This window comes from Poecilia reticulata, chromosome 22 (genome assembly GCF_904066995.2).
Source record: "Poecilia reticulata chromosome 22, P_reticulata-male-v2, whole genome shotgun sequence".
Taxonomy (NCBI): domain Eukaryota; kingdom Metazoa; phylum Chordata; class Actinopteri; order Cyprinodontiformes; family Poeciliidae; genus Poecilia; species Poecilia reticulata.
In genome coordinates, this window is record NC_088851.1 from 14,520,644 (window position 1) to 14,639,063 (window position 118,420).

Below are 118,420 nucleotides of genomic sequence, written 5' to 3' on the forward strand. Positions count from 1 at the left end.
CAGGAATGCATAGGCTCTAACATTAATTATGGTTGCAGTTTTTAAATATTTTCAATTGTGACGATAAATATAAAGCACACGAGTTAATTTGGTCTTTTGATTTAACAGATACAACCTTATTGAAGGCTATGTTTTTTGTTATTGGTCAATGGTACCAAATAAAATACAAATGACTTTATGCATGTCTTTGTGCTATGCACAGGATTGGATGGCAGACTTTCAGCTGAATATTAGAATGATATTTAGTCTTATGTATGATAATCGGAGACAAATTTTTTAATGAAAATGCATGATTTGGAAATGCATCACCAAAAAGCATAAACCGAGCAAGAACCCATTCAAAATACAAAAATCAGCACCGAGAAATAAAAGAATAGCTCCTTTATTTACTGCACAAGATTAGGAAACAATCTACCAGTGAACTTGCAACAATTCATAGTTAGCCAAACATTTCCAGGAGAGAAAAAGTTTCTTTTGTTTTGCACATTTATGAACACAAAATTAAAATAGTAAATCATCATAGACGATTTTCCAATTCCTGAGGTCTCGTGAAATAAAAAAAAAAGTAAAACATAAATAATTGAATTTACAGGCCTGCAAAATCATTGTTCTACTGCCCTCTAGAGGACAAATGCAAAGCTCTCGGTCCATGGGAACTGAAACGCAAACCATTTCAGTTTCCATGGACACGATTGGAGTACGATTTTGAAGCAAGATTTTCTTTTATAAATAGTTATAATACTTACTGCTACTTGAAAATTGATTCTTGCTAAAGAATCAATTTCATAGATACAGAAGGCCTGCTCGGTAACCTCCTATACTGAACTCGTTGTATTTGTCTGAGTAGAAAATATAAATAAATAAACAAACAAATAAATAAATAAATAAATAAATAAATAAATAAATAAATAAATAAATAAATAAATAAATTTATTTTAATTAATTAATAGCTAATTTTAGTAGTCACTGAACGTAATCGATGGACCTGGAAAACTTTGAAACCTCAGACCTGAAACAAGATTAAGTTGTTTTTATTATTTACCACTGAGTTCTGCACATTTTCTCGACCAGCCTGTGTGTTTTGACATTTCATGTAAAGACAAGCATTTCTCGTTAACGTTTTATTTTGAAAATCTCCTGCACAGGCCCAACCCGGAAACAGAAAAGTGTTGTTATGCTAATGATGTGTCATCAACAGATTTGGGTGGAAGCAGTAGATAATGGGCAAAATAAACCCAGCGGACAGTTATTGAAATTTGTCTAAGGGCTTGTGCAAGTTCAATAAGGAGCATTGTTTAGTTAACAGACTGTCATAAAGTTAAATTCGGAAACGTAAGTTGACAAAAGCAGCGCTTCTCTTCTGAACTGCTAGCAGGGAAGCTAACTGACTCTCTTCCTCGACTTCTTTTCGGTTCCTGACAGGACAGGACGGGAGAGGGATGTCCTGCAGCTTGTTTGAGTTTTGTCGGCTCCAAGAGCTCAAAACAGTCCGGGACTTCTTGTTCCAGAACCAGAGCAAAGAGTCAGTAGAAGAGAAGAATCAAACAGGTGAGCTTTACCTGTGCTAAATGTTGGTGAAGATGCTCCAGCAGCAATGAAACAGTTATATGGAGTAATGTTAGCTTAATGCAGAATCCGAAATGTTCCCAAGGAAATGTTTGTCCTGATGGAAATAATGACGTAGGTTTAATTATTTTGTTAAATACCGAGGAATATTTGAATTAATGTAGGGTGCTATATGTGTCGTTAATCCATATGTTACCAGCGCCCTAACAGGAAAACATGGCCCTCCTTTTGTCTGAGCTTTATGTAGATGTCTCAAATTCCTGTGACTTTTAATATTCTCTATATAAGAAACTATTACTGATTGCAGTTCTTCAAAGAAATGTAATGCAACGAGAGATTTCGCTGTAAATCAAGAACACATTCAAATTGAATTTATAAAACTAGTAGATTGTTTTAAGCGTCTATTCTGTCATGGTAATCTTTTTAGTTTTTCTCGCTCTAAATGTGAATATGTGACTCCATTGAGAGTTTTTTTTTTTGTTTATTACTGTTGAGTTATTGCTTTGAATTGATTGCTGGATAATCCAGACTTGAGATCATCTCTCATGTTTCTCAGCAGAAAACGAGCTTTCCTGGGATACCTCTGACTGGGAATCGGGATGGGATAACGATGAAAATAAGGAGGAAGATTCTGCTTCTTCCACAAAGGTCTGAGTTTTTTTTGTCTCTGTTTCAGTCTTATGTATTTGGGTGCAAAATGTCCAGAAAAACTGAAACGTAGAGGGAGTAAATGTTAATAATTTAAAGAGAAATAACTGAAAGTGTTTGAAATTGCATACAGAAACACTTACAAGTCTCAAATCTCTGCAAGCATCAGAATGTCAGGTAGTAATTCTCCTTCATGTCCAAACACCGGCTGTCCTCTGCAGGCAGAGGAAGAGCCGTCGGGGCAGAGCCAGCCATGGCTTCAGGACTGCGTTGTGTCCTTGTCGCCCTGCGCCGACCTGCTGGTTGTGGCTCGAGAACAGAAAGCTGCTTTCCTCTCAGGTCAGAAATTAAAACCATCACACGCACACACACACACACACACACACACACACACACACACACACACACACACACACACACAGTTCTCTGTAGTCTCTGTATTGGGAGCGCTGTAATTTAACTGCAAGCTTTGGTTTCTTCCAGCAAAGTGGCGCACAGATGACAGTGGCAGAGAGGAGATGACCTTGGCCGTGACCTGGAGTGGACACCTCAGCACAGAAGAAGGGTGAGACAAGGTCAAAACTCTGACTATAGATCAGCTGACAACAGGAGAAGTGACAGTAATCCACAGAGTAATGTGTTTCTCTTCAGAGAGCGTGTCAGCAGTGTCATCGCTATCCCCCTGGCCAGTCAGAAGAGGTGAGAATTACCTACTAGCAAGTTGTAGAAGAACATTACGACCATATCATAACCGCATGTTTCTGGACTACAGGAGCTCCACAGGGAGGCCCGACTGGACCTGCATAGTTGTGGGCTTCACATCCGGTTATGTCCGCTTCTACACAGAGGTACTCTTTAGTTTCTGCGTCCTCAACTCTTGTAGTCACAGACAGTCTAGGTAACAGTTTTTTTTTCCTGTTGTGTTATCAAATCAGAGCGGGGTTCTTCTCCTGGCCCAGCTGCTACACGTGGACCCTGTTCTGAGGCTCAAATGTCGCACCTACAAGATCCCTCGCCATCCTGGAGTAACGGAGCAGGTAAAAGGGAAACCCAAATGCATCGGTTGCAGCTGAAACGTTTCACAATACCCGGGGTTGAAGTGTTAGTTATGAGCTAACGGATAATCTCCCTCTGCAGCACGAGGAGCTCAGCATCCTTTATCCTGCCGCTCTGGTCACCATCGACGGCTTCAGCCTCTTTCAGTCGCTGCGGGCCTGCAGGAACCAGGTGGCGAGAGGTACAGCTGCTTTACTTGTTATGCACAGCAGGAAGGGAGGCCTCTCATGTGGTGCTAATTGTTCTTCGGAGATAATCGCAGATGTGTTTTTCTCTTGCTGGCTGGGTGGATGTAGTGATTGCTATGAGACTTTCAAGTACAACTGAGGCATAACCTGTTCTTTTGATGCATTCAGGTTAGCAGCTTATTGCTATGTAGAGATCTGCTGTTGGGATTTTAGCTCATAGTGCTCTGAGGATCAGTGCTTCTAGTAGCTGCAATGCAGATGTTTAGGGCCTCAGTTTATCTCCGGCAGCTTGCATCCTGACTGAAGGAATCATTTTATTTATTGAGAAGGAGCTTGATGTTGAAAGAAAGGCCTTGAGTGATTCTTGCATTTGGAGTTATGAAATACAGAAAAAGTATGAGGGTGTGTTCGCCTGCTGAGTGGTTAGCATCTGTGAGTCTCCTAGCAAAGGAGATTCTCCTCTGTGTTTGTATTAAAAGGCAGAAGTGGGTTTTTTTCCATTATGTCTTTTTTTTTAATAAAGCTTTGAGGGCTTTAAATGGAAGTGTGTTTACCACACCGTGTCGGTTAATGGAAATGTTTAAAACATTGAACATTGAAGGTGTTACTGTCTCTCACTGTGCAGCTGCAGCAGCAGGTAGTGATGTTGTCCCCCCTCCTCCTTTGGCCTACAAGAAGTGGGGTCTGCAGGAGATGGACACCATCGTGGACCACAGCAGTGTGGGTAAGATACATTTCAGAGCAGTTATGAGTTGATTGCTCACAATCTGTCTTTCTTTTCTGGACTATTGTGCCTTCAAAATATTAAAACGAGTTCCTAAAGCATTTTATCTACAAACATAAGAGGCTCATTTAATTGTTCTCCTCTTGGTAAAGCTTGAACTTTTCCACATTTTGTGACATTAGAGTCCTGAATGTACTTCATAGGATTTTAATGGACAGAGCAACACAAATTAGAAGAGAGATGTGAATTTGAAGGAATCATTTCAGTATCTTAAATTAAAATCTAAAAAGTGCGATCTGCTTTCGGTATCTAGCTTTTCGAAGTTAGTACTTTGGCATATTTTCCTGTTTATGTCATTTTTTCTTTCTGAAAAATAGTTCAGTCTCAGATCCATCTGATGGAAATCCTTTGTGAATATCACATTTCATGTCTCGCCACAGATTCATAATTGGATTTTGGCATGGACTTTGACTGAGTCATTCTGTATCTGATTTGATCTTGCTGTAAGCTTAAGGTCGTTTACCTAGAAGGTGACATTCCGGTCTAGTTTTAAGTCTTTTCCTTCATCGATCAGGTTTTCCTCCTTGATCAATCTGGTTTTATCTCCATCTATCTTCCCATCACATCTGACCAGCTTCTATTCCAGTGATGAAATCTTCCTCCATTTCAGCATTCTGCTCTACTTTGTACTTTAGCTGTACAATTATTTCTGTCCTGTGGTCGCAGGTGTGATGACGCTGTGTGTATTTGACCAAATGAAGAATGCGTCCATCCTGGGGGGGTTCCATGCATCAGTCAAGGGGAGCCCCCCTGCCATGAGCCAGTTTGTGACTGTAGGGACTGGGCCGTACGCTGGATTTTACTACGCAGTGGAGGTGTGTGTGATGAGAGTAAATAAGTGTTAAAGCTGTGTAATTGTCTGTTCTGTGGAAAGCTGTATGCGACAGTCTCTCTGTGTGTCTGTAGGGAAACTCTCAGCCTCTCCTGTCCCACGTGGCTCTGGCTGTGGCCAGCAAACTCACCTCAGCTCTCTTCAACGCTGCCAGGTTCGGAGATCTGCGAGCAACATTTGCATCAGAACTGAACAAAAAGAATCCCAACACACTGAAGTAGCGAGAACATGATGCACAAGACAAAAATAAATCAGTGTAGATAGTGTCCAGAATATGAATTTAAAAAATAAAGAGCATGTTTCGAAACACAAAATTATACATGATATAAGTTTTGCCACTTCTCCTGTTTCTAGTCATGTTTTAATTATCTCCTCTCTTTGTTGTTTTGTTTTTCTCCTGCCGTTCTGCTCTCAGTGGGTGGTTGGGGTGGAACAAGAACAAGAATGAAGAGGAAGCAGCTCAGAAACAGAAACCTAAAGTGGAGCCGGCGACCCCCTTAGCGATCAGGTACTGTTCATGATATCTGGATGCTAACTGAGTCATATTGATATTCAAAACTCTTGCCTTTGTCCTTAAACCTGACATCCTGGACTTTCAGATTTGGTCTGCCAGATTCCCGGCGCCACGGTGAGTCCATATGTCTGTCGCCTTGCAACACGCTTGCTGGAGTCACGGATGACTTCGGTAGAGTGACGCTGCTGGACCTGGCGAGGGGCGTCACCATCCGCATGTGGAAAGGTGAGAGGGGAAACCACCATCATCAGGGGAAGTGAATCGAGATGTTCTCCATTCCATCTTTAAGTGAACAAACGTGACCATGTAAAGATGTTTATTTGGTCTGAATGACAGGCTACAGAGACGCCCAGCTGGGGTGGCTGCAAGTTCAGGAGGAGCGTGGGGATCGGGAATTCTCGCCCTCTGCCTCCCTCCCCAGACGCCACGCCCTCTTCCTCATCATCTACGCCCCCCGTCGGGGGATCCTGGAGGTGTGGGCCATGCAGCGGGGTCCTCGAGTCGGCGCATTCACCGTAGGCAAACACTGCAGGTACGCTCCGTCTGTTTACTTCAACCAAATCTGAGCTTAAAGTAGCTGTGACATCTATTTGTTTCTAAGTTGTTGTTTTTTTTAAATGTGTGGACTTGATTTTCTGTTAGGCTGCTTTATGCCGGCTACCATCTGATGGGAGTAAACAGTGTGACCAGTCAGGGCTGGCAGCTCCACACGCAGCAGGTGTGTCTGCTGGATCCCACCACAGGAGCTCTGAGGACCATCAACATCCCCTTCCATCTGGCCCTCAGGTTGGAACAAAGCAGGGCTGTTGATCAGATGCCACAAAGAGAAATCAGCTTCTATCTGAACCCGTGCCCGTCACATTAGTCGATGATGTCGGAGGTCTTCTCAAGCTATCACAGCTTAAGAAGATCTACAACTGAGTTTATTTCTCTAATGTTAAGCTTGTGACGGCTTACCCCGTCGGCCTTCTCGGTCTCTCTGTTTCAGTGATAAAAAGAACGAGCGCGCCAGAGACATGCACCTGCTGAAGAGACTGAGCGCCGTGCTGAAGAGCAGAGACATGGACCCTGGTAATGGACACGCGACTGACAGCAGAGTGAAGTCCCAGAGACGCTGAACTGTTCCTCACATGGTTTCTGTCTGGTTGGTTTGCAGTTTCCTTGGAGAGAGAAGCTAGAAGTGTCTTGTTGGAAATCAAACACCCTGCCATTAAGAAGCAGGTTTGTAGATTAAAAAAATCAAAGTGTAATGAAATGATTCTTTGTACTTTTTATAGTTATTATCCTTAATCTTCTCTCTGGATCCCCTACAGGCTTTGGAGTCTCTGCTGTCGAACAGGAACGCTCCGGCCTCCTGTCTGACTAACGTTACTAGTGCCTTACATGATGCTTTGAAGCAACAAGGTAGCGCGAATAATTTCACCTCTGAAGAAAGTTTTCTGTGAATAAATGGGCAAAACTAAGCATATCTCAATTAAAATCTGCTTAAAATAAACAAAGCTTGTATTTCTGCCTGACAGATGCAGATGAAGTGGAAGCATCACTGCTCCAGCTCTGCTCCTCCCAGTTGAAGCTGCTTCAGCTCTACTCGGACATCCAGCAGCTTCAGTCGGCTGCAGACACAGAGGCCTGCTCCCGAAACGTCTGTGGCAAAACGCATGAACGACACCAAACGCGGCGTTCCTGCCCTCTAACTCGGGTTCCTTTCCCCTTCAGCAGGACTCCCTCGAAGGCATAGAGGAGGAGTTGTCTCGTGTCGGTCCCACCTTGCAGCGCTACGCACAGCTCAGCTCCAAACCCTCGGTGTCTTTCGCCCAGGACTCTCCCGACACGCCGCTGTCTGCTCAGGCTTTCCTCACTCAGCTGGAGTGTGCCGAGGACGGAGAGGTGAAGGTGAATCGCAGGTCGGATGCTGAGTGGAACCAGCTTGGTGAGAGTTTGAGGCCTTTACTCCTGAACGGACACGGTGTAATGAAAGGCTGGTAGAATCATCTCACTACTAAAAAAAAAAATTAGACGTTTGTTTCATTTCTAATAACGTTTGTCTTGAATAAACCGAGACAAATTACTACTAATTAATTATTATTAGTCACATTTATCAATGTCATCTTTCTATGGTTTCTGTTTCTAGGTCCCATACTTAAAGTTTGAAAAATTAAAAATAAAGGAATAATGAAAATGTGTTAAAAAAAAAAATACAAACAAGAACTTCAAAAGACCTAAAGAACTATTGGTGTTTATATCAGATTGACTTCCTGTTTTGTGAGTTTGTGAAAACTGCTTGATCTGCTCAAGTCGTGTTTTTAATCCAGCCTTTGTTGTTTGTTCTTTGCAGGAAATTTTATGTTTTGGGGCTGTTTATGTGGTAAAAGTCCCACCCATAAAGTGTGTGACACGTTACAGCTGGCTGGCATCAGCCCTCAGCAGCTGCTGGTAAGATTACGTCCCACTGACAGAGAAGTTAGAAATGTAAATATCATTTACTTTTCCAGGGTTTGGTAATGCCTGTTTTCCTCACCTGTAGTCTTTGTTGATGAGTGTGTGGCTGCAAAGGGAGAAGGAAGTGCTTCAGAAGCCAGTGGAAACGGTCAAAAACCTGCACACGCTGCTCATCGCACTTAGCAACATGGACGGTTTGTGTTCTTATCAATGAGTCCAGGGGAAATAGCTTTAGAAAACAAAGGTGATATATTTTCTTTCCTTTGTTTTTAGGTGCTGTCGAGGAGTCCTGGGATACGCAGTCTGTCTCCCCCTGGTGGCAGCAGGTCCGATTCACATGCATCCAGTCTCACAACGCTGCTGCAGCTTTACTGGCTGCTTTAGTCGCTCATCGCGCCGCCAAGGCGAGCATCACAAGCAGGGCTGACAGCAAGGTAACAGCATCGCCCTGCCAATGTGGAAGCTGTGAGATTATGAGCCGTTGAGAGAAATATTCAGTGTTTGGGCTTTGCTCTGCTGTGTTACAGCTGCAGTCAGAGTGGGAGGCCGTGTCTTTGGAGCTGGAGCAGTGGGTGGTGTGCGTCCGTCAGCTGGAGGACGTTCTGGTCCTGCAAGCTCTTCTGTTGGTGCCTTCTCCTCAGGGGACAGCAGGGGGAGCTGTAGTTCAGTGCTCCATCAAAACGCTGCAGGAGGGAGGCACAGGTGACACACACAGGAAGGGATGATGGAGTTTTTTTATTTTTGTTGTTGAATGATTTCCAGTAATTCCACTCATTCATGCTCTCAGATCAGATGCAGAATAAGAATATGTGAACTCAGAAGATATATGGCCTTATGAATGACAAGTGTTTCATGTATTATTTTTAATATTCACTGCTGGGGAGGGGACAGAACTGCTTTTTTTTTTATATCTTGGGTTTTCCTCCTTACATTTGTCTTTTAAGGTGGTATTGCAGACAGTGTTTCCAAGTGGGTGTTCAGGCAGAACATGGCGCCGGAGCAACTGAAGAAAATTCTCCTGAGGAAAGAAACTCAAGATACAGGTGACCAAAAGGAGCAGAGAGAGGACAGAGAAGAGGCAGAGAAGTGCCAGGAGGAGGCAGACAGGACAGCAGGTGGCAATGAGGAGATATTTCACATAGATTTTAGATTACTTATGGATTTTCACATTATGACACTTTTTCTGTCCTTGTTTCTCAGAGCTGTTGCTGGCAGTTTGTCAGCGGTTTCCAGATTCTTTGTCTCCCGACTTGCTCTTCGCCCACTGCTGCTGGGAATATGTGGTGCAATGGAACAAAGACCCGGAGGTGCACAGATACACTGGCTGCTCTGATTTTACACTAGTGCTTTTAGGGAATACCAGCTTTATTTTTGAAACGTACACTTTTATAACGGTGACACAAAATGACCTCCTGTATTCCTCAAATGATTAAAAATCACTGAATGGTAGAACTCCAAACTCTTTCCTGACAAAGCTTTGATTCTAGTATTTACTTTCATTCACACCTCACTGGACCTGGAAGTAGTTTAACTTTGAGTCGTCTTTACTCAGTAACAGAGTCTAAAACAAAGAGCCTTATTGTCAGCGTGTCCTGGTTGTTTTTGAGTCTCTGACTGGCTGGTCTCCAGTCAGCAGATCAAGCATATCATCTAACTTCTCAGTACATCCCTAATAAATGTAATCCACTGCCTGGAAGAGAACCAGAAATGTTCAGCGGAATAAAAATGTGTAGTCAGGCTCCCAACTGTAATAAGTACAGAAGAATAAGGATAACTCTTGTTTTATTTATACATATTTTCATGTTTTCCACTGTCTAGGAGGGCCGATATTTATTCTTTGCTGTGGAACATTTGAAGTCGATCACCAGTCCTCACATTCAACTAGGTCAGTGTTTTTGCTTATCAATAATACAAAGGAAATCCTGATATTCATCAGTCATTTGATGTCCCCTGCAAAATATATTTCCAAACTTCTTTAATGTAAATCCAATGATTCTTTCCAGGCATTTCCACAATGATGTGGAGTACCTTCATCGTCAAGCGTTTCTCTGCAGCTGCTTTCCTCATGGAGAAGGTAAGACACAAACTTACGAGCTGCTGTAGTCTAGATATACTTTGGGTCGTTATTTGAGCCAAAATGACGCGCTTTGTCTCTTAAGGTGGGGAAAGCACCAAAAGATCGCTTATGTCGACGGGTAAGTTTGTCTCAGCGCAACACGGTGTTTAGTGTTCAGGTTCACAGACGGAGGAATTGTGCTTCTGTTGTCAGGATGTTGGGATCGGAGACAAAGCCATGACGTCGTTCCTGGGCTGCTGCGTCCAGCTGCTGCAGATCCTCATGGAGGTGACTGGATTACTGGTTAAGAATCAGAGCTCTTTGTCTTTTATACCTTTCTATGTAAGTAAATGAAAAGAACACGAGCGAAGCATGGAGAGTGGACAACGCCTGGCATAAGAATATTAATTAGGCCTCACAAATGAGGATGCACGTGGAGGGGTGTTGGGTTTGGCGCATGTCGCTCTGCTGTGAATGCGTACGGGTGGCCCGGTGAAGCCGCTGGGTTCACTGAAGCGGGCGGGTGCTTGCAGGCGGACTCAGCCATGGAGGAGATTCCAGCTCCGGAGCTTTCCGTGGAGGAGGTGTGGAGCGGAGCCGAGGGCCCTGCCTCCATAGCCGAGCTAGCGCTGGAGCAGAGAGGCGTTCACTACCCTCTGGTGCAGCACCACTGGCTGCTGGCGACGCTTCTGCACGCCGCCATGAGCTTCAGCGTTAAAGTCAAACCGCTCAGTCTGTTCGACAGCAAGGTGAGCGCACACACGAACGCAGCAGGTTGTTGTCATAGATTTTGTGCATCTCAGTCTGTATTTGTGGTTTTTTTAGGGTAAGAACGCTTTCTTCAGAGATCTGACCACCATCCAGCTGATGCCCAGTGGAGACATGGATCCTGGCTTGGTCTCACTACGACAGGAGGTGAGTGGTGGAATGAAATGCAAATTCAAATTATCTTTGAAGTCTGTCGTCATTCATACTTCCTGTTCTGGTGAAGTTCCTCCTGCGGGTGCTGACTGGATGGGTGCAGGCGACAGACGACGCTTCCTGCTCCTCCCCAGCGCCTGTGTTCACGTCGCTGCCCTCTGATGGGCCGAAAGCGGACTGGTGGCCCTCCCTGTGCATGGACCTGGGATCCCTGCTGCAGGTCAACCCAGACATCCTGCGCCGGCACCTCGTCTGCGAGCTTTACAACCAGGGCCTCGACCTGCGAGCTGAGGAGGTGAGTGACAGTTTTGAGTCTTGCCATATTTCTAAACATTTGCCTTTGAAACGGCAAGAATGTCTTTTCATCTGTTTAAATTAATGTTCAGGGAGCCACAGAAAACATTTAAAAGGTTTGTAGAGAAATCACTGATATTAATCTAAAACCAGGGGCCCTAAACTGTTTGACAAAAACTGGAAAAGTATAAAACTTCAGTGAAGAATTTTCCAGATCAGGGCAAGTACGGAAGATCATTTGTCTGTCCAAACTTTATTTCGTCCTTCCATCTGCACAACCCATCCTTCAATACACGTCAAGTATGACTGTTATAAAAACATCTGAGTTAAATTCATTATGAACTTTTGTATTCACGTTTTAAAAATTGACCAAAAGGACTGAGAATCCTGGTCATTTGAGCCTGGTGAACATTTGAATTTTGGATGCTTGGGATCAGCTTCAGTTCTATAAACAATGACAATTTCTGCATTTATTTTCTATGTTCCTGCAATAATACTATATAGAGAAATAACTTCTGCATTGACACTCGCTGTTGCCTTCTAGGCGATTCTGCAGGTGGAAGATAAGGAAGTTCTGGGCTCCCATCTCTTGGTTCTGACCGGTCAAAGGCTCAGCTACTCCCTGCTTCACAACCAGAACCAGACGCAGGCTGCCATGGAGCTGCTGGCCCGCCTGCCTCCAACCCTCTGCACCTGGTTGAAGGCTATGGTAAGACAATGGCAACGGTTGCGAGGGGTGCAGCTGCCCAGCTTCAGTGGGCGAGAGGCGGGGTGCACCCGGCACAGGTCGCCAGGGTGTGTAGTTTGTATTTGGAGTCATTTCTGCCTGATGTAGTCACAGCAGCTTGTAGAAGACTCTAAAGCAGCATATTGTGAGATCCTTTAACTAGGCCACCCAACATTTAGCTTAAAAAAAGCCACTTTTAAATCTAGTTGACCAATTTTCACATGTTGAAGAGGAAACTAAATGCTTTCATTTCTGGTTTTAGTGCTCAAATTCGGCTGGGTGTAATTGTGTTTGACATCTAACAATTGTCTTGTATGCTGCAGGATCCCAGCGAGCTGAGATGCCCCCTGGTGTCTCTGTCCAATACTAGCCGACTGGTCATCCATCTGATTGAAATGCTGCCAGAGAACCACGCCCAGTACAGCCTGGCCCTGCACCTGCTGGAAGCCGTGGACGTCCTCTCTCTGTCCACTGAGGACTGATTTCCGCTGACTTGGCACTAAAACCCCACAGCTGAACATTAGAAATCATTATCATCATCTATGTTTCATCATTTAAATCATGTTGATTCCGATTTAAGTCCAGTGTTAAAGAAAATGGCTCTTAACTTTTTGTTTCTTTTATTAGCCCATCAGGTTTCTGTGCATGTAACATAAATGGTATTAAATATTTGTGTATTGTTTTCAGGATGAGTCATGTTGAGGATCGGGGCATGTTAGTTTTACTGTATCTCATCGTCAGTCCTGTGGGGCATTTCGGACCCGAATCGGTCATTTCCGCTTTCGCACAGGCAACACGTGTATCATAAATGAAGAGAAGGATGTTATTTTTATTTATATATACAGACAGTTCTGTATTAGCCGCATCCTGTGTTCTGTAGTTTGATGTCCAGCAGGGCTCTGATGCAGAATAAAAACATTTCTCAAAAGTTGGACTAGATTAGCTCACTTACAGAACGTAAAGAAGAATAAAACTCTTTGTAGCACATCCAAATATTTATAGTGCGAAAGAAGGATCTGATTTTATTATACAAAGGTGAATTTATACAGGAACTCCCCCATGCCATCTTCTCTCCAGCATACATTCCTACTATAGTCACATAGTGACACATGTGAAATTTTTAACAACAAATTTAAACGAGAGCATCCCTTCTACGCTCATATCCAGTCCATTTTATCTCCCAACTATTTACAGTAGACTTCAGTACTTTTGGTTTGAGTTCATTGAGGAAACATGAGCACATTGAATAGCTACAGCTTGAGACTTTGGATTATTCTACATCTGCTATGATGGTTTGTTTATTTAACATAAAACCTTTACTGAAGGTCTGAAGTCAAAGTTTTTATAAACAGCCAGAGCGACAGTTCCCACTGGGAGTGTAAAGCAACTTCTTGATCCTGACGTGCGCTGGTTGTCCTGGTAACAAACGTGTCAGCCGGCATGCGAGACGACCGTCTGGCACCGCGGACACAGACAGTCTGCGGACTCTGAGGTGTAGCGGCGGCATCGCGGGCAGCGCGCCGCAGAGGTGGGCATCACGGCGATGCTGTAGGGGCTGTCCTCACGAATCACGCCACCTAGAATACACACCGCATTACTGCCAGGCGCAATATGATACAGAAGCTCCGACAGGAGAAATCATTTTTAATTTCCCTTTATGCAATAAAGTGCAAATGTCTTCATTTTTGCATATTTGGCTTCCTGTTAGGAAGATTTGTTTCATTTTCATTTCTTCCAAAGAAAAACTGAAAAGCCTGAAACTTCTATTGATCAACACGGCTTTACAGGCGCAAAGCGATGCAGAACCACAGGTATCGCAGCTATCAGCACTTTTATGCTGGACTCATCTCACCTTCCAGGTTGATGAGGAAGGTGCCGTGGCTCAGCAGGGCGTCGGGATGCAGGTCGCGGGGCAGTTTGCTGGTCAGGTTGACTCGCGCTGCCATCATCAGCTCGGCCAGCTGGGAGTCGCTGGAGGTGGGCTCTTCCTGGAGAGACTGAGAAAAAAGATGAGAAATGGGAGAGTTTGATCCAATACAGACGGTTTACAGAAGCTGCAGGCGGATCAGGCTTGGTTTAAAAATGTTAAATCAAGCCATTTTTTAATAATTATTCAATATAAAAACATCTTGTGTACGGGAGATTTTTTTTTCTTACAACTCTTGAACTAATTAAAAATGTTTCTAAAGTTGCAGAGATTAAGGCATGCTGTCCTTGATCAAAGCACTTTATGTTAAATTCTACAACATTCAAACAAAATTAATGACATATCTAAAAATGTTATCTGCCACATTGGCTGTGATCACCTTTTTCCCAACCGTTTTCTTTATTCTTTATTACAATATCCCCATAAATCTTTAACATGTTGGCCACTAATTATCCATCCATCATTGCAATGAGTTTGTCTTTTACGAAAGTGCAGTTCCTACTTTGATTTTTTATCATGAAGGAGGACAAAAATGACAAGTAGTGCCTTTTTTTCTTACTGACACAAAAGGAAAACGAATACTGAAATTTTTTTTTCACACTTTGTATTAAGATGAATTTTAACTCATTCCTTACCCACATTGTTAAGGCAGGAAGGCCTGGAAAATGTTGCTCAAAAGTGATTCTTACCTCCATGAGCTCAAACAGGAGTCCCGGTTCGATGGCAATCGTCAGATCATACTTGCTGGCATGTTTACCAGGAATCAGAGACAGGAAGGAGTCCCGGATGGCGCAGGCTCCTTCCACAGCCTCCTCCAGACCCGGGCGCCGCCACACAGAGCTGCTTTTGATCCACCCGCTTCTGAATAACGTCTCCGCTTCTGCAGCAAAAGAGCTCTTGCTTAGAAGCAAACGGATTGCTAATATTTTAGACTGTTTCGCTACGAAGCCATCGACACACATACTGTCGTGTCCTGGAGCGTGCAGGTAGACCTCTTCTGCTAGGTGAGGCAGGATGGGAGCAACAGATCGAGTCACGCCATCCAGAATTTCCTCTAAAGCAGTCTGACATGATCGCCTGCCCAGCGAGTCCTCTGGACTGCAGTACAGCCTGAACAAAGGAGGAATCGAGAAAAGATGCAAGAACGGAGATGTGGAAACATGCGGTTATGCTGTCGAGGAAGGTAATCAATCACCTGTCCTTTATGACGCTGAAGTAAAAACTGGACAAGTCTCTGGAGATGAAGGCTTGGAGGATACGGATCACTCTGCCGGCATCAAACTCGCTGTAGGCGTCTGTAATCTGGACAGAGAAACAAGCATCAAGGCCACTTAGAATAGCCGCGAGCCACTGGTATGGAAGCAAACTGTCAAGAAGAGTCCGACCTCAACGCACCTTCATGCTGTACTCCCGCAGCAGGTGCAGCATGTACTGATCAATATAGTACATCTGTTGGGGGTCGACGGCTTGCGTGCGTTGGTCGAAGCCCTGCAGGTTGCTGAGCAGAAACCTGAGCGAGTTCCTCAACTGGAAGATAAAACCAGTCAGAGGAATGAGGAAGAGGAGACGCAGGAAGGAAGGCTTTGAGAAGGTTATATGTCCCTCTGGTACCTTGCTGATGCTGTCGAGGGCCGAGTTAAGGGCGCTGGGTCCAATCTGGACCTCGGAGAAGACGTTTGATTCTGCGACCCACCAGCGCAGAACATCTGCCCCGTACGCCGGTACGCTGCCGTCCTGAGAGAGAGACGAGAGATTATCCAATCTGATCATCATCAACACAAAGAAATGAGAAGAAATATAAAAAAAATAAATAAAAAAAATAAACTGGGTGAATAAAGAAGAAGGACAGAGTTGTGGCTATATAAAAAAAACAAATCAATGCTAGTAAATAAAATTAATCCCAGTTTCTGATTTTCATTATCTTGACACAAATATAATTTCATTCACCAACATCATAAATTTAAATAATTTGAAAAAGAACCAAATATATTCCAGCAGAAAGTTGAATTTGATTTTGTTTTTTTCTCAGCTCACCTCCTTTCCGTTAATGATTTCATCAGGATCCACAACGTTCCCCAGAGATTTGGACATCTTTTCTCCTTTCTCACCGACCGCAAAGCCATGGACCACCAGAGCTCTACAACAGGTGTATTTCATTTAGAAGAGATGAAACTTAATATGTGAGAGTTCTTACTTAAGATTCATTCATTGGGACTCACCCATAGGGCGCTTTGTTCCTGACGGCTACGCTGGTGAGCAGCGAGGACTGAAACCAGCCTCCAAGCTGGTCCTTCCCCTCCACATATGCATCTGCTCTGGGGTCCGACTCTGCAGGGGGGCAGAAGGATGGAGTGAGGAAAGAAGCAGTTAGTTTGTTTCCCGGACAACAGAACGGTCTGCAGAGACGACGACCACCAGTTGTTGTTGGTCATTAAGGAGGTAAATGTCAACCTGAGTCATTCTACAGAGCAAAGTGACAGCAAAGAGAAGTAGTTGGGATCAATCCTGGAAAAAGAACAGTCACAGTGCTCTTCGAGGCAAAGTAGAAGAAAAAAAAAAAAAGCCCTGCATGCAGACAGCTGTGAGAGCTTCAGATTCATGCCGAGCACATTAAGAAAAACTTTTTTCTCCAAAAAAAGAGGAGGAAACAGGCAGGCAAAATAAAACGGATCAGCCTGCAGCGCCCCCTGCAGGTAAGCGTCTGAATAACCTGTGGCTAGAGGTTTGCGGAGCGAGCCGGCGAGCCAGCTGAGACGGGATTCAGGCTCCTCGGACGCTTCCTCCATCTCTTCTAGAAATCACATCCAGGCAGACAGACAATGTCATTGTCAAAGGAAAGCAATTTGTTATTTTTGCTATAAGTACACATATTAGTCGCTGTTTAGCATTTTAAACATACACATATTAACACCCCTTGAACTTCTTTTACCAGAATAAAGCCACATACACCAATGAGTTTTATTAAGATTTGATTAGATGGACTATCACACAGTGTGACAGTCAGAAGGGTTATGGAAGATGGATGCAGCTTAAACACTCCAATCCTGCAAGAAAGACAACAGTATATTTTCCTTCTGCTCTGTATTTTTAGCTGTGAAAAGCATTTAGTTACACATGTATTATGTATGTATTAGCATGTATTGCTACGCCCTGTGATGGACTGGTGCCCTAAATACGTTCAGTGAATATAAATACATTTGCAAGGAATCACAATCCTTCTCTTTCAGCTGTGTTTAAAACCAACTAAAACCATGTTTTACTGCTCAATTTAAAATACACGTTATTGTATAATTTGCATCCTATTTCACAGAAATTGTAATAAAAAATAAAACATTGATTTTGTCCAAATGTACTGGAGCAGAGCTGCACATGCAGCTTCACAGACAGAGGACAAAGGATATGGAGGGACAAGAAACTGAGAAAGCATCTAATAATGTTTAAATGTTAAATTCCTAAACCGTTTCTGGGTCACACAGTCAACCTGTCTTTTTCCAGAGCTCCAGGAGCGCTGACGGAGCCTGACTCCATAATCCTGGATGGTAACAACGGCTACTGCAGCTAATCGCACCTCAGCAAAGCAGCTTACTGGTTGAGGGGGATAAATAAAGTGGCTCTAAGCAGCTTTCTGTACATTTAAGTTAATGAAAGGAGAGTTGATTAAAAGCAGTGTGAGCGGCTTCACTGAAAATGAAGTGAACAGATTAGAGGCTACATTTGCTTTTATTTACGTTCCAAGAAACTGAAAAAGAAAATTATTGTAGCTTTCGGCTGCTGATGGCAAAAAAAAGTCAGTTCGTCATAAAAAAGAAAAAAAAAAGTGGTTAATTTGTCAGCTGGACGTCTGTAAGGTCTGTGCCAGATGCCTCTCCTGCAGTGTTTGTCCTCAAATCCAAGTGTTGCCACTGAGAACCGAATAAAAGGTTTTCTCTGAAACTACTTCTTGCACTTGGTCAAACTGGAATATTCCCTCATACCTTCCAGCACAGCTGCCCATGACGCTCCACTGTCAAACCAGATGTCCAGAACATCCTCACCTCGAACGTAGTCGCTCACCGGTCCTGCTTTACTCTGACGAAGCAAAAAACATCCTAAGAACAACTTCTCATTTCCCAACTCTACTGTCAAGGGCGCATAAATAACCTGATGATTAAATTCTACCATTAAATAAAAGCCCAATCCAATTAAAAAATTTTTTTTTTTTTTTCTTGCCATGTTACATTTTTCTACCTCGGGGTGATGTAACGTGGACAAACACAGTTTAGCTGCAGTGATTCTGGAAGGTTGGACCTAAATTTTCTCTTTATTTAAAATAATATTCACTCTCACCTTCTTGAGAACCTCTGGGGGCAGAAGAGCCTCGATGGGAAGCTCCCACCAACAGTCGCTGCCGTTTTCTTTGAAGAGTTTCGCTATGTGGGCGATTGTGTATCTGCATAAGAACCAGGGATGTTAGATCTAGTTTGTCATACTTCAAACAAAAGTCAAGCAATGCAGGATAGAATATTATTTGAACTTTCTACATAAAAGTCAGCAAATAACAAATAACCAGTTTTCCTAAACACTCCAGTACTACTTTATTTTTAACTTCCTTTTACGTTTGTAATTTTTTAACACCAGAAAGCAAAAAAGTTAAGACGTGAGCCAATAAACCAGAGATCTCCAGGTCAAAAATCTTAAAAATCTGTAACTTTCGGAACATGCTACGATGCATAAATGGGGACAATGTTCTAAATCCTTCATTTCCTGTTGGATTCAAAACCTCCTCCATCAAAGAACATGCACTGATGCACTACAGACCTAAGAATCAACATTAAATTATTTAAAACCAGAGCTTAGTGAAAACAAACAACTTGACAATAACACAGTAATGACGTTGCAGTTCAGCATACTTGTTAATGAGAGGTTCGCCGCTCTCTTTATGGTAGAAGACTGGGATTGGGACACCCCAGCTCCGCTGCCTGGAGATGCACCAGTACGTCCGTCTGTCCAGCATGGTCAGCAGGCTGCCTCTCGCCGACTCCGGTAGAACGCGAACCTTCTGCAGCGCCTCCTACAGGCACAGAGGCAGACTTTGTTGAAACACAAATCTAGACATCACCTGAACAGATTGCGGCAGAAAGCGGTGACATTACCTTTGCCTTGTCTTTCAGTGATGCAGTGTTGATGAACCACTGTTTACTGGGCATGATGACCACAGGCTGCTTCGTCCGCCAGTCATACAGGTAACTGTGGACGCACTGCTCCTCCAGAACCAGAGCGCCGCTCTCGTTCAGCATGGAAATCACTAAAACAAGCAGCAATGTAGGTTGCAAAAGATACAAAAAATTTAAAAATACAGAAACATTAAGGTTAACTCCGACTCCGTCTACCTGCATCAGTTCCTTCAGTCATCACCAAGAGGTTCTGCAGCTTGGGTCCTGCCAGCTCTGTGAACCTGCCATCTTCATCCACCATACACTCCTTCAACCAAAATACATTTGTGAATGTCACATTTAAATGTTCATAAAAGCTTTATTGAGTCCATAATGCAGCAGTGCATGAGTTAAAACTAAGTGTAAATGAATAAGTAAATAAATAAATTACACACCACAGGCAGTTTAAACTGTGACGCTACGCTGTAGTCGTCCATGCCGTGAGCAGGTGCAGTGTGGACCAATCCCGTCCCTTTCCCCATTGTCACATGACTGGCTGGCAACAACGGGACTTGCTTGTCAGGAATGGTAGGATGTTTGCAGATTCCACCTTCAAGTTGTGAACCTTGACAAAGAAAAAAAAAGAAAAAGAAAGAAAGGGGAAGTAGCCATGCTTAGGTAAGTGAATGGCCAAAAAAACAGCCTATCCTTCTAAATGCATACCAGAGCAGTACCTGTGAAGGTGGCAACAGTCTGCAGCTCTGTGCCCAGCAGCGCGGCGAGGCTCGCTGTGCGTTCAGTCGCCAGCAGCAGCAGCTGGGAAGAGTCGGCCCTCTTCACCACAGAGTACCTGCAAACCAGAAACAAGAAAACGATGCTGCTACTGGTACCAGCTGTCAATTATTAGGGCGCAAAGAACCTACAGGAGGTGCAGCCAAATATAAGTTCAAAACGGAATACGACAACAAATCTGATGGACTTTTATTGGTTCACAGCAAACTATAGCCCATATGTTGCCATCTACTCGGGATTAGTAACATGACTGCATCTACAAAAAAGAGCCACTCAGAAAGGATCGCTTTATTATATCTGGTGGTGACAAAGTTTTGATAAAAACATTTTCTGTTGGGGTTGTACTGTAATTCACAAAAGCCATTTCATACCATCTTATATGTAAAATGAGCTTAAAGAAAGTTCACGCTTCAAAAATGCGTGTTTTAGAAGGACTGAACATCATCCTTCCTACAGTGAAGGTGAGATCATCTAAATCAATACTTTTGGGTTTGATTTTTTCTCTTAGCCTAATGGCAAAAAAATATCAGTTTCAGCTCAACAATGTGTAGCAAAATTGAACCAGAACTAATAAAGTCATAAAATAAACCCCATTTGATTTGAAGGGTCTGCTGAGAACTTTCCAAACTGAAAGTTTTCCTTTCACAGGTGAACTTACTGGGCGTTGGGCATGTAGCACACGGCCTGGTTGGCAGGGATGGTCCAAGGCTGGGTGGTCCAAACCAACACCGAAACATTCTCCAGACCTGCTGAAACCCACAAAGAGAGTCAGAACATCCCTCCAGGATTGATCATAACTTTTTTGAGGATGACTGACTCACCTTCATCTGAGGAAATCTTTGGCGGCAGCATCGCCAGAGGGAAGGTGGCGTAGATGGCTCTGCTCACATGCTCAGGGTTGTATTCCAGCTCTGCCTCAGCCAGGGCCGTTCTGCAAAGAAAGCAGGAGCAGAGGGAAGGTTGCCAAGACGAAGTTTACATGTCTAAAGTCAGGGGCTGCGTGTTGGTCCCGTACCTGGATGAAGGAGACCAGAAGATGGGTTTGTAGTCCTGATATACCAGACCCTGAAGAGCAACAGAGGACGGCAGTACCAGAAAAAGTTAATTAAAATAATGCAATTCAAAACCAGGTATAGTTTAAGTCTTTATCACACAAAATGAACTTGTTTGTCCTCATAGCTCACAACCTGAACCCCTAAAAAGTTTTAAATGAACCAAATCATATATTTTTTTTTTACATTTTTTAAGAGCAAAGTAGCTAAAATCTGCACTAATTTGCATAAATACTGTGCTTTTAATCAGTTTTTTTTTATGTGTCTGTGTATTTAATAAACACACTGTTTCATGCTGCAAGAGTGACCGGCAAATCCTAAAAGTCTAAATTTAAGGAAAGTTTGAGGGCAATTCCTGGTTAAAACTTTGTCTGACACTTTAATTTTAAAGAGAGCCCACCTTGCCATGCATCTCCTGGAAGACCTTTAACTGAGCAGCCTCATAAGCTCCGTCAAACGTGTAGTAGCACTGCTCCCAGTCAGCCATCACCCCCCAGCGCTGGAAGGCGGCTTTCTGCCGAGCTATAGCCCCTTCAGCGAACTCCCGGGCTGGAAGGAGCAAAGCACAAAAACCTTTCTATAGCAGCTGGAAACCTCTATGAAAAACAGGCATCAACCTCTTCATCCTCACCTTTCTGTCTTATCTCCAGTGGACTGAGCCCACTGGTGCCTAGTTCTCCCAAAGCTTTGAGCTCTATGGGCAGGCCGTGGCAGTCCCAGCCAGGGATGTAGTGGACCTGACATCCTCTTAGCATCTCAAAACGGTTACGGATGTCTTTCAGGATCTGAACAAGATTAGTAAAAGAGCTTTAAGGTTGAAAGACCTATCGGTAAGTAAAATATATTTTAAAAAAATACTAATTTTTTGCAGCAGCATTTACAAAAAGGTGCAATGCAAGCAGGTAACACCTAAGACAGAATTATAATATTTACTTTGTTGAGTGCATGTCCAACGTGAGGGTCCCCGTTTGCATAAGGTGGTCCGTCATGAAGGCAGAACTTTTTCGTGGCTTTCCTTTCTCTCTGCCATGAATACAACTCTGCAAAACCACATTCCTGCAAAAACAGATTATGCAATAAAGTAATTAGTGCATTTAACAAAAACACAGTAACTGCTTTAGGTTATGGTAAATGTTTGTGTTAATACTTGCTATGAAAGATGACAGGACAAAGATCCTCAAGGTACTAATCCCAAATACAAGTTATTTCAAATTGAGTTATCTTGCAAATGTATTAATACCTCTTTCATTGTTCCATATTTCACCACTTTACAATCAAAAACATGCATCTTTTGTGGATTTTAATTGATTAACTGTCACAGAGATTTACAGTATAATATGGTTCTCCCTGGGTACTCCAGCCAGGCTAACTGAGCTGTTCAGTCTTGGTCCCTCTTAAGTATGATTTTGAATGAAAAAAGCATGGAATTGTGTATTATGGTCTAGTTTTACGTCACAAAAATCTCGCATTTAATCAGGGGTGTGTCTACATTTAACAATTGCTGTACCTGCTGGATCTGAAGTTCCCGGTCCAGCAGCTTTTGTCCGGTCAGTTTCATGGGAAACTCAGTCCGAGGAAGAAGCACTGTGTCCCGGTACATAGCGTGGGCGGAACCAGCCTCTGCGGGCTGAGCGCTGCCTTCCCCGGGACTGACACCATGACGGCGGCTGGAGCTGCAGCCGACCGCGCGGCTGAGAAGGAGGCCACCTCCCCGCTGTGACCTCCGTCCCCATCTCGCCAGCGTCTGGTACACTGGCGACACCCGAGTCAGCAGCATGGAAAGGCGAGGTAACTCGGAGGACAAAATAAAATAAAATAAAAGTGTCTCTGTCGGCTTGCTGCTGAGTTTGGTCAATGTGTTGTCATGTTTTGTTTCGTCCTTCTGGTTGACTATGTTTCTTCCGGAAGAAATTGCACAAAGGACAACTACGGTGTCCCTGTTGGGACATATTTCATCCATATTACACGCTAGAGTGCGCTGTTGTGTTGTCGGAAAGCCGAAAACTATTGAAGTTTCTGCGCCATAATATAAAATTTACAAAAAAAATAAAAATAAATTCTGACAGTTCATTAAAAAAAAGGTAATTCAGTCAATGGTATTTTCAGTAATGGTCACCAGGACCTCCATCAGATTCTTGATGTAACAATCAACTTTTTGTGTAGCATCAACTGCAAAAAAAAAAGAAAAATCATGGTCTTTTTGAAAGATACAAACTGTTTCCTACAAAACTGCTTGGACATGCATTTTGTAAACACTTGGGTTGGGTTTAGGACTGATAGGAGGACTTCAGGCAATCGTTTGCTCCTTTTCTCTGATTTTGATATTTTAAAGATGAAGACTATAAAAACATATAAATAAATAACATCATTGCAAAATAACAAATTAAGACAGAAAAAAACACTTTTCCACATCAATTTTATTTTTTAATATAAAACTCATGAAATCAACACTTAATGTATGAACATGTCTGAATAAAGTACTTTCAGTGGCGAAATGGTGTTTACTTTCTAGATGACTCTTAACTCTATTACAAGACATCATTTTTACATTTAAGTTCCAAAATTACAGTTTAAAGGTATATAAAACCCATTAATATGTTTTTTAAAAGCAGTTTTAGATGCCTCCTCAGATTAAAAACATTACTTTTTGCAACAGCTCTATAACTTGGTTCACATTTAAATCAAAATTTAATTCCCTGATGGCCATTGAAGGCCTCACACAGACAACAGGTGTCCTCTATTAGTTGATAGTATCACTGGTTGGTATAAAAACCTGGGAATGGGCTTTTTGGACATTCATTTCAGGACTGATCAGAAAAGCGCAGCAGACATTGGTCTGGTGTCCTGCTGCCAAGATGAATCGGGTGTTTGGTGTGGTCCTTACAGCTGTCCTACTGGCCTTTCAAATTTCAACTCAGGTTTGTTAATCGGAAATTCTTTGGCATGGTATTTTGTGAGTTTGGAGAACAAGTTTTAAATCACATTTGAGAACTTGCATGCAGGCTTATTTTTCAGTAATGAAAGCTCTGACTATTGCAGATGGTCTGGGCACAAGATGATCCAAATATGCTTACTGCCAGCAGTATTGCCCCACCTACTGATGGGACGGACTTAATCAGTGTTGCCCCAACTGTTGGCAGCTCGGTCTCTGACAGTGTTGCCCCAACTATAGGCAGTACTGCATCTGTAACCAATTCCACCTTCAACCCTACCTCTGGAAGTACTCCTGGGAAGACTGCAGACAATCCTTTGCTGCTCCTCGCTCTGCTCTTGGTGGTTCCTGTTTATGCTTTGTGCCAGTGAAGTGGCTGGACTCTTGCCATCAGTTTAAGCTGCAGCTCTTCAAAGCTGGACAATCTTGATCACACTTGGATTTCCACTTTCTATCTTGTGTTGGGTTTTCAGTGTATACACCAAACCAGTCCCTTTCTAATGTCCTGGTTCAGCTTGTATCATGGAAGTTATGAGGGAGGGAGGTGATATTTGAAATTGTACTGGCTACAAGATTTAACTGAATCTTTGGAAGCTTTGTTGTGAAATGCTTCATTTAATAAACTTTGTATATTAAGTTTCTGACTTTTAGACTGGCTGTATATTGAAAATATTTAACTTGAGTCCATGGTAACTGCAATAGATTCTATCTAGACTATAGAAATCAATGACTGAAGGCTGTGGCTTTGCCATAACATTAGCTTTGCTTTGAGTTTTGTCTTCCAATTTAAGGACCTTTACCTTGGTAACCAGCAAAGCTGCTTTGAAATGGTCCCAAGGCTAAAGTGGCTTCCTCTTTTTCAGTAACCGGACCATTCAATAGCTGTGAATTGACTTTAATGTCAAACTAGTGCAGGTCCAACTATTCTTTACACCCATTTATTCATCCTTGCATGCTCATAGATGTTGTGACTTTCCAGTGGGTAGTGTTTTGTTTGTGTGTGTGTGTGTGTGTATATATATATATATATATATATATATATATTTTTTTTTTTTTTATTTTTTTTAACATGGCCTACCATAGAAGCTGAATGTGTTTGGACAGACTCTACAAAACATCTCCATGGGCTAATCCTGCAAAGTAGGTAGGCCACATTATTATAATGACCTGTGCTTGGCAGGACTAACAAATTATACGGTACTTTAAATAAACCAGGCTCTGATATTCAGGGTTTTCAGTTTTAAAATTGGTGCTATTGACTAGGCAACCTATGTGACCAGTGTACTAGAAACCCTCAATGCAAAACAATGCAGTCCACCAGGGCAATGGGACAAAAATGAAAGTGTGCACTTCTTGCTGAAGAGACTAAAATTTTAAAACAAACGCAGTACTTGTGAAATATCCAGAGTTGATATACTGGGTTAATGAGAGCAAGTTGGATACTGTCTTTATAGCATTTCAATTTGAAAGACTACAAACTCGCCTTTAGTTCTAGCAACGACTTTCAGTGCTGCAAAAATACTCCAGTATGCTTCGCATAACTTTTTTTGTGAACCACATGAGCCAACCTGTTCTTTCAAAGACAGACCTCATCTCACTCACAGCTTTTTAAATATGTGTGGGCAAACCTACATTTCACAATATGGTGCCAGCGTGTTTACATTCAAAGTTCTTAAACCCACACACACTAGCTTTTTAGTGCCAGTTGAAATGGCCATGTGCAACTTGCAGTTTGAATCCTAAGCATTTCATTTTGGGGTAAAGGAAAAAATAAATTGAAAGATATTTTAAATTATCAGAACAAAAGGAGTACCACCTTTTCAATTGGGAAGAAAATGTATGGTTGTGAACATTTTCTTACAAATCTGAAAAGTGTGGGGGGGGGGGAAGAAATGCACCAAACCATATATAATTTTATTTATTGCCCCTATAAATGAAGGAAATTGGTGCTGATAAATTGGCTGGTCGATAAATCAGTGCACCACTAATACAATTATTCAAAATTAATAAAAATGAACATCTGGACTATATAGTCCCGAGTGTAACATAAAATATGTTTTACTTCTTAAATTAAAGCTATTTACTGATGAATTTAGCGAAAGCACCTGCACTTTGTGTGTTTCATGTGACCCTCCCCTACTCTGCCTCCCAGTAATCTGTGTGTATTTAATGAATACACTCTAAACATTTATTGTTTTACTGAAGATTTTGTAGGACACTTTTTCTGCATTTGTGATGGTCATTATTAAGCTGGTTTGGATTAGGAAGACGCAGCTCATTCACAGACACGAGCATTATTAACTCTTTGGGTTTTATCAACATATTTAAACTTGAAAGCCTTAAAGATGCGGCTAAATATATATTATGATTAATAATACCATCCATCCATCCATCCATTTTCTTACACCCTTGTCCCTTAGTGGGGTCGGGAGGGTTCCTGGTGCCTATCTCCAACTAACGTTCCGGGCGAGAGGCGGGATACACCCTGGACAGGTCGCCAGTCTTGATTTCATAATTTCCATGCAAACCTTGAACGCAGCATGGGTTAGGGTTACGCAGAGGGTCGTGTTGATGATGATGGTGCTGATGTCACTTGCAGTATAAAAAGTTCAGCAGCATCTCCTGTTTGAATCACTTACGCGCAATCTGTGAGCGCTGCCTGCACATCAACCAGCAAGATGAATAAGCTGTCCGTCGCCTTGCTGTCAGCTCTGCTGCTGGCTTTTTGCATCTCATTCCAGGTTAGTTTTTGTTTTGTTTTTTTCTCCTTGAAAACATTTCTTCTATTTTTATTGGCGTTCTTATTCTGGCGGGAATGTTTGCGTGGCATTGATTTTTTTTTTTTCAAACTTTATTATTTTAACGGTGTCATCCTGTTTTTAATGTGCCAGTAGTTGCATCAGACCTTTCTCTGCTGATTTAACGCTGGATTTAAATAGAGATATTTTTTTCCGCATTAATCTCCAATCGATCGGTGTTTTGGTTTCTGTTTTAACTATTTGAAGCTGTGATTTGCACGGGGTAAAACCTGACGGACTTGCTGCTGTTCTTGCAGATGGTCCAGGCAGTCACCAACAGCACCACCATGAAAACCCCTGTCACAGCCAGCAGCACTGCCAGCATGAGTGGAATGACCACCACCGTCCCGCTACTCCTGCTCCCTTTGACCTTAGCGGTGGTCCTCCTCCACGACTGGTCCCGGTGTTGGGACTAACTCCACCCGTCCTGTCGACCCAGATGGACAGAGGATGCAAAAGTCTACCGCCTCAAGATGAAGTTCCCTAAAGAACTTTTTTTTTCATCCGTTTTACCAAAACAGGACTCGCCCTTCTTTTCTCTGCACGTCCTGATCCTTGCTGGGTGTTTATAAATGAATCTTATTCGGGAAGAACACTGAATCTCTGTAGAAATGTGTATGGGTGTGGGAGAAAATGTATCTGTTAAGAAGATTTTAAAATGAAGTAGTTCTGATCAACCTCATTGCAAATATTTGTATCTATTTAAGTGCTGTGAAACTTGAGGTAAATAAAGCTGTAAAATGTCTGCCTTTATTCACTGATATTAAATTAGACATTTCAGGTCATGTTGCTAAACTCAAACTCAGGATTTGGCAGGCTCAAATCCTGCTGGCTAAAATTGCCACTGAATGCCTTGGGCCCCTCTAACCTGACTCTATTACAGTTTGCTTGTCTGAATCTCTGCTAACCGTCATATAAAGCAAATCTGCCAAAGCACTAATTGAAATGTTTGACTAATATGGTCAAATTGCCATGGTGTTTGTGGTTGAGGCACACCCATTAGGCACTGAAACTCAACATTTATGATAAAGTTTTAGATCTGGTCAACTTGCAGTCCATCTGATTCAGTTTCATTTAACCCAGCGTGCCCATGAAAATTTTAGCTGATACTCTTGCGTATTGTTGGGAGTGGACAATGTGCAAACATTACGAAAAGTCTGACATTAACTTTACTTTTACGAGAGTCACTCGACAAACTTCCCCAACCCCCAATCTTGACAGCAACTGACAGAATCCGCACTGATGGCTCTTTGCACAAGAGATTAAATCAGAGGCACAGAAAAAAGTGACAGTTTCTGAGGGCGGTACTGGAAGTTATCCAGGGTTGCAGTAGAATTTGGTGTGCAGGTTAAAACTGTCAGCCTTGATAACTAGTGCTCATTGCTTGTGAAAAAGTGTTTTTCTTTTGTGCTGCTTGATGGACTGCATTGAATTTTATTCCATCCCAGAATTTAATTCTCTGTAATTTAGTTGTTGAGCAGGAGGGGTTTGATTGAGCAGTAGTCATGCAAACAACTGCCACAGAAAAGGAGTTTACTTCAATGGTGAAACTTGTCTTGTCACTCTGACAAAGGAACCACAAGACAATGACATGAAAACTGCATTGCATAGACTGGTCAAATGGGAACTGGGTTATAATACAGTGAAAGCAGATTCTAAAACATCTTCAGCTTTGTACTTTAAATGAGGATTCCTATTTTTTTAAACAAAACTTAAAATTTTTAATCAAGTTAATTGCTGGGTCAGCAATCACATTTTAGTCAAAAAATAATAATATATATATATATATATATATATGTAAAATAAGCATGGTTTATAATTAAAAATCCAGACCCTTTTTGCTGCATTTTTGAAGAAATAGACATACGAGTTCAGCAAATATATTTATTTTTAATCTGTTATTTAAGTTATTCAACCATCAGGTTGGAGCAAATGTTATTGCTCCAATTCGGCTTTTGAGTGTTTCAGAAAGTGCTCATCTTTGATGTACCTTCTTTGAAGAAATACTTCAATAAAAATGTGGATTGTGGATGCTAAGAATAGCGTTGGGGACATTTTGTGCTGGTATGGTGTTTCAGACTTGAGTAGCTTCAGTGGTGGGCAAACTCCTTTTTGAACGACATGCACACAAAAATAGTCTTTTCCAGCATTCCGTCTTCCTTCACTCATTTTTTTGAAAGCAAAAGTGAATCACCAAAGGGCCAAGTACACCAGCGTTGTCAACCGTTGCTGTTGTTTGTGAATGTCGCTGGTGCATTGTATATATAACCTGAGTGCAATTTGCCCCCTCCATCTTCTCTAAATCAAATTAAATTAGTGCCAAATGTTTGCCCTGGCCTGTGCAGCATACAAATTGCTTGCACTGTTGTAATTTTAAAGATATTAATAAATGTTTTAAGGGTCAACCAGCCCCCAACATTTTCAAATCAAACAAATCAACTGTGCTACAAAAATTTTTAGCTGCACAAACGTAGCACAGTTGGCTGATACCATTGGATTTTGCCAATGTAGGGTGACAGGTTAATCTCTGATGACTTCTGAAAACATTTTTAATTAAAGACTTAAAAATTGTACTGGTTTGCTTATAGACCAGCACAAAGAAAGCAAAGTTTATTGACACCAAATTAGTTTGTGAATGTGGAATGGGGGTTTACCTTTAAGTTGTTGACGTGGCTGCAAGCCTTCATACTGTGCATTCATGCAGTGAGAGTGGAGAAGAAAATCTGCTCTTTAACAGGAAGAAATCTCCAGCAGAACCCAGGGACCACAATTTGAATAAGACTGCTATAGACAAAAGAGTTTTTCAAAGATTTTATTTAAGGGGAACAAAGCTGTCCAATTCAACTTGGACCGTTGGCTACACAATTAATTGCACATGCTACTGCTGCCCTGGTTGTGCCATTTGTGGATGCAACAATTGTTATAGTAGTAAGACTTAATTCTTCCTTGGTAGTTGAATAATCATCCAATGTGGCAACCACACTGGAGGCTTTTTGACCACGAATGGCGTGTTTCTAATTTTAGGGTGAACTTCCTGATGTTGTTCGGATCATTGTTTGTAGCACCGTTAAGCTTAGGGTCACAAACTTATGGCACAAATATATTCCATCTCCTTTCTGTTAGAGAGCAGAATTTGTGGCTCCACAGATATAACACACACTAACATAATGTCCACTGTGCCCCCTTGAGGCTTGCAAAGTATATCTGAAGTCTGTTTAAGTAAAATCTTTGTTTTACTTTCTTCATTACGGCAGGCAGCTTGCAATGCCATCTATCCAGTTAAATACATATTTGAAAAAAAAGAAAAAAAAAAAAAGAAAAAAAACCCCAGACATTATTTTTTTTGTTTGTTTATTGATAATATCAACCCAATCCTGGAATAGATGCAGAACATTTCCATATCCAGGCTACATAGAAACATCACTCTGTCAAATATGGAAATGAGGGTTTTCACATTGAAACAAAAATACATACATTCATCCAAATGGGCTTGAATAATACATGGAAAAACAGGCGTGGTCTCCAGCTTGGAAAGTTCCCACAGCTATTTAATCATTCCAGGGTCCCCTTCATTCTTCACTTGAGAACACAGAATCCTACTGGAATCATCAAGCTGATCAAGATGTTCAGTTTCTTTGCAGCTGCTCTGTTCACTTTCTATCTGTCATCACAGGTTAGTTTACATTTCAGTGTTTATTATTATTATTATTAAGCAAACTTGATTAGGTGCTTCTCTTTTTTCTGGGACTGGTAACTTTCATGAAATTTTAACTCTCAGTTATGAAAAAAGACTACCTTGTTCTAAATAGAATTTGTAAACTTAGATCTGAAATATGTTCCTCAAAGCTCATAAGCACTTAATCTCCCATTGTGTTTATGAGGCTGAAATGAGTGGACTACCACCTGATAGTGACCTTCTATACTGCTCAGTACCTTGTGTTATTTAGATGTTTCCCAACTTCAGCACAATTTATTCATAAAAGTGCTACTTGAAGGAACATTTTAATTTGCATTTAAACCGTAATGATTTATTGCAGATGGTTTGGGTACAATCAGATTCCACCACTGCTCCAACAACCACCTCTACTACAACCACCTCTGCTCCAACAACCCTCACTTCATCCAATGGCACGGCTTCGAATGGCACCGCATCTTCAGCCTCAACCTTCAAATTTCCACCAGTGCTTCTCCCTCTGGCTCTATCAGCTTCCTGCCTTTATGTCTGATGCCACAATCAGACAGTTTGGAAAGTTGTCATCTGCTCATCCAACATTACGCTCAATGGAAATCTTTCAATAAGTCTGCCTATTTTATTTTGTGGAGGGAACTACATCAAGCTTTTAATGGATTACAGCAATCCGGCAATTCTAGTTGTTCTGCACAAGTCCTGATTTTCACTTGGTGCTGTCATGGACTTTAAGATTTTCTTATTCTTATATTTCTGTGTGTTGGTGGGTCAAAATGTCTTAACATTTTAATTTGCTTTAAAATTTTAAATGGTGTGCCTTAAATTCTTTCAGCTGAATAAAACTGTAATAATTGTTTTCTTACTGATTTATTATAGGACATACTGTAGGTGGGATGCATCAACCATTAAATAAGCTGCCAGTGAAAGATATGAAGGCTGTGATGTTTAGCTTCTGTTGCACCTGGGTTTGCTTCAACTGTTGTAACGTGAACAAACCTTTCATTCAATACTGTGCGCTGAAGTGACAATTGTGTGGCATGAGAGACATTAGCATTTAAGGTTTCCAAAACACAAGTGACCCTTTCTTTAAAACACTGATTTGCCATATGTCAAAATAATGCTTTTAAACTAGTCCTTCCATTCTTTGGTTGGGATTTGCAAACAAGCTGTAATATGGATGAATCGTGTTTAATCTCCAAGTGAGATTACATTTATCTTGCATTTTTGGAAACTTTGCATTGTTGGAAACGACTTCATGGGCTTCCCGTCACATTCATAATTCAATTTAAAATCTTGTTCACATTCAAGGCAGTTTACAACCTTACCCCTCCTTACTTGTCTGATCTTCTGCATGTCATCACCCATTCACGTTCCCTTCGTTCTTCCTCTTCCATCCACTTCAGTGTGCCTCTTGTCCGTTACAGCACCATGGGGAAAAGAGCCTTCTCTTATTCTGCTTCCCAACCCTGGAACATTCTTCCCCCTGACATCTGTAAAATTGACTCTCTTCTGACCTCCAAAGCACTTTGCAAATCTCATCTGTTCAAATTAGTCATCTCACTTTAATTGTGTAGTTATTTTGTGGTTTTGTGTCTTTGTAGCCATTTCTTTACTGTTTAATTTGTGTTTTTAATGTTGTAAAATGTCCTTGGGTGTTTTGAAAGGCGCTGTGAAATAAAATGCATCATTATTACCATTATTGGAAACTTCCAGCTTATGTGTTCTTCAGTTTTGTAAATGTGGAATGACTGGTTGATCTTTAATATGCACTTCATGGCTGCCAGATTAAATCCACAACACATGTCATCTCGAGGCACAATCACAGATTTCTAGTCAAGTACATACATTCCAAATAATCCTAATTATCAATCAGTGCAGTCAAGTTCAGTGAATTATTCAAATTGGTTAAGAGCTTTTCTGTCTCAGAAAATCCAGTTAGCTGCGTAGTCATTGAGTTGCAGTCGCATCTACAGTGGACAGTTTCTTGCATTAAGTCGCTGACTTGGCCGCAAGTCTTGTTCATGCATGCAGTGAGAGTGGAGAGGGAAAAGTTCCCTTTAACTAGAAGAAACCTCCAGCAGAACCTGGTTCAGTGTGAGCGACCAACCAGAGGTTTTTCATAAGACAGAGCAGATACACTAAGAGACACAGAAGCACATGAGTACCAAGAAAAGTAAATAGTTAGTGGCAAGAGTTACACCTCTAGTAGCTTCATCTAGGAGAGAAAAACAGCTAAACAGATAAGCTGAGACGGTCTTCAAGTATAATGGACGAAAAAGAGCAGTTAATGTATAGAGTTAGAGGCAGTAAAATCTCTGCCAAAAGCTTTGATTAGGAGAGAGACTTTCATGATGTTGTTGAAGTGTGGATCCAAAAGCAGAGAGGCGGAGGCAGCAACTGAGTTAGATGATTTGATGAAAAAATGCTGAACACTTACAAAAGATAGAAGATCATAGGTAACAGCAAAAATTTAACCAAAAGAACTTCTAGCTAGGAGACATGGGGTAGGACTGAAGCGAGTAGACATAAGAATCAGATGAGTAATCGGAGAGGATGAGAGGCTAAAATACAGGGAGGTAGAAACCTAGACAAAACCAGGACTGATGAGCTAATTGACTGTAGGTGAGTGTGTTACAACCCGACCCTAACATCCCTAAAGTAAATTCTGGCACTGGGCTTTAACATAAAATACAAAGTAATCCGAACAGTTGATGAGTAACTGAAATATAATTTATTTTGCTATTCTGCTAAAACTACAGGAGGGGAAAAAACACACAGGGGAGCTTTAAGCTTCAGGGTCTCTAAGGCCAAAATAATAAACAAAACACCCCCTTACAACTATAAAATGAAACAACCACTTTCTGAAGAAGAACTAAAAGAAAATACAAAACCTAAATTCCCTTACTAACCAAAAAACAGGACAAAACAGTTCACAACAAAAATGGCAGAGAACCCCTACCAACTTCCACCTCTGAACAAAAACATGTCTTGGACAATTGTTCACACAGATGCTCACAGCAAGCTCAGTTCACTTCTCACGCACCCAGTGAGCTCTCAACAGGATCACAAGTCAAGGCCCGGGACAAACAGAAGGGGATCTGGCATCTCCAGCTTGCTGCTTCTTAGAGGGTGGTTGACGAGCCCCAATACACTTCACCTGCAGCAATCAGGTAGAACTGAAACAGAAAACACAGAGCTCTCTCAGAAAGAGAGCCCCTAGAGGTCAGTGACCGCAACAAAGTGTGATAAGCAGGAGCCAGACTGAGGGGTGGGGAGAAAGTGGCACAGGGCAACTAGGGGAACACAAAAGAGTGAGGAAAGGAATATAAAGGAGCTGGAACTAATTCCAACACTAAAAGAAAACATGATAAACTCAAAAGAGAGGGGAAACTATAAAAGGACCAAGACAGAAATAAGGTTGCTATAAAAATAATAAGAGCTGGAACAACTAGAAGGACTAAGCAAAAAAATAACCTAACTAGAAACACCAAAGAAAGATGGGCATGGATACAAACATAAAAGAAGAACTAAACCTAAAAGAAGAACTAAAAAACTAAAAACTCTACGAGGGAGGCTGAAATAGGGAATAACTAGATAAACAGAGACAGAGGTAAAAATGAAACTAAAAGACAGAGCTCAGAGCATCATTATTAGCAGTGTTTCCTCTTCCTGGTTATCAGTTGTTCACTGTCCTTCATGTTTTAGGTGCATTTCTGCTCCAGCACACATGATTCAAATGACAGCATTAACTGCTGTTAGGGTGTTGAGGGGCAGGGTTCAATACCAAAGATAACATCACCATAAACAAAACTGTTTTTCAATGATTTCATGGTCCAAGTCAACTTGGAGCATGAGTAAAATCAAATCAAAGTCAATCAACTTTTATTTGTATAGCACATTTCTGCAGCAAGGCATTTCAAAGTGCTTTACATAATAAAAACAGAAAAAACACAAAGTCACGCAACATAGAATCAACAGTTGAAACATTACATTTACTCAAGTGCCATCTTTAAATTCTTGATTATGCTTCAAAGGTGACTCTTAAACAGGTGAGTTTTTAGTTTAAATTTAAAGGCACTCAGTGCTTCGGTAGTTTTGCAGATTTCTAGAAGTTTGTTCCAGATTTGTGGTGCAAAGAAGCTGGATGCTCATTCTCCTCATTTGGTTCTGGTTCTGTGGAAGCAGAGCAGACCAGAACCAGAGGGCCTTAGAGGTCTGGAAGGTTGATACAACAACAGCAGATCTTTAATGTATTGTGGCGCTAAACTGTTCAGTGATTTATAAACTAACAGTATTTTAAAGTCTATTCTCTGAGCTACAGGGAGCCATTGTAGGGACTGTAGGACTGGTGTGATGTATCTCCTTAGTTTTAGAGAGAACACGGGCAGCAGTGCTCTGTATCAGCTGCAGCTGTCTGATTTGTTAGGCAGACCTGTGAAGACGCTGTTGCAGTAATCAATGCAAACAAAGATAAACGCATGAGATTCTCTAAATCTTGCTGAGAGATTAGTCCTCTAATTCGGGAAATGTTCTTCAAGTGATAGAAGGCCGACTTTTTAATTGCCTTTATGTGGCTCTGAAGGTTCAGGTCAGAGTCCATCACTACTCCCAGGTTTCGGGCCAGATTGCTAGTTTTTAGTTGTAATAACTGAAGCTGTGCATTGGCTCTAGATTGTTCCTCTTTGGGTCCAAAGATAATAACTTCAGTTTTGTTTTTGTTCAATTGGAGAAAGTTTTGGCACATCAACACATTTATCTGTTCTAAGCACATGTTCAGTGATTGGATGGGTTCAGAGTCACCTGGTGACATCATAATGTAAAGCTGTGCTTCATATGTGTGGTTATGGTAATTAATCTTATTTATTGTTGTAACCTGAGCTAGTGGGAGCTAGATATGAAAAAACTAATTGCACTTACTGTTGCGCTGGTTGTGCCATTCATGGGTGCAACAATTGCTATGGCTTAACTCTTCCTTGGTAGTTGAAAACTTACCATTCATGGTTTTCATTGTTTTTGACCATGAATGGTGTGTTTCTGATTTTGGAGTGGACTTGCTGGTGTGGTTTGGATCATTGTTTGCAGTAGCGTTAAGCTTAGGGTCACAAACTTACCACTTTTCATATTCCATTTCCTTTCTGGTAGAGAGCAGAGTTTGTGGCTCCACTGATAAAACACACACTAACATGACGAGTTCTCAAACTCATCATGAGCCTCAAGTGGGCTTGAGCAAGCCTGCAAAGTGAATCTGAAGTATGTTTGAGTAAAATCTTTGTTTTTCAATTTTCTGATTTTCAATGCCATGTATCCAATTAAATACACATTTGAAAAATGTGACATTGTTTTTTTTGTTTGCTTATTGATGATATTGACCCAATTCTGGAATATGCAGAATATTTCCTTGTCCAGGCTACATAGGAACACGCCCCAGTCAAGTATGAAAAAGAAGGCTTTCTCATTAAAATACAAACATACATTCATCCAAATGGGCTTGAATAATGCATGAAAAAACAGGCGTGGTCTCCAGCTTCTAAAGATCCCACAGCCATTGAAACATTTCAGGGTCCACTCCATTGGTCACTTGAGAACACAGAATCCTACTGGAATCATCAAACTGAGCAACAAGATGTTGTTCAGTTTCTTTGCAGCTGCTCTGTTCACTTTCCATCTGTCATCACAGGTTAGTTCACATTTCATTGTTTATTATTATTAGACAAACTTGATTAGGCACTTCTCAATATTGCAATATTTTCCTCAAAGTTTATGTATTCTTAATTTAAGCTCCTGTTGCATTTGTGTTTTGTGAGTTTTAAATTAGTGACCTACTGCCTTATAGTGTTTTTACATAGTGCTCAGTACCTTATATTCTTTACATGTTTCCTACCTCCAGCACATTTTTTCATAAAAGTCCTATATGCTTTGTAATTCATCAAGTTTAACAGAAGGCAGTTAGGTCAAAAGAGGTATTAAAACAATGAAACAGGACACAGTCTAATGTATCCATTCAAACTAATGTTTAATCCTGAGTAGAGCCCAGTGTTCATGGGAAAATATTAATTTGCATATAAACCGTAATGGTGTATTGCAGGTGGTTTGGATGCAATCAGTCTCAGCCAACTCTGCTCCAACAACCTCCGCTGCTCCAACCAACATCTCTGCTCCAACCAACACCTCTGCTTCAACCAACATCTCTGCTCCAACCAACATCTCTGCTCCAACCAACATCTCTGCTCCAACCAACATCTCTTCTCCAACCAACATCTCTGCTCCAACCAACATCTCTTCTCCAACCAACACCTCTGCTCCAACCAACATCTCTGCTCCAACCAACACCGCTGCTCCAACCAAGACCTCTTCCACAACAACCACTTCAAAAGGCACTGCATTTTCAGCCTCGACCTTCAAATTTCTACTAGTGCTTCTCCCTCTTTCTTTATCAGCTTCCTGTCTTTATATCTGATGCCACAATCAGTTTGGAAAGTTGTCATCTGCTCATATAACATTATGCTCAATGGAAATCTTTCAATAAGTTTGCCTATTTTATTTTGTGGAGGGAACTACATCAAACCTTTAATGGACTACAGCAATCCGGCAATTCTAGTTGTTCTACACAAGTCCTGATTTTCACTTGGTGCTGTCATGGACTTTAAGATTTTCTTATTCCAGAAAATTCTCATATTTCTGTGTGTTGGTGGGTCAAAATGTCTAAACGCTTTAATTTGCTTTCAAATTTTAAATGGTGTGCCTTAAATTCTTTCAATTGAATAAAACCGTAATAACAATTGTTTTCTTGCTGATTTATTATAAGACATAGGTGGGATGCATCATCCATTAAATAAGCTTCCAGTGAAAGATATGAAGATATGTGATCTTTAGTTTCTGTTCCCCTGGGACTCCCTGGGTTTGCCATGTATTAAAATAATGCTTTTAAACCAGTCTTTCCCTTTCAATGGTTGGGATTTGCATACAAATTATAATACGAATGAATGTTGTTGTATCTCCCAGATACATCAAATTATCTTGCATCTTTTGAAATTTCCAGCTTAATTAGTGTTTCTCAGTTTGATTTTTCAATTTTGGGGTATTCCTTCCTACATCATTTACATTTTGTGACTTGAAAACAATGAGAATTTAGTTTGTATTTGAAGTCATCTTCGCAATACTCCCAATAATGAGGCTGCTGAACCATTCCTCCCCCTTCACCTGTCGAGGGGGCCCTTGCCATCAAAGGGTCTCTCTATCTTTGAAAGAATGCTGGAATTCACCTTTTCTTTGTCCCACCTCCTCCCAGCACCCACTCCCAATCTGGGTGGGAATTGTATCCTGCTCTGATCACCACACAAAGGCTCTATTCTCCACCTCGTCTTATCTGTTGGATTCCTATCAGGGCCCGTGCTTCGTGATCCATAAGCCCCCTACCTTACCCAATCCTCAGTTCCAAATCAGAAACCGTAGAGACCTTTTGAACAGATGTTTGTGTTCATCTTGAATTTCTGTTTCTCCCTCTGAAGTTACACATAGTTAAAGAAAAAGAGAATTGCTGAAGGCGCAGTCACGTTCCTGCACCAGAGTCATTTAACTCGGAGTGTATTCAGGTGTTTGTGTTTGGTTAGAGTGTCACCACTGAAAGCATCACCTCTTCTTCCTCATTTCTCTTTTAATAGGGTAGATGTGAGCTCATGAAATGCAGTGGAGGACAGATGAAGGACACTCCTGAGCTTTCAGCACTGACTTGATTTCTCTTTGGTCTCAAAAAAGAGCTACTTAACACCAAGCACTTCAGTCACTGTTACTTTGCATGAATGCCTCACATTTAAGATTAGCTCTATCGTAAATGATTAAAACCATGTTTGTATGGTCATTAAATATGTTCTGAAGAAGCAACCATGCAATAATTTATTTTAATAAGTTTATTATAATTTTAGACTGATTTTGGAAAACAAGACAGTAGAAATACAGTTGCCTTAATAGTAAAAAAAATTACAAAGGCTCTGCAAAATGTTTACTACATTTCCAATGCAGTTAAGAAGATAGGTAATACTGACATCTCTTGTATTTCTTTCTAAAAAGTTAATCAAAGTTCTTATTTGATCCTATTTAAAACTTATTAGCGTTCAACTCATCCTGTTTCTGAAATTGAGTTCTATTCTACAGTTACATCTTAAAACAAGAAGCAGATGTGTGAGCTCACTTGTTATTCAGGAGCTTTCAAAAATGTATTAGAGCCATTCATTTTTCACGGTTGTACTAATTATAGATCACGTTCTATTAATTGTAGAACTAATTGGAAACATTTGAGATTTTCATGGATTGTTTTATGATCCACACCAGTATTAAAATTATATGTCTTTTCTATTCTATAGCTAATGGTATATTAATTATTCAGAGTCAACATGGAAATTATCAGTGGGTTACAAGTTCTATGGGTTTTGGTTAACCCTAAATTGGTCCAGTAGCTTAAAACAGCTACTGGACAGCTAATTTCTGTGCTAATTAGGTGTGCTAATTTCTGGAAATTAGCACACCTAATTTCCAGAAATTAGGTGTGCTAATTTCTGGAAAGGTTTACAAATGGGTCGGTAAGCCCAGACAACCTACATCAGAAGGTTGTTATTTTAATAAGTTTATTATAATTTTAGACTTTCATCAGAAAACATTAAACATATGTACAGACCACAAAATTATTATGAAGTCAGTTTTTTGGCACAAACTGCACACTTACTTTTACTGATCATTTGTTGGTTTGGAACCAGTGTGAGCTATTTATCTTCACAAACACGGCTGATTTAAAACTGAAGGAAGCCAACATAAGCCTTCCACTTGCACTCTGACATCTATTGTAGTCTACTTTAACACTTTTAGGGAAGGAAGAGACACACTGACGTCAGTTTCATTACCGGTTACCAGCTATTCAAAGAACTGAGGACCAGCGTTTACTGTATCGTCGTTCTGGTTGAATGAGGTAAGTAAGATGAAGTAAGAATGGAGAACTGTTTGACACCAGTCAGGCATGAAAGTTGGTTTAAATATTGTTACATGTTTTTTTGGTGCCAGACGAGCTGGTCTGAGTATTTTCAGACCATTTTTTATTTATTTATTAATTTTTTTAGAATATTTTCGAGTTTTAGTAGTAACATCACAGGTATTAACTGACAGGACAAAACTGGTACACAATGAAGCACAGTTCAAACAATGAGACATATTGAAACTAAAATACATTTACAATAATATAACACAACAACCAAATAACAAGAAGGACTGGACGGGGGTGGGTAGGGTGGGTAATCTATAGGGATGAAATAAAATCTATATGAATCGGAAATAGATTGAGAGACAGATGGTATTAGATTCGCTCATAAATCCTGTCGAGTCCAGCTCGATTACAGGATCATCAATCAATTAAATGTGTTGGTAGATTTTGCATATAACTTGAAAAAGGCTGCCATATTTTATGTTCTATTCTGCATCCAATAGGTTATTTTTTCTAGTGTCACACAGCTATTAATCTCACAAAGCCACATTTTAATTGGGAGGAGGGAGTCTGATTTCCATTTTGTTGTAATACATTTCTTAATTTTCAGACCATTTCTTAGGTGTACACACAAAGCTCTGAAAGAGAGAATCTATCCAATGAAAGCATAAGACCACACAGGTAAATTTCACAACACATCTTCAAAACTGAAAATAACAGGTTGCAGAATTATTGTCCAAGTCTTTATAGCATGAAAACTATGGAGTCATTCTTTCTTAAGTACTTTAAACTGGGATGAGTTCACAGTACTCCAATGTGGTACTGTGAACCAGATATCAGTCTGATAAAGCACACATGGAATATGGTGGAACAGGATATTGTGCAGCCAACAAATTTCCCACAACTGTATGATGCAAACATTTGAATACGGAATCTCATAGGAATGGTTAAGGTACATTGCTGAGCCTGGGCATCAAAGATTTGTGGCAGTTCTGAGTACAAAAGTGGATCCAAGCCTAGTGACATGAAGAAGTACATAATAGAACAAAATTCAATTGAGAAATCTTCGTCTACCGAGCTTAGTGTGCTCTTTTGGTCAATCCTGGGTGGTACAGCCACAAAACACATTATTGTTTTATGTGTTCTTTATTTCTGTCCATAAACACAGACACAAAAATTCAAAAAGCTGGAAAAAAAAACATAAGCAGGAGGGACTTCTTCTTTCCAAGAGGTCCGTGCCCCAGCCTATTATTCATGACGTTATCAGTATTTCCTGTACAGACACAGAAGACGGTCGCATAAATAAACAAACTAACAAACTCTTACATTTTGCAAGCCTTCTTTTAGTTTTTGGAATTTTGGGTTGCAGATTAAGTGTGTAGTGAATGATGTAAAGCAATGCATTCACTATGGTTTCTAAGTGTTGCATGAGTCATCATCTGTGATCTTTGTTGTCTTTATTGCTCTCCAGTAGCAGAGCGATAAAGTTTGTACTATATCAGTGATCAGCATCATTGCAGTGTTTTGGCAACAATACTCACATTGAGGAAGTTCTATCACCACATCCTGTACAAATAGGACAGAACTCATGAAATAGTTAAATGAGAACAAAGACTATGGCCATAATCTTGTACTCGTGGAATTATTTCTACACCCATCTTCACAAGAAAATAAAGGGAAAAAAAAACATGGGTTCTCTAATGATATGTGTGACTTTTTTTTGTCAGTTTCTTTCTCGTTCCTATGCTTCACTTCATTTTCTATCGCGATTGAACTTTTGGGAACTTCTTTCAAATGTAGATCACACAACCACATCCTTGTGTTGAGCTGTCAGGCCTACGTGCGATCTTGTGAATTAGAATGATTGATGCTTTTGCACGTTTAAAACATTAAGTTGTGTATTTATTCTGCCAACTTGTTTTGTTGAAAGGTTTATGTGAAGTCCGGTTGAAGTGGTGTCAGAACAACCAGTTTTACCAGATCCATGACACAGTGATGAAATTGTGAATATTTTTGAAACATGCCGTTAGTTTTCTAAAAATATTCCCCGCGCTTGCTTCGAGTCGCTGTGTGGGAACTGCGAACTGCGAGTGCCGAGGCATACAAATGCACAGGAAGAATTGCAAAGCAGAAGTCGAGTCTGTCACAACACGCAAAGTAAAATGAGTGCACACACAAAAAACTATTTATTTGAATATTTCAGCACACAACTAACAATTGGGTGCTGTATGCTCAAATTAGGTAAAACTTTGGATGATTTTTCTGCTTCGTTGCTCAGTAATAACTTTCACACCATCTGTGTATTAGCATAAAATTGCATTTAGAACAAATACACCAAGAATCCAACCTTGTTTATTACAAAACATCTCTAACAACTGTCCAGTACAAACTTGTATAGATTATGTAAAAATCTGTTTTGCAATTCAAGTGTTAGGTAAGCAATCAGTCTGCACAGTTTCGTTTTTTATGAAAAGGGAAACAATGGAGCAAAGAGATAGGTCTACCAGGAAGGTGGATGCTTTTATATTATTAGGCAATATATGTATGTCTTCTAATCTAACTACTGTGAAAAGTAACTTCAAGTGACAGTGGATAAATCACATTTAGACGTTTCCTATTCAGTACTGAAAATTTTGCTTAAGCCTTGTGTGTGAGAGGACCGAGGCAAACGTAGAGGACTGTGGCAAATGATACAAGTTTTACGTGGGTGGGGTCGGTTGAACCCCATTTCTAGACACAAGGGTTAAATTGTAATCAAGTGGCTTTACTTGATTACAATTTTTAAATACACAGTGCTATTAAATGCAGTCAGGCATTTTTCAACCAAAATCATCTGATGTTAAATGGTGAAGAAGCAGCAACATATGGTGCCCCATCAACCTGGGGCTGGCTCTTCTCTTATGACCTTTGGTTCACCACACAATTTTTCTACTAAATTTTCTGTGAATTGGCCATATGCTACAGGATAATGGCCTGACTCCAATCACCAGATTATTTTTTATGATCCTGTGGGTCATTATCCAATGAACTGTTATAGAAGAAAAATATCCTTTTAAGAGTTTTACTCATCTTTTCCAAGTTTAACAATAAGGAGGATGTATGCAGTAAGTTGCTCCTTGAGGGGATTTATCTAGAAAATATGTTCACATTACATGAAATAAGATAAATGACGTGTTTTATCTTCTATTGTTTTCCTTATTTGTGTTTAGGTTTGTTGATTTCACCTCGGTTTTAGTCTTTCTCTATAATTTAACTTTTTTTGTGCTCTTGTGTGACTTTTGTTTTAATCTAGATTGTGTTGGTTCTTAATCCTTGGTTTGCTGATCAGGACACCTGTGCTGTGTTTTCTTCAGCTCATTGCTCGCTTTGCCACATCCTTGCTGTACCTCATGCAGGTTTTGTTTCTGCTTTGTTAGGTTTCAGATTCCTGTTTTTCACTTCCTGCTTTGCAGCTTCTTCGATTTTATTCAGTTAAATTGATTTTTGCAAGAGGGACCGACTGATTTCATTTGGTTATCTATGATCGACTGGATTTCCTTGGTATTTCATGTGCATTGATGGATTTTAAACTGTTTTGAAATGGGTTTAGAGTGATGGGCCGCAAAAGTTGTTTCATTAAGATCACTGCTGGTAGTGTTTCTTGTTGGCATTATATTACACACACCTCAGCAATAGTACCTGAATTTTAATAACTCCCATTATTTGTAAAAAAAAAAAAAAAAAAAGGAAAAGTTGTAAAGCTATATATTTGCTGTTTCTGGTTTGTCTGGATTGTTCGTGTACTTTATTGTGCATTAGAATTTAAAAAATGAGCTGCATAAAATGAAAACTTAAGCTGAAGAAAACAGGACGCACCTGACCACAGTCTTGCTTGGCACAACAATAACAGCCTTTGACGTTTCTGCCCACAGTTTGAATATCAATAAATATTTGACTTACAATGTACAAAAAGTACTAGAGTTAATCTTTCCTTGCAGATTTCTATTTACTCATTCACGGACAATGAAACAATGCACAGTGACGCCTGTTTTCCAATGAGGAACATAATCTCTCTTTTAAATATAATTTACCCCTTAATGTTCAAAAAGAAATAAAGGAACAAAGTATGTATGTGAAAAATATACAACTCTGCAGATCAGCAGTTGTAAAAAATCCATTAGATTTAAATAGGGGGAAGTTCATGCAGGTATTTCCTGCTTCTCTTTTCTTTATTTAACATCATAACCTTCCTAAAAACACGCAATGTCTCCTGTTCAGTGGCAAATTTATAGATATTAATCAGCCATGGTATTAATTACTGTATCTTAATAAGCACAAAGTATTGTTCACACAGGTCCCAAACCAACAAGCACATACTAACAAGATTTGTTAGCATGCAGAAATAGAATTGGGTTTCATTTGATGAACATGATGCTGCTTTACACACACGAACCTTGATTAACTCTTCAGGGATTTTTGAGAAAGACCAGCAATAAGAGGTACATCATTGTGACGTGAAAAAAAAAACATATTTCTAATGGGATCTCCTGTGCTAAAACACGTTTCTCAAACTGCGGTACAAGTACAGATGGTGGTCCCTCGATTGTCTTTTGTGGTGCTAAATGAGAAATATTTGTACCACTTATTTGCAGTGTGAATATACAACTCTGCAGGTCAGTAGTTGAAAAATTATTCAGATTTAAATAGGAGGAATTTCATGCAGTTATTTGCCTCTTCTCTTTTCTTTATTTAAGGATATTAAATAAATATTTGTTTATAATGAAGTAGACAATAGCAACACAGGACCAAGTGGTTTTGGTGACTTGTGATGTTTTTTCTCTGTAGATTAAACTTGATTCAGGGAATGACATTACACTCTAATTTGATGTAAAAAAGAAAAATTTGATGTAGAAAAGAAAAATCAATTTCATACTCCTGGTGACCAGGGTAACAAGTAAGTTGCACTAAAGCTGGCATTACTCTGAGTATTTCACTTTTCTTTTCAAAATTGACCCAACGTTTGCATTGATCAGAGATTATCGTCTAGAACTCAACTGCTGGAAATACAGTACTACTGTATTCATATTTAGACAGAACTGAGACTAAAAAAAGATTTTAAAAAAAAGACTACATATTTACATGTCAAACCAGCTTTCGCACGCAATCCCATGTTCGCAAATGAACATGGGATCTTTTTCTTAGGAAGTGCCATGAAAATTATGTAAAATTCTCATCGCTAGCACAAAGCGCCAGTCATCAGCTTATCTAAAGCTCTAGCCATCATTTACATATACCATGGTCAAACTATGACAACATCCTGGTTTATGTAAGAAGTGGAAAACAGGAAGTGTTTAAGTTACATAAATAAATATGTTTTTCTCTTCAGGGTTATGGATTCCAAGGCTATACTGTGGGAAGGAAGGCAGTCAAAATTGATCACTAGTGACCATGCACATGTGCGACTAATGTCAGCTTAAAATGTGCAATTAGGGAAGCTTCTATTTTTTGGATGATGGGTGGAAACCAACAGGAAACCCAGACAACATGCACAGAGAGAATATTTTGCATGTCTCTTTTTTTGCATCACGCCACGCCGCAACCACAGGCTTTTCTGTGGAAGTTAAGTGCCAACAAAGCAGTGTATAATTCTACATTTTGGAGACAATATTAAGTGCTCTTGTGAAAAGAAGACTGTATAGTTTGTTTTTTTTATCAAAAAGAAAATGCTGTGTATTAAACATGCCCTTAAACACACCATCCTTATTATGAAACACGGTGGTGGCGGTATCATGCTTTAACTCATTGGTGCAAAAGACTTAAAACTGAGGCAGGACAACATAATACACACCATATACACACTACATACAGCCAGAGATGTTTTTCACAAATGCTCTCTGTCATGGGCATTTGTGAGTATGGGCTTCATACTTTTAAAATGTTTCCTTGAAAAATGTTTTGGTCCCACATCACAGCAATTATCTCATGAAATCCCTAAAAGATACATTAAAGTTTGTGCCTTAAAAAAATAAAAGCTAAAGAGGTATGCACATTACTGCAAGGCACTGCCAACTAAAATTAGAAAAATAATTAGTTCAACAAATGAGTTACAACAGAAGCCATTAGAGGACTATACTTCTGTCCAATCAGCTTTCAAGAAGCTCCCCTTTGTTTTTGGGATCATAAATATAGTCACTTCTGCCCCCAAACATATCATTGTGCTGTACTCATATAAACCTCGGGGTCTTCAAACTAATAGTCCACACAACAATATACACAGAGTGGACTTGCACTTTTGGTATCTATAAAATACACTACGTGCTGTCTGTTTACCAGTAAAAAACAAAAAATGTTCTTATCAGAACCTTAGAAGATGACAGTTATAGTGTAGACCGCTCACCACGTTTCATCCCCACAATAACTGCAACTTAGCCCTTATGTGGGCTACCATTTAAAAAGGCGCTCTATTATGTTGCCTAGAAACAAAAGCCTTTTCATTTATTGTTTCAAACTGTTGCAGATGCATAACACAGAGAAGACTGTAAGCTGAAATTATTGTTAAATGTTTGTTTTTTTTAACCTCTGGCTTCTGAACAAATAAGAGAACATAGTTTGAATTTGTCACACTTAAAGTGTTGCACAACACCAACAGGAGACTTCAGAACCGGCTTGAACGATATAATTGTGAAGAAAATCTTTTCAGTATTCTTGCTTTTCATTTTCTATAAAAATAAACGGTTGTCTTTACGAGAAATAATGTCTTGTAGCTTACAGCTTATAACTCAAAAAAATAACGAGGACGAGGTGCTTTTATATGTACGAGAAAGATGTTCGTAAAGACAAACTGTGGTTGAGACCGTACCTATGAAGACAGGAAGGTCACAAACCTCTGCTTTGAGCTTATATGGTAGAAACCCAAAAGCATTGATGCTGCTAACAGTGACATGACAAGTGCAACACTGGATGTGTTGTTTTCTAAAATTAGCATCCTTATTTGCTTTTACCTCATAGAAGTCAAGTTTATTTCCATGATGAACATATCTCCAGTTTTAGGTGTGGTTTGATCTTTGTATTGACTGATGGGACTTCCTGAAAGAATAAACCAGAAATCTATAACGAAGATGTTAATATAATGTGTTAATGTTTAATAGTGCAAGTCTGATTTCTACCTAGAAGAGGAAACACTTTTTTTTAATCTTCCTTTTGATTTTAATGCTTGTAATGTGGCTAAATATTAGTAAATGAGCTATAAATGTTCTGCTACATTTTACTATTTTTTGTAAAATGACTGAATGCCTTATCAAAACAAGAGATTTTAAATTCAGTTTCTATTCACATTGCTGTGTTTTAAAAATTAGATGTGATTCCCGACTAAATTGTGCCTAAAAAAGAAGTATTTAGGATTAAAATCTACATTCTCTATGTACGATATAAGTGAAGGGTGACTTTTTTGAGTCCAAAAACAAACAGACCATACATGAAAAGGAGAAAAATTGAGTTTCTCAAAATGAATTTCATAGTCAACGACAAAGAAAAGAGCTCTAAAGATGGACAGTATGGACAGTGTGGAAGAGCTTTGGCTCTGTAAATGCATACAAGTTTAATGAGAAAGGTCGGCTTTTACATTATGTCTATTTAACAGGATGTGATACAACATCCCAGTTAAACAATAGTCAGGTTTCAACATTCTGTAGTTATACTTTATCACTATCTGCAATTTGTGATCCGATAACTCCGTATAGAGCTTCCTATACGGATATCAGGAGTTGTTTTAGTTTTGATAGCATCAAAAGCGGTCCTCAGACAGCTGAAGCCTGCTCCCTCCTGGTCGCTCCTGGATCCTTCCTGCTCTCCTGTGTGTTTTCGCAGTCACTGATGGATGGGAAGCCCACACTCTGCTCCACCCACCGAGCGACACAAAGCAGCTTCTTGTCTTCCAGGGCGGGGCCGATGAGCTGTAAGCCAATGGGCAGACCCCGCTGTGATAAGGCAGTCGGCACAGAGACAGCAGGGAGGCCTGTGTTAAAACATTAAAAACAACGGGGTCATTTCCCATTTATGATTTTGCAACGGCGTTACATTTCCAGCCACAAGTGTGGGTGTCCACTGTTTATTGCAAAAGTATTCACATGCCTTAAATTTCTCCACATTTTCTCAGAATTCTACCACAAAGCAAAACGTTGGTGTAAAGTGGAAGAAAAGAGAAGCAAACTTACCAAATTTTCTTACAAAATGAAAGGTTAACAGTTTGTCAAGCATTTGTATTCAGCCGCCTGAGTCAATGCTGTGTGTGGAACCACCTTTTTCTGCAATTGCAGATGTTCCCATCAGCTGAAATTCTCTTCAACTCAGATTATTTTTCATGGCCCTGCTCAAGAAAAGTATCCAATTAGCATGATGCTGCCACTGTGGTTATGGGGTGTCAATGATGTGCAGTGTTTATTTTCTGCTATGGACATTGTATTGCACATTGGCTAAATAGTTTCATCTCAGTCTCATTGAAAATATGGAACATATGGAAGAGGAGCAGCTTCTTCCACATGTTTGCTCTGCAAACAGGAAATGTAGGATGGCTATACTTGCATAGGTTTGATTTTATCCCATACCACTTCTAGTTTTGGATGACAGAGTATTTGTAAAAAGGTCGCGGAACCCCAATGCATGTCGCATTTTCAGAATTTCAAAATTAAATGTGTAACTATGTATGTCTTTTCTTCCACTTCACAATTAAGTGCAATTGTAATGCGGTTTATCACATAAAATCTCCCCAATGCTGAAAAAAAAAATCCCACCCGTGTGTGTGTGTGTGCATAAATTCTAAGGTTTTAAATCCTCCCACACATCCCACATATGCTGCCACTTCTCTAGTCTAAAGAGAAGGTATGACTCCATACCAGCCATGTTTGCAGGTTGGGTGAAAACATCTTCCTGTGCGCTGCGAGTGCGGTTGTCTTCCTGTGTGAAGTCATGGTAACAGGCCGCATCAGAAAGAGTCGTGGGAGTCAGCAGCACATCGACCCCTGAGCCAAAAACATCCCGGAAGTCGTTGGCGATCAGCCGACGGACTTTTTGGGCCTTAACAAAGTAGTGCTGGTAGTTCCTGAAAGGTGTGACACGTCCATGGTCACTTTGTGAGTAAAGTACTGATGCCAGACACTGGAGGCGCCTAAGGCTGCCTATGGAGACAGTTTGCAGCCTTACTGTTTAAGCAGGAAGTAGTTCCCGGAAAGAATCCTCCCTCTGACTACATCGTTGAAGCCCTCGTGTCGGGTTGAAGCATACATCACCTCCGTGGAGCTCTTCATCTCACTCCGGTGTCCTGGTAGAGGAGAAAAACACCAAAACCCTCAAACCTTTACCACCGTCACATGATCTGCCCGCATCCGATTTAACTCCACACAGTCACGTATGTACCGTATTCCAGCCCATCAAATCGGGCCATGTTTGACGCCACCTCGGCGTGGCAAAGGACGTGGTAGCAGACGATGGAGTGCTGAGTGTGTGGGAGGGAAACCTGCTCCACCCGGGCTCCCGCTTTCTCAAACAAGTCTGCAACACGACTCCACTGAGCCCAGGTCTCCTCAGACAGGCCAGGGGCATGGTACTCCTGACAGAGGATGGCAGACACCAAACAAAGTTACAAGCTCAGGGTTCCTAAACATTTTTTTTCTTTCTTTTTTACACCTCGTTTGTTTATAGCTACATTTTAGGTACTAAAATTGAACATGCAAAAATGGAAAGCTTGATGAATGAATGAATGAATGAATGAATGAATGAATGAATGAATGAATGGAAAAATGACTATAGTCAGCCGAAGTGGCTCTTCAACTTCTCTAAAAGCTGTAAAGTGGAACTTTTTTCTAATATAATATTTGAGCTTGAGGTTTAAGCATAATGTACCACACATTTGTCTCTCTGAGTTTGTCTTTCCCATGATCCAGGTGTCAAGAGAAAAAAACAGATCCTCTTAAAATTAGGTCTGTGTTGGTAAAAGGTGTGTAAAGGCATCATACCCAGTGCAGCCGACGTAGATAAAAGTCTTTAATTGAGTATATTAACTCACCTTGGGGATGCCAACACAGATGTTCCTGACATCAAAGTCTTCAGGAAGCTCTGTTAGTGCTGATGGGGCAGGAACTGTGGTCGAGTCTCTAACATCAGCACCTTGGAGGACACCTGTTTGACATGTAAACACAGTTCCAGGTTACACCTGCTCTATTTTGTTCCTGCTGCTGAAATGATAGCATTTCATTAGAGTTTTTTTCTTTTGTTTCTTGTTAATGTACCATCAATTTCACAACTTTATATGGATTTATAGCTATGCGAACACCAACTTGGCTTTGGTGTTTTTGTCACGTCAGAGAAGCCTGGAAAAAAATATTCCTGAAAAACATTGGAGGTCATTATTTGCTACAACTTCTTCTCAGATTTAATAAGATCACACCTATTTTTGTAAAAAGTGGATGCAATGTTATTTTATTTTCAGAATATGTCATCATCCAAAAAAAAAAGAAAGAGACACGTGTCCCCTACCTAGGGCGACAGCTGCGTCACTGACGCTGCGTGTAATTATTCCAGGGACATCCATGGAATTAACTAAGGGAATGAGGCCATGCCTTGACACCAGGCCGTAAGTGGGCTTCAGGGCGACAACTCCACACAGCGCTCCGGGATTACGGGTTGAACCGCCTGTGTCTGAACCCAAAGCCCTGCCAAGACATTTGCAAACATCAGTGAATATTTTTTGACTTTTTCTTCACTGTTAGCACCACTGCGCGTCCTCACAGGTAGCTTGTGCATGAGGCGACGGCTGCGGCACTTCCCCCAGAACTTCCTCCAGTGATGACCCAGTCAGAGTCAGAAGCTGCTCCCGCCTGTGTTCTGTACGAAGCTGCGTAGCTCCACGGGTTTCTGACCGGACCGAACGCCCCGTCGGTACTGCCTGCCCTGAGAGGACAACACATCCACACTAATTTAACTTAAAAGTAAAACCAGACATTTCTAAAATATTTTCCGCATTTAGATTTAGATTTACCCCATCGCAAACTCGTCCATGTTAGTCTTCCCCATCAGCACGGCCCCTTGGTCAAGAAGCTTTTGTACAACTGTAGCATTGTAGGGCGGAGTGTAGTCTATAAAAAGAGTAATATTTTTACATACCTGCACTGATTCTGACTATATAAAAGAAAAATGTTATGCTCTAACCTTTCAGCATCTTGGAGGCACATGTTGTCCTGATGTTGGCAGTGCAGAAATTGTCCTTGACTGCAAAGGGGATCCCATCCAGGGGTCCTTTGGGGACGCCTGGAAGAAAATACATTAATGCGTCAACACCTGTGACTCCACCGAAATCAAAATGAGACAAAAACTCATGGAATCCACACACCTTGAAGCAGCCTTGCTTCCGACTGTCGAGCCTGTTTCAGAGCAAATTCCTCTGTCACAGTGATGTAAGCGTTCAGGCGCTGAGTTTTTTTGATACGATTCAAACACTTCCTACAGAGCTCAGTTGGGGAGATTCTCCCCTCCCTGAACGCCAAAGACACCTGGAAAAAAAGACATCAACACAGCTTAAAGTAGGGCGTTACACAAGTAAACATTTAATTTCTATACTGTGGTGTTTTGTTTACATGTCTACAATTTTCTTGTATATGTAACAGAAACACGACATATATGAATAATTGCTACACTAGGTGTGTTAAATAATTTCCCAATGTTTTAAAAAAGTTTTCTCAAAGAAAAGACAACATTTGGAAACGTTTCTTGTCTTAAAAAAATTCCAAACCGTAACAAAGTTGAAGCTAAGGGAGCAAAACTTCCCACTGCTATTTTGCAAGTTAGCTTGAATCAAATAAATTAAGATTATGTATTTAAATTGTTTTTTTGTGATAGAAAATTAATTTACCTATTTTTAAATGTAAAAAAAATATAGCTCATGCGTTGTTCCATTTTAATTCATGAATTTAACAAATTGTATTTAATCTTCCCAAATGTATTGGTGAGATTGTGTACGCAAACCTCATGCTTCAGGGAATTTACTAATCAGGACTTGGAGATCTGTGTCTCAATGACAATCAGTATTTAATCCAGTTTAACAAATTCTTTCTTTGGCTATGTCCACGAAACCCATCCCATGAAGCTGTTTTTGTGCTGTGCATTACAACCAGATATCTCTCTTTATCTCTCATCTCTCTTTCTTACTAACGTAACATTGAATAAATGCCTATTTCAATATAAAAAGATGAATCGGTAAATGAGCAACTAACCTCCTTCAATGTCAGTCCGAGCATATCTGCTGATTTTCTCCGGTCACCCGGATTAACATCAACATTAGCACAGTGTATTCTACCTGTAGGCCGCCATGTCTGCGTCTGGGATCAACGTCTAACAGCGCTGTCTGTGATTGGCTGGCTGCTGAAGAAACAGTATTCTGATTGGTGGAGTTACTCGCCGTGTCAGGTAGCAGAAAGAAAGTTACGGATTATATGCATGTTCAGATAGAACGTGGTTTTGAAGTGGTTCAATATGCATGTTTTGTAATAACATACAGTGTGTTAGGTAAGAACGTAGAGTAGTTTACCGCTGCACAGATTAACTTCTTTAGCTGTCAGTTTAATAGACGAACATTTTGTTTGTATCGACACGGTAAACATGAGTTGTGTTAGATTGCACAGAAGGTTGTTTCGACACCCCAGTAAGTCCGTGTGTGAACAGAGATTCCATGGCTGGCTAAGAAACCAGAGCAGACTCATCCGGACCTCCAGCAAAGCCATGACCATCATGCCTGCTTGGGTTATTGATCAATATGGAAATAATGATGTACTGCGTTTCACAAATAACGCCAGCTTGCCCGTCATCAACTACCCCAATGAGGTGATTGTAAAGGTGTTTGCAGCTGGACTGAACCCGCTTGACGTCAGCATGAGAGGTCAGTTTAAAATCGAGACCGATGGAAATGAATACTTGGAGGACTTCCTTAACTAGTGTTCTGTTTTAGAGAGAAGGACACATTCAGAACTGTGTGTCATATGTTTTCTGTGGTTGTATTTGTCTTTTCAGTTAAGCAAAGGGCTGCCACCTTTCAGAAATTAAAATAAGGGACCAGTCCCTGTATGTGTGTGTGTGTGGGGGGGTCAAACAATGACTGGGGCAGCCTACTATATAAAGTACTTGCGGACCACTTCCTTATTGTTATACATCCACATTTGCAGAATACGGAACAAATCTTGTCCCGTATCGGTTCGCTATCGGGACGCTACATTTAACAGCCAATTACGGGACGGGTGGCAACCCTAGTTAAAATACCCCTGAATTCAGACACAAAAATGAACATAAGTTATTCCACAAATAGAATACAGCAACAAGTAAATTTCTTCTGCAAGGCACGTAGGCCGCCATAAACAACAAAGCATTTTTTAAAAACTGTACATCAGAGTAATTCTTCTTTTGCATGACTGCCGTCACAATAAAAAAAAAAAATTAAAACACGTCTCTTAAAAAAGTAATAATCAAAAAACAAGGTAAAAAAAACCCCCGAATGTAAACATTTTAACCACTCAATCTGATTATTCTCTCAGTTTAGCCCACAGGCATGACACTTTTCAAAAACAAAAGTTGTCATTAGAAGCTGTGGTTAAACTTGAGGGGTTGATCGTTGAAATCCACCCTTGAACTGAAAAATATACACAGCTTATATCTGAGCGCATGGCTTTATTTTTGCAGTGGTAATAGAAAAAAAAATGTGGTTTTGAACTACTGTCCTCCTGTTCCAGATTGTTTTGGTATTGTCTTCATGTCTCCACTGTAGTGATTAAGAGTTTTTTTCCTCTGAAGTGATAAAACAACGTTGTCCGATTTAGGTGGCTATGGCTCTGCTACAATGGCTATGAAAAGAGATCCTCTGAATATCAAACAGACAGGCAGCGAGTTTCCTCTCATTCTGGGAAGAGATGTTTCTGGTGTCATTATGGAATGTGGCCTGGATGTGAAGTACTTCAGAGAGAGAGATGAGGTAAGAAAAACAAGCCGTTGTGTTTTGGACAGAAACAAAACTTTTTATGAGAGTTCTGAATGTGTAGTTAGAATGAGCAGCTTTATCTCATGTATGTGAAGGTTATTGTTCGGCATGGAAAATAGCAGAAATGTAACCATTGTCCCGATATCTTGACTGTTTTTTTTTTTTTTTTGGCTTGTACATCTGAAAAGGGGGTGATACTCTTTTCTTCTTTTTTTTTTCTTGAATGGTCACCAATAGCTTGGCTCTCCATGAGAATTCCTTTACTACAAAAACACAAAATCTTACCAAGTATTTTTGGTCTGGTTTCTAGTGCAAATATCTCGGTACACTTGAAATAAGACAAAACTACCTTGGAAGAAGTAGGAGTTTGTTTTTAACTCTGACTTCATCAGTAATTCCTCAATATTATTAAAAAATTACTAGTTCCACTGACAGATTATTTCACTTATAAACTGGGGAAAAATGTCTTGTTTTACAGGAAAATTGTGTTTCTGATTATGTAGTTAGTTTTTGGTAGATGTGATGTTAGTGAGAACACAGATAGAGATACAGTTGAGTGACAAAGAAGTAACACTTAATCGTATCACAACACCATCATGCTTTGCAGGAATGAGCCTCCTACTGGAAGTACATCACCATGAATTGAAACCATTCTTCTGCTCCATTGATTATCTCAAAGGAAGCTTTTGCACAACATGCAGTAATAAAAGTCAATAATGCATTATATTTTTTGGAGCAAGCAGAATCTCATAAAACACTTGCATTAAAAAAAAAGAATAAACAATCTCATGCAAATCAAATCTTAGTTGACTTGGACTCAAAGAAGAATGGAAAACTTCAGGTGAAGTCTAGACTAATTAGTCACTAGTTTAGTGACTAATTTGACAGGTTACAAGAAAAAGTAACTTACTGAAAGCCAATTATAAAGATGTTTTCAGTGAGCAGAGACTTATGTGCAGTGCTGCATTTCCTTGTCATTTTCTCTTTCAGGTATGGGCGGCAATCCCACCGTGGAAACAGGGCAGTTTAGCGGAGTTTGTGGTTCTTAATGCGAATGAGGTATGAATCTAATTCCTGAAGTATTCTTGACATAAATGTATTTCCTTAGTGTTAAGATATTCTGCCATATTGTCTAATTTTGTGAGTAATCAGTTCCCTGCTTTTTTTTTTCATGGAGGCATAAATGAGCCATCATTCAAGCATGTTAACTTATCAGAAATATGGGTGGAGCACAGCTGTCTCTTTTTAAAGACAGTTTAACCTGGGAAGCTGCACTGAAATTAGTGTTCTCATGTCTTCTGTTCAGATATCCCGTAAACCAAAGTCAATAAGTCACACACAGGCAGCAGCCATCCCCTATGTGGCGTCCACTGCCTGGTCTGCACTGGTGAACACAGGTGGACTCAGTAAAGACAACTGTGCCAATAAACGGTGAGGAAACATGGACACACACAAAAGCCTGGCTGTCGCATGTTAGGCAAGCAGAATGGTGGGTCAGGCTGCCTTATGGTGTCAGGGTAAATTTGATCTGTAGCAGAGTTAAAGTGGACTCAGACCTCTCTTGTGTGGCTGATTTCATTAACTTAGACAGATGCATCTGGTTCAGTCAACGGAAAGTCATCTGTGATGATTGTAAAGAGTCATTAATTTTTGTCATCTTTGTCTAAGTATTGTGGGGACCAGAGAAAACGACAACAGTTACTAAAATAGTGATGAAACACTAAATTCACTCGGTAGGGGGGTATTATGCATTTTTCTTTAGCTTTATTTTATGTTGTACTCTTATTCAATCATTAAAAACATACCTGGAGTATTGCTTTGATTCTTTCATGCATTTTTCCTTGAATTTCTTGTGGCAGCCTGTTACGACCCGGCTCGGCCAGGGGAAAAGGGAAGTAACATTAAAGAAACCAAGGTGGTACGGTTTAACAATTTAGGTTTATTGTTTGGGTTTTGACAACAAAAATAAATAAGGAAAAAACTAACAATAATCAAAATGTAGGGACTTGCAACAAAATGTACTAAATAAACAAAATCTACAAAACAATCAAGAGTTGTAAACCAAAGATCTTAACCAAACAAAAATGGACTTCAAGTCCAGGATAAACAAAAACAAACTACAAATCTCTAACAAAGGGACAAGGTGAGTTACACAAGCTATCAAAAGCTAGCAGAGCTAACAAAGCACGTGTCCACCAGTCAAACAAAGTGGCAAGCTGTCTGAACAAAGAATCAGCCACACCTTCTCCCAGGAAGTCCTTGGTTTTTAAAGGGGAGGCCTCTTCAGGGATTGGTGGAGCTGGCAATTGATGAGCCAATCGCTGTAGGCCTCAGGGAGTGGCACAGGAAGGCAGGGCTGCATCCACTTCCAAGTGGAGTCAACTTGATTAGAAGCTGCAGATGTACAAAAAAGGAAAAGGAAACATACACAAGGCCACTGGCCGTAACACAGCCATTCAGGGATATATGCAGCATTTTTGAATAGATTAGGTTGTGGTATGAAATGGCGCTATGTTCCTATGTTAAGCTCTGTTACTTAAAGCTAAAACCAGATTTCAAGGTTGAAAATACACAATGTCTCCCCTTAAAGCCTTCTCTATTCAAAGTCAGCCCTTTGTCTTATTTAAAACTGTTATTGCTAATAATGAAGCTTCAGAAAGGCTACAAATCCTGTCAGATATTGGTTAGTCAACATTTTCATGTGTGTTTTTTGTCCACTCTTTCTCCTTTTTGCAGGATTTTGATCCTTGGAGGATCTGGAGGAGTTGGAACATTTGCAATCCAGGTGTGTATTTAAATGTTGATGACGGCTAAGTGTTTATTTATTAATTTTAATTTGATTCTTATGTCAAAATATGAACATTTTTGTGTGGATGATAATCTAATGTGCAGATCGGCATCTGAATTTAAACTCCTAGTGTTTAGGATTTTTTTTTTTTTTTTTTTCATCAGGAAATTATCAATATTTTGAAACAGGCATAATCATTTTCTTCTTATTTGTTTTGTTTGTAGACTGGTTTTGAATGTGCGTTTTGAAAAGTTTTTATTTCATAGTTGGTGGATGGATAATGGATGAATAGATGACGTAGGTAGACTGGTTAAGTGGATACAGTTGTGGAGGAAGCTCCACTGCCCCCTATGATGTGTCCTTGGATCTCACGATGCTTTCTAATCCGGATGAAGGCAAATGAATCTGAATGCAGTGTAAAAGCGCTTTGAGTGATGGGAATGACTGGAAAGACCCTCTAAATTCGATCCCATTTGAGGCTTGAACTTCTGTCCAGGTGCTGAAGGCGTGGGGAGCTCACGTGACAGTTACCTGCTCCCACAATGCCGAGCGGTTCGTAAAAGGACTCGGGGCCGATCATGTGGTCGACTACACAGCTGGACCTGTTGAAGAGCCGCTAAGAGCGCTTGAGAAGTCAGTCACTTTTAACCTGCCTTCGATTTTCTGATTATCCGAACCCATTCAGTCATTGTCTCTGCTTTCGTTTCTTGCACTCTTAGATTTGACCTGGTCCTCGATAACATAGGGGGCGACACTGAGCGATGGGCCCTGGGCCTGCTTAAACCGTGGACTGGAGCCAAATACGTCACTCTTGTTACACCTTTTCTTCTGAACACAGACCGGCTGGGTGTAGCTGACGGCATGCTGCAGACAGCTGCCACAATCGCCACCAAAGCTATCAAGGTATTTCTGACACACTACTACTGTACTTCTTCCTATGAAGAAAATAAATACATAAAAATATAAAAAATGTTACAGTTATATATCTACGGTAGATTAGTGACCTGCTACTACTTGATGCTACTCATGTTTGGCAGAAAAACAGCCATGACTGAGAAAGAGAAGTCGGTTAGGATTATTCTGAATATGTAGGCCTGTCACAGTAACAAATATTGCTTGATGATAAATTGTCCCAGTAATTATTGTGATAAGTGACTGTTGCTTAGAGACCATTTTCATTTTCAATTATGATAGAAGCATAATTAGTCCAGTTCACCCTCTTGACAGACAAAACAAAAAAAAAAAACTATAATTTTGGGATTAACACTGGGACTGTAAGATATTTTAAATAACCAAAATAAAACACAACAAACCAAAAACAGTAAAAATAGAACTAAAATTAAAATTGCACACAACTGAAACTATAACCGAGACAGATCATGATGTTTGTAAACAAAATTGCCCTGCAAAAAATCTTAATCATCAAATCGGGTTTATTTTTAATTTATTGTGCAATTAATTGCGGTTTACAGATGGTGTATAAATTTTTTTTTTTAACTGTAGGAAGTATTTTGTTAATTTCCTTTCACATTGAAGAGGAAGCATCTTTCATTTTATCTGTCCAGTTTTGGACAAATCTATATGTCCAAATGTCTATTAACATAAGGACTTTGCATTGACTACTATTCATTTTTTATTCTTTTTCGTAGCCTAACCCTTACCCAGAACCAAGTGCATGCCTCACCTAACCTAACCTTGAACTTTGTCCATTTGTTAGTCCTAAACCTAAACCATTTCCCAAAACAGCACTACATTTTGTGCTCCCGACAAAAAGCAGTCGGTCGTTGTGGGGAGCACACACACACACACCCACACACACATACATACAGTGACTTCCTGTCAGTTTGCTCTCTGCGGTGAACATCAAACCATGCAGTTTGCATGTCTGTGCTCCACCGTTGCTTCTTCTCCCTCGCTGCACCACTCAATCCACCGCTTGAAGCTCGTCAGGTACGAGTCTCGCGTGTGTAGGTGTAAAGTAGAACTGAAACATACTAAAGTGTCATTCTGCTAAAAGTGACTTCTTTATCTGCTATCTGAAGAGCAGTAAATATTTCTTTTTTTCTTTGTGAAAGTAGATGTTTTAGGGAAAATTTGTCATAGGAGGAAAAAAAATACACTCTTTAATTTCAGAGTTATCACAACATATGTAAAAAAATATATATTCTATATGGCCTTTACTAGTTTCTGAATGTATTATAATCTAACTTCCTTTGCACAAAGAAGCACAAAACCAAATGCCTTGCTTTTATTTCTTTTTAAACTAAGTTACACAGGGCAGATTTCTGAGGCTCAGTTATCCATGGGGAACAATAACTAAGATGTCCTTTAATCAAGTGAAGTTTTGCGTTTTATCTTTGTCACTGAACAATTGTAATGGCATTGTATACTGGGTTGTCAGCAAACCTTTCAACGGAGATCTGTGTTTATTTTTTTATTACAAAACATTTCCAGACCGACAAAGTTCTGTGTAATGACTTTAAAATGATTTACAGTAAATTCTTCTTTATAAGGTAACAAGGAAGGACGACCAGAGCTGAAAGTAAGACAAGCTAGTACCAGGAAGTTGTGCAGTATTTGAAAAGTGCTTTCTTTTTCTGCCTGGGAGTTCTCAACAGGAAACTACACATCAGACTAAAACCTTTATAAATGCAGGTACAAGACTGATGAACTGTTGCTACTCTTTTGTTTTTTTTTTTTAGATTTATGACTTGAACTGTTGAAAATGAGTGGAGTAGAAACTCCCAAGAAGTATCTGCACGACTTCCGCTGAAATGGAGCTTCGTTTTTGGATTGCTTCCTCATTAACCTTTGTGTCGTGATAAACGGCGTGTGTTGCAAGGTGCCTGGGACGGCCCCACAGAAACATTTGGTTCTTCTCATGTTGAATCTAGAGTGATTTGGCTGCATTTACGTAAAGAGTTCTGCCATGACATATTGGTGTTTTTAGAAAGTTTTGCTTTTCCAATGCAAAGTATCAAGTGTGTCATTTGAAACTCACTTAGATGTGTTGGAAGTTTCATAAACAGCTTTTTGTCATTTGTCCTGGTGACACTGTGGTTCACCAGGTGGTTCACGACAAATGGGGCTGCACAAATGGTGCAGCCCCATTTGTCGTGAGCACCAGATATTTGAGTACTGTGTATTGTGTACTTTCTCGTATGCAATACATATATGGATTTGTCCTACATTGGCGCCTTGCAAAACTACTAATTTTAAGTCTGTCCACACCATTGTTTTTTTTTTTAACCTTCACTTTTTTTGTCTGTCAGATGAAATCATGTATAGTATTGAAATTGAAGGAAGATGTGGCTTTTTCAAAATTTCTTACTTGTTTACATTTTGCAACTGTAAATATAGGGAAACATAAGCCATGATCAAAATGTACATATTCTAAGCTTTAGCAGGAACTGAGCCCATCAAACCTTTCATGCATGCAATTGTAAAGGTATTTTTAAAAAATATATTAAGATGCTTTATTAAAAAGGTAACTCTTGACTATCTAATGATTCATTATAAGGATTTCAACAAAAACACTCAATTCTGTTTTTCTGCAGCATTTAGTCAAAGGAGTTCACTACCGCTGGGGTTTCTTTTCACCGAGCGGTCCAGCTCTGGATGAGATAGGAGAAATGGTGGACGCAGGACAGGTATGAGGCCGCGCTTTGTTCATGTTATAAACGGAATAACACATGATGAGCATGTGTGTTTTCCGCTCTTCTGTTAGATCCGGGCCGTGGTGGAGGAGACGTTCGGCTTCTCCCAGGTCCCTCAGGCCTTCGAGAAGGTAGAGAAGGGCCACGCCCGAGGAAAGACTGTGGTGGAAATCAGCAAAGGGGGATCTTGATGTTTAAAATGGACTCTCAACAGGAATGTGTATGTGTGTATGTGTTTGAACAATCATGACACTAACTACTTGAAAATAAGTGAAATGCTGCAGCTTGCGCTACTTTTTTCATAGCAGAAGACACAAAACCTTAAGCAGGGCTACTGTGTTTGTTGCTACTGCAGTGTGACATTTGGACAAAGAGATAAGGAAATGGGTCTGGAAAATACACTTTTTTTAAAAAAAATTTGCCATTGTCACTTCAATAAAATGTCATACTCTAACTTTCTGCTTCATTAACAAATGTGAAATTATTTGGACTTTAAATAAAACAAAGGTTTTAGTAAAATGTGATAAAGAAAAAAATTAAACCATAGCTAGGTTGGTGTTTTTTAACACAATGTGACATTTTAAACATTTAGTTTTTTTATCACACCATTTCAAACACTTTAAAAATTAGTTTTGAAATTAGACAAGGTTGTAAAATAGATTCTCACCAATTTTTTTTTTTTAAATCTCCTAAAATTTAAAGTTTTCATGTGAAGTTAACAGCAGGTCCAAGAAAACAGTGAAAGATCATTTTTATTTTATTGTAACAGCCTGTAACGACAAACGTTTTCTCACATATTTACAACCACTAGGGGGCAATATTCTAATTGCATTTTTGTTTAAAATTGTAAATCAGTCTGTACAATCGAGGCAAATTATGTACAGTGTAATGAACAAGGCACAGTTTGTGTCAAAAAGTCCTAAACAGATATAAAAACTTTATACAAGATCATTTTGATCGATGCAAAGAAACCATTGATGCCTTCTGCAACATCCTGAAGTAAGATATATACATTCGTATCTGCAGGAAAATTAGAGATTTATGACCCATGCAATGAAAAGTACCACAGGTGATAAATTATGCAGCATCAGAACAAGGCAGAGTTTTTGCAACATGAAGAAAAAACGTGGAGTCTTTGGTACTAAATGCTTGACAAAAACTTAAAGGTGTCTTCTTATGTAAATCATACGTTCTAAACATCAAACACCAGCTCATAATTTTCCTTCTCGAAAAGAATGAACAGGTGAAAATATCCACAACAGATGTGCATAAAAGCAGCCGGCTAATTGTTTGGTCCTCATCAGATCACAGAATCTCTAAAATCCACCTCTGGATCCACTTCTTTTCATCCAAGTCGTTCAGGATGATCTGGTTCTTGTCGTACTGATGACCTCCTGCAGACAAACAGCGATATGTGTGAAACTACAACCACAATCTGAAATGCTGACGGGTTGACGCTGTAGTTAGTCACGGCTGCACTGCTTTTTTTAGACCAGGAGATGGCGCTGTTGGATTAAGACATAATCTAAATTGCTACAACAGCACATAAAGGTCTCTGGTGAGCTTGTTTTGTTTTAAGCACACACAGTACAACTATTTATTGAGAGATAAAGGGTATTCTATGAACTTTTCGATCAAACACTCTAGAGATGGAAATGTCTGACCTTTGACTTCCACAATGAGATTTGGGTTAAGGTGGAAGCGGACCAGTCCGTCCTGGGTGATGCTCCACTGCTGGTTGTCTTTGCCTCGCTCTGAAGAGATGCAGAGTCGTGTGCCTGACATTACCACGCTACCTGCCGTCTCCAGGAAGCATTCCTCCATCAGCTGGGGACAGAGAGGACGGATTTGGCATAAATGCAAAAATACAGAGCAGTGTTGCCTAAAAACAGCACAAAATTAGGCATAGTTAAATTTGTGGAATTACTAAAACACGCCTTTGTTTCTTTTCTTTTTTTTTCTTTTTTAACTGAATTTACTGTAATCTTCCACTAATATGAGTAGGCGAAAGGATTCATCAATATTTCAGTCGTTCTGGAGGACGATGATGAAGATGTGTACCTTGCAGGATATTTGTCCATCTCGGTAGAGCCAGACCTGGTCTTCTCCTCCCGTCTCCTCCACAGCTTGGATCCTCATCAGTTTGATGTCGTCCAGCGTTCCAGTCAGAGTCATCAGACATCCCGTCTCCCTGTTCCGCAGACGGAAGTACATCGGTTTCTGTTGGAAGAAAACATGACAATAACTGGGACGCATTTATCTGAACACAGTGATTACTCAACCTTATCCCCTCCCCCAACGACTTCCATCTCAAAAACATGACTTGTGGCTGTTCTGAACATTATCGAAGTCAGCAAAAGCCGGTTTCTGATTGGTGCATATCACTTCTTCCACACCTGCATCAGTGGACGGAGGGACCCTATTCGCTGCCAGTTGCTGAGCTTGCAGAAGTCGCCCACTTCACCCGGACGGATAAACAGCTGTCGGCCTGTGTAGTTGTTTCCTTCATACAGCACCCACCTGCAGACAACACCATTAGATGTGGGGGGTTAGTCTCTGTATTTATTTTAAGACTTTTCAAGACTCGGTTTTCTGAGTTATTTGTCCTTTATGTTAATCTTCAAACATTATAAAATATATCAATATAGCTCATGATAACTTTCTAGCAGATATTTCTTTAGTGGACTGGATTGAAATATAGAACCAGGAAAAAAAAACAAAAATTACAAGGAAGGAAGTACAAAAGACAGATGTAAGGAATAAAAAGAGACTATTGGAAGGGAGAAAAAAAAGGAAAAATGTACAAGAAAAAAGGGAATGATGGATCTTTAATTGCCATACTTATCTGGACCTGGCAAACAAACGTATAGGATCAATTAGTATTTACACCAACACCCAACCTAAAATCAGATTCTACGTACATTCCTCCCTCCACCAGCAGGGAGCGTATGCGTGAATCCATGCCAGTCTGCAGCAGGTTTACTGCTCCGCTCGTCAAAGCGACCCTGCGTCCTCTGCAGCCCGCTTTGCTGAACAAGACGATGGAGGGCAGGGAGAACTCCTGAAGATTAAAAAGTTTACTTCACAACTGACGCATGTTAAACATTTACTAGACATTTCACTTCAGCTTTAAAGACAATACACACATGTCCAGTTGTCTGCACTGATCGAATGAAGGAGTCTGACGACAGGAGGCCCATGGCCTCTGTGTTGGGGTACTCTCCTTGCTCCAGGACATACATGTTCCCTTTGAACTTAGCTTCCTCATACACCACCCAGCTGAAACATAATATTTGTTCTTTTAGTTTTGACATTGATTTTTAGTTTTGCCACATATAACATATTGAAGGAAATGCCACGGAAGAGATATCAACAAGAAATGTGAATTTAAGTTGATGGTTTTCTAGAAGCAAGCCAAAAAACGAGGGATATACTTAGAGATGGATGTGTGCAGATGGGCCTACTATTTAGAAAACTATTGTTACTGGAAAAACATTGTTCCTGAGTACAGTAGAGAGCATGTTACACTTTGGAATTATAAAAAAATATAAAAATGATGTTAGTCTCTTCTGTCTGGCATATTTACCTGCCAGCCTGGACTTTACATGACTTGGGTGTGAAATCAGCATCCAGAGCATCTGTACTGTCATCCAGAGCCAGCAGCCTTCCCTGAAACTCCGGCTCAGAGTACAACTGGATCTGTAAAACATTCAAACAGGTTTAGCAACTCAGGCAGAAAAAACACATCACTACTCGTCATGATGCCATTTTTAATAAAAATCTGTGAAAGACGAGATGATACCTTAAACCGTGTTGTTCCCATCAGCATGTCCTGCAGAACAAAATAAAGGGCTCTGTTAGAGGTTTTTGTTTAAAATAGTGAACAAGAAAAAGATGTTACACATGTTACGGATCCTCACATGGAAGATGGGCTGTATGGAGGAAATTTTGAAGTTCTGTGCTCCCCAGTCCTCTGGGTTTGAGTACATGCCTTTCTCCAGGACATAGAGCTCTCCGCTGAAGCCAGGTTGTTCAAACGCCACCCAGCTGCAGTTTTCCCCAAACAAGACACACTCAGTTACACCATAACTTATTCATAAGCAGATCTTTCTTTATTTTTTGCAATAAAGTAAAGCTTAGGGCTGAAGGTTGATGGCTGAAGGGGAATGACTACAAGATAAAAAGAGTGTTAAATTTCTTCATGATATGTGCAAATGGGGAACTTTAGAGTCAGAGGATTGATAACAATGTTATAACTGTACAGAGAGAACAAACACACAATGGATGACTAACTTCTTGTCTTTATAAATCTTACACATTCGATTAAAATGTTGATTTTGCAGAAAACAAACATCAATTTTAAGTAGTGATGCAGTTTGGGGGGATTGTGAGCTGCAGGGATAGGTTCTCCAAATGAATCTCTGCCTTTACTGCATCATAAAAAAATACCTCTTCATGACTAGGAGGTTGTAAAACTACAGGTGAGACAGATTTAAAGCAAACAGAAAAATGTCATATAAAATCAGCTAAAGTTTAACCACATTCTAAGTGTGAGATAGCACAGAAACAGCACACAGCTCTTAAAAGCCTAAGACTTGATTTTAGTCTTTTAAGTCCTGACAATAGAACTAATGATAATCTTTTCTTGAAAGGTGACTCATGTTGATGTAAATTGAAAGACTAGGAGCTAAATAAATGCTTCCTCTCTAAAGCAGGGAAGGGCTTTAGAGAGGAAGCCAGGGTTTGAAAAGAAGAGCTGAACAAAAGCAGACACGGGCGTGGCCTGCAAGATGCATGGAGTTAATGGGAACGGTTGTTTCGAAATGAAATCAACATTCTGGTTAACAATAAGCAACTTTGAATGATTTATAACATTATACGTAACCCATTGTACTATGTGAGAAAAGTTATGAGCTGGTTAAAATGCTTTGGGAACAGTTCCCTCAAGTTAAAAGTAAAAAAAAAGTCAGTTTTTGCACAAACTTCAATTGGGGTGATTTTACTTTGAGTAAGACAACGACTAGTTTGACATCGTCACCTTGTTATCTGAATATACGATGCAGTGCAAAATAGCTATTAATATGTCTGTGGTGAACACTTTGTTTTTAATTAGATTCTGCAAAAAAACACTATGCTTTTAATTGGTGACACCAATCTGGCCGATAGTTTGTTAAAATATTGCAAAGTTTAAAAAAACCCAACAATATAAAACATTCACTGGAAACCTAACACTGCTGAAGATAGAGAAATAGTGCTTTACCTTCTGCCAATCTATTTTGAAAATTGACGAGTTATTTACTTATTTACTGTAGATCAAATACATCAAATCACTACTGGATAGTAAGGATAAACCAAATATAAAACAATCAACTTGCCAATCAGCTAATCAATTAATTAAAAAAGACAAATAACCATAGAAGGGATGGCAGTCAGAGAAAAGTGCGTAAAGTTGTTCCAAGAAGCTGGATGCGGTGCTTTATGTTTAGATGGAGGCATACGAGAAATGGAAAAGATAACCAAAATGAACTAAAAGTTATGTTATCAATCTATAGTTATTGATTCATTAAGCTATGTCAAAATAGCTATTAAGAAATAAATTTTCACTTTTCTGATACTCAATCATTTTCATCATTTCACAGGTTTAGGTAATGTAACAGAAGTACCATCAAGTATTCAGAATTTCTTGAGTCACCAGTAGAAATATCTGCCTTCAAGGATCATTGAGTCTTTTTTAAAAATAATTTGTATGTCCTGTCATATTAGTTAAAACAAACCATTTAAAAAAATTGGTATTAGTATTTTTGAGCGACTAAGTGTGTATGTTTTGTGCGATATAAGTCTTAGTCTTGGCTGTAAGACGAGAAGCACGCCCAAATCTTTCGAAGTACCCAACGGATACTGTTTCCCCACTGCGTTGGTGAGCTGAATTTTACTGTGTTTAACAGAAACCGGTCAACTTACACTCCTGCTGTGACTGTGACTGACTGGGTTTTAGTGCTGCGGCCAACATCTTCCATGCTGATGACGGGACCCACCAAGTCCATCTGGCCCCCCCGCTCAGTAAAATTAGGATCACTGAACAGTTTCAGGTGTGGGGACTGGAAATCCTGGGGGACAGCATCACGTAACATGAAATAGCAACTGGGTTCAACTCAAAAGTAAAAATTCATCCGTGTCAAACTTGAAATTCTTGAAAAGATGCTTACTGCAAGTACAGGCCGCAGTGACTGTAGGCCGTCCTCAGATCCTCCCCACTCACTGCAGTGAGGATACTGCCCCTCCTCCAGGATGTACTGCTGACCTTCAAAGTCTGCTTCCTGATAGCCAACCCAGCTTCAAGACAAAACAAGAGTATCTTAGAGACACTATTTAAAAATTATTTGGTAACTTTAAGTATAAAATGATTGGCTGCTCTCTCCAATGCGGTACTTACAGACCCCCGAGGATCTTTATAGAGCCAACTGAACAAAGAGTTGTGTTCTTCCCATCTGTTTTTTGTTGCTCCAACAAGTTGTAGACATCACCATCCAGCTCCAAACACTGCCCATCAAAGTTTGGCTTTTCAAACACAAGAGCCTAGAGGAGAAAATTAGAATAGGGAGCTAAAGCTTTGTGAACATTACTAATACACTTATAAGTCATCCTAAGCACAATGTCAATTTATTGCAGACCTATGGTTAAGCTTATTGAAAAACCTGTTGCCTAATGAGACAAAAAAGTTCTTGTTTTCAATTTTTTTCTATAACTTCAAAGTTCTCAATTGATTTTACATGTTTGGAATCATAATTTTACAGGAAAATCCCTGTTTTTTATCATATGCTCTATTGTTAGGTTGTTGTTAGGCTGTTATGCATGCTTCGGTAAATCACAGAGTTTTGTAACTCTGTGATTTTTGAGCCAGGCCATCAGCATCAGGCAAGTATGCAGAGGATGATTTTCAGTCATTCTGCCTATCAGCAACAATCTTTGCCTCTAAAAGTGAGTTGTCTCACATATTGACAGAAAAAAAGCTAACAAAGACTCAACACTTGCATGTTTGTGGTAAAACAAGAACAGGTCGAATAAGTAAGACGTGACGGGACAAACCTTAACATCAGCTGGGTGCTCCACCCTTATTGGTCCCTGAAATTGAGACATATAATCTTAACCAAACACAACTAATACATTTTTACAGAATTACAAATATGTAACACACTTTACCATTCGGAGCGGTCTGAGAGAGCCAATGAAAGGCTCAGGGAAACCCCAACTCTGCGGATGGGGATACTCTCCCTCCAATAGCACTTCAAGCAGTCCATCAAATCCTGGATCAGTGTACACCAACCAGCTACACATAAAGGCAGAGATTATATCAGACAAATGTATATAATTTTGATTTAAAGCTCCCAAGCAAAGCCTCTGTTCCTTTCTCTGTTTAAACCACGATTCAGCGTCAACCATCAATAATCCACAGCAGTTCAACTATGACAACCACAAGCTGTGGCCTGCTGCTCGCATTCCTTCACACACACAACACAGATGATGTTCACAGAAACTTTTGCTTTTTTCCAATTCTCAAGAAAGATTATTCAACGTAGAGTGTTGCATTCATACCCGTACAAGAATTCACACCTCTTTGGACTTGTTCAAATTACAGTATGTCCCATTTCCACCACTAACATCAAAGTCTTCTTATTGGGTTTTTATTTGACACATCAACACAAAGTGGTTCATAGTTGTAAAGTGGAAAGAAAATGATGCACGGTTTTCAAAAGTTTATAAGTAACAATTTGGAAAGAGTGACATGCATTTATATACAGCCCCTTTGAGCCAAAGATTTGCAGAACCACCTTTCATTGCAACTGCAAATCATTTGAGATAAGTCTCTACAATATTTGCACATTGGGAAACGTTTTGTTTTTTTATTTGTGCATATTCTATTTTATTTGCTGAAGCTTAGTCAGATTAAATGGAGACTGTCTTTTCACATCTTGTCAAATATTCTTCGTTGGATTTATGTCTGGATTTTGGATCATTCTAACACATGAATATGTTTTGTTCTAATCAATTCCATTTCTGCTCTGGTTGTGTCACTATCCTGCTAAGAGGTGAACCACCACCCTTTCTTCCTGTATTCCCCTTCATTTAGTTCCACCCAGCCTCCTAATCCCTGCGGAACAAAAGCTTTGCAATACCAAGATTCTGTTTGGGAGGTTTTCAATGATAGTCCAGAACTTTATTTCTGACCTGTCTGAAAAGTTCCTTGAGTTCCTTCAGTCACATCTTTTGTCCTCAAATGTTCACTCACAAACCTTTGAGGCCGTCACAGAGCTGTTATGGTTTAACTGAGATTATAATTCACATAGAATAATTTACTAACCAGGTGGTTTTTGCACATAATTTTATTTATGAGTATCGGAGAGAAGGGGGCTGAATAAATAGCCATGCCACAATTTTCAGCTTTTTATTTGGCAAATTAAATACATTAAAGTCTGTGGTTTAAAATTTGATTAAAAAAATGTATGCAAGGCACTGTATTTACACCCATGAAAATTTTCCCAGCAGAGTGAGTTTATATGTGTCGTCAAAACTTACATTCCAGAGTGAATCTTAATGGAGCCTGTGGTCTGTGGGATCCCATAGGAACTGAGCTCTGGTGTGTCATCACAATAAGATGACATCCTCCCTAACCCGTTCACCTCTGAGTACAGGTCAATCCTGGGAATGCTGTAATCCTACAGAAAGAAAGAAATAAGGTTTATAAAATACAATAACTTGCATGTAGGTCACATACGCTTATTCATGTGTCACCAGTTCAAAAGAAACATTTATCAGGTACATTTTTTTAAGACCTACTCAAAGTTGAGTTCATTCAAATATGGAACATTTTCATAATCTGGTCTATCCCAAACTTGAGTCAATTCTATTCAACTATAGGTCACAGGAAACACCCTAACAAATCGATCATATCAAATTATCAATTGAATTAAATCTACTGAAATTATTAAAGAATTACAACAGTGCCACCATTCATTTAGTTAAATATTTAAACAAATAAATCTGAGTTAATGTACCAGTGCTCCAATTAAATTGTAAATTTTTTCTGAATTTTTATTGGGAGATTTTTCTACTGCAATAAAATATGAGTTTTAATACCGTTTACCACATAGAAGTGCTAACAGTTGTGACTATAGAGTTTTGCACATAGTCACAGCATACAAAACATGATAAAGATTTTTTTTTGTTTTATATGTAGATGACTGAATATTTCTAAACTATTGACAAAAGTATAAGTTCCCAGACATTTAGTGAGTTCTAGAGTTTGACTTTTCATTCCAAACTTTACACCGATATAGATATAGGGACAATGTTAATACAGAAGTAGTCAGTTAGACTGAAGGGATGAGCTAAAATTAATCATGACTCACTCTGACTGCCAGCCGAAGGGAACCTACAACCATCGGTGCTGTTGGAACAGGTTGACCCAATTCATTTAGCGTCTCTGGAATTCCCTCCTCTGCCCACATGTTCACTAGCTGGTCCATGGGACCCTCTTCCAGGGCAAGGATACGACCCTGGAAGCCAGGCTTTTCATAGAGAAGCCAGCTAAAAACAGATTAAGAAGATGACACGACATCATAAGAAAGAGAAAGACATCCACCAAAAAAATCTGAATCGGTGGATCAGTGGTAGCCTACCCTGCTGACTTCAGTTGATCATTCAATGAGTTATGATGACAAATTACCATAAACACAGAGATTGAACTGGGCTGAATACATTTCTATGGACTCGATCGATAAGTGATTCCAAGGTAAATATTTTCATCAATGTTACTAAACACCTCTAGCAAGAGGTGTCTTGACTACTCATCCTATTTTTGACCGGATTAAACTCTGATGTGGCAAAGTATTGTGATCATGTTATACTTGCCATGCCATCATGTCATAGTAACAGTCAGCCATAATAAAACATGCCATGTTATATGTTTAACTTTATACGTTAAACGATACTTTCTCTACCCCTCTGATATTAACAAACGTTAATTTTCTTTTTACAACTACTAGCAGAATCCCATACCATCCTCTGATGACTTTGATCGATATCACAGGAGACAGTTTCATCGAGGTGGAATCTTCTACATCACCATAGACTTCAAATGCCTCCCCACCAAACTGAGCATGCTCGTGTATGACTATCTGCATGAACAAACAGAACCATCAGTGCGATAAAGAAACAATGTCTCACAAAATTCAACTAGTAACATTTCAAATCCTACCTTTCCAGGTCTTCTGTGGTGTCCTCTAACCACAGGTTTCTGCAAGACAGGTGAAGAGACAATTCTTTAATTATTTTTGTCAACCCGACAAGGAAAATTCGACTTTAGGTTGGTAAGCTTGGATAAGGTTATGGTTATTTGATATATCTATATAGGTAGAGTTGTTCTGCAAAAAGACACCACCTACAGTTCAGCACTGTATTAGAAAAGTAAGATTTTTGGGTACATTTCACTCTATTTTTTCCATTAAATCTAGCAGTTGCTTGAATCACTAATATGTTGTATTTAATTTCACATTTATTAATCCATCTCTGACTAAATGCATACAAATTTAAAAGCAACCCATCTTCTTTCAAATAATTATTTCTCTTTGCAAATTCCTCGTCGCTTGTTGTGTCTTACCCTTTTACTACGAATGCATTTAATTTTCATATCAGTGTTATTTGCTTACTGATGCAAATGTTTTGCCCAGACAGGAAAAGTCATGTGCACCAATGTTGCAAAATATTTCCTGTGTAGAGTGCCACATTGAACATGTGCTCATTTTCCTTGTTCTTTCTTGCAAATGATTCAGAACTTGGCATCTTGAAGTATGAAACCCCATCCTTTCACCACACACACACACACACACACACACACACAAACAAACAAGATCCAACCTGAGGCTTGTGTCTCCATGGAAGTAAAGCAGAAACAAATATGTGCTTTGCAGCTGTGACTTTCAGAATCATTTGTACTCAGTTGAAGCAGTATGTTCCTGTTGCAATTAGTAAATATGTTAGTGAAACAAAAAAAGCTGCTACCTTGATTTTAGTTGTACGAAGTCCATTTTGAGATATCTCATGATTGTAGTTTGTTGTAGAAGGCAGTACTGTAGGATTCTCCGGGCCCCCATCCACAATGGATATGTTTGTAATTGACAACTGCTCCATAGCAGGAAGGGTTAGGTCAGTTGTCTGTGTAAAGTCCATGGAGGCCTCTAGCTCTGGTGTGTCTTTCTTCAGCTGTTTCTCTAAATGATCAGGCAGGTTCATCTCAGAGAGCGCCGGCAGAGGAGGAACAGAGGAGGAGGAGCTACATGCTGACTCACTAACAGCAACAATTGCACCTTCTGAAATCAAGCTTTGATCTGCACCTTTCACGCCCCTGTTATCAGCAGGGGGAACAGGCAGAGGCAAGGCAGTAACTCCCTGCGGTCCAACGTCTTGCTGCTGGTTAGACGGGACTGTGCTGTTTGAGGCAGAGGAAGCTTCAGTTCTTGACTTCCTGGAGTTCCGAGGGGAGCTAAGCAAGTCTGTGAGGATGGACATCCTCTCGAGTCTTGACGTCATCTTCCCCGGCTCATTGTTTTGCCCCTCTGGTTTTCCCTCTTTGACTTGAGCCTCCTCTTTGGCCTTGTCCTGTCCTTCAACCTTATGAGTTGTTAGTTTATCTGCTGAGGTGCCGCTCTCTTGAGAATCAGTACTTCTGCCATTCCTGTCAGCATTTTTTTGTTTGATTACCATAGCTGGAGAAAGGTCCATGCGTCTCTCATTTTTTCTTAAGCCAAACTGAAATTCCTCTGGATCAAATGTCCGCTCAAAGCGGTCCTCCCTGATGGCTGGCATAGCAAAAGGTGGGCACTGGAGTTTTTTACGAATATGTTTCTTTCGAGGCAGCGAAAAGGGTATTCCTCCTTCTCTGACACTGCTGAGAAAATAATCAATTTCCTCTGGCTCAAGTAAGTCATCATCACTAGCTGTTTCATCTTCATTTCTTCTACGTCCCTTTTTCTTTTTGTGACGGTCTTCCACGTCCAACCAGGCGGATGGAGTCAGTTTGGGTGGAATCGGTTTCCCTGGAGGCTTAGCCTTGTCAAAATCGAAGAGTTGAGTCGTTGCTTTTTTTGAAATTTTGTGTGCCTCGTGTTTCAAACCACGACCTGCAGTGAACCTCTCTGCAGTTGATTCAGGTTTTTGAATACTTTCTTCAAAGACCTCATCAGTCTTCAGAGCATCATTCCTAAGTGATAATTGAACTGAACCAATGGAAGACGCTTTCTTTTGGACTGTGCAAACACTTGTGTTTGGTATATTTTGAACCACAGCAGTGACGTTTGCATCCTGTTCTTTTTTGGCAGCAGTCAGGTTATCTGTATTTCCTAAAACCATTGGTGTCTTCTTCTGAAGGTCTCTTGAAACGGTATCATCAGAAACATTGGAATGTATGTCTGATTTAATCTCAACTTTGCCATCTCTGTTAGATGAGATACTTTGTTCTTTTTGAGTGTCTGCTTTGTGAATTTCAATGTTCTTTGCCTTATCAACTGATGGGTCAATTGGTGCAGTTTTTTCTTTAGAATGGTCATGAATCTGAATTCTGTCACTTCTGGCATTCAGCTCTTGAATTTCGGTCTTTGACTCTGCTGGTATTACTGACTCCAGTTTTTCTTTTAGGTCTGCATTTGTGGCAGATTGTGCTGACTTGTCTTGACCTGGTGTTGTACAACTATTTTGTTCTGTATTAGTTGATGGCTTCTGGATCTGCTCTGTAGCTACTAGCAGTGGTTCCTTGACTTTAGCTCCACAGTCATCTTTAGAATATTCAGTGCTAGGATCCTGGATGCTGTGCTCCATCCCGGTTTCCTTTGTGCCAACTACAGTTGTTACAGAATTTGAATCTTTGGATTTTTGATCTAGGTTTGGTAAATCTTCACCTTTTTCTCTAGTAGTTTTGGATCTTTGGACTTCTGTATTGACAACTTCACTGATGTCTTTCAAAGGTACTGTTTCACTCGACAAACTTTCAGAAGATAAATCCTGAAGTTCTGTTTTTTCTTTCCTATCATTATAAGAGAGTAGATTGTCAGGATCTCGGGTTGCATCCATGCCATAGTTTTGTATTTTCTTCTCTTGAACTTCCTTTTTTAATGTCTCTGACGCAGACCCTGTTAACTTTTCTTGATCGGATATTGTTAAACTTTCATTTGAGTCACCAGAGACAGTGGACTTTGTGTCTTTCTTGACTTCAAGTTTGCTGGTGACATTTTCATTAACTGATTCATTTACTAAACTGTCATTTGATTGGTCCTTACTTGTAGTCTTGTCTTTAGATTCTTTAGCACTTTGACCCATGGTGGTTGTAAGTTTAACATCTTGGATTTGACTTTCTCTTTTCTCTTCTGAAGCTTTGTCTTCCAACATTTCTGGTCTTAACTTGACGTTTATGTCTAAGTATTTAGATTCTTGATGTGATATTTTGATTTCATTTTCTTGAATCACACCAGTGTTTGACTTCTGAACCTCTGCTGTTTCATTCACCAAATCTCCAAATGCAGTGGTACTGCAATCAGAGTAAGCATCTTGGGTGTCATTTCTATCCTGAACTTTAGCATCGGTATCTGGTTGTTTTTCTGATTTGTGACTCGAATGTTCAGATCCCCCCAATTCATCTTCAGCTTGTTTTAATTCATCTGTGCCTTCGTCTCTATCACTTATTGGGCTGAACTCTTGGAGGCTTCCAGGGTCATTTCTTATATTAGCAGTTTCTAACTCATTCACCAAACATTCTGTCAAAGTATTTTTTGTTGCAGAGTCACCTCTATCTCCTTCAGAGCCTGGTATTGGTATGTGTTCAGTATGGTTTCCTGTTGTGACCTCAGGTGCTTCTGTTCTTGGCGTCTCACTTCTGGCAGATTTTGGACCTTCAATCTCTGTTGATATTCCATCTTGTTCTCCAGCAGTATTTGTTGCCTGGTGCCGTTGATTGATAATTTTGTTTGCCTGATCCAGATCTTCTGTCTCATTTGTCAGACTTTGCAATGATGAAACCCTGATTTCAGATTTTATAAATTCAGATTCCGTTGACTTCCCTTTGTAGTCACCAACAGTTATTGGCTTTTGGACCTGTTTGTTGCTAACTTCACTGGAACGATCTGGAGATGCTGTCTCATTTACAATAATTTGCATTGAGGAAGTACTTTTTTCAGACTTTAGTTGTTCAGATTCTGAAGATACTCCATCCTGGCCACCAACAGTTAACACTTTCTGGACCCGTTGGTTGCTATCTTTACTAATATGTCCTGGAGTATCTGCCTCATTTGACAAACTTTGCAACAATGAATCAGTAATTTCAGATTTCAGATGTTCAGATTCTGATGATACTCCATCATGATTACCAGTTGCTATCACCACTTGACCCTGTTGGTTGTTAGTCAATTTTTCAAGAACAGTTTTGGTTGTCTGAAGCTTTTGTTTTGTATCCTCACTGTTAGCTGTTACAATTTCATTCCCAAAGCTCTCTGAGATTTCAACTTCAGGTTTTACATTACTGTCTTCAACGTGAGTGCTCACTAATGATAGTTTTACAGCTTGAGTCTCCTTTGTCTTTTCTTCTTCAGTTTTTGCAACCTTTTGTCCATTATCTGATATATGATTTTCATATATGCCTTGTTTTGTTATATTTCCACCTTCTTCTCCAGTTTTAGAATTAGTTAATGTCTGAGCATTTTGTTCTGTTGTTTTATTCATAGTTAGGTTTTTAAGTACGATCTCCTCTTTTTCTTTGGAGCCATCTCCAGATTCAGCCTCCAGCACTTCGCTGTTAGTTGTTGACATTCCAGGACTTGGTTTTTCCTTTACAATATCATAATTTTTTCCTATTAGATTTCTGGAGTCATCTTTCATCTTTTTACTTTTGGTTATTAGCTCCTTGGCTTCCTTTTCATTTTTCCCTAGTGGTTCAATATTTTGAGGCTTTGGTCTCTCTGTATTCATAGAGTCGCTTTGTGAAGTTTCATGTAAGTTCTGTTGTTTTGTGTCAATCATACTTGCTGTAGATTCAACTATTGTGCTCTGTGTTTCCTCGCTCTTGGTTCTCTTTCCTTTCAGGACATGTGTAACTACTGCCGGTTGGTTCTTTGTAGCCTTAGGCTGCAAGCTTTCCTCTTCTGTTGAGAGATGGCCTGCTTTCCCTGAACTCGTAATTCTTCTCCCTGCAAAGTCCACAGGTCTTTCTTTGAGCTTCTCTTTACAAGTGTTTTGTGACTCAGAGCTTTCTGCTGCAGTGTGATTAAGCATTTCATCTGGCTTTGAGTCTTTTTCCTTGCTTCCAGATTTGCCTAAAAGAGCCTCTTTGTGTAACTGTTTTTCAAAATTCTTGGGCAATTGGCAAACAGTCACAGTCTCTGTTTCTGCATCCAAAGCCTCAGCTGGTTTCCAGCCAACCTCCTCCTTATTTTTCTCCCCTACATCAAAACCTTGTGCTGCTTCCACAGTTAATGTTTGGGATACTCTGTTATTTATAGCTTCAGTTGAATCCTCCAAATAGTCCAGTGAGCTCACAACATCTGATCCTACAGCGAGACTCTGTGAGTCTGAGACAAGTTCAGCAGGGATATTCTTTCTATTTTCTGATGTAGACATAACTTCCTCCTGACCAGTTTCTGTTGATGGGTCATAATGAATGCCTTCATCCAGCTCAGGTTTGACTGACTTGTTGGTTACATCCTTAGGAGTTGGTTTAATGTCAAAAACCTGAACTGCAGAGTTTTTTTCTTTGGTAAATTTAAATTTAGTCTTACTTGGCAGCTCCTCTGACACATCTTTGGCTTTAACTGTGGAGAACGTTTTAAATGATGAGAGTGTTTTTTGCCTATGTCTGTTGTCTTTTTGATTTTCTGGTTTTGGTTCTTTGGCTTCCAGATTTCTTTCCTCAGTTTCTGCATTATTACCACCAGCAACCAGTGACTTAGCTGGCATTTCTTTGTCTACAATTTTTACTGGGTGTACAATCATCTGTGTTTCGCCTGTAATAGATAAATGAGATAAAATCTCTCCACCTTTAACATCTCCTTCCAGAGTAGTTTGAGGGGTTTTAGTTTGTTTTTCTGCCATTTTAATGTGTTCCTCTGCAGACTTACAGTCACTGTCCTTCTTAGTATCTATTGAGACAGTATCTTTATCATTCACAGTTGAGTCTTTAATTGTGCTGAGATTTGAATTCTCATATTTTGATGAGAGTTGTTGGATTTTGGGCTTTAATTTGTTGGGGATTCTCGGATTTCTTGTGGGAAGCTTGCTCCCGGAGGATGAAGTCTCAGTTAGCTCCTTCACAGGAAATTTCCCATGCTGTCTGATGTTTTCGTTTGGCTTGGTGAGCCTTGCGAACACGTTTTTCTCTTGCTTAGTGGGAGAAGAAGAAAGACCTGCTGTGTCATTCTCTTCATGACTCATGCTTCTTTTAGAGAGGGGTTTGGATGGTTTCAGTGGTGGCATACTTCCTGTTCCTGAAAAACACAAACACAAATGGTATTCAAGAGAACTGAGGTGAAAAAAATCAGGAAAGTATTCTATTGCAATGGCATGCATCAGGTTGCAGTACTTCCTTGGTGTGGAAATGTGATTGAGTTTTAATTATTTATGCAGTCAGACATGCTGAATTTGCAAGTTTGCTATCACAGTTTTGTAATGTAGACAGAAGCTATTTTATCTATTGTGACGGAATATGGTGCAAAAGCTAAAAGCCATCCACAAAAAAACCTCTATAAAATAAAATAAGATTTAAATTACTTTTTTTTTAAATAACTTAAAAAAGAGTTTTTAACAACTTGCAATTAACAAACAAATAAATGCAGTGAAATTGGAAGATTCAGAAAATAAATTATATGGTTTAATTTTTTTTTTTTTTTAAATAGAAACAAATCAATACAGTGTTCACTAAAAACAAATAAAAATCACTTTACTATAATGTAGGAAGTTCAACAACTTTAAGAACTACCTTCTCAAATAAACATAAAATTACCTGACAAACCATTTTCAACAGCCTCAAAGTTGACCCAGACTAACTAAGAATAAAAAGCTCAGCCGATAGACCATGACTGGACTCTTACCTTTCTTTGGACTTCCAGGCTGCGGCATCAGTGTTTCATTTTCAGGCTTCTCATCGATGGGAGTTACCTCTTGCTCTTCTGGCATCTGTTTCTGGACTGCTTCACCTTTGTCTGAGTTAGTCTGACCAGGCAATACTTTTTTAAAGCTGTGGCTGCTTGTCGGTGTGATACTGATATTTGTTTTTCTTGTTGGAGATGAAACTGGCAACTTACTTTTTGATGCCAGGAAGGAACTACTCTGTTGTTGGTTCTGCTGCAGAGCGTCCCTGTCAGGATGGCTCACCTTTTTACCGGTTCTTTGCTCAAGCTCCATTCCATTGACAAAGTCTGCATACTCCTCCTCTGACTTTTCCTTGTTCAGCTTTATCCCTGTTCTATACACAGATTTTGTAGGTGAAATATTTCCTGATGTGGCTCTCACATTTTTGGTTTCTTCAAAGCTTGGTTTTCTGACTGATTTGGTTGGAGACTTGACAGGTTCTTTAGGTCTAGTTTGCTTTGGAAGTTTGGAAACGACTGCTGACCCAAAGACATCAGGTTCTGATATTTTATCAGATGCTTCTGGAGATTTCGCATCAGTTTCTGATGTTGAAACTTTCAGAGTTTTAGGCTTTGGGTGACTAACACCACTTTGATCTTTTAACACTGGAAGTGCAGAAACACGTTTCTCAGTGCTACGCTCCTTAAGTGAAGGATGATCACTGGAGCCTTCTGTTTTTGTGCTTGCTGTGGTCTTTCTTGGAACAGTCCTCATCTTAAGTCCAACAACAGATGAAGAGGTATTTGTTCCACTTCCTGTGGAAGCATGCAAGTTGTCTACTGCTCCTTTAATTCCTTGCTTAGCAGCAGCTATGTGACTACTTTGAGCTTTTATTCCAATGTCTTCATCTTTTAACTTGGGTTTGCTCATGTCTGAAGCTGTAATAGTAACTCCGGAAGTAGGGGTCTGAGTTTCTTCTTTAACTATGGATTCAGTAGTATATTTAGTGTTGAACAGTGAGGGCTCATCTGTAGTTCTTGGTGCTTTGGTTTTGTTATCTTTGATTTCAGTTTCATTGTCTTGTTGGAAGCTCGTCAATCTGTCAAAGAAGAAGTAAAGAGAAACAGGCTTGTTTTATAGCATATCTGTGAAACAATTATAGAAAGTACAGAGTTTATTCTAGTAAAAATGAAATGTTTAAACGTGAAATAGCATATAGTCTCTTTAAAAAGCATATTTTTGACTAATGTGATGGCATTTATCAGTCAGGAAAGAGTTAAAGAGTCATTTCTAAGACTTTGTTGCTCAGTGAACCACAGTGAGATTTATTATCCACAAATAAAGGACACAGTGGGGAACCTCTCCAGGAGTGGCTGGCATACCAAAATTACTTGAAGAAAGCAACAATGACTCATTCAGAAAGTCACAAAAGAACCAAGAACAACATCTATACCCCTGCAGACCTCACTTGCTGTAGTTAAAGTGAGCATTCAAGATTCAACATTAAGTAAGAGATAGGGCAGAAATTAGATGGCATTTTCCACGGTGAAAAAAACTACATTGCTGAGTAACCAGTGACACATTTTGAGTTTGTCAAAAAGAATCAAGATTTTGGGGGAAAAAGTTTGTTGGACTGACAAGATAGCCATGGAACTTTTTCGACATTGTGGCATAAAATTAATGGTACAATTAGACTATCAACCGTCTGACATGATAGTTGTAGTGTACCATGTCCTAGAGGATTGAGTTGGTTTATACTGACCCATGGGAGCTAAAAAGACAAAAATCTATAAAAGAAACTGGTGTCTGTTTACCAGCTTTGGTGTTTATCTCTTTGTTTACTTCATAATACCATCAAGAACGATAATATGACTATTACCATAGAGTATTTTAGAAATCACATCTCAAAAGATAAGAAATTATCAGATTTCTTTCAGAAACTCAGATTATCTATGTAAAACTATAGCAAAAAAGAATCTGATAATATTTGCCTTAAAATACTCCAGTGATAATAATCCTGTCCTCTAAATGCCATTTAGTCTAAAAGGCATTTAGACTAAATGCCTTCTTACTTGAAGAAAACAGTAATATTTCTCACAATTTGTAAAACACACTGCTCGCATAATGACTAAACACAACAGATCAATTTTTTATGTTTTCAACTACTCTTGTTCATGCATCACCAACTTCAGTCTGGATGGCACATTGTTTTATAAAACATAAATAAATAATTTTGGTTAGAATCTCTAAAACAGCTGATTTTTTTTAGTTATAAAATTGTTTAGAAGGCAGTGAGCCAAAGACACATTCAGAAAGGTGGACACTTTTCAACAATCCTTGAGAAAAGTAACAATAATTTACAATTATTAATCTGAATTGTTCATTACGTCCCCAATGCATTCACTTTAGGTAAATTTTTAGCACAGTTCTTTCCAGCACTACAGAGAACATACAGTATGTGACTGATATTATCTATTGGAAATGAATAATTCAGTGCCTCTCAACCAGCTCAGCTTATTGTTTTGCTTGGCTACAAAGAAACATGGGAACTTGGATATCAGGTTGCGTGCAGCCTTTATTCTCTTCTGCTTTTTCAGTGATCAAAGGGGAAAATGACACCATAACAAAGAAAAAATAAACTCACCCCTTTAGCTCTGCTGTCCTGGACGTATCAGTAGTTAAATCTTTGTCGTTGTCCTCCAAACTCAGCTCTGGCTCAATAATTACTTTCTGGGCAAAAACCTTGGTTGACGGCAGACTCACGGTCTTGCGAGTCGAGCGGATTTCTCCCAGTGACTCAGGTTCTGGGATCGTTCTGGTGTCGGGCTCTCCCGGCTCCTGCGGGAATGTTTGAATCTCCTCTGAAGTCGCTGCCGTGGTGATGTCGGACTCTGGCAAGCTGCCACCGGATAGCAAACTCTTCAAAGGGGCAGGTGGGGTTTCCTTCTGTGTTACCACCTCATCCTCAGGTATTACTCTGACAGGTATGGCCAGCACAGGAGGTGAGTCCACCCTAAGGCCCTCCTCCTCCTGTTTCATTACATCCTCCTCTCCCTCCTCCTCCTCCGTCTCATCTCCCAGGTATGTTTCCACCCAGATAGCTTTATGGAGCAGGACAGGAGAATCCCTTTCGGCTGTTTGCTCTCTCTCAGGCACAGGGGTCCATGTCGCAGCTGCAGTTTTCTCAGACAAACTGCTGGAAGGTATCCTGACTTCGGATCCTCCCCTCTGTGCATCTGGGTCATTTTTTTCTTGCTGATTGCTGGTGCTGTGTGATACGGATGACTGAGAGCTTAAAGTTATTCCTTTTAACACAGTGCTGTGGCCTTTCTCTCCAATTTTCACCACGGTTTTCTTTGATGCCAAACATATGGAGGTTAAGTTGGGAGACTTTGGGGTGTCCAGCGTCAAGGAAAGTGGGGATTTAACTGACATTGGTGTGGTAGGGGTGACAACGTTCTCCTCACTGGAGTTCTGGATGTTGTCCAAATTAACATGCAATCTCTTGCTAACTTCTTCCACCACTGATTCTGCAAAGCCTAAATCTGTGTCTGAGTTTGGACAAGCGGCAGATGGAAGCTTTGCACTGGTGGGCGTCACATTCCCAGAATTCTTCTGCGCTAAAGCACCGCTGACGGTGGACACACGCACCTCCCTCACGCTGCTCCTGCTGCTGCTGCCGCTGTCTGCGAACGGGAAGTCTGTCCCATCCACAATCAGAGAGGCCACACTGGGACTGGAGCTTTGACTGAGGGAGTCATCAAGCTCAGTTCTAGGGGATGCATCATGTGACTCTGTTTGAGGCTTTAACCCATCTTCTTCGTGGGATACAGGGAAACGGGGAGACACAGGAGAAGTTGGTGTGCTCGAATTTGTGGAGGTGTTTGACTGTTGCTGGCTGCTGCTGCTCTTTCTTCTCTGGAAAAAGCTGGTGAACCGACCAAGGACGCCCTTCTTTTCCCCCTGAGAAGAAGAAGAACAAAAGAGGATGTAAAAATAAGGAAGACGTCTGGGTTTGATCTCACCAAAAATGAAAAGGAAAGAAATACGAAAGATATACACCAGAATGCACATTAAGTCTGAAGCTGAACCGGAAGAATGTCTGCAATTTAATTTGTTTTAGCTGCTACTTCAAGCTGCTCATGTCTCTTTAAAAATATCAGAGCTTGAAATCTCTCCTCTTTTGCAATTATTTAAGCTGATAAGTGCAAGTTTTAAATAACATAAACAATACTTAATAAATTTCATAATTTGTTATATGTAAACTAAACCAAATGTCAAAAATCTTTGCCTGAATCTCAAAACAAATTTAGTTTTTTTTTTGTTTTGGACATTGTTAAACCTTATGTAGAATGCAAAAGAGAATAAACTGACATAGCCTTGTAATTTAGATGTAGAAATAACATGTAACATGAACTATTGTTAGGTTTGCTCATAAATTCATGTTATTAATAACATGAATTTATATTAATAATGTTTGCACACCTTCTCTAAATTTATTTATATTTATTTTTGTTTCAGGCTGGGATGAAAGTTTCCTGTAACATTTATAGTAAATTAGTTTTAGTTGGCATACACATTTGATTTAACACTACTATGACAAACTCTAAGCAATAAGTCATTCCCTCAAGTTACTTTTACTATTTGTTCTGTCTCTGTCTTTCAACATACAGTACATCATAAGACTTGAATTTAAGGGCAACACAATACAGTTTCAGTATGGTTGTCTTAAAGTGTCCTGCCCAATCCATCACTTGCAGCTTCAGTCACATAGAAAGGCAAATAAGATTTACTTCAGAAACTATAAAAAATAAAATAAAACAGAATCACAGTAACAAATCTACTCAACAACAGATACAAATATTGTTATATAAAAGCACAAACATAAACTGTTTCAACATGTATTTGCCCCACTTTTGTGGCTATAGAAGGGCTAAAAGGCTGCAGACATAGTAAGATAGTAAAATATCAATCTGAATGACTAACCAACTGATAAAAATGCCTTTCAGGCAAAGATCAAGGGTCACTTTTTATTACTAAATACTAACCATAAGCAATAAATGAAGTAAAATATTTAGATCCAAAGAATCAGCCACATGTAGCATTCATTTTAGCTGCAATCAACACCTTTTGAATCTCCCTGTGACTCTGAATGGGATTTGCTACACATCCCTCTCAAGGCAGGGGATATATGTTACTTGTGCACCTGTTTCCACCATATGTTTTTCTTTCACTAAACGTTCCATTAATGTCCTTACATTCTGTGAACAACCAGCTCTTTTACAATTGACCTTTGGAGGCTCACCCTCAATGTGGAGTTAATGACAGATTTCTGAACAGCTGTTAAGCATTCAGTCTTCCCCATGATTGAGTAGATCATAGAAAAATATTTCTGTTTTTTAAAAATAGATTATTAGTCTCATGTAATATTCACATTTACAGAGAAACAAAATTTGGGGTTTTCATTAGAAGAAAACAATATTCATCAAGGCTTGCATGATTGCTTTGTGTGTAATAAATCTATATGATTTGCAAGTAATAATTTTTGGATCTATCTCTAAAAATGAACTGTTTTTAAGATCTTACTCATGTAGCTTTCACAATAACTTTTTAAAATTCTGACAGAATTCACAGAAAACCTAAATTGATCCATAATGTTGACACTGCATCTAAACAACATGACTCAGAGAAAAGACAGCTTACATTGCAAAAGCTACTATGGTAATGTCAAAGCAAATACAACATGTTCGGACGAAAAACATGGACCACAAAGAGAGAACAGCAGAAACCGGCGCCCAAAACAACAGCCCAGTTCCTGATCAATTTGACTTCCTGGATTTTGATATTTGCTATATGCAGTAGACAGGACAGATACTTTTTCTAATTTCCTACCTGTAGTTGTCCTGATTTCCAGCTGACAACTTGAAAAGAGTTAGTCTTCTCAGAAGAAAAATAGAATAGAAACAGTAAAATAGCTCTGTCTTCTACTCCGAGCTAAGTGATCAGTTCCACAAGTAAAGGGAAACTATAGGGCATTCACATTCCCACAGATAACAAATAGACATGTTTATTGCTACTGAGGGCAAACGCTCCCTTTTAAAGCTGCATAAAAGTCAATCATCTGTTATCTGCTGCTCTGATTATAGAGGACAAATCAGGATTGATCAGTGGAGTCATAAAGCCTATATATGAATGATACAGTTAAAAAGCTAACCACCAGAATTAAGCCAAACTGCTCAGGGACAAATGGGAATATATTCAGCAGACTTTGAAAGAGGTTTATTGAAACAAACTAACCACTGACGTCAAAAGTATATATTTCCACTGGGCAAACATGAGTTTGTCGGGCTTATTAAAAGAGATGAGACACTCTGATCTCATCTCATTTTGCCTTCAAGATGTGATCAAATCTGTTCTACTTTACCTCCAGATTGTTCCAAGTGATTCACAAATCCACCGCGTGGAAGTTGAACGAAAACAGCCTGAGTGAAATATCCAGCGAGCCTTTAGGTCTTTCAATCATTACCAGTAGTCTCTGAATGAATAGCTGCCGCTGTGTTGTATTAGCCCTTCTCCAGCTACCATTCACCTTTTATTTGCCCAAAGCAGAAAGAAATGTTAGGTAGGTGGAGATTGTGTGCCACATCTGTGTGTGTTATACTCCACTTCCTTATCTGTGAGTCAGAGCTCTGCTTCGTGTTCCGATGTCAGATTGTAACGCAAGAATAATCACCCTGAAAAGTAATACTTTCATCCAAAAACACCTGAAAAGTTAAAGGAAGATTTTTTTTAATGTATACATTTCTAAAATTCAGGACTTTGTTCTCTTCCACATAACAGGAGTTCTTGTCAAGCACTCCCATTGACACAAATAGAACAAAGGACTGGTTTGACTGGTTTAATATTCTAAAAAAAAAAAAAAAAAAGGACACGCCCAGGCATATTCAGATCCTATACAGTTATTTGTACCAAACCTTAAAGAGTATCAAGTCATTAAACATGACAGCAATAGCAAAATGTGTGACTACATATTTATGATAGCTTTCTGCCACCAAAAAAGGAAGACAGACTGAAACAAGCCTAGAGGAACAAGTGACGGTCTAAAAGTGGCACAGTTCACTGAATCAACAAATCCTTTGATCGTTACTTAAATTTGTCAGTAATTGCATTGTGTAAGTTTCAAATACATTGATAGTCATACAAAATATATAGTTAACTATATTGATATAAAAAAACATATATTTTGTTTTCAATAGGCATATTATTAAATCACATGGTAAATATTGTCATGGCTGCCTACTCCATAGTGTCAAAAGTGCCATAATGTTTATCTTTTGTATTCTGCTACTTGCCTTGTTGCCTCTGCAGCTTCTTTTCTCTGGTCAAAGACGCAAGTTAATTATATTTTCCACCGGTACCAGGTTTTTGTGCTTTTGCATCTGCAGACATAACTTTGCTCTTCTCTGCAAAGTGGAAGCCTGTGAGTTTGAAATATTTTCGTATTTGGTATATTTTTAAGTTCCAACCTTTGCTTGGAATGCTTGTGTAGTTGAAAGTTGTATAACTATGAATATAAAGACCCGACCTGTAGTTCAGTTGTCTACATTTAACAAATTACTGAAGCAAGAATTGTAATGATTCATTTTGTTTTCTTTGTAACCCATCTTTATTGTTTGCTCTTCTTTAAAATTGATTCAGAGACAATATTCATTACAGTATAACAAAGTAGGAAAAAAATAATTACTGACAATGATCCTGTAAATTATCATTGTCAGTAATGACAATTATAAGAACATGTTAGTCATGTTGGAAAGTTAAAAGCACTATGTCATGTTTTCAGGATCTGAACATCAGGGGATGTTAGATTGAAAGGAGAGATGATCAAACTCAACTACGGTAATTTTGCTTCCTTGACTGATTCCTGACTTCCTGTTTCTACTGTAAATATCCATCCATTGTACATCTATTGTCTATATCTGCTTATCGTTGCAGGGCTGTGGGGATGCTGGCGCCTATCTGCCGCAGTCATTGTGTGAAAAGGAAAAGTACACTCTGGACAGATAGCCAGCTGATCGCAGGGTGACACAGAAACACACAGGACAAACAACCATGAATGCACACACTCGCATCTAAGGGCAATTAGAAAGACCAATTAGCCTAACAGCCATGTTTTTTGGAGTGTTGAAGGGAGCTGGAGCACCCATGCATGCAGAGGGAGAACATGCAAACTCTATGCAGAAAAACCCCAGGCTCAGATATGAACTGAAGATATTCTTGCTGCAAGACAACAGCACTGCCAACTCTGGCACCATGCAGCCTATTTTTAAATATACTTTAATTAAAGTAATGGTTCACTGTTTGGATGGATGGATGGATGGATGGATGGATGGATGGATGGATGGATGGATGGATGGATGGATGGATGGATGGATGGATGGATGGATGGATGGATGGATGGATGGATGGATGGATGGATGGATGGATGGATGGATGGATGGATGGATGGATGGATGGATGGATGGACATTAGATATTCAGAAAGGATCATTGAATTAAATTTAACAGATGTTTTTACATATTTCATCATTTCCACATTCTTCATTGTTGGGAATATATATTCTTCATTTTATTGATTGTCTCCAATCCCAGATAATGATTGCATTTCTGTTAGAACATCTGTTAGGATTTACTGACTAACTGGCCAAATAATCAGGAGACTTTGGTTTTCAATTTCCTCACACATTAGTTTTCATGCCTTCTTTGTTGATGAAACAAAATTGTTATTTCTCCCATCAACAAAGGGTTGCTGAAATGTGCCAGCTACTGTCTAGAAGTAAAGCACCTCAGGAAAAACAGCTCCTGCTGCTAATTAAGTGACTAAGCATCATTAGGGAGGTATATTGCAGAAGTAAGCCACTTAAGCCTCAAATAGATATGCATTTGATAATGCTTAAACATTTTATTTACATAGGCTGAGCCACTCTGAATTGAATGTCTATCTTGCGTGTGAGGAGCCAAATTTTTCTATAATTTGTTGAACACAATTTTAATGTGGTTTTGAAAGTCTAACAAGCCTTTCTTATTGTTCTCACAAGCTTACTAAGCACGCCTTAGTTTGAGGTGCCTTTTATATAATGTCTTTAAACATACACAAAAGCATAAATTTGTTGTCCAAGTGACCTCAGCGCCCTGAAAAGCCACCTTATTTTTGCACATATGTGCAGGCACCAAATGCGAATATATAAAAAAAACCTTTTGCAATCAAAATTTCTCAAAAACAAATGTCTAGTTCCCAGCTCATTGTGACAAAATCCACTTTTGCACAAGTCTCTCAGACATTAAGCTTTCCGAGTAAACTTTAAAAGTAGTAAAAACCCACCTTGAGTTTGGAGGGGGACATGGGGCTGGACGGAGCGTTCATATCCAAGTTGTACAGAGAGGAGTACTCAGAATGAGGGTCACACTCGGATCCCGGCCCAATATCTGTGGAAATGCTCCTCTGGTCGTAGCTCCTGGTGGAGTAAAGCAGGAAGCAGGCAGAGAAGGAGAGGGGGGCGGGGAACCGAGAAACAAGGATGTTATGTCACTGGCTTTTGTTTCCCCTCTCATTGTACAGAGTTAAGTTTATGTTTTCAACATGACTTTTGGGATAGCTCAAAATGTGCTTCTTGCATCAGTTAATGCAAAATGCGACATTTATTCAGCTCCACAAGCAGCATGACCGTGGCCTGTCCCCAGAAACTAATAATCCTTAAAAACAACACCTCCAGCTTAGTGTGTTCAGGCACTGACAGCTCTAATTGTTGTGTTTTCCTAACACCACGGTGTAAAGTTGACAACACACACAAAACCCGAGGCAGAAAATGGACACCGTTCACTCTCCTGCCGAGCAATTAGAGCTTTGCTGAGGATTGTAATACGGGTGTGGGGTATTAGGAGGTGCTTCTGTTTTTGAGGAGTGGTTTTGCCGCAGCTCAACTTTTTTGCTTCGCAAATCATAACGAGGCTGAAAGCCTAGCAGTCATTCCAGCTTATTTCAACATTGCAAGGGAGCATTTAGCGTACTTTATCTGGCAGCAGAAGAAGCGCAACACGCAGCGGCTCAACTGGGATCAGATTTATCTGACAATGTCCACATCACAGTTGATATTTAAGACAATACTGCACACATTAATTATACAAAGGTACTTCATCAGAGCAACGTGTTGCATTGTAGTAGCAGGTTTACTTCATTCACAGTACCACATCTTTGCAATACCGTGTTTCTCCACAAGGTGGCAGAGAATCATAGCTTTTGAGAGAGAACCCTGGCAGACACTCAACAGCAGTAATCTGTTGAACGCGGACCTAAAACATATCCAATACACTGCTAAAGTACTAATAAATCTTTGTAGTGGCTCAACCTAAATACATACCATGTAAAATAAAGTGTAAGAGAGCAAGACTAGGGAAGTTGTAGAGAGCTCGCAGACATGTGGCTTGCATGAATGCCTTCATGCATGCCACGCCTTACTTGTTACCATCATATTTTTATGTTCTCCCTACTGACACAGATTTCCTGGATAAGATGTACATACTGATACGAACATGTATCAGTATTTTTATTTATGAATTCACATGACTGTGCAGATGTTTATTTTTTGTTGTTTCTGGAGGAAAAAGGGGAATAAAATAAAAGATTTAAAACTTAGCTGCAAAAGAATTCAAGTATTCCCCCCAAATGCATAGAGGTTTGTGGCTGTAAAGTGATAAAATTTAAAGTATAAATACTTTTGCAAGGTGTTGCTGGCCTTCTGTTGTGTTTTCAAGAGTTGCTTCCTTTAGATGTCCTCTTTTTGTGTGTGGCCTATTCCAGAAGCAGCAAATGTAATAGAGAAGCTGCTAATCACACAATTACCTCATATGATTCTTATTAATAAAACTTTAGTTCATGAATGATCCAGACCTCACCAACATTTTTAAATGTTACTGATGCCAAAATACTTCAGGAAAGGATCGAGCTGTGCAGCTTCTGTCTCTTCCCGAGGCTTTTCTTAGAACTAAGACATTAGGTAAGAAGGTGTGGTGTTTTAAACTTACAAGAAGACGGAGGGGAAAAAAAACACCAACAGGCACAAAATACTGATTTATATATCTTTTTTCCACTCTGATTTCACATCAGTCACTCACGGACCTGGTTATTCCAAGTCTTTTTAAAATACAGTTTCCACTAATCAATCTTTAAAATAATCACTTCTTACTTTATTTCCAGTTTTTTTTATGTCTGATAATCATATAGCTTTTGTTGTATGCCTGTTGTCTGCTTTCAGCCTGACCAAGCTGAGCAAAGTGACACCTTTTACTTTCACAACACCTGATAAAATTTGAATCTTATTTTTTTCACTTTAATGCACAATCCTCCAGATTTCCTGTGTTTCTTAAAAGTGACTAATCTTTCTCCAGTGAAGCAAGTATCAACTAGTCAATTCTAATCGAATGCAGTCGTGAGAGAATGAATATTTCGCCACAGTCTGATCGTGCTCGTACACGACTGTCATCACGGTCCTCTGATGTCACCCTGCTTGAGGTGAGACAGTCCTGTCGTCCGTGCCTCCAGCATGAGAGCTGATTTATCGTGTGCTGTTGGCTGTCATGCCTTCAGTGCACCAGCGGATGGATATGCCCTGCAGAAGTGCAGCTGCGTCTTGTGACATCCTGGTGTTTTCCCAAATCAGAATTGTGTCCGTGTTAAATCTACATACAACTCGCTGTCAATCCACATGTCAAAACAACATCGCTACTCTTTTATTTTACAGCTCGAGTGATACAATTAATGGACATTTTAACATATTTATACATTTGACGTCGCTTCTGATGATGATGATGGAGAATTAGCTAAAGGAAATATAAGTATTTAAATTCATTTTAACACGATTAATCTAGTCCCAGATGCTTCATAAGCATCTTAAATTTGACTTCTGTTAAACACTGCTTTTCTTTTGCTACTTCCATTGTCATGTTTTTATTTTTGATTTGTTTATGAGCTAAGTTTGAACATGTAAATGACTGAAAAACCCATGATCCGTATCAATAGACATTAGCTGACTAGATAATAATAATAATAATAATAATAATAATAATAATAATAATAATAATAATAATAATAATAATAATAATAATAATAATAATAATAAGCTATATAAAAGATAAGTTTATACATTACCAAAATACCTATTACCTGATAACTGATTTACTTTGTACTCAAACTTGTCATCACATAGATCCTGCAGGGTTCCTTCATTTATAATTTACTTCCTTTTACAGAATAAAACTTCTAGATTTCTCAAATCGTTTTAGGTCATCAAATGAGAACTAAAAGAGTTCCCATTGAATTTACAACAAAAAAAGTCTTAACTGCTCAGAAAAAAAAGACAGGTAGTAACCAATGAGCAAACATGTAGAAGAGAAGACCAAAGGATGGAAAAACAATGAGGCAATTAAGAAACAACTGGACAAACAAACAGAGAAATCAATAAACAAAATGGAATAAATGAATGTTCACTGATTGTTGGAAGAGTAGTTGATGTTTTCTGACAACCAATCATCAACAATCATCCCATTGAGTCTGTAAAGGGGGTGGAAAAATATGCAGGTATCTGTAGCTGAGAACCGGATGTCAACTTTAAAACACAGCTAAGAGGAATTGTGACTGACGCTTCTTTTTTGCACAGAAACTCCTGAAAATAACCTCCAGCATTTTTCAACCAAGGGATGACTTGTGTGAAATATGTCAACCTCAGTCTATCAGGCTGCAGGCACAAACCGGCTCCAACACGCCTGAACCTCCTAAGTTGCAGACAAAGCTCCACTGTTTTAAGGAGACTTTTAATGAGGAACGTTTGCTTCTAAGTCCCTAATACGCCATGGCAACGGACAATTCCTCAACCATATATCTTTCACAGGTTTGATCTAATTAAAAGGGTAGTGAAGGATAGCTGTGTAGCGATACAATCAGCTCAGGAAATGAAATGACAAATGACACTGGGTTCACAAGAACAATGCTTTCTTCACAAAAGTAGAAATCTTAAGTCAAGATTTCACAAATCATGTTTCGCAAGGCATTCTCTGTCATCGATGTGAAATAATTTGACCTATCCTAGATTATTCTAAAGCACTGAAATTGCCTTTTTTGTGTTGTTCACAAACAACGTACAAAAAATATATGTTGAGCATACAAAAATGAGTCTAGTTATAATGAAGCAAATAGTATTACAAATAGCATCATCTTATCAAAGCTAATGTTGTGTTACTGTAAACTGATAAGAAACTTTAGAGAAAAGAATTTAATGCAAATTGAATGAATGAATTTTGATGGGAGCGGCCATCCCCTCTGTGAACTTATAAAACCGTGTATCTGAGGACAAAGCTGCATTCTTCCCTCCCACCATCTGAGAAAGGAGGAGACCAGCACAGAAAATAAACTAACATGACCTTGAATTGTTTCAGATCTGACCCTCTTCTAGCCTTTCACAGAACCAACACAATTCACCCAGATTCCTCTACATCGATTTAAAAAAAAAAAAAAAAATTATCAAACAAGTTGATGCAAAGGAAATGATCAGCCTTCATTTCTTATGAGACAAATAGGTGAAATTAGTCAAAAACGATTGCAGTAAGCTCAGTAAACCTGCTGCAGCCACTGTATAAACTCAAACAAGGGATGGAAGAGATTCAACCAGTGACTCAGACTCTCTTTGGTAGACCAGAGGCTCAATGAGTCACTGGGAGCTGTAGATAGACGTTAGAATGTTTCAAGAAATCATAAGAAACCAAACCACACTCAGTGCTGCGCACAGCAAGATCCAAGCTGAGACAAAACAAAGGCTGGACTTCTGCTTGTTGTTAATTCTTTCTCCAAGGTCAAATTGCTCAACACTGGGATGAGATGTAGCAAAAGGCAGAATCTGCCACTTTGTTTTCTAACATTTACTCCACAGACAAGCTTGATGCAACACAACGACACAAATAAATGTTAAGTAATAATCCTTGCAAGGATTTCTACTGCGAGTCGAAAACAGCTGCTGTTCATAAGAGCGCCTGGCGATGCATAAGGGAGCGGCGGTAAGGACTGCTACAGGGCTCTGTTTGCCAGAGAGAGAGGGCGGTTCTGCAACAACCAGTAGGCTGCAGCCGTTACGCTCCCATCTGGACCAATAACCGCAACCAGGGAGCGCAGTGCAAAACAAGCCAAGATGTTTGCAAAAGCATCCAAGCATTTGTCCGCTCAAGTTCCAGCGACCTCTCCTGAACTGGTCTGCATGGAGACGAGCGTCTGCTCTGCATCCTGCAGAACGTCAGGTGCTGCGGAGGCACGCTGTATGTCATGTTTACAATCACCCTTGGGAAGTGAGGGAGTTTGCACAATACCACATGAACAAAGAAACTCCTAGTAATGAATGTTGATTTTGGAAGCACAGATAAACTCCTTTACTGCGATTTTCTATTTTTGTCTTTTGTTCCAATTCTTGTCGATAAAGCAATACAAAAATCTCTCAGCTTTAAGCTCATTAATTCATAACTGGCATAAAAAAATATACTTTTTAATGAAATTATGTTAACAACTACAAAATCTGCAAAACTGAAGCGGTGTTCAAGATGCAAACACTGACTGCAAGCAACAAAATGCAAAACAAAAATATGTGATTTATGCTAAAAGTGACACATTTATGCAAGTAATTTACACAACTGTGGTCAATGCTATTAAATAAAGATTGAATGCATCAACCACAGATACTTATAATGTAGTCGTAATAATTATGTTTAAAAAAAAATTTTATGACCTTGAATACCTTTGGCAGCTTTTCGAAAATCTTACATGTTAAATAAGAATCTGCACTTTCACATTAAGACAGTTTACACTTTAAAGTCACTACTGCCAATATAGAATGCAAAATAAAGTCTGTTCCAAACACTTTTTTTGTTTCTTATAAGTAATACTTTGTTTTACAGTGGCTGTTATTTCACAAGACATGTTTTAAAATGTTCACAACTTCTAATACAAATGCTGGTTAATGGTCATTCACAGTTAGATGTGCACAATAAGAATTTAAGTGATGTTGGTGATTATATTCTAAAGGAAAAACCAGAACCGGCTAAGACTTGTACTGACAGGTCAGACTTCCCAAACCTGGAGAACAGGAGTCGTCTGCAAAACTTTGCTTTGCATCATTCAAACAGTGGCAGAAACACCAAGAATGAAATGATGTTTCACTGCTCTATAAAGAATTCAATGGCGAATAGTCATTTAGTGATCTCCTCTTGTCTATGAGTAGTTTTAAGGGATTTTACTCAATCAGTTTATCATATATTCATGAGCATACTCTGCTTCAAACTATTATTGAGAATTTACAGACCACCCTTATTGTGCTCACTGAACCTTTTGGTCTCAGCTGAGAGAATGCAGAAAAAGGTTTCAAGAAATTCCGGCTAAGGCAGAGTAACTTCCTCCAACCTACCTGTCAGACACAAAAGTTTCCTTTGTCAAATCTCTCATTTGATGAGATTAAAAGAAGTTTCCTTGTCCAATTTCCCCACTTTCTGCACACAGGCATTTTCATTTTCACATTTTTGAAGGTTTAAAATGTTTCTGAGTAATAACCTTTCCTGTTGATGTAGGAAAGTGACACAGGCAGTCCGGGAGGTGGTGTGGATGGACTTGTTTTATCAGCTGACAGCAATTACACTGAATTAAAACATATTGTTTCCTTGAACTGTTTAAACATGTTTTCAACCAGTTGGTGTCTGGATAAGAAAACAACCATAGATATTAATTAGAAGATTTTTTATGAAGGGAGGACAAAAGGGTGCGAATGAAACCAATGATGTGGAAAAAGGAGGGGCTCAATTAAGGAGCAAACTAAGGAAGGAGAAAAGGAACGAAGGAAAGAACGACAACAAACCAATTGAGTGAGGACAGACTGAAGAAAAGAAGCAGAGACATTAGGGAAAACGTGAAGAAGCAAACACATAGCATTTAGATAAGGTGATATCCAAACTTATCCAGACCTGGAAAATACTTCAATCAAGTTTCATCCACTTCTATACATTTCCAGACTGTGTAAGCACTCATCACAATCAAACAGGTGGAGTTGGTTATTGATCCCCTAAACCTTATGCTGTATTTAAAAATAATCAAATATCATGCAAATCTAAATCTAAACCTAGACAAGATGATAATGTTTATAAGAGCTGCATTGAGCTCGGTTTCTGTGAGTGTAAGATAATAACTTCAGTTTTGTTTCTGTTAAGCTGAAGAAAGCTTTAGTACATCCATGCTTTGGTTTATTATAAGTAAGGCTGCAATGATTTATTGAATGATTCGAGTACCTTGTTTATTAAGGCAATTTATCTGCTTGGAGGCTTTGTTAAATTATTTTTTACTATTTAGCACACAGTGTTCCAGGCAAGTAGTTTTATGTCACAACAAGTCAATACTTATGGGACATTATGAAGACTGAACACAATGTGAAAGCTCTGAATACAGTTTTTCAGGAGGCAATTTCTGCTGGAGGAATTTTTTTTTACCTTGAAACCTGTTTAAGGTTTCAAAAAACAAAGCATCTCACTGTAAAGCATTCACTACGTTGCACAATCTCTGGCCTGTCCCTGGAGCGACAGGCACGTTTTCAAGTGATTTGTTTTCACCTTCTGCAGGAAATTGTCACTCTGACCTTATGTTCCTGGTCAGTAAGAACAGAGAAATTAGCAATACTTTAGCTAGACTTTTTCTAGAACACCTGGACCTGTGACCATCTACCTAACTTCCTCAGAAAATAAAAAAGTTTCATAAAGTCATAAGACCTTTTTAGAAATGAGGTAGTATCTGCAATGCCTAAGGGTTTTTCTCCTGCTCAAGAAACAAACTCCAGTGGGCTGATATGTAAGACAGTTTTTAAAAAATGTGTTGGTTTACTGCCAAAAAAACACAAGAAATTGGGTTGTGGATTAACTGGAGCTGCTTTAGGGAATGAAAGATCTGTTGATGTGTGAGAATTAGGGAATGGCAAACAGATTTATGTACATTCCTGTCTCTGAGAAAAAAAAGTCCAACGTGGGATTTATTTCCATTCGATTATTTTCACAGTCTGATCTGCAGATTACAATTTGGGCTATATAGAAGAAAAAAATGTGCTCTACTTGCAGCTGTCCAGCTCTACTTCTGCTATTTTTTATTTTTTTAGTGAATTGTCTTTTGTTTTTTCCAAAGGACACTGATCCATGCTATCAATCACGGTGGTTTTTATGAGGTTGAGCTGCAGCAAACCAACCCCAAACCATGATGCCTCTGCCTGGATGTACAAAATGATGCTTGGTTGTCATTATCTGCATGTCCCGAAATAATTAAACAACTATTTAAATCCCACTTGCAGATCTCTTGGACTTACATGCATTTTAATATCAACAGCATCAAGACTTCTTTTAGTATCTTTCAGTCCGATTTTAGGATGGACTTGCTTTAATAGTAGGCTATTTTACATGGAGTTATTGTTTATAAATTCTTCACAGAGATACAAATTTAAGAAGCTGCTACAATTTTCTTTGTAAAGCCCTTCCACAGCTCTAACAAACTCTTGTAAATAAACCTCAAAGCATCGTTGAAAAAGATTTCAATTATCTAAAACGTGTTCAGCAGAACACACAGTAACTAAAAACAGGTCTGCGTCACTGTGAAACATGTAAGCATTAACCAATGAAAGAGCACCGTTTTCACCAAACACAAACAAGACATCCTTAACACAAAATGGTGTTGAAAAACAAACAGGTGAAAATGAATTGTGGTAGCTGTACTTCACATATTTTCTGGACAAAATTACTTGTACTCCTTCAAATGACATACCGAACCTGTACTTTAGTGTGTAAAAAAACCAAAAACAATGACTATTGTGTGCGTTAACTAAATGTCCTGTGTAAAATATCCTATACATATAGTTACATCTGTGGATTTTTTTTTTTTAATGTTTGAATATGATAAGTATGTGTGAACAGGTGTGTGTATACAACAAAGGCTAAGGTCCAACAGTCAAAAGCTTCGGAGGTCATGTTGTACACACACACATTCAAATATGGCCTGAGCCTTTTTAATCCAGCCTTCCAGTCTGCTTTTGTGGATTTGATATTTGTTGATCTGTTTTTCTTTTTTGGCACAAGGCAACACTATGTTGACTCATTTGTTAAGAAATTGTTCCTCACAAGAACAAAGGGGGAAAAAGATGTAGTTTATAAAATACAAATATTTATAAGCATTAGTTTGGGCAGATCATTGCTGATCTCTCAAATCCCTTCAACTGCAATTGCATGCACAGACGATGAGAGGGCAAAAAAGTAACATTAAGTGATTCCTCATTCGTCAACCTTAGAAATGAGTTAAACAATGTCTTGCATACAGCATAGTTCGAAGACAACTAACAAAACCTGAATGGTGGCATTAAAGGCTTCACTGGAACCGTCTTGTTTTCAGTTAGTAATTAGAAAGAGTTAAAGAGCATTTGTCTTGATGAATGAACTCTGAAGTTAATGAGTTAATGTGCTCACGTTTTTGACCCAACGTTTCTCTGTATGGAGCCATGTTACTTCTAGCTCACATATATTTATCATGGGAATTAACATTAGATTAGTATTGGGCTTTTAATAAGTTACATTGAATTTTCTTTTTTCAGCATGTAACGATCACACAGTAAACAGCTTTGATGATGATGGTTATCTGTAAAAGTTTTAGGATCGTCTATAAGGGTCAATGTTTTACTTGCAGGCTCAAAGTCTGCAAGATAAAACGCATACATATAGCGCTATTGCTGAATTATACATCGACAATATTAATAAAGCCACATTTTTCTAACACTTTGACGTGTCAAACTCCATAGTCGACACCTTCAAGCATTTCCACAAGCCAAATTCCTTCTGAAGATATAAGCATAGATGTGGTATCATCATGCTGGGGCCTGCTGAACTAAACATGCTAGTACTGAAAGCATAATTAAAATAGAGAATAACCTATTAGCTATAAAATTCACATAAAATCAGCTCGTAGATAATTGAAACGAATATTGGCTGAAAAGGAACAATGACCCCAAGCAAATCAAAACTGGTTACATAATTGGAAAAGGCAAGAAACTCTTGACATGTTTGACATCTCCTTTGTGTTAACTGTTCTGTCTTATTTTTTATGTCCACCAGGAAGCTCACAGCACAGGTTTCCCCACCTAAAAACATATGTAGGTTGTCTGTCAGCTCTGAATGACAAATCAGTGATTCATCATCCATTAAACAAAGGTTTTATAGTTGGAAATTTCCCCTAAAGCACGATTGTCATTTTTTTTAGAATTTATGGATTAAACTAAACTAACAGGACCAGAGTTCAAGAGAGAGATTACAGCAAATCTTTCATAACATCTTCCCCTGGTAACCCAGACAGTCAGAAAGATCAGATTTGAGCTCAATGAAGTAAAAAAGAAAAAAAAGATAATCTCCAAGAAGATTAGCATTATTAACAAAACAGATATGAATGGCAAAAAAGGAATATTATTTATTAGGTCAGTTATACAGAGAGACCACAGGAGATGTTTGCCTAAAAGGCTCAGCTTTATACAAACATTAAGCCTCCACACCCTCACCTAAAAAACCAACAGCATAACTGAAGAGCATGACAGCATTATCTGATCTACTAGTGGCTCATTTTGAAACACTGTGCAAGTTTTCATACTGAAAACTTTCAGAGATCTTTAGGATGTTTTCAATATTCAGCTGTGAATGAAGGCCTGCATCACCACTCAAACGCTGAACCACTGCCAATCCCTTACTTTTATCAGGTCGTTTGAACAGACTGTGCTATTCCATGCCTTACTGCACATGCTAATGTTTTTTTATTGTTTGTTTGTTTTTTTCTGCAAACTGAGTAGCATTGCTATACAACAGAGTAACTCCACAGTCTTTTGTGAACTTTTAAGTTACTGGTTTAAAGTAATCTTTTTAATTAAGTAAAATGTTGCTTCTCACTAGAAGCAATATTAGTTTGCTTCGAGTCAGAGCCACTAATATTGCCTCTGACTGGAGCAGCTAAGCTAGGGTCTCAATTTGTATCTGATGGAGAATGATGTTCTCCCTGTGCATGCGTGGGTTCTCTCCTGGTACTCGAGCTTCTTCCCAAAGTCCAAAAACATGACTGTTAGTTTACTTGTTCTTTCTAAATTCTCCTTACTTATGAGTGAGTGTGTAGTTATTCACCTTGTGAACTCTGTGCTACCCTGCAATGGACTGGTAACCTGTCCATGATGTACCCCGCCTCTTGCCCATTGACTGATGGACAAAGGCACCAGCCCCCCTCACAACCCTAAAAGGATAAGCGTGTTAGATTATGGATGGGCCTAAAAGCCAATATATAACCTGGAATATAATATATTGGAAGTCCCCTTAAGAGACTAAGAAATACTTTATTCATATAAATCACTTTTTTTTTACAAGATTTAACATAATTTAAAACATTGGAATTTTAATCTGATAGCCTGTCCATGTCCTTCTGATGCAATTCTCATCTCCCTTCAATGCTCCATCTGGGATTTCTCCAGTTGAATTTCAACCTGGCCAATTAGTGAACAGAGGGAGGAGTTTTGAACAATTGCATTAATTGTCTGCACTGTTTTAGAATGGCAGTGGAGGAAGTGAAAGAAGCCACTGAGTTCATGTTGGCTTCACTTCCAAATATCAAACAATCAAACTCTAAGCAAGAGGAATGTTTAAAACCTTTTAATGCTACTGAAATATGGCCTTGACCTCACAAATGTGCGTCTGTAAATATTTTGTTGCATATGGGATTTCTAAAAAGCATCACAAACCAAACATATTTCTTTGGATTAAGGGGAATTTGGAACAAAAAAGAAAGTAAATCCACACAGATACCTTGTCAAAAACATCCTGTCGAGTTCTTTCAACCTGAATAAGCCGTCCTACAATTGACTCTGTAGTTTGTTTTTCTTGTTAATAGCCAAGTGAGTATGTCATGGCTGAATATGACCTGTTTGCATATGTTGTTGTTTTTATCACTCCTGTCACTTGCATTAGTCGTATTTACCCAGATCACCTGACACATTTCCATCCTGCCTGAGTCACATATAATTGAACTGAATAAGGAAATGTGTCCCATCCTGTGCAGCAGGTTTTCTTTCTTTCCAATGATCTGCAGTTGTTGCTTGTGTCGACACAGTTGAACATGACAACAAAAGCAAGACCAAGATCTCGGCCAAGGATGATGAAGATATTCCTGGATCCAGACCACTTCTAAGCTAAGCAGCTGGTCGATGCTATTTATTTTTATGTTGATCCCAAAAACTATAAAGATTGAAATTCTCAGTGCCATCTGGATCTTGGTGCTGCAGTTGATCATGACAAATTACAAAAGTGGGTAAAATTGTATGGTTCTGTGCTCGACAGCTTCAGATCTGATGTGGCAGATCTGCAACACTAAGGAATCCCATGTGCGATGAAACAATGATTGCATGTGGGATTCCTCAAGACTCTATTATCAGGTCAGCAGTATTTAGTAATTATGTCCTACAAGCCTACAAGACTCATACCAGACACAAAGTCAATGCTGATTCATTATCAAGTTCAAAAGACAGATACTTTTTGACCTTGCAACAAATGCAGAATGTAAACGACACCTTCATGGCCCTCCACTTCAACATTTTTAAAATATAATGACTCAACAAGATGCGTGACCAAACTAGTTCAACACCAAGGCAAAGCTTTTCGATTCCACAAACTGCCAGGGGGGAAAACAGACTCTGAGTGAGATGCTTTAGATGCGGCGCTTCCTTCACTATTTGGAACGTTTTCCAACATAGACTGCCAGGACCCACTCGGGAACTTTCCACTGTTTTTACAACTTCTGTTTAGAATCATTTACATGCAGAACGTTAATGAAGAGGATGATAATGAGGTGATGATTTATTAAAAGTATATAGAGTAATATACAGCATCATGGTCACAACTATGAGCAGCAACTAATAGCCTTGTTTATCACTCACTTTTAACAACTATAGTTAAAAAAATGTTATCTCTTATATCACAAATGTCTCAATCATTTTCTGATTTGCAGTATATCTACAAAGACTGATATTTAATAACGTAACATGAATATTAATGAATTATAAGAATTGCAAAAAGTTTGTTTTATTGTGAGCTGTGTTTCATATTCAAATTGATTAAATCATTTGTGATTTCTGTGCCCAGGTCTGTATTTAGTAAAAAAAAAAAATAATAATAATAATAATCATAACACCTGACAATTAATTTAATCATGAAGTCATAAACTGTTTTCAGCTTACATGCGGCTGCTGAAACTGTCCAGTTCCTCGAACGCTTCTCCCCCTTCATCCTTTCGCTTTTTCTTCTTGAGCCTCAGAGACAAGAACCGCTTTGGTTTCTTTTCTTTCGGGGAACTAAGGACCCCATCCAGGGGAGGCGTCCTGCCGTCTCCGGGGCTGACGGGGCCCGGGTCGTGGAGTCGCAGAGAGCTCGGATCATCCCGGTGGATGGTCGCGGAGCGTTTCAGCTCCTTGTTCTCCTTCTCGGTGGATTTTTGTTTGAATAAACCCTTCAGCGTGCCGGACTTGCTCATGGTGCAGCCAGGGACCGACAGCACGAAGGTGTAAACATGAGGAGAGCAGTTTGTCTTAAAGCGACCTGGGGGACTGACTCACCGGGATAACCTGCAGAGCGGGTTGGCGCGAGCGCCAAGGACCTGCCCACAAAGCCAGTGGCGCGCGCCAACAGGTGAAGAAGCGCAGCCGTATCTGGGGAGATTAAAAGATGCGACACAACTTCCGATTTCAGTACAAACACCATCGCATTTTATTTAGCCTGATATTTATTTATAACTGTCAGGATTCCAATTGTTTATTTTATTTTATTTGTATTTTTGTGTGTGTGTGAAGGAGACGCAGATAAGCAGGAGATCGCCTTCTTACAAAATAATTTGAAGACACATCTTAACAACTTAGAATATTATTGAAAAAATTAATTATTTTATTACTTTGAGTGAACATGCAAAATGTATCCTTTGCATAAACATATTTTGCAAAATGTGACTTATTTCAAGGGTTTATTTTTGGTTAATTTATTCCTTCTCAGAAAGCATGCCCATGTACCTTACAGAATTTATACTCAGTACACCTTTTGAGTCATTTTCTGAGAATCAGTGCCCAATTGTGGGCTAAAAATCTGTGAGATGCCAAGGAAACTCAGGTTGCGGTGGCCTTCAGCTCATCTGGTTCTGGTGTCTCCACATATTCTAGTGCAGCCGATGTAGTTGATGAGTTCACCTGAAAATGAGCTCAGCAACATCTCCATAAAACCTATCAGCAGACCTACACATGAAGTGTTATACAATTGTGTCTGGAAATGCTGACTTTGGACTTCATAAACCACAATAGCAGATAACACAGCTCTTCAAACCATAACAGTTGTGGAAACGTCACACTGGAAATCGAGCAACTTCTCCACTCTTGATTTCCATCTGAAATACATAATTGACTAATTGGCATACGTTTTTTTAAATAAACGGACTAACCATAAAGTCTTTATAGGAAGAAACACGTTAATTTATGTGAAAGATTCATTTTAAATTGCATACATGAGACATTTGCTGTCTTAATATTTTCATTCTAATATGTGAAAAACATATTAGAATGATTACAATAACTGAATGTTCAATGGGATACGTCTTCATATCTATACAACATGTCATAACATGTGTTATAACATGTTGGCTATATTGTAATTGGTTATGTATAAACAGTTGCTTAATTGCCAAGGTTTTGTGCCAGAAGAATCTCCTCATGGATTAAAGAACAAAAATTCTTATTGCTGTTAAACATAGAAACTGTGTTGATTACAGACGTGTTTCTCAAGTTCTGGTTGTTTGATTGGGGCCACAATCCAAACCTGGAAATACATTTCTTCACTTTTTGGCAACAAACAGGTGTTTGTTATAAGACTTCTGATCAAATACCCAAAATGGCTTCTAAGAGTTGTTCAAGAGCAAAGAACTACTTGCAGTGAGTTATATGCCAGAAAGACATATAATTAACAAGAATGCCTATTTCAAGGAAAATCAAAATGAAGATATCTCAGAAACTTCTCCGTATATGAGACTTCATTGGACAGGGAAAAAATTGTTTAAAGTATGCTGCAGAACATTTGTAGAGATTTGTCTACAAATTACACAAACCATATTTTGATGATGAATAGCACTGCATATCACCCCAAAAACAACATAAAGGTAGGCCTGTCACGATAAACGATAAATCAATTAATCACACGATAAATTAAACCTATCGACCTCATTTTAATTATCGGCTTTATCGTCTCTTCCTGCCTTTTTTCTTTCTGTTGATGACACTGATAGAAAAAAGGCTCAGCTCCGGTGCTCTTCACTGACCCTCCCTTCCTCATTTCCTTAGTAATGTTCAGCGCACATTACACGAGTTGTCGGCCCATTTTCAAAACCTGAGAGACCCATTTGGTCAAATCTTAGGTACAACGGTTTGATCGGGTTGGTCGTGTCAGGTGGTGTCCAGCCATCTGGGCACAAAATAATGGCTACAAGTCCAGTTAACTAATTTTAAAATCAGGCATTATTCAATGCTTTACTAGAATCTGAGATGCATGTGGCTAGAGTCAGCGTAAAGTCCTGACTGAATGAAAATCATTATAACCTATTTATGTCACGTTAACGAAGAACAGCTGAAAACTTATGGGTTTATCAACTGCGGTAGCAATTTGGCTCCAACTCCTCACCTTGTCATTTCTATATTCTTTGCTCAAAATGTTGAATAAATATTAATGTTGTTTCCACATATCATATCCGATGTCCGCTGGACTTAGTGTTGCGCAATGTCAGCTGTTTGGGATTCCCCTCCGTAATTTACCCTCAGAAAGCGCGGAGGAGAATCCGCGCTTTCTGATTGGCTACCTGTCACATTCAGCGCTAAGCTCCCAGTCGGGGAAAACCCCTGATTTAGATCGGAGCTGCCACGACGATCTACAGTAACACATCACAAACTACAGGATGATCGGTTACGAAACCACAAGCGACAATCTTAGATCGGCCAGAGATTTAAGATTGTCATAAAGGAAAATAGGGGCAAAAACTATTGCATTAGGTAGTCGGATGAGCCCATCTTCTCTATTTAAATCTAGTGATTACTGAAGGGTATACAACCTGAAGTATACAGACTTATACTAAAGTATACAGACTTCATAATCTGCACTCTTTTGGTTGAATGCAGTATTTATTTCCACTTTGGATTTATATTGTTTAGTTTTTATTCAAGTATGTTTTTTGTTAATGGAGACTGAGAATCCATTTTATTTTTGGTTGTTTTGTTTGTTTAGTTTATCAGTTCCAGTGTTATGTGTTCTTTTGAAAATAAAGTGTACCTATCTATGGCAGGAAATTGCATGCATTATTACGTCATTTCCGTTAAATAGGTGTCAAAAGGTCTTGAAACAAAATTATCGTTTATCGCAATAATTTTTTAGACAATTAATCGTCCAGCAAAATTTGTTATCATGACAGACCTACATACAGGAAATGTAAAGGGCAACATGATGGTGAAAGGAGTCAATCAGCAGTAATGGCTGATTATTTTCTCATGGTCAAAATGAGCAACATTTAATACATTAATAAAAAGAGATAAGAAGTTTTTTTGGGGGGCGGGGGGTTTCCCAAGCAAGATAATAATCCGAAGCCAAACCCCACAAAAGTCTCAGTTTATCACAAAGAAAATAAAGTTTGTAAAATGGTTGAGTAAATCACCCAACTTGAGTCCAATTGAAAATCTAAAGTCAGAACCAAATATCAGCTTGAATTAAACAGCTCGTTTGGATAACTATGTAAAACCTCCACCAGAATTTTTACATAGTTGCAGAAAAATATATTCTTGTCATTGTCATTAGAAACAAAAGCCTTGTTACTGACTGACTTCTACTAAATACCTTTGAGTTCAGTATTTATTCCTTGTGCCATTTCACTTTATTAAACATATGGCTTTCCACCATCAGTGGGTGACTGTGCTTGAATGTGTGAATGACTGAATGTAGTGAAGCGTTTGGGGTCGTCTGGACTAGGAAAGGCGCGACACAAGAACAGACCATTTACCATTTTTGAGTGTTTGGATTGTGACAGACATCTGCTGGGGTTTAATGTCAACAGGCCCACTAGAAATTTACTTACTTACTTACTTTCAGAAAAACTTTGACATAAATACTTGAAATGACAGCTCTATCTGCTGGTCAGGATGAGATAGCACACAGATAAGCTTGGCTGTTCCAAAAGCAATAATTTTATCAATTTTTCATGCTTTTCTTTTAACTCCTTAGCCTGACGCAAGCTGATTCAACAAAACTGTCCAAATAAACTAAATAAAAAAAATATTCATAAGTAATGAAATGAATTAGAATGTCAAAATATTAAACTAACTTTCATGTACAAAATATCTAGTGCAAATCAAGTCGGCGGTTTGAGGTCTGAAGAGAATGAAACATGCTTTTGCACATGGCAAAACACGTTCAAAGACTGAAAATGAGATCAAGAGGAGGCAGCAGCTCTTTGCCACAGTTTCCACAACCGTATCTCAACCAATTTTATTCTCACAATTCTCAAAAATTACAACGTTTAGGTTCCTCTTAACTGTACCTATGAGAGGACGGCAAATGTAATCTGTGTAACAATAAGCAAACTTTAGAAAACTGAAGTTTGTTTAGAAGATACAAAATAAAAACATAAAAATCACACAGGAAATACTGACAGGGGGTGTAGAATAAGACATAATTGTGGTTTGTTATTGGAGCCATCAGATAAGAGCAGTGCAGTTTGGGGCAGCAGCTAGAGTTAAAGAAGAAAAGGTGCAAATCAGTGAAGTATTTCAGACAGAAGCAGGGGAGGTGAGAATGTGGTTTTAGCTTCAGCTTCTTCTGCTTTTAAGATTTCTTCTGCTTCTTTTGCTTTTAAGATTTTGTTTCTGTTTCTGTGCTCTTTAGCATAAAACCGACTCTTGACTGAAAACTGTCTTCACCAGCAGCTGTTTCTGCACCTGCATTGTCATTTTCTTACTCCTTTGAGGCAACAAAGTTGAACATTGAACATCACCATTTCAGAAGGTAGGTCCTCACAAATAACAAAACCTTTTCACTTTAAAAATCAGGGCTCAACGTTTTAGTTCATGTTTTTCTGATGATTTTGCTAACTAAAGTAACTTAAGTTGAGGTGTGACGTTTATTAAATACATTTTATTTGATAAGTGATGGTTTAAGTAAACATGTTTGACCAAATGGATAGTTTTGCAGGTTTTAAGTACAGGAACTTGTTGCGTAACATCACATTTTAAAAATGTATTATGTTTTGCTTTTCTTATGAGTAAAATTTTGGAAAGCCACAAGAGCTAAAGAAATAAAACTGGAATCATTTAGTAAAACTGCCAGTTTTGTCAAAAACAGCATTTGGAGAACTTGAAATTATCAAATCTGGTAATCTGTCAAACATAGACACACGACTATACTTCCCTTTTCGGTTTCAGAAAAAAACACAAATGTATTTTCATAGACCTGCTTTCTGCTGCAATCCATGTTTTATGTTGCGTTAACTGAGACATGAAGATGCTTTACTTTATCAGGTCTCTGCCTCAAGACATGATTGGGGGGGAAAAAAATCACATGCTACTAATAAAACAAGTAAGAATTTTTTAATTTAAAACTGCAATAACCCACTGGCTGCATCAGTGATACCTTTATTGATTTTCATTTGGTAAATTAGAACTGCAACAAAAGATTTTGTGCGAGAAAATCCCTGGCAATCACTCAGGTGAGAGTAGCTCTAAAAATCTCACACACCCATTTTCTTACAATACAGAAAATAAAACCATAATATATATTGGATCATTTGCATCTTTCAGTTAAATTGATTGTTTGCTAAAAGGTGATGACACATCAAAATAATGCACAGGAAAAAGTTTGGAGATAGAAGAATGGTACAAAAAATTCTATATACTTCATGACATAGACATCCAGTCAGACATGCAGGTGGTTACTATGTAAAATTGACTATTTTGAACTTTATATCATGTTAAATTATTATTACCTCATCAAAACATACCTAAAGTGTTGCATGGAGTTTTTCACGTTTTTGAGAAATCCTTGAGTCTCCCGTGGCAGACATTCGGCCTGCCTAAACACTTCCTTTCACAAAGACAGTCCAAAGGGTTCAATTTACAAAGTCAAATTTCAATTTTGATATACACAGCATTTTTATAATCAATCAATCAAATTTTATTTGTATAGCACATTTCAGCAGCAAGGCATTTCAAAGTGCTTTACATAATTAAAATAAAAACAGCATGTGACAGTGAATAAACAGAAAGACAAAGAGATTTTTTTAAAAAGAAAAGAAAGAAAAAAAAAGGTTAAAAAGAAAAAGAAATTGAAAAAAAATCTTAACTGGAGAAAAATATGTTAACACTTTGAAGGGGTTTGCATAAGACTGACGTGACACTGTCATAAACATGACATAACACCTGTCATGAACATAAAGAAGTCTTTATGAATGTTTATGACAGTTTTCATGAAGTGTCATTCGGTAAATAATCACACTTTTAATGCAAAGTTGCTCTAAATGTTGAATTAAAAGTAGATTAAAAATGCCGACTTTGCATTAAATTGTCATTATTTACAAAATCATGCAAAGTTGGCACTTTTAATGGACTTTTAACGCAACTTTTAGAGCAACTTTGCATTAAAAGTGTCATTATTTACCAAATGACACTTCATGACAACTGTCAACATTCATAAAGACTTCTTTATGTTCATGACAGATGTTATGTCATGTTTATGACAGTGTCATATCAGTCTTATGCACACCTCTTCAATAAAGTGTTACCAAAAATACTTACTTGATTGAGTGCCTGAAAAGTACATAACATATAGGTAGAATTGAAAGCCATCCCATATAATAGTAAAATACATAAAATAGGTTTTGGTTTCCATATTGAAAATATAATTTGATTTTGCAATTCAAAATATATTTAACAACGATTTAAACAAGAAGCGTGATCAGAGTTAGAAATGGATGAGATCAAAGATAGGTGAATGTGAATAAATTATGCCACTGAAAATATTTGTTTTCATTTATTTTAAAAAGACTGACTCATATATTACATAGATACACGTAGACCTGTCCAGTGGCGCAACTACACATTATTCAGGTGGATGCGAAAACATAGATCGGCACCCCCCTCCCCCGAGGGAAGGAACGTCAGGGTGCAGGGTGAAGGAGCGACGCTCAGCTGACACGGCGCAACCCGAAGTCCAGCGGACATTGGAGATGATATGTAGAAACAACATTAATATTTATTCAACATTTTGTACAAAGAATATAGAAATGACAAGGTGAGGAGTTGGAGCCAAATTGCTACCGCAGTTGATAAACCCCGTAACTTTTCAGCTGTTCTTCGTTAACGTGACATAAATAGGTTATAATGATTTTCATTCAGTCAGGACTTTATGCTGACTTTAGCCACATGCATCACAGGGAGATTCTAGTAAAGCATTGATTAATGCCTGATTTTAAAATTGGTTAACTGGACTTGTAGACATTATTTTGTGCCGATGTGGTTGGACACCACACGGCACAACGAACCCGATCAAACCGTTATACCTAGGATTTCTGTCGGCTATTGTGTCTCTCAGGTTTTGAAAATGGGCCGACAGTCGGCCGACAACTCTTGTCGTGTGTGCGCTGGACATTACACTAAGGAAATAGGAAGGGAGGGTCTGTGCAGAGCATCGGAGCTGAGCCTTTTTTCTATCAGTGTCATCAACAGAAAGAAAAAAGGCAGGAGGAGACGATAAAGCCGATAATTAAAATGAGGTCGATAGGTTTAATTTATCGTGCGATTAATTGATTTATCGTTTATCGCAACATGCCTAGATACATGAAATGTATGTTAGACACGGAGAGATATATGTTAAGAGTTTATTTTATGCAGAAAGCCATAATAATTTATAATAAAGGCACAAAATATACCCAATACCTGACATTGAAAACAGTAGGTTTCACATTGCTATCTCTATTTTGGTTATAAATCAGACTATAAAACAGTAGTATATATATATATATATATATATATATATATATATATATATATATATATATATATATATATATATATATATATATATATATATATATATATATATAAAACTCAATCATCAAAATAAACCATGCAAATTTCAAGAAAATATGCATAAAAGAAGCAATCAGTAACACCTTAGTAAACATAACCTTTCCTATTGCCGTCTATTGAAGATTTTCAGTCTTTTCTAAGGTTTCCTGCGCTCCCCCAGTCATAAACTCAGCTTTTTTAGCTTTAGATGTGGAATTTTCTGATCTGCAGAATGTTCCACATTTTGTTGATCTACCTACACGACATTCTGATAAACTTACTGTAAAAGATCACAGAACCTGTGTGATAACCATTGTTATCTTTTTCTGAGATCAGATGAAGCAGAGAGCTTCATCCTTTGTGTGCAGTCCTGAATGTCTTATTGGGCCAAAATTGGGTCAGTGAAAGAGAAAGGAAGAACGGAAGTAGAGCGTCGGTTGTTTTTTTATCTTGTGAAAACATGAAAAAGCAACAGAAATGATGAGTATTTACCAAGTCTATGCAGGTTTAGTCAAATAATTACGTGCTTTTCTGCAGGAAGCTGTTTAAGCTGTTTTCTCTTGTTATTGCTTCCTCAATTTACAGCTTTTGGTTTACTTCTCGCAGATGTGTGAACTCTACTATTACTTTGAAATCAAGATAATTTAGTAAAGTACATTCAAAGTTTTTGCTGACAAAAATGCAAAAATATGTTTATATTAAAAGAATATACTTGGCTCAATATAAAATATCAATTGAGAATCGAGTAAAATTAGTTACACATTGCTAGGTTGGCAAACGTTATGTTTGATGATCTCAAAAAAGCTTTTGATACCATTAACCATGACATGTTGTTAAAAAAACTAGAAAGATATGGCATTAGAGGGGTGGCATTAAATTGGATTAGGAGCTACATTGGAGAAAGGAAACAGTTTGTAGAATTAGATGGTCAGAGGTCAGATATACTAAATATAACTTGTGGAGTTCCACAGGGATCAGTCTTGGGACCCAAATTGTTCAATTTGTACATAAATGACATAGTCACCATATCACACCTTATAAAATACATTATATTTGCAGACGACACCAGTATCTTCTGTACTGGAGAAAATATTCAACAACTTTCAGAAGTGGTCAACACAGAAATGGAAAAATTACAGCATTGGCTCAAAAATAATAAACTAGCTGTAAATTTAGATAAAACTAAATTCATGATATTCGGAAACAATAAAAAACAAGAAAATAATCCAATTAAAATATCAATTGATAGTGTTGATCTAGAACAAGTACATGACATAAAATTCTTGGGTGTCATGTTAGACGATAAAATCAACTGGAAACCACAGATCAGCCTAGTAAAATCTAAAATAGCCAAAAATGTAGCTGTTATTAGAAAAATTAGTTTCGTCCTGGACTATAAATCTTTGTTTATTCTATATAACACACTCATTGTACCACAGTTAACATATTGTGTGGAAGTTTGGGGGAATACATACAAAACAAATTTACAGCCATTACACGTCTTACAAAAAAAATCAATCCGTATACTACATAAAGTGGAATACGGGGAACACACAAACCAGCTATTTATTAAATCAAATACACTGAAATTCTGGGACCTGGTCAAATTTAAAACTACACAATTCATGTTTAAGGTCCGAAATAAAAAACTTCCACACAATATACAGGAAATGTTTGGTGACAGAGAGGGTGGTTATGATTTAAGAGGTGAAGGGTATTTTAAAAAACAACATATTAGAACAACCAGGAAGAGTTTTTGTTTATCTGTGTGTGGAGTAAATGTGTGGAATGAATTGAATGATGAGATAAAAAAAATTACAAATGTAAACCAGTTTAAAAAATTGATTAAAGCAGAACTAATTTCTAAATATGCTATATAACATGTTTGATGGTTTATGGTGTAGATGATTATATAGATAGTACTTAAAATAATTATACATAGTCAAACATAGTGAAAAGTGGAAACAAGTTGTCTCTTGTTGAGGTTCTGAAAGTCAAATGATAAATTTATCGACAAGTATGAGGGGGGCAGGATATTATAAGATGTATCTTCTACCTGCTCCTTTTCGAACAGAGAATGTGGAATTGCATGTCACATGGGCAGAATGATTTGTTTTATATTTTATTTTTTGAGTTTGTCTCATTCTATTTTGTTTTCTTGTTCTTTTTTTGAATGTTTTAATGTCTGTTCGAAATAAATAAATAAATGAAAATGAAATGAAATGATGGATCGATGCAAAGTAGTACAAGTTGAAGAAAAATTATAGATGTTTTTCAATATTTCTTACATATAAAAATCTACAACTTGTGTTGGGAATTTATATTTAGCCCCATAACGTGCATTGATTGCTCTTTTCAATGTGTTATTTGCTAATGTTCTTTAACAATTTGCTGAGGCTTTCAGAGAACAGATCGATTTTTGTTGATATTGCACCACACACAAGTGGAGCCAATGTACTATTGATTGCAAGATTTTATTGGAGGGTTCAGTGTGAAGGGGTTGAATACAAATCTAAAAAGTATAACTTGTAAAAAAAAAAAAAATCATTAGAAAAAAAAAAATCATCTGTCCTATTCCTTCCACTTCACAACTATGCACAACTTTGTGTTGGTTTCTAATTTAAAATGTGAATACATTACATCAAAATTTGTAATTTTCATGAGGACCTAATTGTGCCTTCAATAAAGCTGATGATGATGTAATTGGGCTTTTCAGGCCAAAATGAAAGTAAAAAAAACATTAACATTGGAATGCTATTTTCTTTCTTTTTCTTCAGCTTGAAGTTATGGATAATGTAACTTCTGACTACTATGGAACCTGGACACCAAATGATCCAGATGAGCTCTGCAGCTTCAGCCTTTCCCCTGAAGAGGTCCTCTCCCACACTTACATCCACTCCATCATCTGCGCCTTCGGCCTGATTGGCAACGTTCTCGTGATGATCACCTACGGTTTCTACAAGCGGACCAAGGCGATGACAGATGTTTATCTGTTCAATGTGGCTGTGGCAGACCTGATCTTTGTGGTGGCGTTGCCTCTTATCGCCCATAATGAGCAGAATGGGTGGCCCATGGGTTCTGTGGCTTGTAAGATGTTGCGCTCAGCCTACAGCATCAATTTATACAGCGGCATGCTGTTGCTCGCCTGCATTAGCGGTGATCGATACGTTGCTATTGTTAAAGCAAGGCGCTCCTTCGGTTCCCGCTCCCGCGCTGTCCTGTACGGCCGGCTGACCTGCGCCGCAGTTTGGGTGTTTGCGCTGTTTTTGACTTTGCCTACACTTATCTACACTGAGATCTTCGAAGAACATGACCTGATGGAGTCTAATTCGACTTTAACCTGTGAGCTCACTTTCGAACACAGAAAGACCGCAGAGCTGATGAAAGTCATGGTGCCGAGCCTGCAGATGGGTGTCGGCTTCCTTCTCCCTCTTGTGGTTATGATTTTCTGCTACTCAAGCATTATGTGCACCTTGCTCAAAGCCCACAACAGCCACAGGCACAAGGCCATCCGAGTGGTTTGGGCAGTTGTTGTGGTCTTCATCATCTGCCATTTTCCTTACAATGTGACTCTCCTGATCCACACGGCGTCTCTATTTAAGGAGAAACCCTGCGAGGAGGAAAAGACCAAACTCACGGTTTTGGCCACTTCCAGGAGCATAGCTTACCTCCACTGCTGCCTCAATCCCATCCTCTATGCGTTTATTGGAGTGAAGTTCAGGAGCCACTTCAGGAAAATATTGTCTGACCTTTGGTGCTTTGGTAAAAGGTACCTCTACTCTGCTCGCTTGTCACGTGGAACATCTGAAGTTTGCATTTCCGGCCTAAGAAACTCGGAGGCGTCAAACAACGTGTCATCCTTCAGTGCCTGACAGCCATTCAAGTAACTTCTGATTTGTCTTATCCAGTTATTTCAGTGTAGTTCCACACGTGTCAATAACAAAAAGAAATTATATTCAATTTATCATAAAAATTATTACCTGTCGTATGGTAACAGGACTTTTTTTATCAGTCAGCGAATGTGAATGTGAGCCCCATGAGGATTTTGTTTTGGCTGGATGGATAATAAGTGGGCCTGAGCTCAAACTAAGCAGATCTTACCAGGGCATCAATTGGATATTAAGATCCTAAATACATTCAGTTTAATTTCAATTTAGTGTAGTTATATAGGGTCGATTCTCAATAAATGTCTCAAGGCTAAAAATGGTATTTCCTTGAGAAATAATGACATTTAAAGCAGGCCTTAATGCCAAGAAATGATCAAATGTTACAAGTCATAGAAATGGAACTGATACAAAGTGACATTCACCATCCGGTGCTAGGCTCCACTCAGCATACCTATAGGGTGCTGTAGTACGAGGTCCCCTTTTATCTTCTCTTTATTCTGCACCCTCCCTAAGAGTCACGTACCCATTACGTTGTTATCAAACGGTTCGTTAAGCTCAGTTTAATATTCAAATTAGTTTTAAAACTTTTATGTTTAAGAAAACCTAGCAGATCGCATCAAATCATTGACTGGCAGAATTCGTTCCTTCTGGACCAGCATATGCAAAAAAAATTGCTTGTGCTGTGCTGTTGCCTTTACTGCAGTCCCTCATATCGAGGATGCCTGTAGTGACAGAGGAGAGGAAAAGCTCCCGTTTAACAGGAAGAAACCTCCAGTAGAACCTGACTCAGTACAAGCCTCCATCTACAACGACCGACTGGGTCAGCACAGCAGAATGGACAAGAAGATATAAGAGTACTTTCTATGTTAATGAAAAATAAAAGGATAATTGAACGAAAGGGTTATTGTTGTCAACAATATTTCAGCTGCTGCCCTCCTCCAAGAAGGAACCACAGCCAAAGCAGAACCCCAGACCAGGTATAGCTTCTACGGACAAAACAAAAAACTGTGAGAAAACTTAAAAGTTTAACAGGTGAAATGACAGCAAATACTGCAAGTTATTACAAATGATATTCTGTGTTATTGAATATGATGTTCATGAACTGACAAGTATGAAAACAAGAAACGTTCAGAATATTTTTTTTCTTAGAGTTTTGAAGTAATTGAAAACAATTACAGCGCTTTACTGACCTAGAAGGAGTTCATCCCTGTTTAACTAAAACAGTTACGAAACCCTTTGTTGAAAACCTGTAAATCCACAGCTAGTTTTGTTTTTACTCAGCTTAACATTACTCAGATAATGTCATTGGTCTTTTTGAAGTTGTTTTCTATCAAACTGAAAAAGTCTAGAGGCTCCATCTATTATGCTCTTAGCACATAAGGGATAATACAACAAGGCCTGTGGATGGTAGTTTTTTTTAATGGAAAATAAAGTGTTTTTCTGTATATAATTGCTGAAAACAATATATTTTTTAGCTTTTCTCTTACTTTAGCAATAACCATTCTTATGTTATCTTTGCATTATATAGTGCTCTTCATTTTTTCATATTTGTTACTGTACTTGATAAAAGCTACAGTTCCACAATTTAAAATTAAGTAATCAACCACAGCTGTGTTCAGGGAGGCTTATTAATGATCGCAAAAATAAATATCAAGCCTGCAAACCTAATATCGTAACTAAGATTTTATCAAATTATGTTTGAAACTGTTTAAAGTTCATTTTCTCATGGTGCCAGATAATAATGTGCCTTTTGTAAATGACTGCTACTCAGTTTTTGTTGTTGTTTTTGTTTTGGTGACTTCTCTCTGTTTGTAATATTGCAATAACTTTCTATAAATAAAAATTATTCTTAAAAAAACTGTGTTAATGAATGAGTGAATTAAGTTATAAGTAATCCACAACAGAATTTAAATGAACATGTCCAAATAAAAGGACAATGATACACATTTTTTAACAGCGTCTAGTTTTTATGACACAATCTCTTTTGGCCACAATGTCTTGTGCACTAGACTTCAAATGATGATCATCATAATTTTTTAAAAAATATTGTTAAATTGCATTTTACACACATTTTAAAAACTTGTCAGTAATAAACATGTTTAGATTTCCTTGTGCTATCTAGCCAAATTCATTTTGACATGAATAAGTCTGGGACCCCTTAGGAGTTTCTTCAAAACTCTGCATTATCAAAAAAAATATCTTAAACATCTACATATTTGCACTTTCTATATAACACTGCAAAAAGGATGCAAATACTTTCCTTCTTGAATGAAACCAATGAAGGAATGGATGGCATATTTTATTCAGCAACCAAAAATTGTGTCTTTTAATTTACTGCCAAAGCCTGTAATGCTTCAATTACATCCAAAAATTTCCTGTGAAAACCGGGAACATTTAACATCTTTTTAAAAAATTATTATTATTATTTTACAATGGATGTTCACAGATTAAGTGGTTAAAAATCCTTCACCATTTAAAAGCTCTTTACCTAAATAGATTAACCTTTGCTGACAGCATGCAAAATACCTTTTATCTGATGTCCTAAATAAAACACACGCAGAGATTACAAAGAAAGCAGAAGTAAGCCCCAGCACAGTTCCAGGTCATGACTTTTGTGTGGTGCACTCGCTGTGGAAAGGTACACTGTTTCTCACGCCTCCTGCTTTTTAGTGTGAAGCTGGTAAAACCTTTCGTAAAGCGAACCAAAATATGTAATATTGAAACGGGGACTTCCAGTCAGAATCAGCAGAGCACCATGCCGTCAATACAGGTATTATGTCTTGAACACTTTGGGCACATGTGGGTACTTTCACTTCACAACCACACATTCCCTTGGTTGGCACTTTCCTTCCACCCACATAGCATCTTTAAATTTATGATGCAGCTTCCTGAAAATACAACCGCAATCCTTTTGAACAATGTAGATATTGAAATCACCGGAAGTCTAATTCTTCGAAGGTAAAAAGAAAGTGGTATGAAATACTTAGACAGGCCTGTTCCTCTATCCTCGTCCACTGGAGGCCCTCAGAGAGCTGCTTTTAATTTAGGTCATAACTATTTTTCAACCATTTAGATTCAATATTTGTAGATAGCTTGAATCTCACTTTCAGCAGTTTTCCAGCATTTTGAAGCCAAATGTTTAAATACACTCATTTAAACCACATATAATACATTTTGATGGCTTGATTTTTAATTATTGTCTATTTCAAAATACCAGAATAATGAGAGAATTTTTGTTGACTTTCTTCAAAGATAAAAAACTAACTGTTTAAAATGTGTAACTAGGTCACATACTAGCACCTATTGATAGGTATGGCGGACAATCTGTGATGCTAACCTCGGAAAGGCCTGGATTCCTTTCCAAGGTTCTGTAATACTTGTTAAAGTTCATGATTGTATCATGCCATCATTTAATTTACTGGATTCTGCCAGTAAAAACTGCTCACCACAAAGTGTTTCTGGGGAATACTGATACCATAATTTTGATTAAATCTACACAGGAATGGGGTTCATCAGACAATGACTCAACCCTTTTGCATTTGCAACTCTGGTTCCAATTTGGGGCGTGGGGGGTAAAAAACATTCCAGCAGTTCAGGTTTTCCAGTTGTAAATTTAATGTGATTTATAAATTCTAATTTGTGCATTTTAGGACAGTCTCCAGAGAGATAATTAGCAAGGTAAAATCAAGAATTTCTTTCTTTTTTACCAATTAAATGACCCAAATATAACATAAACGGGTTTGCTACCTAAAGCCCAACTGCAGCAGATTTCAAGAATTGTTCTTGTTGCTGTTTGAAAAATTTGGGATTAAACAACCCGGTAAAGCAACACTACCTGCCCTGATTTTGACCCGTGACCACCGTTCAGGAATTTTGGTAAAATATGAGCCTTCATCTTCATGAGGGAAAACAAATCTGTAAAATAATATTTGCATTGCTGATTTAAAGCCCTCATGGCCACAGGCTCATTCCAGAAAACCTTCTTCCAGTTTTACCTACACATTTTGCAACAAGGCTGCGCTGGATGCCCTTGAAGGAAAGCAGGCGGGAGGATAAGTGTACCTAAAGCAGACCACAGAGCCTTGTCAATAAAGGATATTTATTCCCATTAAACCATCTGTAAGTCCAAGATGAAGTCACTGTTTTTACTGTGAAACCACAATTGAGTGTGATTCACTTTCCTAAAACCAGTGGAAAGGGTTTACAGTAAATCCATGGCACCAGTGATTCATCTGAGTCAGGGGTTATTGTGTTATCACAGTTTTGGGATCTTTTCTTTTCCTTTAATATAAATAAAACAGAATTCCTTAAGACATTTTTAGCATATGTCTAACGTTTACTCAGTGTGAGCCAAACAAACATTAAGAAACTTCAAACCACAGGTCAGGTCTTAGACTTCAATCTAAAAAGATCTAAGGGCCCTAAAAGCTGTGAGACAGCTTTCGATTTTTTGAATGAGTAACTGAAAAACCAAAATAATCAAGGCGTTCCGCAAAGACTCAAAAATAAATAAGTAATTTAAATATCATCATCTTGTTGAAATGAAAAATCAGGAGATGATTGCAGACAGGAGGTCACCCCCACCAAGCACAGGAATATGCTCCAGGGAGAATCGCAGCAGGATCACTGCCTCCATAGCATCCACATGGTGAACGATCCCCAGCCGGTCAGGAAGGACCAATTCAACATATTTTTCAAAATCATTTACATATTCTTCCATTTTCATATTATCTGTATAAAACGAGCAGTACTGTACTGCAGAGTTTACCCAGTGAACGCATCCATTGTGATTTTTAAGCAGACCCTTCCTGAAACTCTCACACCCATCCTTCAATTGCTTTTGCAGACACTTGAACTGTAAAAGCTAAAAAAAAAATGTTTTGCATATGTCTGAATCAAAAACAATAGCAGGAATCCATCTCATGACATTTACCTCTTGGTGAGGGTCACAACTCTGTGCCGCCCCCCTTTGTCTCCTGCACTGCTAAACCTTATTTCCCCTCAGCGGTGCTCCAGTTCTCTCCCTTTCATCCGCCTTCCTCTGGAAATGAGAGTGACGTTCCATTAGCGAGGGGAAAGAATCCCCCACATTGGCGAGCGAGAGCTTCAATGCGGAGAGCCAATTGACTAAATGAAATTCCAACATGTGATGAGTGGGAAGAAATAGAGAGAGGCTTGTGCAATTTCAGCCGGGTTTTGTCAAGACTTTGAAAACCACAATACTCTGTCTTTTTACTGTAAGAAATAGATATCTATTAGACAGATATTTTAGTCTAATTTTGCCAACATTGTTGGTTTGTTTGCACTATTTCACTAATATAAGTGTAAAAGAAAAAGTTCTCAAATCAGCTACAAACAAAGAGCACATGCTCTAGTCTAGATGTTAAGGCAGGTTCTATGTTGTGGGGACTATGGTGATCTTTTCTGCTCTCTAGAAAGATTAAAGCCCCTTTATTTGTGCTGTCTCTGGAAATTTCATTTGCTGGACCAGTTTTCCATCCAGCTGGTCTGTCCATATTATCCCTTAAAGGAACATGTTGCTCCTCAGCATGTTCCTCAACATGTTATTTTACTCAACATGTACTCTATTTGTGAAATACGGTTTACTTTGGACATTTTCTGATGATTGTCTTAGGTGACTACGTTATCATTTCCAAAAGTGAAACAGGGTCAAATGTCCCACATGTCGATGGTTTTCCCATATGTTTATGCATAGTATAAAATTGCAAATGTGGGGAAACATTTCAGATGTCAGTAAAAATGATTCCTCATGTGTCTTTGTTGCTGCATAATACGATTTCCACACTAATGTGTCTAGGGAATGCTTCTATATGTTGAGCTTTCCACATTTGTTTCCTAAGTTACTACATAAAATAATTTGCAAATGTCAAAAGATGAGAAAAAAAACCCCTACATCTTATATATTATTATATAATAAAATTTCTACAAGTGAAATGTGTGAAAAATATTCACATTTAGATGGTTTCACCATCCATGAATCATGTGTGACAGCATATATTTTCAAGATGTCAAAACCCAGAAAAAATATTTAATTTCCCCACATTTGTTAAATATTTTCCACGTGAATTGTGGGAAAAATAATTCACATATTATAGTTTCCTCTCACATGTTGAACATGTTGGTAATTCCACACACAAAAACTCAGACAAAACACTGAACCTCTGGGGGGTTTGCAGTGTTTCACATATTACCACATTCAATATTTTCCACATGTAAAATGTGAAAAATATTTAAGTTGTAGCTTTTTTTTTTACGTTTCACGTGTTGTAAGATAAATACAGTAGGTTCCCAAGTGAACCTACTGTAAATAACATGACACCAACTTTGTAGTTCTGAACATAGTCTCTTTCTAAACTAAAATATTTGTTAAAATAATAAATAAGTAGAAAGCAGTCGTGCTTTACATATTTACATTTGACAATAGTGTCACATTTGATCAGAGATGATTCAGTACATGATTTCGCCTCAAGAGCTACTATGGAAGAAAAGAAACCCGAACTAAATCTTTAACAGTATGATGAAAAGCACCTATGACAAAGAAAACATTTTGACCTCATTACATCTAAGGGTAAAAATGAGGGCATGTCTAAAATATGAGTTGTGTTTTATCCGCATGAGCTAACCAGGATGAAATTTTAAGAAATCTGCCCAGATGTCAGAGACATACTTCAGTCTGGACTGAAAGAGCTGAAGCAGACATTTGGCAAACTGCAAAGTCTTCAAAGTGCATTAACATAACAAACAGCTGGGAAGCAGAAGAATGATCAGGACTGCAAATCAAACAGAAAAGGGTGCAGGAAAACCGAAAAGTGAATAATTCACAGCATTATGCAGCAGTGGTTGTTATCCAGACGTGAATCCTACAAATGAAATAAATGCATTACAATCCAATCAAATTGATATCACATTTATTGTATGTTAATTTTGTTGATTATGCCTCATGAAAACAGATTTAAACTTCGCTTGTACCCGTTTTTTGTGCCCCCTTTGCTGCCAGATTTTCGCCCCACTCCCTTTCCATTATTATGTATGGATACAGAACTCTGTTAACATCCAGGATCAATAGAAAATGATCTTTTGTGACTTACTTATAGCAAGTGTCAGTGACTGAAGGGCAGACAACTATTAGGTCAACAGATTTACGTAATATTGTGCTTTCCAGAGAATCAGATTTTGTGGTTTTCATTAGCTGCAAGTCAAACCTAACTTAACTACTTTAAATATCTAGATACAATGTTTATATGTAATATGAATTTCATGTTTTCTGCAGTGTCCTAATTTATTACAACCGACTTTTTATATGTGTGCACCAAAAAATAAACAGTGTAACAAACTAATTTGGAAGTATGTTGTGATATAACCAGCCTTTAAGTTTAGTGTTAGGGTTAACTTCTTTTGTCCAAGAATT

General features: G+C 38.8%; 6 protein-coding genes and 2 long non-coding RNA genes across 13 annotated transcripts; 5 read left to right on the forward strand and 3 right to left on the reverse strand.

Annotated features, from left to right (window-relative positions):
• Positions 1 to 1,144: 1,144 nt before the first annotated feature.
• Positions 1,145 to 12,953, forward strand: rab3gap2 (RAB3 GTPase activating protein subunit 2 (non-catalytic)). Of its 4 annotated transcripts, none has more exons than XM_008399642.3 (36): positions 1,145 to 1,332; positions 1,423 to 1,548; positions 2,123 to 2,214; positions 2,436 to 2,553; positions 2,698 to 2,779; positions 2,866 to 2,913; positions 2,987 to 3,062; positions 3,150 to 3,251; positions 3,352 to 3,451; positions 4,084 to 4,182; positions 4,909 to 5,057; positions 5,149 to 5,228; positions 5,490 to 5,582; positions 5,674 to 5,813; positions 5,925 to 6,120; positions 6,231 to 6,374; positions 6,577 to 6,659; positions 6,745 to 6,809; positions 6,902 to 6,992; positions 7,109 to 7,230; positions 7,308 to 7,518; positions 7,924 to 8,021; positions 8,113 to 8,221; positions 8,301 to 8,461; positions 8,555 to 8,729; positions 8,972 to 9,142; positions 9,228 to 9,334; positions 9,846 to 9,912; positions 10,031 to 10,101; positions 10,187 to 10,222; positions 10,297 to 10,425; positions 10,617 to 10,832; positions 10,909 to 10,998; positions 11,075 to 11,299; positions 11,843 to 12,007; positions 12,349 to 12,953. In XM_008399642.3, the coding sequence occupies exons 2-36, from the start codon at positions 1,440 to 1,442 to the stop codon at positions 12,505 to 12,507; spliced, it is 4,179 nt and encodes a 1,392-aa protein (XP_008397864.2). In that variant the 5' UTR covers positions 1,145 to 1,332; positions 1,423 to 1,439; the 3' UTR covers positions 12,508 to 12,953. The 4 variants fall into 4 exon arrangements, with proteins under 4 accessions (XP_008397864.2, XP_081459334.1, XP_008397865.2 ...); XM_081603208.1 differs by having other exon boundaries at positions 10,297 to 10,386; XM_008399643.3 differs by having other exon boundaries at positions 2,126 to 2,214.
• Positions 12,954 to 13,020: 67 nt separating this feature from the next.
• iars2 (isoleucyl-tRNA synthetase 2, mitochondrial) lies at positions 13,021 to 22,903 on the reverse strand. 3 transcript variants are annotated; one of them, XM_081603209.1, is made up of 24 exons: positions 22,436 to 22,903; positions 21,862 to 21,984; positions 21,560 to 21,713; positions 21,329 to 21,477; positions 20,892 to 20,941; positions 20,698 to 20,807; positions 20,535 to 20,625; positions 19,819 to 19,934; positions 19,540 to 19,709; positions 19,322 to 19,412; positions 19,085 to 19,236; positions 18,842 to 19,002; positions 18,279 to 18,381; positions 17,927 to 18,020; positions 16,663 to 16,743; positions 16,172 to 16,280; positions 15,987 to 16,089; positions 15,564 to 15,686; positions 15,348 to 15,479; positions 15,148 to 15,254; positions 14,917 to 15,062; positions 14,642 to 14,832; positions 13,878 to 14,022; positions 13,021 to 13,602 (listed from the first exon to the last, which is right to left on the reverse strand). In XM_081603209.1, exons 1-24 carry the CDS (start codon positions 22,886 to 22,888, stop codon positions 13,457 to 13,459), a joined length of 3,300 nt encoding a protein of 1,099 aa, XP_081459335.1. In that variant the 5' UTR covers positions 22,889 to 22,903; the 3' UTR covers positions 13,021 to 13,456. The 3 variants fall into 3 exon arrangements, with proteins under 3 accessions (XP_081459335.1, XP_008397861.3, XP_008397862.3); XM_008399639.3 differs by having other exon boundaries at positions 20,535 to 20,622; positions 22,436 to 22,902; XM_008399640.3 differs by lacking the exon at positions 16,663 to 16,743 and having other exon boundaries at positions 22,436 to 22,900.
• A 205-nt stretch (positions 22,904 to 23,108) lies between these two features.
• Positions 23,109 to 24,494, forward strand: LOC103458662 (uncharacterized). Its single transcript, XR_532601.3, has 2 exons — positions 23,109 to 23,846; positions 23,968 to 24,494. It is a non-coding gene; the product is annotated as an uncharacterized LOC103458662 (long non-coding RNA).
• A 1,756-nt stretch (positions 24,495 to 26,250) lies between these two features.
• On the forward strand, positions 26,251 to 32,052 carry LOC103461082 (uncharacterized). Its single transcript, XR_533041.3, has 3 exons — positions 26,251 to 26,601; positions 26,916 to 30,331; positions 30,696 to 32,052. It is a non-coding gene; the product is annotated as an uncharacterized LOC103461082 (long non-coding RNA).
• Positions 32,053 to 46,849: 14,797 nt separating this feature from the next.
• On the reverse strand, positions 46,850 to 51,704 carry qrsl1 (glutaminyl-tRNA amidotransferase subunit QRSL1). The gene is made up of 11 exons (XM_008399637.2): positions 51,557 to 51,704; positions 50,677 to 50,836; positions 50,496 to 50,594; positions 50,326 to 50,422; positions 50,076 to 50,237; positions 49,824 to 49,999; positions 49,354 to 49,466; positions 48,705 to 48,897; positions 48,492 to 48,609; positions 48,185 to 48,390; positions 46,850 to 47,307 (listed from the first exon to the last, which is right to left on the reverse strand). Exons 1-11 carry the CDS (start codon positions 51,578 to 51,580, stop codon positions 47,090 to 47,092), a joined length of 1,566 nt encoding a protein of 521 aa, XP_008397859.2. The 5' UTR covers positions 51,581 to 51,704; the 3' UTR covers positions 46,850 to 47,089.
• A 55-nt stretch (positions 51,705 to 51,759) lies between these two features.
• On the forward strand, positions 51,760 to 60,205 carry rtn4ip1 (reticulon 4 interacting protein 1). Its single transcript, XM_008399636.3, has 9 exons — positions 51,760 to 52,218; positions 53,150 to 53,301; positions 54,298 to 54,366; positions 54,614 to 54,738; positions 56,044 to 56,092; positions 56,592 to 56,728; positions 56,815 to 56,998; positions 59,653 to 59,745; positions 59,823 to 60,205. The coding sequence occupies exons 1-9, from the start codon at positions 51,942 to 51,944 to the stop codon at positions 59,940 to 59,942; spliced, it is 1,206 nt and encodes a 401-aa protein (XP_008397858.2). The 5' UTR covers positions 51,760 to 51,941; the 3' UTR covers positions 59,943 to 60,205.
• A 280-nt stretch (positions 60,206 to 60,485) lies between these two features.
• Positions 60,486 to 99,562, reverse strand: crybg1a (crystallin beta-gamma domain containing 1a). Its single transcript, XM_008399634.3, has 23 exons — positions 99,212 to 99,562; positions 86,233 to 86,365; positions 79,499 to 80,817; positions 76,875 to 77,953; positions 70,810 to 76,271; positions 70,007 to 70,045; positions 69,808 to 69,926; positions 69,159 to 69,336; positions 68,326 to 68,465; positions 66,952 to 67,078; positions 66,838 to 66,873; positions 66,185 to 66,327; positions 65,958 to 66,084; positions 65,713 to 65,858; positions 63,672 to 63,798; positions 63,554 to 63,583; positions 63,338 to 63,450; positions 62,898 to 63,030; positions 62,673 to 62,812; positions 62,148 to 62,271; positions 61,813 to 61,971; positions 61,416 to 61,578; positions 60,486 to 61,145 (listed from the first exon to the last, which is right to left on the reverse strand). Exons 1-23 carry the CDS (start codon positions 99,502 to 99,504, stop codon positions 61,057 to 61,059), a joined length of 10,419 nt encoding a protein of 3,472 aa, XP_008397856.2. The 5' UTR covers positions 99,505 to 99,562; the 3' UTR covers positions 60,486 to 61,056.
• A 3,049-nt stretch (positions 99,563 to 102,611) lies between these two features.
• On the forward strand, positions 102,612 to 112,955 carry ccr6b (chemokine (C-C motif) receptor 6b). The gene is made up of 2 exons (XM_008399633.3): positions 102,612 to 104,048; positions 109,882 to 112,955. The coding sequence occupies exon 2, from the start codon at positions 109,891 to 109,893 to the stop codon at positions 110,974 to 110,976; it is 1,086 nt and encodes a 361-aa protein (XP_008397855.1). The 5' UTR covers positions 102,612 to 104,048; positions 109,882 to 109,890; the 3' UTR covers positions 110,977 to 112,955.
• Positions 112,956 to 118,420: the final 5,465 nt, after the last annotated feature.

Coding starts and splice junctions, on each gene's coding strand:
- rab3gap2 (XM_008399642.3), top strand. CDS start 1,440: ATGTCCTGCAGCTTGTTTGAGTTTTGTCGGCTCCAAGAGCTCAAAACA. Junction 2,554..2,697: donor GAAAGCTGCTTTCCTCTCAG/GTCAGAAATTAA, acceptor GGTTTCTTCCAG/CAAAGTGGCGCACAGATGAC. Junction 7,231..7,307: donor CAGAGGCCTGCTCCCGAAAC/GTCTGTGGCAAA, acceptor CCCCTTCAGCAG/GACTCCCTCGAAGGCATAGA.
- iars2 (XM_081603209.1), bottom strand. CDS start 22,888: ATGGATGAAATATGTCCCAACAGGGACACCGTAGTTGTCCTTTGTGCA. Junction 20,808..20,891: donor TTCTGGTCTCCTTCATCCAG/GTACGGGACCAA, acceptor CTTTCTTTGCAG/AACGGCCCTGGCTGAGGCAG. Junction 16,090..16,171: donor AGGAACAAAGCGCCCTATGG/GTGAGTCCCAAT, acceptor CACCTGTTGTAG/AGCTCTGGTGGTCCATGGCT.
- qrsl1 (XM_008399637.2), bottom strand. CDS start 51,580: ATGCTCGGACTGACATTGAAGGAG. Junction 49,467..49,823: donor TGACGCAGCTGTCGCCCTAG/GTAGGGGACACG, acceptor CATGTCAAACAG/GTGTCCTCCAAGGTGCTGAT. Junction 48,391..48,491: donor AACTACTTCCTGCTTAAACA/GTAAGGCTGCAA, acceptor CACACCTTTCAG/GAACTACCAGCACTACTTTG.
- rtn4ip1 (XM_008399636.3), top strand. CDS start 51,942: ATGAGTTGTGTTAGATTGCACAGAAGGTTGTTTCGACACCCCAGTAAG. Junction 52,219..53,149: donor GCTTGACGTCAGCATGAGAG/GTCAGTTTAAAA, acceptor TGTCCGATTTAG/GTGGCTATGGCTCTGCTACA. Junction 59,746..59,822: donor AAATGGTGGACGCAGGACAG/GTATGAGGCCGC, acceptor CTCTTCTGTTAG/ATCCGGGCCGTGGTGGAGGA.
- crybg1a (XM_008399634.3), bottom strand. CDS start 99,504: ATGAGCAAGTCCGGCACGCTGAAGGGTTTATTCAAACAAAAATCCACC. Junction 69,337..69,807: donor ATCAAAGTCATCAGAGGATG/GTATGGGATTCT, acceptor ATCTGTTTTTAG/CTGGCTTCTCTATGAAAAGC. Junction 66,085..66,184: donor ATAAAGATCCTCGGGGGTCT/GTAAGTACCGCA, acceptor TTTGTCTTGAAG/CTGGGTTGGCTATCAGGAAG.
- ccr6b (XM_008399633.3), top strand. CDS start 109,891: ATGGATAATGTAACTTCTGACTACTATGGAACCTGGACACCAAATGAT.